Source organism: Coturnix japonica, chromosome 6, assembly GCF_054131305.1.
Source record: "Coturnix japonica strain WE chromosome 6, WE-NBRP24, whole genome shotgun sequence".
In the NCBI taxonomy this organism is placed as follows: Eukaryota; Metazoa; Chordata; class Aves; order Galliformes; family Phasianidae; genus Coturnix; species Coturnix japonica.
This window is the reverse complement of record NC_140668.1, coordinates 37,381,857-37,499,729: the sequence shown is the minus strand read 5'-3', so window position 1 is coordinate 37,499,729 and position 117,873 is coordinate 37,381,857. Positions and strand designations below refer to the sequence as shown.

The following is a 117,873-nucleotide window of genomic DNA, read 5'->3' as shown; positions in this document are numbered from 1 at the left end:
CAGGGAGCCAGGGCATGAAGTGTGGAAAATAAAGCGAGTGAACCGAGTGACTCAGCTCATGGCGTGATTTTGATAAGGCTGAGTCATCAAACCCCCCCCCCCAGGCCAGAATCTGTCCAATTTATCACTAATTTACTCCACATTTATTAATTTTTTTACCCCCGGAGTCCTTTGAAAGTCCGCTGAGGTGTTAACAAAAAGCTTAAGGTGGCTGGAAGCTGAAGGGGATGACTTGGTGCTTGAGAAATACAGAGGAAAACATCAACCTCCTCTTTACCCAATAAAGACATTTGTGTCTCATTTTGTGAAGCAAAAGTGTGACAGGAATGGGAAGGAACCACAGTAAATGATTTTCTATATCGGTTTCTATCCTTTTTTTCTCTTGACAACGCCCTGGTACCGCTCCCTTTCTTTTGTTTCTAGCAAGTGTTGCTCTTCTGTCCTAAGGCGGAGAACCAGCAGTGAAAATGGCTGTTTAATATTAAAAGGGAGACAAACATACAAGGTTTTTGCATGCAGCATTTCAAACATCTGCATCCCCCCCTTCCCCTCCCCAAGTCTAATTTACAAGGTAAATAATGGAGTGAAAATCTTGGAGTAGCAAATCTGGTTGAAGGCAAAATTCCCTTCTGCCCACAATGGTGCCTGAGGAAACTGATGGGTTTTGCTACAAGCACAAGAGCCTCCCACCTGGAAACTGCTTATTTCATACACCACTACTGCTAAAAGCCATTGCTGACAGTGAACACTGACTCGTGGGCAGAAAGGATGTCACTGTCTGTTCGGTAGCACCTAAAACACCCTCAGTTTTATCTTAATAGAGGTTTGGGGTGAAGTTTTAAGCAGAAAATCAGCTTGCCCAAGGTCAGTATCCAGAGATGACATTGGTGTGGTCTGTGAAGTGGCAGATGTGACAGTCCTTCCCCAGAATAAGGTCCACAGAGACCTCAATGAACTTTGCCAGAGGTAAATACGGCTGTTTTCACAGTGGTCATGGGGGCACAAAAGTAATTACATGATATAGTGCTTCACGAAGAAGGAACAGAAGTCTCTGCCAAACCAGCTCCTTTTTGCTGCTAATGGTGATAATAAAACATTCTGACAGCCCTGATAAACCTCTTCTCCTTCTGTTGTAGAACTTGCCCAAGTCCTTGTTGTCAGAGCTCTTCTTTTGGACAGCAGTTTGTGCACTGGATGGTGTTGTACTGGGCAGTGGCTCCTGAGGCTTTTCCCAAAGCATCACACTTGAGAATATCACAAGTACTGAAACGTGCCAGCTGAATGATTATGAGATTTGAACTTCCCATGACCTAAATTGAAAAAAAAAACCACACTAACAAAATGTTGCTTCCGAAATCCATATTTCTAAACTTCTGGAAAAAACTGCTACAGACGCATTTCATTTGTTAATGGAAGGAACTTAAGCATTAACTGGTTCAATTTAGCCTGAAACAACTTTCAAGCCTGGGCAGGTCTTTGATAGATCATGTGGATGCTTGACTCAGTGTATTTGTGTTTCAGTTACCTGTGCAGACCCTTTGGCTGCATTGTGTCTTATCCAGCCTTGTCTTAAATACAAGCTTTCTGCTCTCTCATGTAGAAATCCACTTCACGGCTGCAGTCTCTAAAGAACCCGTGCTTCTCTGTCTTACCTTCCTTTCACATTCTGTTACTTGTCACTGAGCTCATCAAAATAAGAACCAAGATACCTTTACCCCAAAGCTATATGGAGTTCCAGGAAAAGCCCATGAGATGCTAAAGAAGTGTATTTAGCAACCACAAACCTAACATTGGACTGTGTCTCCCTCATCAGGAGTGGAGTTGCTAGAAAGGACAAGGAAACTATATGGAGCAGGAGGTGGTGTATGTACAAACCTGAACTGCACAGAGCATCATCACCTGGACAAGGTGTGTGTCTGCCCTGACTATGAAGACAACCCAAAGCTGTAAGTTCATGAAGCCATGACTGGCTTCTCAGTATTACATCTATAGGAACTGAATTGTTACAAGAAACAAACAAGAAGTAAGATTTGTCTTGCTATTTTTTCCCCTATAGAAAACATCTGAGTGATGAGTTAAGACAAATTAGCAAGCTAAGAATCACAATTAGAATCGACAAAGTTGGGTTTTTATTCTGTAAGGCAGATCATTTCTGTGAAAGGAAACTAAGTGTTACATTCTTTCTCTACATTCTCTAAACGCGAGACCCTTTTTGCTACCACTCAATAATACTGAATCCCAAACAGCAGGTAAAATACACCAGAACTTGGGGAAAAAAAAAAGCAGTCTGATCTCTTACAGAGAAAAGACACATTTTTCTCAGCCTGAAAACAGAAATATTTCATGCTTCTCTCTCAAGCTTTCAAAACAACTGCATCTCACACCGTGGTGTAATTTTTCCTCAGGGGATCCCAAGAGATTTTTGTTATCTAACGTTAACATTGTTATCTAACAGGCAGCAGCTCCCTGACACGCTGATGCCAAGATACATGCATGGTATAAGTGTGGGAAGAGAGAAACGGAAGGTTTTGGCAGCTGTTTTGTGTCAGGTAAAATGAGCTTTCATCAGAATTTGGCAGTGGGAGCCTTCTTTAAAATGAAGTAAAGCAGCAGTTTGATCCCCCAGAGCAGGAAGAAAACTCTGCTTCCTGACAAGAAACGCTGTACAAAGCTTATGGGTGAAGGCTGGAAGGCTGGGGAATGTTCAGGTGCTGGAGCCAGGCTGGTCCTGTAAGAGCAGTAGGACACTAACTCTGCTCTGCCCATCCTACATATGCACAGAGGGCTGCTTGGACTATGAGAATCAAAGCAGACATTCATTCATACGTATCCTCCATTTAATTTCACTTACAGCGACAACAGGTAGGATACACTAGTGACATCCAATAGTATCAGGGACATCACGTCCTCATCTATAGCCTTTATTCGTTTTGAAAAGAGGATCAATGGATCAAAGGAAAGTAAAGCTTACTCTGATGAGAGCCGAGGTTATATTCTGCCAATGCAATTAAGTTTCATGTTGTGAAGTCATAAACATGGTGACCTACTCCCCAATAAACGCTACCTTTGAAACAACTAATTTCTGACTACCTGGTTTGGAGTGTGATGCAGAATAGGTGGATTAGCCGAGCAATCTACATTCCTACATCCAACTGCTATATTCAGCTCCTGCCTACTGAAATGTCTCCATCATCATCAATTCCACTTAAAATAATTACTCAAATATTTATATATTTACTTGTTTCCAATAAGGAAAACAACAGTTAAATCAATCCACGAGCCAGACAGTTATGAATACAATATTCTAAGCTGGATTTATTTTTTTCCAGGCGTTAATGTATTACACAAACACAATTAAATGGGAAGGAGGGCAGAGGAAATATAGGAACAAGCAAAACCCACTAACAAAAAACAAAGCAACTCCTTGACATTTCTTCTGTACTTACACATGAAAATGCCCCATAAAGTTAAACAGCTCTCAGTCAACACAGCTGGGATTTTAGATAGATGTAAAAAAAATCCTCACAACTCATTAATGTTTGTCATAACCAAATTTTAATTAGTTTTAGAATTAAAAAAAAGATGATTACCTCATGCAGTGTACAAAGGCTTTAGAACAAATTCATTAATGCAAATGAGATTAACTACTTCAGCTTTTTTTTCCCCCTTAAACAAATAAATGCAAAACCTCAAGGAGTTTCCAAAAAGTCATTTAAGCTCATTTTCCTCCATCATTTTTGAGCACCTAAGAAGACTCCGGTCACTTCCTTGCACTCCAGAAGTGCATTCAGAAGAACGTCTTTCAATACAAAGAAGTCCTAAGAGCTCTCTAAATTACAAGAGCTTCAAATGGCATTAAGTGCAAAAATGTTTTCTTAGTGTTTTCCAATTAATGAGGTAAATAGTTGCTAAAAAAAAACCAAACCCGAAGCCCAACCAAGCAAAAACAACCAACAAAAATCCCATGAGCAGAAACCAGAGTGTAGCAGGAAATGAGCAGGATATCAACTCTGTGCACAACGCATGGAAAGAAAAAGGCAAATCTGAAATACATGGTTATGGTGCTCAGGAATAATGTGAAAGGAAGGACTGAAAAACAAGAACAAAACTAGAATCAATACTTCCCCAGCAGAATTTTAAACAGAACCACTCAGCAGATCCCCAATGGCTGAAAATAAAGTGTGTTTATTCGCATGTCTGGTGAGCTGGACTATCAGTGAAGAGGCCGTACAATGGTTACAGTTATAGCTGACTGCCTGACTATGCTGAGAATGTAAATGCTGCTCTGACAGCTGCATCACATCCCAACCAACTACACAAAGACTAAAAGATCCATCCAATTATGAGTTCTCAATGGCAGCTATGGGGCCACAATTACAGAGCAGTAGCTCCTGTACTAATATATTACACGGCAAACAAGACTGAGTTAGCAAAATGCGTTATAAAAAGTACAAAAGTTTTTAAAAAGTCTCTAAAAACTTACTCTTTTTGGGAAGAAGAAATATTAATCTGTGGCCCGGCATTATAAGAAGAACTAAAGTGGTTGTATCAGATTGCTGGTGATCAACTCCTTGCAAATCAGAGTGTAAAATGCCACAGGGTGAATGCCTGACAGCCAGCCAGCCAGTCGGGGAATTTTATTATCTACAGCACAATCAGCTGTGTTTGTAGAGGGTGAACTAACACTTGGGTCAGAAATCTCTTTACTTGGTGTGCAGAGAACAGCGTGAGACAGAGGATCTAACAGACAATGTTCAGTTCAGTCCCACTGTCTGGATCCTACATACAGTCCTGAGCATCTTTTAGGTTTCTTCCTATGGGACCTGCCTCGCTGGGGAAGGTGTTCTGCTGCAAGCTTGATGAAACGTGGCTTGGAATCCTGGCAAAACCTATCAGAAAAGGCAATTCTCAGGAAAAGCCAGTTTGAATTTGCAAGACAAGGAAAGCATGAGCTGTTCGCTAAGGTAAAAACATCAAGTTTCTCTTCCTCGGGATTACAAACCCCAGTTTATCACCCTGGTCACTCTGCTGTTTGACAGAAGGCAAATCTGGCCCCTGCTCACACCAGCTATTGGCTGTGACCACTGTGAGCTCCAAGTCAAATGAAGCAAATCCCAGCTCATACAGCCTGGCAGGGCTGGGGAAGGACTCGTGCTCACCTACAGGATCCTATCATTTCCTCACTCCTTGGAACCCTATTGGAGAGTCCCCAAATCATGGTGAACTCTTTTAGTTCCAACTGCTTTAAAGCTCAGTGAAAACTCTACAGTTTCCATCCAAATCCTCAAATATTTTTTCCGCTGCTCTAATAGTTCCTTTTCCTCATTGCAGGGCATGTTTTAAAGCCTAAGAAAAACTCGCTCTCCTATCTAGATAGGGAAAGTGTTGCAACAACGGATGCAAAATTCATATCACCTCCCCCAGATTTCAAAGTTCACAGTGCTATCAATCCAAGCCCAGGTCAGCCCTCATCTATTCTTTGGCCACACAACAAGGCCTTCTTAATCTAAAGAGTACAGTGGAGCTACTCGCTCTTCAAGCTGATCTGACCTGCATTCATCTAAGGAAATACTTTCTCTGAATGCCGAAATGTTCCAGAAATCTGATACTTACAACTGAAAAATGTAATGGAAATGGAATCTAATGTTACAAAAAAACAAGCCAAACCAAAAAAAAACCACCCAAGATTTACAACATTGAAGACCCATTTCATCTTTTTCTTAGCAGTAGCTTCTGAGCTCCTTTAAATTGCTCCTTAGCGTAAAACTCATCACTTTCTACTCTGCCTCTCACCTTTGTCATTATAATCCCAGCCACAGATTCAACCTCATTATACAAATGTCAGCATAATAGGACGTGTGTGAAAATGCCAAGAACCACAGGTGACAAAAGATTAATCCTCAGCTTCCAGGAGATCAGCAGAACCTCTCACCACATCACCCCTTATAGGTGAGGAGAGATTTGGGGGATTTTTATTCTTGTTCTTTTACCTTCAAAGTGAGCTTAATCCAAAAATCCACATTCAACTGTATGTCTGTGAGGCTTCAGAAGATACCTTTTTTCCCCCCCATTTAAAAAGAAAAATAGAGAGAATCAGGGTTAGAAAGAAATGATAAATACAAAGGTCTTTGGGAGTCCACCATGAAAGGGGGCTTATCCAGGAGCAGTCATCTTCCTCGATCTTGGTGCTTTTTTGTTTTTGTCTTTTTCTTTTTGTCCTCTGTTTTGGGTTTCAATGCACAGACGCATGCAGACACACCAGCAATCGCTTTGGGTAAATCAGTTCCTTTGTACCACTTATTTTTCTCCTTATCATAAACTTGGACTGTTTTGGAGAAGACTGTTTCTTCCCAGCTGTAGCCTCCAAGTATATAAATTTTGCCTTCCCAGACAGCCACCCCTGACTCACTGTTAGCTTGCAGCAGAGGAGCAACTCTGGTCCACTGGTTACATTGAGGGCTGTACGACTCCACGCTCAGAATATCAAAACGAGCCATAGTTTCTATGTTGTCATCACTGCCACCAATAGAATAGATATTGTCCTGTAAGGTACACATGCTGTGCCACCCCCGGGCAGTGATCATCGGTCTCTTCTCCTCCCAGACATCAGTGCGGTAATCGTAACACAGCAGGTTTTTTCTGTACGGGCCAATTTGGTAATCATGGCCACCTGAAATGTACACAAATTCCTTGTAGACCGTTCCAGCATGGCCATAAGTAAACCTAGGACAGGCAAACAGAAACAATCCAACTTCATACTTGCATGCATTACACAAGCATTCAACAAGAACCAGTACTGAAGAGAATAAACAGTAACTAAAGACAGAAGAATTCCTTTTTCCATGAGCTCCTGCTGCTCTATCACTTCTGCTAAACAGGTGACAACTTCTTTGGTTGCCCCAAGACAAAGCAACAAGCTTTGATCAATCACAGACCTCCTTTCAAGTAAGACAAAACAAGATGATAGAAACCAACTTCATACACGCTGTTTCCGCAGGGCACAGAGAAACCCCCCCTAATCAGCTGTAATAAAGCTGCCTCAAAATCAATTCTTGAGGCTTTTCTTAAGTTCACACTCAGCTATTTCTAACCAAACCCTTTGGAGCTCTTAGAAGAGGAATGCTAAGGTGAGGGACAGCCTTCAACTCCTTGAACATAACCTTCCTTCACATGCTTTTTCCCCCTCTTTTCTTTCCAATAGAATTAGCTGCAGTACCAGCCATGGCAAACTGGAAGATGCATTGATAAAAAGAGCCTAAATAAATTAATACTCACAAGGCTGCAGAACAGCATAAACTTCACGCTGCACTCATGAGCCTCTACTACCATCCTTTGTAGTCATGGTCTCAACAACTCAACCTCTATGGCAGACAAACCTACCTTAGCATTATTTTAGCCTGGAATGCTTTTGAACTGTGCCTCGACACGCTTAAAATTCAATGTGGATATGACCTGAAGGTGTTTGTATTTTGTAATGTAAGAGTTTGTCTCAGCTGCACAAACTTCTTCCACATGCAAATGCCAAGTGCTGTTATGCCAGGAGAATAGGTGGAATAGAAAGAAAACCCACATTTACCCTGAAAGCACGATACTCTGGAGAAAAGCTCCAAGACGCTTATTATTCTGTATGCCTACCCAAAGCTTCTGATCCCTGACCACTGTCTGAATCAGATATATTAGCAAGCTCCTACTTCAAGAAACAGAACAATCATCGACATACTTGGCCTAAGAATGCTGAGTGGCCAGGACAGATGCTGCAGTTAACAAGGGCTGATCACCTTCAGAATGATACCACCCAGGAGAAAAAGGACAGGATTAAGGTGTTATGCAAAAAGACAACTCAGAAACACCACAGCTCACAAGCTGTCTAACTGTGGAAGAATAGCACTCATGCTTGGGATGTCTATTTGACAAGAGATTCCCTGAGCACACGCATTCCTGCTTTCACACCTGCCAGAAATGCTGTGGCAGGTGTAATGCAGATAGATGCATCTCTACCTTATGTGTGGTCTCTCAGGGACAAAAACTGGGAGCATAAGTCTCTAGTGGCATAGAATCAGGTTGCTGTAGACGCTTCTCTATGTACACAGGGATGGGTCTCCTCAAGCACATGCAGGCAGTCTAGCATAGACAGCTACAAAAAGCACCTCTGCTTTCCTTTTTGCCTCCATCAATGGGCACATCCAGTGAACTACAATAGCTACAGCAGTCAATTGAAAAAAGCAGTCCTATCTGAAGCATAAAATTGGCCATCAATTTGTTGGTTTCCACTATAGGGAAATGACCTGTTGCAATAGCTTAGAGGTGTTTCTTTTAGCCTGACATATGAGAAGACTGTTCAAGGTTGTACATACACAGCTTTGCATTAATAGAAACTGTATGAAACCTAATGCACAAATTGAAAGCAATCGATAAGAATCCTTTCTAAAAGCCATGTGGTTTCAATAGCAGTATTTTTAAGTGTGCAGCACAACAATACCACGAGTCCAGACATTCCCTAACAGAAAGCAGTGAGTATTTTGGCAGCACCATCTATAAGAGTGGCCAGAAAAAGATAAAGGAGGAGAAAGAAGTTGCAATTCAGAACATCTATTAGAGCCAAGTGCCAATTTTGAATCTTTCCCAGATACAATGCTGCAAAAATTACAGCTTCTGTCACAGTAACACCATTTGGTGAGCAATATCTACAATTTATGTTCTTAAGCAAAAGAAACCCCACACACTTGGCCTAAGTTGATACAGCTTTGGGAATCCCCTACTCCAAGCAAAGTCCTGGCCAGCTGTGGTTGCTCAGAATCTCTATGTCCACCTGTTGCAACCATGCAGGATTACTCAGGACACAACCAGTAGAACAGACGCCATCGTTTATTAACCTGTTCCAACACACCTCCTCACACAACTGCTTTCAGTTGTTCTGCCAAACTTTAACCTAGAGCCACTCAATTAATTTCACCCATGTCTACAGCAGACTTTTTCAAAGTCTACTGAAACGAGAACATGTTGCACAAACCTCTGCTCTGCCAAACTCGTCAGTCACTGCTGATCCCTCATGGGCTAGAAACTATGGCAGCAACTGCTTCCAAAGAGCTTGGGAAAGTGGATAAAAAGATAGAGGACCTCTCCTAAGAATGGGAAGGATATCCCACAGCCCAGGACCTTAATGAGATTCAGGCAACATTCACTTGAAACAGACGTAGGTCTCACTTGCAGCAGATTTGGACAAGGTCCATCATTTAGGTAGTGTGGTTAATGCTTTCCAAGCTAAGCATCTGCCTCAAGATGCTGCGCTTCCTTCTCCATAAGACAGCATTACTTCAGTCAAAACAGCCTCACTCCTTCCAAGGACACGGACAGGGAAAACAACATGTTGTTTTGACCATGTCGGCATGGGAAAGGGCTGGGGGGGGGGAATATGAAGAATAAAAGAGCCTGAAAAGGTCTTCCTTAGAGAAGCATTGCTGTTCCTGCACACAGTAACATGGATGTAGGATTTGGCAGTGGAGGCCTGTGTACCAAGGATGCAACCTCTGCTGTGGCAAGCAATAACCCTTCCAAGAAGAATAAAAGGAAATAATAATCACAAGAACAAACAAAAAACCTACATTTTATGTATGTTCAAAGTAGAATCTTTGACAAGTATAACTTCTGAGAGTCCAACATCACACAGCTCAAAGCAAGCTACATAAGCCAATACCCTGGAATGATTTAACACGAGCCCTTTACTCCAGCAACTGCCTGGAAGATGATTCCTCTTCTGAGAGCAGACAGAGACAGCACCAGAGCCATGGGCAGGGTGCCTGCTTCTGCTGGCCATGTGCCTAAGAGGACAAAAACCTGCACATGTTCTCTTCAGAGACAAGATGCTTGTTTTGCCCCTCCATTTAAGAAAAGCATCTTTGTGTTGTTCACCTCTATGCCGATTTTGCCTTCTGCAACCTGCATGAAGGAACCGGACAGAGCAGGCAGGAGAAAACACAGAACTTCTTTGAGATGCAGCAATAACTTAAAATATTTGCAGTACCGCAGCCTAACTCTGCAGTTTATCAACCAGCAAAGTCAACATAAGCGGGATCTCTCCCATGAGGGGAACTTTTGCTTAGGCAACCTAATAAAACAAAACAAAACAAAACAAAACAACCTCCCCAAAGCAAAGTTCACTTTTAAATGCTGCAGCTGCAAAATCCTCAAAGCCAACACAGAGGTACTGGTGGGATCACATAGACAAGACTGCCTCTTTTCAGACAGCTTAAAGCCTACTCGCCTTAAATTAACCATGCAGGCTTCCATGAGACCATCTAAATGCTGGGAAAAAAACAATGGCTCTGCAACAAGGGGAATATGAGGAGAAAAAATGAACTCGTGGTTGCTCAAATATCACATGCTCATAGGGTTTGCTTCTTATGATAACATGTTGGTCATACTGCCCCTTGCTTCCCTTCTAAGGATAGCCATTCATCATGTAAAATCATATAAGCTCCCTCTATTCTTCAAACAAAGGACAGCTTTGCAAATATCTCTATTACCTTGGCAAACCCGCTATATAGGACCACGAATCCTTCTGAGGACTATAAGTCTCCACTGAAGAAAGAGCCCCATTTTCATTCCTGCCACCAACAGCTACCAGCATGTCGGTTATAGCTCCCAGGTAGAAATCCACACGACGTTGTCTCATGGAGGCAACCTGCCAAGAAATAACATGTTGACATCTTCAAACACCTAGTAAACAAGCTGACAATGCATATCCCTACCTGAGGCTTCTTCCTTTTTATTTGAGAAGCTACTACTTCTTATCCATTATATTCATAAAAGACTTGTAGTTCTTCCTGCAGGAGCATGTTACATTGCACGTCTTTACGGAGACAACAGGAGGCACCTGAGCTCACTCTGTAGATGTTTCAGTTTTACATGGATGACCTTCCCATACTCTGAGTAATGGTACATTGGAAGCACTCAAAAAAACCCAACTGAACCTCACAGGATGATGGCTTCAAAAAGTAGGAACAATATATTTTACAGCTCCTGCAGGGTTTTATGGCAGGACTCTAAGTGAATAACTCATTCTAAAGCAGCACAGAAACACCTGGCAAATATCAGAGATGTTTTCCTTTTGCATCAGGCCCATCTCTAGTTATAAGATGAACGATGCAATCACCTCTAAGTCTAATTTATCATTGTTCCCAAAGGTTCCCTAAAGAGTTGCAGTTGGATACTGACCAGGAATTGTACTGCTTAGATGCCCAGATCCCAAGTGAAGTTGAAAACATGCATGAAGCTGAAGAGTTCAGGGCAGAATTTAAACCAATTCCCACCAAAGATTCCAGTAGCTGCTTTACCACTAAAATAACTCATTTTTCCATTTCCAAGTGTTGGCACATTTGCTATTTTAACAGGCCCTTTCCTTCTACCAAAAAGGTGAAAACACTCTGAACATTAAGAACTTCATACAGAGAAATAATGCAGCTTAAGCCTCACCTTTATCCACTGGTTACAGCGGGGATCATACCTATAAAGGAGATTTGAAGCTGCATCCCCTCCGTTGTCTCTTGAAAAGCTGCCTCCTGCTATGAAGATGAAGCCTCCCAAGACTGCAACACAGTGATGACTTCGTCTGGCCGGGAGAGGGGTCTCTGCAACCCACTGCCCCTTTCTGACATCCAAGAAACAAGTATCATCACTCAGTTCCAGGCACCGTTCGGAAACCTCCCCCCCAACAAAGAGGAGCCTTTCCTCACAGGTCCGCAGAGCTGTCCGCTTGTTTTGCAGCACTGGCTGAGCAGTGACGTTGTTATGGTAGTTCACTGCTTCTTCTATGAAACCCTCACAGTTTGCTTCTTTGGGAAGAAGAGAACACACAGCAGGCTTGACTCGATGGAGGAGATCGCTTTTAGGTATCAAGGGAAAGTGAATGTTATCCAGAACCTGGTAAGCCTCGTTCTCCCTTTCTGGGTACTGGGTAAGCCACTGCAAGGCAGCCTGCAGCAGATCATGCTCACACTCCTGCTGCACGTTGCTGCTGTCCAGGTACTGGCACAACTTCTGCAAGGAAATGTTCTGCAGGAAGTCTGGAGTGAAAGACAGCGTGCCAAAGTTCTGCAGGATGAAAGAGTCAATGTAGGAGTCAAGGCGCTTCAGGTTGTAGATAGAGGCCAGCTCTTGCAAGTACAAATAGTTCTCCTCGCTGACTTCATTCTCAAGATACTCACAACAGAAGTCCACAACCTTCCAGATCTGCAGCAGATGAGCAGTTTCGAGCACGTAATCAATATTGCCTCCGTCCAAGGACAGCTCACTTCCATAAAGGAAGTCCACCACAGCCTTGAGACCAATGTAAGAGGCTCCAAAAAGTTCAACTTCTTTTTGATGAGCTTCTCGCATACCAATGGTGAACATAGAGTTGAAGTAGTCACTGCAAACAGCCAGGAGGTTGCGATGGGCAGGGACTCTCTGCTCATCCACGACAAGGACAATATCACAGAAGAGGCCTCGGTGCCTCTGTTCATTCAGACTCTGAAGAACCAGACTGGAGTGGTCATCCCATCTGTACACCTGGAATAGAAAACAAGCGTGTAGGATCAGGTGTGTTATCCTCATCACGATAAATTCCAGCATTCACAAAGCATTTTCCCATTTCGCACGCAGGCTCTTACTGCTTCCTACTATCCATTTGAGTTACAATCCACTCCTACTTCCTCCACCCACAACACTGCATCCAAACACCCTCCCTGATGATTTACACAGGCGTAATTTTCTGAAGCTCTTCCATTCATTGTATTCAAGACACGCTGCTGACACTTCCTTTCTTTCCTGTCCCCCAGATGACTTCTCACACAGCTCTTCACAATTAAGCTGCTCGCTAAGGAAGACACACATACAGCAGTATGCCATGTTTTCATTCAGCCCATGTATAGTCCTGCCTAACACTTAAAGAAAGAGCTACTCCATTTAATCAAGGGATACCACTTTGGGCTTCCTCCTTCTGAAGGAATGGAATGCCTTATGGTACAGTCAGTTACCTTGTGATCCCTCTTAATAAAAGCCAGATTACGTTAAAAGCAAATTCACAACTCTAATTACCAAATCCAAAGCAGACAGCTGTAGAGCCTGTAAGAACATGTAAAATAAATGAGAGGAGGTAGAAAGGAAGCACGTCTTTCTATTGTACCTACATGAGTTCTGAACAGCACCAGCTGTAAGAATGGATCTTGCCCAGTTCTTCAGCCTGCATTCCTAGAAGGGACACCTTGAAAAGGTGCCTCAGCCTTTATCTACATTGGGAATGGTCAGACATGGCCAGAGGTCTCTTCAAGCCACCCAGGCATTCAGCCTTTCCTTTCTTAGGCTACAGATTCTCACTTTCTGCTCTGGAAATCCCAAATATCCTTGGCATTCCCTGGTTCCTAAGCAGAAATCACATGATTATTTCCATCAGGCTGAGCCATTAACGGGTTGGTTAAATCACAATGGAACAACTTCTTTATCCACCTGGATGAGGAAAGTTCAAGTCCTAAGGCCAAGTTCTTTCCCCTGTACTCAAACCTTACTCCAGATACTCAGTCTGTGTGTGTCATTTGGTAATCATACTTTTATACAAGATAACCACGATTAACATGCACAGCTCACCACTGTCCAGACATGATGGCAGCCAATAGTCCAGAGCTAATGGCAGTTCTGGGAGCCTGACCTCCCACATCTGCCTTTTAGCAGCTGTGGTACAGCAGCAGGCAGGCTGCCATAGATTAAACCCAAACTAATAACCAGATGTGATGCAATAGAGAAGGTTTAGCCATGCAGCAGCATTTCCAAGCTACACAGCCAGCTTGCTTCCCTGCATCTGTAGCAAAACTGAGCCTGGTCATTTACTTTCCAGCTCAGATCCTCAATGCCATAGAAGAACAGCCCTCCACATACACACAGCATCCTCAGCAAGAACCTGCAAGGGACATGGCTGATCCCTGAGAGCTTCAACTTTCTCACCTTGAAGCTGATCCAAACAAACAAACACAGAATTAAACCAACCCAAGTGACGAGGCTTCAATACTTTTAAGTGAGGCCCCAAATCTTCACTTTCCTCATCCTCTTTGCCTCATCGTATTCTGAAGAATCATGAAGATGCTCAAGCAGAGGTCAGGGAGGAGAGGAGAAGAATAAAGGTAGTAAAGGACAAACGCTTGCAGCAGCTATGGTGAAGGACAGAGGACAAGACAATAAACATCACCCTGTTCTGAGTCTGACTCACAGGATAAAGTTATCGGATTAAACCCAGAACATATTCCCCCCGCTTTGTATGCGGCTGATCATTCCTCTCATATTCTCTAACAGCACCACTGTGCACATAACGAGATTACAGCAGGCTGCACGAGTCGCCAGAGATTCCTATTTACTTAACAGGCAGCAGCACAGTCCTGAGGACGAACACACATAACAACCCGCACAGATTCAAAGATCTCATTGGTTTCAGAGTCAAAGATCTAATTAACTTCTTGCACCAGGACTCCTCCGGGATGCGGGAGGACATGAGATCTGATTCATTCCAATTTGATCACACAGATCCGGCCAATGGAAGTTGTAGCAGCTGCTGGCAGTGAAAGGTGCAGACAAAGTGAACGCAGTGATCACTGCTGGTGTCAGCATCTTACAAAGCTGAGGTCATCGTTCAGCTCACCTGGAAGGACCTTCAGCAGATCCCAACCACGGCCAATGGGTTATTCCACACAGGGATCTCGTACACAGAAAATGAGCTTTGCAAACCTAAGGGAACGTCCCAGAGTTCAGCAGAATTTGCTGCTTGTGGGATCAAGGCCCTCATCTCCTACACAACAAAGGTGACACCTGAAAAGGGATCCCAGCTTTGTGAGATGGAGCAACACACACACACACACACACACACACAGAGATAAACCTATCTTAATGAGTGAAGCTTTGGTGCAGAGCAAGCACTGCTGTGACGATGTGGGTTTCTTTTTTAGGTTATGAGTCACAATGAGCAGATCCCCATTTGCTGCTGCTGCTTTTTTTAATTCTTTAAATAAAAAAACCCATTAGGGAGCAACTGGTTTCTGAAACCAAAGGTGCGTGCAGGTACAGCTCTGTACAGCTCTGTACTGTAGCTCTGCTATTGAATGTCTTTCTAAAGGCTCAGAACATTCACTCTCCATCCAAGCAGTGCATGGGAAGGAGATGCCTTCGCTTATTGGCAAAGGAAACGCAAACCAACCTTGGAGGATTCGCTGATCTTGTGCGGGCGGCAGATCCTGCTCTGCCTGGTGCCCTCCATGGCCGGCCGAGCCGCGGAGCTTCTGGAACAAAGGCAGAAAGAAGCTGTCAGCAGAGCGCACCTCCACGTGCTGCAACAACCCCATACCCCCATATCATCCATTCTTCGGCGGATGTTCCCACCTCTCTCTGTCACCACTCGCTGTGCCAACAAGTTGGCTGCGTGCTGTAGGGCATTACCGAAGAAGCGGTGCACGAAATACAGATGACACAGCGCTCACCCGCACCGCCGGTCCCCGGCACAGCTGCTCGGGGTGAGGACGGCTCAGACCGCCCGGCTCCGCACCCCGACGCCCTCAGGGTGGGGGAACAGCCCCAGGCAGGCAGGCCGGGGCCGGGGCCGGGGCCGGGCGTGGGGCGGGCAGGAGGCAGAACCTCGGCTGCTCCAGCCCCGGAGCGGGCGGGGAGAACCGAGCTATGAGCAAATGGCGGCGGGATGCTGCAGGGGAGGGATCGGTCCAACCCCGGAGCTCCGGATCGCAACGTCAGCCCCGCTCCGGTACCGGCACAACCGGCGTTACGGGATGCCGGCACGTGTCGGTGTTACGGCGCAACGAGGAGCCGCTGTGTGCCCAAATCATTAGGGCTGGAAATGACCGCTGGGATATCCAGCCCAACCAACGGCTTCCTTGCCAAGCAGGAAAAGACCCACAGAAGACTCCAAAGTGCTGTATCAGCCAGAAATGAGGGTATTTCCCCCTCCGCGTGGTGAAACTGAGCACGGTATTTATTCCTCCGTGCGTTAAAAGGAAGGAAAATAATCCATGACAATGTGTTAAAGGCAAAGAGTTAAAGGGAAGAGGTTGGTCCTACGAGGAAGCATTGAATACGAGGGGTTGAATACAACCCGATGGATGCGATTGGAACATTCCAGCTCCTGGGTCAGAGCAGAGCTGACAGAAATGGAGCTTTTCTCCTTCTATGGGAAATGCCATAGAAACACCAGGAAACACGGGGAGCTGACGAACGGGCATGGAGAGACAAGGACAGCCAATGGAACATGTATAAATAGCAGTAAGGTGCAGCCAAGGGGTGATGGATGCAGACTAAGAAGAAACACTATTTGTTATGAGTAGCTCGTGGTCAGCATGAAGGCCTTGTAAAGAGAGAAAACGTGTTCCGAAAGGAAAGGGGGAGAAATTCAGACCTACTAATGTGTGGTTATGATGTCAGTGCTGCGCAACCAGGTGCCACATCCTGCATCTATGCTGCCTTCCCAAAGGTTCCTCTGTTCCCAATGACATCACCTCCATCACAGCCATGCACTGCAGCAAGGAGCTCGTGTTTGGGGCTACAGCAAAGCTCACATCGTTCCGGAGCATGGAAGAAACTGCTGTCAGGATTGGGGTTTCCCACTGTACGGCATTCAGTGATATATCCCACACTTAACATGGGTGATCTACCCTGAGGTCTCTAGAATTTAGAGTTATGAGGTTTCTTAACTGTCCAGGCTTTCCATTTACGCTCTATACAGACGATACGTCAGTAAGCAAAATAATCGACATCCCCCCAAACTACAGCTCTGTAGGCATTTGGAAAGAGATGGGATGCTTTTTATCATGGAATGGTTTCTTTTATTATTAATATTGCAAAATCCAGCGACCCGGCGTTGGTGGATTCGCACTGAGATGTGCAGGGAGTTGGGTTTTAAGACTCTGCTCCACAACATCTGGTGAGATCAATTCCAAGCTGGGGAGCGCACAGAGCAGCCGGTCCTCCCCGCTGTGCCTGCAAACCGCGTACTGCTGTCCGGGTGTATTTCCAGCACTGGAAGCGGAGCCCGGCAGGGGGAGATCGCCGCATCCGAATGTGGCTCAGCCTCGCACAGCCGCCCCGCCGCCCGCACCTGGAGCGCTGCGGCCCCGTCCCCCCGCACGGACGGCAGCGTGCACAGCCCGGCTCCTATTGACCGCGGTGCCGAGCGGCTCCGCAGCGCTTTGCCCGGCTCCTGCGGGATCCCGCACATTGCGGCGGTACAGCCGGCATCCCACGGCCCCTGTCGTACCTGCGCACCGCGCTGCTCCGTGCCTCCCGCTGTGCTACCTGCCGTGCGCCCGGCCCGGCTCGGGGCCCCGCCGCTGCTCCATCTTCCTCCTCCTCCTCTTCCTCCTCCCTCCCGCAGGAGCTACACGGACACCGCTGGCCGCCAACACACCATCGGCCGCTCCGCGCATCACCGCGCCGGGCCCGAGCCCCCCTGCCCTCCGCCCGCCCAGCCCCGCATCACCCCCCCCCCCGGCTCTTGCATCACCCCTGGGCCCCAGGAGGGGCGGGCGAGGGCCGGCTCAACGCAGCCCATTGGCAGCATCGGAGCGGCGGGGGCGGGCCGGTGTTGGCAGCGGGCTCGGCTCGGCTCGGCTCGGCTCGGTTGGGCTCGGCGCTGCGCTGCGCGGTGCGGTGCGGCTGCAGCAGCGGCGGAGGGCCCCATCTCCGCGCCGCTCCGCGGCCGCCAGCCCGTGTCCCCGAACGTCCCCATGGCCACCAAAATCGACAAGGAGGCGTGCAGGGAGGCGTACAACCTCGTCAGGGACGATGCCACCGAGGTGAACTGGTAGGTGCAGCGCGGTGCCGGCATCTCCTAAACGGCCGCCGATGCTTCTCTATTCCCCGAATCCTCTTCCCTCTTTCCCTCCCTTTCTCCTCTTCTGCCTTCCCGAATGCAGACTTTTAAAGACCATCTCCCTTCTCTTTTCCCCTTCCCAAAGGGTGACGTTTAAATACAACGGCTCTACGATCGTCCCCGGAGACCAAGGGGTAGACTATGAAACCTTTAAGAGGAAATGCACAGGTAAGCTCCATCCCGATGCCTTTGGGGATGAAAGGGAGAAAACTTGGGGGAATTGGGATTGCTGCTGCTTCCCCTGTCCTGCACGGCTGGGTTTCCTGCCTCCTCGGAGCGCAACTCCCTGAAGTCCATAGTCCAGCCACTCCTTTGTTTCACCCCCAGGCTTAAGGTCCTTGGGGCTTTTTCTGCCCTTCTGTACAATTTCTCGTTGCTTCTCCACCACCACCAAGACAAAAGGTTTCATTAGGAAGAGTCCCATTGTTCAGCAAAGCGTGACCTCTTGCCGACGTGCAATAAAACGTTCCCTTTAGGTGCCTACAAATGCACTCAGACAGCTCATTTTGCAATAAATGCATCCTGCATGTCGCATTCCCGCTGCTAACGCAGCCTGGTGGAGAAGGTTGCTCAGGTTTCTTAAGAAGGTGAAATGTGAGCAGTGGTTCTGCCCCAAACAATGCGCTGGGAGCAGTGGGGCTCTGGGTTTAAACATGGCAGCTGATTGTTCTGCTGTTGGATGTGGATTATCAATGGGAGAAACAAAGCCCGGGGAAAACCAATGATGAACAGGCAGACATTTAACTTCACCTGAACGCAACTTTCAGCACCTTTTACAAAGAGCAAGCTTTGATTTTTTTTTGCTCCAAATAACTTCTTGGGGGATATATGGGACAGCTTCTCCCCTGTTGTTTAACAACATCAGTATGAAGCATTTGTGATGAACTGTAGATAATGCTGCTCTACTGCTGGCAAAGCTTCCTCTGTCCTCTAGCTATACAGGCAAGTATTAGGGCTGCCTGTGTTGTTATGTTAGATATCTGTACTGCAGAGGAGTTGGGTGCTGAACAATCTCCCCCTCCTCCAGGTGTGCAGAGCCCTGTGGCACTGCAGGCAGAACCCCACATCCATAGACATGCCAGTGCTTATTCCATGGGTCTTCCCCGCCCCAGGGCTTGGCTGCATTCACTGGGTCAAAGAGAAGGATTTCCAGTGACTTAAATGAGGGCAGGGTTTGGTCAGTCAAAAAATATCCAAAGAGAAAATATGTTGTAGCCTTTGCATTGATCAGAAGGGTTCAGAACGCTCTGCTCTGCTGTTTGCAGAAGGGTCTCACCAGGATTGATGCTCATTTCCAGCTGTTCTTGGGAGCTCTGCAGGGAAGCTTCTCAAAACCAACAATCATCCTTTAGATGATGTCAGAAGAGCTGATGACGTACGTGGCAAAAACTCCCTCCCATCTAGATCTTAGTGTGCATAACTGGGATCAAAAAGAGCTGCCAGCATGCAGGGGGACCCAGGGCTCTGCTTCTGAAGTTCAGCCCAATGTTATCTCAGTGTTGTTTACCTGGAAGGTCAACAGCACCAGCATCAGAGCTGTGTTCTCTGTCTCCTCCTGTGGCCGAGATAACCTCCAATGTCTCAGGACATCTGAGGCTTGCAGAGGAACCTTCCCCATTGATTTCATCTCCTTGTTTCTCAGCAGCTCATATCTTTATTTTGTCTGGACTGATCGTTGATGTTTGGTCTGGAGTGGTCCCCTCTACAGGGAGGTTTCTCATTGTGTCTGCCATAGCATGGGAGTACTTACATGGTGTGGATAAGCAGGAGGAGGGGCTTTGGCAGGGAGCACTTGCTGGCCAGGCTGGGTTGGACGCTTGGAACAACTAATGGAGGCATCCATTACACTTTGGAATATGTCCAGTTTTCTTTTCTTGCCATTGCTTGCATGTGACAAACCTTTAAAAAAACAAGGTATTAAAATGGACAGTCTATGGAAGCTTTGATTTATACCAACAGAGTGGCAGGCTGGCCCCACTACTGGGGCGTCTTTACAAAAAGGGATTTGCACTTGTTTTAGGCATAGGCATAGTATGGGAAGAGCTAAGCAAAGGGTATCCGTGGGGTAGAGGTGGCCCATTAGCCTTTGATGTGCAGCTCAGCCCCTTCCAGCAGCTGGGTTCCCTTCCTTTCGCTCTCTTCTCATGCAGCACCTGGCAGCGCTGCTCCCTGGCAGATGAGAGGCAAGAGGTCATTCCCAAAACCTTTTCTGGAGCACAATAACTGCAGGCCAGGAGAAGCAGGCTCAGGTCCCAGGCTCCTGGCTGAGCACCCAGAAGGAACTTCCTCCACCCACAAATTAAGTGCAGTGCTTGCAGAGGGTGAGACCAGGTTTTGGTGCCTCCATCTGTGCAGCCACCCTTTGTCTGGACCACTATATTGAGAACAGGGCTCACACCAGCCGTTGTAATTTCCTTCCCATCTGGAAGAAAGGTGCCAAATGTTGCAATGAAGAAGAGCTGGTTGGAATATTTTTACTGGAACAAAGTCACTAAGGAAGAGTAGGAAGGGCTGGGAAGAGCTGCTAGATAGGATAGGATTCCCTCCTATTGCTGCATCTCTTCCCTCCTGGTGCTACCTCAGCTCCTTCTATGTATAGAAGGAGCTCTCTATAGGGGAGAAGAGCTGCTACTGATACAAACAGCTTCGGAAAACATGATGAAAGGATTAAAAAAAAAAACAACCCTGACATCAGAATGAACTTCCTTCCTTGTTTCAAATTCCTGTTTTGCCCCCAAAGCCACAAAGCGCTGCAGCTGCCTTGGGTAGAAGCCGAGCATGATTGGGTGGTTGAAGGTGAGAGCGTGAGCTGGAAACGCTCAGCGTGCAAAGTGTCACCAAGTGCTAATGCATGTGGCATTGCACTGAGAGCAAGGCGGCCTGTTGTGCTGGTTTGGAGGACACTCGCCCATGGTGGATATGGTGGATATGGCACTGCTTTAGTCTTCTCTGCCCTCCAATGGCAGCCCAAGAGGTGTGAACACCTCTCCAGCCTTTTCTAAACGAAAGCCATCAGGCTGGTATAAACCACTGACACAGTCAAGTCCTTATTAGGAGATTAGAGGTGGCTGCTGATGGCACTTCCTCCTGCAGTCCTGTGTAATGACCAGCCTACGTGACTGCACCGGCCTTTGGATGACCCAGAGAGTCTGGAGACCATAAGTTGAGGGCATTAATTGCGTCAGGGTCATTAAACGCAGTGTAGACACCCCCCGTGTCTTCTGGCTGAGAGCTGTTTTGGTTGGGTTTAGCAGCACAGATTACCTCGGCACTAAACAAGGGCTTAATTCAGGGCTTTCCATCCTTTTTACTTCACCGTTACAGCTTTTGCCTTTGCAGATGGCTTGGGTCCAGGCGTAGCTTTAATTTGGTGTTCAGTAGTACACGGACATGAGACTTAAGCAAAACGCTGAGCTGGTGAATTTGAAGCCCGAAAGCCAGATAAGAGTTGAAGGTTATTGTACGGAAGGATGTTGAGGCTCCTGGGTTTTATTGTTTCTTAAGTTTCATCATTGGGCTGGTGTTTTGCTGTTGCTGAGAAGAGCAGGATGACTTACAGCCGAGATACCAACGCAAACCACCGGGCAGAAACATCCGCTTCAACGTTCGGGTGCATCAGTAATAGCTGACTACATGGACAGCTGGGTTCACTTCCCATACCACAAAGCAGCAGAGCATTGCATGGCCTCTGTCTGTAGTTTATTTTAATTTCTTTCTTTTCTTTTTTTTTCATCCTGTCATTATGGAGTAGAGAGATGGGAAGGCTGTTTCCTCCGTGCCACATGTGAGCACTTGTTTCTCAATGCATCTCTGACAAAAGAAATAATGAGCCTTTTCTTTGGAAAGCCCCAGTGCAGATAAATAATTGCAGTGACAGCATGAAATGGGATCGTTATTCATGTGTCTGAAAACATCAGACCAAAAACACTCTGTGCATTCAGCGCGAGGAAGAACTGAAAAGACTTTGGGTTGAAATAAATGCCCTATAAAATCGTTCCTGGTTGACACAGAGAATTAGGAAGAAAATAGAAATGGAACTATCTTCTGGTACAAATGTGAGCTGCTCTGGGCTTATGACAGTTTGCCCTGTAAACTTTGGCTGGTATAATTTAGGAGTTAAGATCTGAGAAAGAGATCACCAAGATCCCATTGGCACCTTAGGTTGGAGCTGTAAAAATGCACAAGGGGTGATGAATTCATGCACCCCTCAGGGAAGGAGGCAAAGTTTAGTGCAAGCCACTGCCAGCATCCTGCCCCCACATGGCAGCAGGGCAAAAAAGGGCTGGCACAGGACCGTGTCCTCAGACAGCAATGGCTTATCCCATGGGATGCTGCTGGCTGCACAGCAGAGGAAGCAGGAGGAGCTTCCTCCCCATGCACTTGTGTCTGGGTGCCCCACTCAGCCCCTGTGGGTGCCCCAGAATGTGCTTATGTGGTGCAAGGTGGCATTGCAACAGATATGCACAGACATCGGTACAGGGACAAAAGCAGTGTGCTGAGAGGTCAGGATGGGTTCTATCTGCACATTGGGCACACAGCTGAAAGGGTGGCCAGAGAGGTGGAAAACTGACCAAAATAAGTCCTTCACGCAGCCTGTTGTGCACTGTCAGTAACTCACTGTGGGGAGCACAGAGCTCTTCCCATGGGCTGTGTGTTCTGTATCACCCTGATGGAACAGGCAGGTGAAGCCAGGAGTGTTGCCATTCAGCGCTGCAGGAGGCATTCAAGGCCAGGCTGGATGTGGCTCTGGGCAGCCTGGTCTGCTGGATGGCGACCTTACACATAGCAGAGAGGTTGGAACTGGATGAGCGCTGTGGTCCTTTTCAACCCAGGTCATTCTATGATTGTATGATGAAGTGACAGTGGATTTCCTTCTTGCAGCTGATAGCTTTGACTGATGAGTCAGTGCATTCCAACCCAACGGGGAATTTTTGTGTAGAGCTGAAACAAAGGGTTTGAGCGGATGAGAAAGAGGAGAATGCCATCAAGGAAATCTCTGCAGCTCCGCATCAAGCTTTGTTTACAGCCAAGGGCAGTTTAATCAGTGTTTGGGAAATCCTGCCTCGTAAGGGGCTTGGAGAGAAACAATAACTGAAGTTCATTCAGGCTTTTGTTGTACTTCTAATTGTATAGCCCTTCTGTCTTGCTGTGCAACTGCACTTAAGGGAATGGTGATATCAGTAGGAATTAAGGTCAATTTCTGCTGTGTGTAACTTGTGAGAGCTTCTCAAATAAAGCTGCTATTTCCGTTCTACCCAGATCTATTAATAATATCCTTTAATTGCTTCTCTCTGCCCTGAAATTCATGGCTGAGCGATGAGGAAGGTGGTTGTGTAGAGCTGGGCAGGATTTCCTCTTGCAGAGGAAACTTGTCTGTGATTTGTTGGATTCCCTCCACAGTCAGCAAAATCCCACATGGTGGGGAGGAGGAATATTAACGCCTTGAGGTTCTGAGCAGAGCCAGCACTGATGGCACCGATGGCTCCCAGCTGCAGCGAGGTGATCTGGCAGGGCAGAGCCCATTAACTGTGAAAGAGGAAATCTGGGAGCATAAAAGAACTCCTGCTTTGATCCCGTTATCGCTCTGAACAAGCTTCAGACTCATTGTGAAACTCAACCGCTTCTGCTCAGGGATTTTGATCAGAAGGGTCTCATAACCAGGCTGAGCCAGTGCTAAGACAGCCCGCATCTGTCCTTGTTGTCCTGATAGGAAAGGAGACAGGCTGATTGCTGAGGGCTCAGGTTCACTTTCCTTTGTGGCTTCATCTGCATCTGCTGAATTGCTCCTTGAGACTGGCGTGCTGAGTTAAAGCATTGTGTGTTGGAAGTCTGTATTGAATAGACTGGAATCCTGCCTCAAGCAGGGCAGTGACTCAGAGCCCACCTGCAGCTGCTCATTAAACTTACTGGGCCTTAACACCACGAGGTAGTTGTTCAGACACCTAGTCCAGGTGTTCTGATAACCCACATGGAACTGCTGGGTTTGGCTCTGGGTGCTGCCATTAATCGAGCTGCTTTAGGACAGGATAAGAAACTGCACTGAGAAGCAAATCCTGCTGCTTCCAGTGATCCCTGGGTTCATACTGACAGACAGATCCCCGATAACATCCTTCCTATGTTACAGTGAGAAAGCACTGCAAGAATGGATTCTTCCCATTCATCCTCCATTTCCATTATCTTTATTATAAAGGAGTAGATTCCAAAGCAGGCTTCAGACTCTATAACAGCCTTTGGTAGAAGGAGCAGGGATCAAAAACCTCCACACTCAAAGTGGAAAGTGATCAGTCCACAAGAAGGGCTGTGACACAGTTACAGAGCTGCAGGGGACAGGACTTGGTGACATTAAAGTGCCTTCCAGCACTGGGTTCCCATAGGAGCCCCAGTACAATTCATAGCAAAGCGTGGCCTCCTTTCCCATCAGATCTGGGAAAACAAAGTCTTTTTTTCCATAGAACTGTTAATAGTAACGTTTGGGGATTTACTGCCTCTCTTCACCTTGGGTATTTCCTGGCTGTCGGTTCATTTACGGCTCTGATCAATCTGTCAAGAGGATTTACTGTCAGGAGCAGGAGTCTCACTGTAGGTTTGTTGTACTTGCCCGTAATAGGGTTTCTGAAAGGGAAGTTTTGTTTGCCTGCTCTGTCTGTGCACATGGCTCTTCTAGTCTGCCAGAAGATCCATCTGAGTAAGATCTCTCTTTTCCTTCATTTCAAATCCAAGATCTTTGAGGAGTTTGTCTGTGAGGCTCCATCAGGCTCACACAGCCCTATGTACGTTTTCCAGCTTTCCCTGGTAGTCCTCTGTCAGTGGCAAAGAACAGGGAGAGAACAAAACAGGAGAACACAGGTGTTTGGGTCCTTATAGACTTTAAAACTTGACAGCTGGTGTTTAAGAATCTCAGATCTGTCAGCTTTCAGAGAACATTCCTTTTCTTTCCCCATAGCAGCTCATCTGGGGATGAGCAATTCCCAGCTGCTTCTCCCCATTCCCTGAAGCTTCCAGAGCTCTCCTGGCCCTTCCCGGTGCTGACCCAAGGGATGGGATTTTGGCATGTGTCACTGCACTTGCAGTCCGTGCTCTCACCTGGCAGTAGTCGAGACAGCGAGTACCTACAAAACACATTGAACAGGTCACGAGTGTAACCAGAATGAGCGCGATTCTTCTCAAAGAGCAAGTCTGCTCTTCTATTTTGAGTCATCTCACTTCATTAAAAAGGTCTTGAGCGCCCTGTAACAGATGCAGTAGCTATGATTAGATATATTCCACGATTGCACAACTGTCCATCTGCTCTGCTTCTCTGCACAGTCCTGGGTAAGGATCCAGCATCCTGCGTGCCAATGAGGCTGGGATAGGATGGATGGTGTCACGTGCTTACCAAGTGTCTGTTATCATGCAGGAGTCCAGCAGTCTCAGTGGATGAGCTGCTACACAATGGAAGTACAAACTTCCAGACAAAGAGTGTACAAGGTTTTTACACACAGAGCCAGACTAAATAACTCTCACCTGGCCTGATATGGCAGAAACTGGCTGCAAAGCAAAGATCAGAACGTTTTTTAAATCCAAGGCCTTCCTCTACAGGGCTTGGGAAAGAGTAGGAAAGCACATCTGGGGAAGCAGTTCCAGATTTGCTTTAGCTCCTTCTTCTTTCTCCCCTCCTCTTTTTCTTTCAAGCTCGTACTCCAAGTGAGCCAGAAATACCGCTGAAGGGAAAGCAGGAAAAGGATGAGAATTGCACAGTGGCCAATTTCTGGGTGCATTTTATAAAACGTGATCCTAATCTGGCTATCCTCTAAGAGACGGGCTGGGAAATCACTTTCTTCTCTTTTTGACCAGTGACCTATGAATGTTCTGGCTGAATGTATAACTTGGGTCAGCTCTGGGCTGGATGTGTAACCAGACTGAGCTCTGTGCTCTCAGACTGTTGACTGTATGTTAGCCATTTCCAAACTCATCAGCATGGGCCTTGTTGGCAAAACCAGATTCCCCCCAGTCCTTCTTTGCCAGCAAAGGACACGTGAGCAGAGCCCCTGCATTGCCCTGTTAGTCCAGTACGGTGTTATCATAGTGCAGTATCCGTGCTCTGACTTGGTCTTTAATCTGTGAGCAATATGGAGGGGGATGTTTCTAATTTTAATCACCTTATTTCCATTCCTTTGTCCCTCCAGATGATGTTCGATTGTTTGGCTTTGTCCGATTCACCACCGGTGATGCCATGAGCAAGAGAGTCAAGTTTGCCCTCATCACTTGGATTGGAGAGGATGTCAGCGGACTGCAGAGAGCCAAAACCGGGACTGATAAGACTCTGGTCAAAGAAGTAGTACAGGTAACACTTGTCAGCCATTTCTCACTGCTTTTAGCTCTGCCAGCATCAGCAGGAGGTGAGAGAGGGGGAAACTCTGCACAATGAATTCATGGACACAATCAAATGGAGTCTAAGGTCCATAGCAGTATCAATTAACCAACAGCTTTTAATAGCTAACTAGGTTTCTGTTTGGCTGTGGGCATATCAGGGTAGAAGAGAAATGTGCTTGGTGCACACCTCAGAAGGACAAGAAGAAAAGAAACATGAACAACATAACAAAAGCTTCTGAAAGAACAGCCATGCAGAGGGGCCTATTCTGAAATGGAACATGAACGATTCATGCAATAGTCAATAAGACTGAGATTTTGAGAAGATGTTTAGACAATTTATTCCTGTTGGGTTGAGTAGCGTTCCCAAATTCTGTTCTAAGATCTGTCTGGGTCTGCTGTGTTATCACTTGCAATTCCACTCCTTTAATGTTTGATTAGTAAATTGCGTGAGTTAAGAATCCAGTGCAACATGAACCATCCCTGGCTGCTTGTGAGGAGGCTTCTTTGTACAGCAGATAAAAGCTTCCAGTTCTGTGATCTATGGGAGAGACTGGCTGGGATTACAGAACAACACATCTCCAGTTGGAGAAGTGAAACTCGAAGGGCGTTTGCCATCTTGTAACATTTGCAAAAGCTAACTGTGGCTTTTTATCCACGACCAAAGCACCACTGTGAGAGGAGCCTGCTTTATATGCTCTGATATGTTGTAGAAGCATTGATGAGCTGCGGCTGGGCTCTGCTCAAAGCTGAACGAAAGCCAGCAAACATTGTTCTTCCACCAAAAGGCTCAAAGGGAAAGAGCCTGAACACCACCCAGCAAGCAAAACCCACAGCACTGCATCTGTAGGACGAGGAGAGTTCACACATGGTGATTATTAACCCCAGAAGCACCTGCTGGAAGGAAAACCTGAGGGATATTAACTGTTGAAGAGTAAATTAGGGGCTCATGAGCAAAAGGATGCGATGTTACAAAGCAAGGAGAGGAACGGGGTTGCCCTTGCTTTTGTATTCCTCCCCTGGATGGGGGAGCAGGTGTGCTGTCCGTGGAGGATGCTGGTATCCATGCAGATACCACCTGAACAGAAAGACTCTGGGCATAATTTCTGCTTGACTACAAAGGAGACCATCCAAAGCTGATCTTAAACTCACCTTTTATGTTCCTGGCAGCAAGGATGTCTCTGCCTTTTGCCTTCTTTATGTGCACAATGCCCATTCAGCATTAGTACAGCAGACTCTCTCTGCTCCAAGGACTGTTGTTCTGAGCTCCTTTATCCCAGTGACTTGGGAGACACAGGCAGGTTGGCCTGAGCCCAGAATTCAGGGCTGCTTTTAGCTGCTCAGTGTGGTTATCAGCGTCTGCTAACACAAGGTGCAATTGAGCCATAAAAATTCCTGCAAGGTCCAATCTGTGGGTTTAAGTCCAGGAGAGTCAGGCCTCCCAGTAAACAGCCTCATTCGCTCTGGGGAGAGGCAAAGGGATAAGATTGCGGTGCTTTCCTTTGAGTAAATACAAGCCCAGGCCCCGTGGTTGCAGAGCTGGGTTGGGATGGAAAGGCTGAAGAACTGAAAGCAGGACTTTGTTTCTCTGAGTGCTGCTTCCTCTCCACGAACTTGTTTCCCTTCACGTCTGCACTTCCTACCAGCAGATTTTAACCCTTCATTAGGCAGCGTGGAGCTCTTTTTCCTGATGGGACTGACTTCCCCTGCAGAGCTGTTTGAGTAAAGGGGCTGACCAACCTTTGTCAGTTTGCCTTCCATAATATTTGACTCCTCTCTGTTTTCTCCAGCAATCCGGCCCCCACAAAATCATGTGCTCTATTATTTACATAAATCACATTCAAAGTAAAACAGTTCCATTTCTGTGAGCAAATATTCATGGCATTTTATTCATTATTATTTTTTGTGAGGAATTTGCCCGACTTTAGTGATGCCAAGTTTGCTGAATTCCTGCTCTGGAGCTCATTGTCAGATCTTTGCTGCCTGTTTCTCTTTCCTCCTGGGCTCTTCACTGCACTGATGCTGCTCCGCCATGATGAAGGACCCACTTACAGGGTTCTTTTGCACTAAGGGCAGATAGACCATATCTAACTCCATGTATGTGCACTGAGTTTCTCATGTTAGTACAGTGACATAAACAGAAAATGATTTAATTGTTTTGTTTCGTTTTTTACAATCAGAAAATCAAATTCATATGTGGGAATGCTGGGAAGGCAAACTGAATCATTCTTTTTGACAGTTTTTCCTCTTCTGGTTTATTGTAATGACCACACCAAGTGGAGATGGATGTACAAGAACTCCTACTCCTGGTCTAGAGAAGGTGGTGACTTTATAAGTAACAGAAGTAACTCCTTTAAGCAGCTTCCCATCACCCCACATCTGAAACACAGCCCTCTGACTTCCCCAGTGGGATGCAGAACGAGTACAAAGAATTTGCACATCAGCTGAAATGCAGTTTCCATTGCTGTGAGATGTGTTTGCCAGAGGTTAGAGCTGGCTTTTCCCCGTGGCTGGAAATGATGTGTGTAAAAGTTGGCAAGGATGTAAAGTAGAAGAGTTTTGCTGATGGCTTGGACTCCTGTATCTGACTGCAGCACCAGGTTGGGTGCAGCCAGAGTGGAGGGCAGTGGAGCTGTACTGCAGTGCATGTAACCTTGTGGCTCTCCTTGCACTTGGAAGAGCCCTGCTAGAACATACCTTGTCTGAAGCAATTTCTCGTTTTCTTACATGACCTCAGGTCTAGGACTCACACCATGATGGAAAAGAAACATGGACAATGTCAGCTCCTCTGAAGCAGTACCTTCTGCATGGAAAACAAGATGTCCAATAGATGGGAGCAGTGACATTAAGCAGAGTAGATCTGAGGGTTTTGAACATCAGCGTAGGCCACAGCGAGGAAGCTGCTTGACTACTTGGCACCATTCCTCACTTCTAAGAACCCCTGTGTCTATAGACGATACAAGGATTTTCCTCCTGGCTGCAGACTTACCCATGCTGGGATTTATAATGGCCTTTGCAGATCTTTTTGGTACAGTATCTGCACCAGGCAGATTTTAGGGCCCCATATGCTAAACATTCAGAGACTGGATTAGGCAGAAAATCTACTCCACCCTTTTGTTTTCCACTTTAAAATTGTCTGGAAGAGAAAGGCTGAACAGACCTTGCTGCACAAATTTCACACCTGCCATGGAGGGATGCAGGCTCTGCTTTTGTGCCCTGGCCTGCATGGTCAGAGCCCTTTCTCTCCACAGTGGCACATGTGGATGTCACTGCAGACTTCATTGCTGAGCTGTAACCCTATGCTACTCAGGCACAAAGGAAAGCAAGTGCTAGGCTGGTATATTGAAGAGCCACATGTAAATCGCACTTTTTATGTCACGTTCAATGATTTAAGAGGCAAAGCATAGTGCTGTGGTTACTGGCATGTTGTGCGAGTGATAAATGGTGTCATTGTTTCAGTTATCTGCAGGCTGCTGGTGACTGGTGTGAACACAAAGGCTGGGATTCACATGCAGGGCTTGCTGTGGTTGTAAAAAGCTTGGGGGGTAGGGGAGGGAGAAAAGGAAGTAGAGGAGGTGAAATGAAGATGCTTGTCAGCAAAAGAAGGGCTCAGGCATCACAGTTATGCACCATGCCTTAGGCAGCTACAAGTACTCCGCAATTCACTTGAGAGGCATTAGATAATGGCATGTGTGAGGGAACAGACACCACGGACTTTCCCCACCCCTAAGAGAAAGAAGCTCTTAAGGGCATAAGGGACAGTCTGGTGGCAGAGCAGAAAGCTGACTGAAGTCGATGCTGGCATTGCTGCTAGCTACTCAAAGCTCCAGTCTTTTCTTGTGCTTTGTCGGAGCCAGTTTGCTGTGATCAGTTATTTATAACCGCGGATGACAGTCACGACAAATAGGGACCATTGCCTGGTTCAGCTAACATCAGACCCAATTAAATCAGATGGGAGTTGTTTTTTATTCTGGCATTTTCAGCAGGGACAAAAAAAAGCCACAAACCAGAAGAGTGAACTCTGGTTAAGATTGCCCTTGGCTGGGAAGCGCTGCTGTTCACCTTAAGTGTTTGGTCTCTAATCTGAGAGCCACAGTCACCTTGCCCTAATGGTACAGTAGTCACCAGATGCTTTCAACAGTCTTAGAACATGTACGTGCTTCCCTTCATCTTATGATGTGTGCCCTGAACAAACCTTTACAAAGCTGAGCCTGAGAGCTCAGACAGTTCAGAGCAATGAGAGAGGCTGTGGCTGGAGAAAGGTCAAGCATGATCCCAGAATCAGGAGTGCTAGGCAGTATTATGATTGCTAGGCAGTAAACTCACCCCAGGCACCTTCTCCCTTGAGGCCAGGCTTGATAGGATGCTGTGGTTGGGGAGAGCCAGTGTGTGAAGAACCAAAGGAGCCCCTACAGCACCTGCCAATAGAAAGAAATACACTTGTGTTATTTATAGCAGTGACCCAGATTGCTCGGTGAGGGCACAAATCTGGCACAAGAAGTGGCCCCATCAGCTAAGAGGATATTGAAGAGTGGCTGGGAATATAACCCATCTGGCCAACTGCTGGGGGGAAACTGTTCTAACCCGGTGTGGTGTCCTGGTGGCTCTGACATGAAATAGTGGCTGACACCCATAGGGCATCACCCAGGAATCATCTGGGTGTCCAGTTGAGAAGTGTCCAGTGTCTGAGTAATCATAATTGCTGGTGCCTATAATGTAGCTCCCCTCTGGTCATGCACGAGTGGACTTGCAGCCTCATTTCAGATAGAGCTTAATTCTGCAGACCAGGCATTGAAGGAAACCCTCCCTGCTTTATAATATTTGTTTTTTCATGGAACCCTTCTCAGAAAGGTTATGGGCCTGACTCAGTTGTCACTGCAGCCACGTAGTCCCATACACAATTTTTTTTCCCCCTAAATAAACGCTTTATTTCCCATTTCTCCTGAGCTCTGCTAAGACATGGATGAGTGCCTGTGACACCAGGAAAGCCAGAATAGGCTGAAGCAAAGCAGACAAGGCTCCTCCTGGCTGCTCTCAGCCTTTTTTTGTTGTTTTTTTTTTTTCCTAAGCAACCCTTCAGTAGTGAGGATTTCCTATGGTGTGAAACAGGATCAGTGCAGCATGGGCTCTATTGGGGAGGGAGCTGTTGTGCTCTCCCTTCCATTCTTCCACAGCTTGAAAGAGGTGCTGGGGCTCTTTCAAACAGCACCCCCTTGTTTACCCATCTGCAATCCCAAACAGAGGCCTCAAGATGAGACCAAATAAAGAGCTCTCTTATGTCTGAGAGTCTGAAACCAATTAGAAACTCTCTCTGCTATAGGCACTGTGCAGTCCTGGTCACAGAGATCCATTCTGAGAAAGGTTTTCTCTGTTCCCAGCCTCACGTAGCAGCATGCTGCCTAGGGCTTGCCTGTCTCACATTGTTATAAAGAGCCTTCAAACAGCCAGCGAGCTGCCCTGCGGTACACAGTGCATTAACAGAGCGTGTCCTTAAAGGTCACCTGGGATCATTAGACCACAGAGCACTCCAGAGCCTATTAACAAAGCCTTTCTAGGACAGTATCTTGGTTTTGGTCATGATGTGAATTAGATAGTTCAAAGGAGAGGGCAGTAAATCTACCGAAGTAGACTTATATGCTCCGGGTACCATCTGCACGCTGCTCTGCCTTTAGTCAAAGCATCCTCCCTCCATCTGGGGGTATGGCACAGTGTTAAGTCACAGAATTGTAGAATGGCTTAGATTAGAAGGGACCTTACAGATCACTGAGCTCCAAGCCCTTGCCATGGGCTGGCTGCCCAGGGCCCATGCAGCCCGGCCTCCAACACCTCCAGGCATGGGGCTTCTTTATACAAGCCCTTGGACAAGCGTCCTCTATTTAACAGGCTTTTTCTTTACCTCTTGCAGAACTTTGCCAAAGAATTTGTGATCAGCGACCACAAAGAGCTGGATGAGGACTACATCAAGAATGAGCTGAAGAAGGCCGGGGGGGCTAATTATGATGCACAGACTGAGTAACCACAGGAACCTCCTGGCACCAACACCCGGATCTCCAAGGGAGGGGAAAGGCACAGCAAACTAACACAGCTGAGAGATGAGGCAGCTGAGCCCCCAGCTTTCTGTGTGCACACCTCACAACTCCCTTTCTCTGAACACAGCGGACTTCTATTTTCCATTCCATCTCATCAAACATTCCTCTCTGGGATTCTGTTCCCCTCCCACCCCCCTATTTTTTTTAACTCATAACTCTTTCCATGTTCTTGCATCTGTTGAATTTAGGTTTTGCTCTGCTTTGGTCCATATTCAGCACTGTGTTTGTAGCAGCTTGCCATCCTGTCCCCCTTCATCTGCACGCGTGTGTGTACGTATTATTTAGTTGGGCTCAACCTCTGAAGGGAGAAAGTTCTGGGGGAGTTGTGATCATTGATTCTTTTCTTTGTCTTTTCTATTTGGTTCTCACTGACACTTTTGGGAGTGATATTTCTGTCTGATCCAGGTTCAGGTCAACACGAGTTGAGTGCACTCCAACTTTGGTTAAATTGTCTGAGCTTCAACATCCAGCTCAGGAGTGATCTAACAGCTTAAAAAACCAAGCGAACCAAACAGCAAACCTTCATCTCTTAATAAATGGGAATAAATTTGCCTTAAACGCTGCTTGACAGTTGCTATGCTACGTGCTACATCTCTACCCCTCCCTCTTAAAAATAAGATCCAATGCGATCCGAACGTGGGGGTTTTGTTCTTTTTTGGAAGTATCATGGCACAGTAAATCGGGGGGTGGGGGTCTTAGAAACGTCTGGACATTTGTTCGCTATTTTGTGTACTTTGGTCTCTGGGTTTGTATTGACTTTCCAAACGTTGGGGCTCAGGAGGTGAAACTGAAACGTGTAGATTTTCCTTTTGAACGTCTGCATAAATGGCAGCCGCTGAATCCTCACAGCCTTCTCTGCCCGTGAGCCCATCTTTGCAACTCAACCCAACAGCCTCAGCGATGTGGGGCCGCAGGCAGTGCCCCCTGCACTGTGACCGAGGGATGGAGCACGGAGCTCTGTCCCAGCCGGGCTGAGACACCCAGCAGCGCAGGCTCAGAGGTGACCTGGGCACAGTTTGTTTGGTACCAAACTGTTGGTCTGGGGGTTTCTCTGTATGGTTTTCTTTCTTTTATTCCATCAAAGGTAATGATCCCCGGAATCACGTGTAGGGGAAAACTGTTGTACTGAGGCTTGGAAGTCAGCGCTATAAACCCATTATGGAAATAAATGTTTTTCAAGAACAGTTCTCAGAGGCTCTGTTGTTATTCTACCTTCCCTGCAACAACCCTCTATTTAGGAGCTCCCTTAATCCTTGCTGTAAGGCTCTGAGCTCTTGCACTCTCGGTGCTATTGGGAGAATTAAACACTGGCTTAAATGTAAAATGATCCCGGTACCTACAGCCCTTGACTGCTCTGAAAGCAAAGAGGTGACCACGGTGCATCTGACACTGCTGTTCAGCAGCTCTGTGGCTACATTTCCAGCACCAAAATGCCAAGTGGGAATTGTAATCAGGTCAAAGAGAATTTCACACCCATGTAAAATAACCATAAAGAGCTCAGGAGCAGATCTGGGAGCAAGAATGACACTTTTAGAGTGAAGCTGGGAAGTTTCCTGCACAGGGTTTACATGGGGCATTACCATTCTGCTACCAGCCTTATTGAATTTTGCACTGAAAGGAGGGAAATAATGGCTATTTTAACAGGGCCGACAGCAAAGAGAAGCAGAACGAAAGGGTGAGAGATTTGCAGGGAGCCTGAGACATTCAGAGGCTTTGCCTCATTGCTTTAGTGGCCACAACAAACTTTTATATGACAGACTGTGGGGTACATCTGAGAATCTCTACCCATGTTGGGGCCCACACCCAGGGCACTCCTGCATGATAACCATCCCATTTACCTCACTCAGTCAAGTTCACAGATCCCATATTGCTCTTTGGATTGCCTCTAGGGTGTCCTCATGCACACGGTCCCATTGTGACCACAGGAAGATCAAGCTCACAGTGTGAGCTCAGCAATAGGAACACTAGATAGCTCAGATTAAAATAAGGAAGATAAGGAACAACTCATTTGTGATAGGACACCAGGGCAAATCCTTATGGAAAAAAATCAAGCCCATTAAGTGCCACTCATAACAGACAATTAGTGATTTTCTGTTGTTTTCAGCCTCAATTTCATCTTCCTGGGTGGGACCCCAACCACACCATCCTACTCTGAAGAACAGCAGCACAGGGACAGCCAAGAGAATCATGGCCACACTCGTCAAACCTGCAGTCAAATTCAAGATTAGCTGTGTCACAAAGAATGCTGTGGGCTCACACCCAGCCCCAGCCCTACTCAGAGCACGTGAGCATACACCCCGGGTGGCTGCTTTGGAGTACCCAGGGCTAAATCTCATTCAAGAATCTGCTATTCCCCTCCCTCTCTGTGAGTGATTTCTTTAAGAGTAATCTAAACCACAGAAATTAAATGGCTTTGCTTATAAAATGCTGCTGATACTTCGCCAATACTGAATAATTTTTACTTTCCTCACGAGACTGATTATTGGTGGGAAGTCAAACCCTTCCCAAGCCTGCAATGGAAGCAGCTCAGTGAGCACACGGTGATGGGCCTGGGGAACTCACAGCCTCTTCTGCAGGCTGAAACCTACCTCTGGGCTCTGCTACAAAAGCACCTTCCCCACAGTGCCTGCATGCATCATCCTTCCCTGTTAATAATTAAGAATGCAAGAAAGAATTCACGGCCCTTATCAGAGCTGTGCTGATAACACTGCATCCTGGACGTTATGAGACGTGGATTTGCCTTTTCATTTTTAAGGTGAAGTGCCCCGCTTTGCCTCCAGTCAGCATTTGCAACCTGTTTTTGCCTTAGCAGCCTCTCCATTGAGTTTTAAAGACCCTCTGCTACACAAAGGCTTTGGGGCCATGTTCCAGGTGCCTGTGGTGCCATATGTGCTGTATGTGCTTGGGGCTGGGGGTGCCTCCAGCAGCAGCTGGGGCTGTGCTTGGAGAGGAGCAGCCTGAGACAGCACAGGCTGCTTTATTTGGCATTGCTAAAGGATCTTCAATTCCTCCCTGTAAGCTTTGGATACCAGGCAGCACCCACTCCCACTTTTAGCAGTGAGCTGAGCATAATATCCTCCAGCATCTCCTTGATGAACACAGCGGTAGATAACTTTATTCCAGCAGGCCCTGCTGGGAGGCTTTTATGCAGTACGGGCAGATAATGGGAGGGGATGGAGGTCAATGTTTGGTCCCTAGAGAGGGTTAGGAGGCCATGGAGGCTACTGGACAGAAATAAAGGGCAAAACTGTGGTTTGATCATGGGGGACAAGCAGGGCTGCTGTCAGTCAGGGCGGCTGCAGCACAATGGAGGGCAAATTCTGCCCCTGAAGAGTAGGGGGGTTGGAACAGAAAACAGCAGAATCAGGCAACCCCATGGAAACTGGCCTGTGGAAATGGCTGGCGTGCTCTGCCTGGGTTTTTATAGTGCTGTCCCAAAGAGAGCATAATGCCAGATTACTGGCTGGTGTTAATCAGGCTCTGCTCTACGGCCTCCTGGGGTGAGCTAATCTCTCCAGTTTGAGACCTCATGGTTCCTTAGCATCCCTGGAGGGGCTGCAGAGATGGGTGAAGAGGAGCTGTGAGACATTTGTGTGTTAACAACACACAGCACAGAGGTCCACATTGTGTATTGGCTGTCAGTGCAGTGGTTGTGCTCCAGGTGTGACAAGGTGGCCATGGTTCTGTTTGCTGGTGACACACTGCTGTCCCTGAGCACAGAGCTGGGAGCAGCCAGGAGATCTCCCTGATTTCCCCATGGGCTTGATGGCATATGATGGGGGCAAGGTGCTAACACAGTCCTAAACAATGGCCAAGTGAGGCAAAACACAAGTAGAGGCATTTTAATTACAGCATGATGAACTCAGTAGGAATAAATGCTATAAAAGACCATTCACAACCCACGGGGGCCTTAGCTCCCATAGTGTATGGTCTTTGCTAGTGTGATTTGCACCTCTGCTGGCAATCCATATGCTAAAAACAGAACCTTTCCAGCTTTCCCCACATATGTTTCTGGTCTGGAGTAGCTCACTTTGCTCACAAGGACCGATGGATTTGTATGAGTTTGTCCATGCTGGGAAACAAAGAGAAACTTTCCCAGATATTTCACTTTTCATCCCTCCACCATCAAAATGTCCAATAAGGTTTTTCATTAACCTTAAGACATCTCTAGAATGAAACCGCGTTACCATGTAAATACAGCTGAAGGGGAACAAACAGCATCTGTTCTGCAAATATTAAATGCGGGCAGTGGATGAATAGACTTATCTCCTTTATCATGATTAGCCACATTTCTGCCTTGTAATTTTGGCTTATCACTCAGCAGAAACTGTAATCAGGATGTGATACATCCTATTGGCAAATTACAGCCAGGCAGCTGTTTGAGGCAGCAGCTGAACCCTTCAGCTATTTCAGCAAGGTTTTATTGCAGCCAGGGCAAGGCTCCAGTCACTATATTAGCACCGTGCTTTAAAAATAATAAGGGTTGGAACTCATCCCACCAAAGTCAATTCTGACACTGGTTTCCCTAGGAAGATGTATGGCCAAAGTCAGAAATCCAGAAGGTCTCAGGGGTGTCTGCTGTGAAGGCAGAGACTGAGAGAAGCACTGTACTCTTTTGTGCATTGAAAGTGGTTTTGTAATGGAATGGTTTCAGGTTTTTTGAATGATGTGCTATCACTCCATGCAGCACCCCCAAAAGCTGCTGTTTCCGATGTCCTTGTGCCGGGTATAATCAGATATCATATTCTATATGGAACTGTTTTGACTTTTCTACAACATTGTGACATTCTTACAGTCTCGATGGAATCACACGGCTAATGGAAAACATCCCAAATAGTCACAAAAAACACATGAAGCCAGAAGTAAGCACTTCTTTTCAACTCTGTTTAGCAGGAAGCATCTTGCATCTAGGATGCAAATACAGAGCGATCTGATAGAGAATCTCGATCATGACCTGTACAGAGTAGTACACCTTACATTCAAAACACAAGAAAATGCATTACCCTCATCTTGCCTTCTTACAAACCACAACCTGTCAGTTGAAACAATAAATCTGCTCTCTGGCCTCTCCTGCCCCAGACCTCTTAAGGCTCCAGCTCGTGTTTGTTTCTGAACACTCTCTGCCAACATTTCATTTTCCTCTCATACCGATACTTAATGCCTTAAGTGCTTGGAAAGATAAACACTGTCTTTAAGCAGCACAATCTCTTGATCAGTTTATCTGAGGATTATTACACGAGTGCACATAGGAGTGAGTCATACATTGAGCACATTTTTGCCCCAGCTGGTGATTTCATTGGGACCAGTGAGACCGTGTACTCCAAAAGAACCATGAAAATGGGACATGGAGGAGATTCAACTAACAGTTCTGTTCAGTGAACAAAACCCACTGTGATGGGGCAGCAAACGATGTTAAAGTGTGACCCACGCTTCCTGGTGCTGGGGGTGAAGAGAGAAGATGCTTTCCTGGGATCAGATAAAGATACACAAACTTTTATTTCTCTCCTTCAGTGCCAGATTGATAGATAAAGTCGTCTGAAGAAGGGTTTATGACTTTTGCCAAACACTACTTTCAGAACAGCCAGAAAAACGTGTCCCAATGGGAAAAGAATATAAGAACCGAAGAGGAATTAACTTAAACCAGAGTTCATCCTCTTAAATCCAAACCAGACAAGAAACAATGAAAGTTTGGTTTTGGTGCATGTTGGACCAAAATGTAAAAGTCTGAACGATGTGCTGGGGAAGAGCTCCAATAGAAACATCAGAGCAGATTAAAACAAGGGATGGGATGCATTGCCAAGAGCTGCCCCAAATCAGCTTGTAAAGCACTGTGAGAAATGACAGTGATTAGAACTTAAAGTTTGAAGAGTCCAGTTAGGGCAATTGCCAATCAACTGATGTTCCATTAATGCAGCTGTCCCTGATATCCTACTGATGCTCAGCTTACAACCTCCCATTCTGCAAGGGTATTTTTCTGGTGAGTTTTAAAATGTGGTGAGTGGATGAAGTTCATGTTCTTCATTCACCAGCTCACAAACACCCCACACAGGCCTAAGTTCTTCCAGAATTTAGCTTAACTGGTCATATAAACCACAACAACAAAAACAGCTCTGATTTTGAACTTACTTTCCAAGCTTAACCGGTCCCAAGGTTGCTCCCTGCTGATGCTTCCATGCCAGTCTGCAGCTTCTCTCATATCTGCTCGCAACTTGTAAAACTGATCTGCAGCTGTGATCCAGGACGTATATGGAACTGAGGACAGCTCTGCATTTATAAGAAGGTTGACAAAGTTACTAACCAGCAATGAATCATCTTCTCAGATATTCACAAATATTCTCCCAAATTCACCTTTTACTACATTATTTATACCAACGGATGTTGAGGCAGGAACACACTTCAGTTCTTCCTGAAAACTGGCACTAATTTTAGGTTGGGAATGCATTCTCCTAATGAAAAACATGTCAGAGGCAAGGATGTTTTCAAAGCAACCGATTCTGGCATCTTACACATTGAAACTAAAGCCATTCTGAAAGGATTCCATAAGACTCACACATACTTAGGACAACAAAAGATCTTTTTGTGTGTGTGTGTGAAAGTTGACCCATCACTGGACCAAGAAACCCAAGCTAACAAACAAATGAGGGTAGATCATCTGGGCACTTCTCTACAATGTAGGATCTTGGACCATTCATAGCAGTCATGTTTGAAATTCTTTCCTTTTGAAAGGTTCTTTGTGAGGGAAATGTTGTTTAGATTGAATCAGGGATATGGGAGCTGGAATGGGAACAGAGTCCATTTTCTTATTAAACAGAGTACTTTGCGTGTTATAAGCATGACAGAGAGCATACATCACAGCCTGAAGTTCAGTATTTGAAGCCACAGCCAGACTTCATGCAGTGTCTCCTATCCCTCTGTCATCTGATGGACACAAGCTCTTGTTTGATACCCCAGCACTGAGATGGAGACTTGCTATTCTCTTTGACAGAACATGAAGCTTTTCCACTTCACCGGGATTCCTGATCCAGATAATGTTCCAGCAGTTACAAATGGAGCCCCATCAAAGAAAATGTCTTACAAACAGTGATCAGGTTCTGTGTTACTTCTCACCATTTCAGAGCTAAAGATGATGCTCTTCATTTCAGCAATGAAGTACAGAAGAAACAATAATGACCTTTTGATACAGGTCATCCAGTCTTACTTTCTGTTCCTTTGGATTAAGTGGAAAAGAACAAAACAGGCTCAGAGCTGTGATTTTTTTTTTCCCACTGTGCATCCACAGTTTTATGTTAGATTCAATGATATGAATTATTACTGAGCTGCATCTGTTAAAAAACACTGCCCAGGTAAGATCAGCACCTACCAGCTCCAGCTCAGCTGCAATCCACAGGCTTTTTACCATCAATATTTATATGATTAAACATGAAAGCTCTCTGTAATGGGTAGGAAGACAGACACAATGTGTCTGTAAATGAAGCCAATGTTTTTCAGCCTCTAGCAAGATCGTGTTCTTAATTAAGTATGAAAAGGAAAGATAATTTGATTCAGAAGTAACGTTACCTCTCCTCTACCTGGGCTCGCACCAGAAGGTACATTTGGTTTTGCCATAATAAATCAACCACTCCGTGCATCAAGCATACATTTGTGATGCTCAGTTTCCCTTCTATGCCAGCTGAAAACAAGAGCAGATGAATCTAGAGCATACGGCCAGGTGTCCTGAACTAGTTTTCAAGCAGAGAGTGTTACAAAGAGATGGTTGGAGGTTAGGCATCATGCTGGGCCTCTATTAAATTTAAATGGTGTTTCTCAGCAAGATCAGCACGTCAAGATGTTCTACTTGATGAGCTCAGGAAGAAACAATCACTAAAAGGGATGGATTGCCATGCACTGAGTTTGACAGCTTCATTGCTGCCGTGCGGTGCACACTGGCACTTTCCTTGCAGTGCTATGGTTTCACACTGACTCAAGGAGAGGATTAAAGCCGGCAGTGGTCTGTCCCCACTGATATGATTTCCTCAGCAGCTGTAACCAACTCCACTATGCAGCTCTTTGAAAAGTATCCCACATGCATAAGCAGTTTTTTAGGCTAACTTAGGAATATATAAGTGATTAAATGATTATTTTCTTCCTTAGTAGATCTTGCAGTGCCCTTGAGAAAGGCTTTAAAGGAGACCAGTATCATAGAGTCATGGAATGGCTTAAGTTGGAAGAGACCTTAAAAGCTCCCACAATGACAGGTATTTTCAGTGGAAGGCACAGCAATGCGAGCCAGCCTGACAAAGGAATGACATGTTCATTAGAAATAACTGACCCCAAAAGGCATCACATCACCACAGGTGGTCAGGTAGATGATGGCAGGAAGGTTGGTATCAGAATGTCCAGAAGGCCCCGAGGAACAGATGCATGGAGAGATTAATACTTAGAGTTACTGAGAAGATTGCTAGTGAGAAAACTAATTCACCAGCCACAATTCTCAGTGTGTCCAACACCCAGGGAAAATTAATATTAACACTTATTAACAGGCATGCATTTTTTTCCCACATTGAAGCTTTTTCTTCTGTTTTCAGCACTCCGTAGCGCTCAGATAACCCAATTCTGACTGAATCCCAGTAGGAGGCCATTTAATAAGAATCTCTTTAAGATAAAATATCTCTACAAACATGGAAATAAAGCAATATTCTTTTCCAAAAGAAACAACCTCAGAGAAGTTCAGTGTGGAAAACCTTTTTTGATCATCACAGTCCCTTCCTCATTACTGAAGGAGGTAGAGCTCCAGATGGTCTGCCCGAAACACAACTGACAGAGGTGCAGCTGTGTTGTGTGATATATGACGATGGCAATCACTGAGACACATCTGGGGAGCCTGAGTTTCATTATTCTGTTCCACATCCTTGCCACTGACCCCATCACGTGGGTAGTTTCGACATATTTTGTCTGCTAAAGGGCCACAAGAAGAACTGAGGCTTAAGCTTCAGCCTTTATATCTGCTTTCCTGCATTCCTTGAAGATAACAGAGGAACCTGCTTTGTCTGCATTTGTTTAACAAAAAACCCCCTCTGGTCATGTATTCTCTACCAGTCCAAAAATAATTATCCCTTGACTGGGTTTGACTGTAATACAACCTGCCCATCTGATTCAAGAGTTCAGGTTATTCACAGAGTCATAAAGACCATAAAGAGAAGACCACCAAGGTCCAGTCCAACCATCAACCCATCACCACCATGCCCACTAAGCCATGTTCCATGGTGAGGATCCTAAAAAAGTACATCTATAACAAGATGTAACACTTGTGTCTTTCCAGCGACATTTCTACTATTGTTATTTCATCAAGAAATAAACAAGAAATCAAATAAATGCAAACCATTCCAGTCATCCTTTGTTCTGTTTTCTTCAGTGCTAAGTGGAATTGACACACTGCAGGGTGGTGTGGGATTGGTTTCGTACAATCAGCATGTTCCAGGGAACTTGTATCCCATAGGAAAATTCATCTACTTGCTTTGTGTTCTACTCTCCACTTTGAAAATGCCTCCGTTTCGATCAGTTCAGCTTTCCTATTCTGGATTATGTTTCTCTCCGACAGGAAAAAAACATCTGTCAGCATCTGAATACTCTACTTGTAATTGGAAATTTAATCCAACATACAATGTTTTTTTCTTTTTCTAGCACAATGGAAGAAAAAGGCATTTGGGACGTATTAATGGTACTAAAATGAATGTGTTTCGCATGCTAGGCATTGTTGAATTGCCATGGCAATTATCTCCATGGAGACTTCTAAAATATTGATTCCTGGGTGCAATTGTAAATGTTTTTCCTATTGAACAGAGTCTCGTCTGGAAATGCCCAAATCTGTTGATAATAGTTTATCTGTGTGGCACTGGGTTTCAAAGGAATTAGAACCAACTTGGATGCAGTTCTGATTCTACATTCCCGAGCTGTTGTAGGAACCCTGCACGGTCCATTTTAATTCACTTTCACAGTTTTCACTCACCATTAAAATTACAATTATTCCATTTAATGTAGTTAAAAGACGATGACAAGAAATGGGGTGGCTCAGAATTTCTGCAGCTGTTAGTATTTAGAGTAAATAGGCAACAGTTACTGAAGGCCAAGACTGTATAAAGAGCCCTATAAGACACAGGCTTTCACACCGTAATTTGCAGACAATGAGGATTCCATGGGCTACTTCTAAGGGATTTATGATGCACTAATAAGAAAAGCAACTGTGGGCTTAAATTCACTATTCAGGGACCATGATTCTAATAGAAAACCCACAGCTCAGAAATGACTGAGAACCTTTGCCATGGGATTGATTTGCAGTTATGCATGTGAGTAGCAGGTCTCACTTTTGCAAGCAATGATTTATTTCACAACAATGAGTCAAGGAGGGAGTCTGATCCCATCACACATCACAGCAGTGTGGGAAGAAGCAGGCTCCATTTTTATTCTTGCTTCTGCTGTTCAACTATTGCCTAACCTGGGGCACGCTGCTTTCCCTCTCCTTGCTGCTGTTGCTCCCCATCCTCCTTAAGTCTTGTTTTTTATAATGGAATTTCTCCAGAATAGGAGCTGCATCCCATTATATATTTACCCAAGACTGAGCACAACAGAGCCTCACTTCTGATTAGAACCTTCACCAGCAGAACAATTTATATGGCTGTGGGCAGCCTGGTCTAGTTCTGGGTGACCCTGACCACAGGGTGGGGGGTCTGAAACTGGATGATCTTTGAGGTCCTTGTCAATCCAGGACATTCTATGATTCTATGAACAGTTCCGCCCAGTTGTATTGCCTATACACAGCGGTCAATTCCATAACAAAGAAACAAGTCTCAATTGTGATCACTGTACACACCTGAGCATCAATCTTTCTTCTGCCTCCCTTCAGCTTTGCAAACCCCACAAATGCCTGTGTAAGCCCTCCATCTGCAGGAACACTAGAATAAACTGCCCATACAGCCCTGGGCTCCCTCTGAAATTACTTTCCCTGGGAAACCTCTCTCTTGTTTCCAAGTGATTCCACGACAGAGCTGTAAAATCATCCTGGCTATTGTGGATGTGATGTGAGATGCCATGGTTATTGTTATTTCTATCATCATGAGGATTTAGCAGCATGCTCTGGGGCCCACAAAGAAACAGGGACACCTGGTTAGTGAGGCACCTGTGTCACACAATGAAATTACTCCTTGAGCCACTGCCAACACGACAATGGGCAATAAAACCTACAAAGTTTAAATCATTTCTCAGAGGAAAACTTACTTGCTCAACTGCTGGAAACAAAAAGCACAGAATGTTTCAGGCCACAAAAATATCCAGAAAAAAATCAAGACAATTTGCAATCAGGTGCACACTCTTGTTCTCATTTGGAAACCAGTTTGGAACAGCTATGTACGTGCTTTACATGGAAGTATAATTTACTTCCTTAAAATCAGATGCTATTATTCGAGGGAATGAGTTCATTACATCAACCACCTCAATTTGCTAATCTATTTGCTGTGAGAAAGCACTTAAACAATTCCAGCTCCGTCTGCTTCAGACATTTGTGTAGATTTTTATGCTACCAGCAAACGTTGGGATGGGGCCATCTTAGGAAATACCTTCACAGGATGGAGTGAAGATGAATGGTTCTCCATTACAGCTCCTAAGCTGATGGTTCACAGCTGCTTTCTTGTTTGACAGTATCTCCTTAGAGTCCACAATCTTTCCAGAACTTAAAGAAGAATTCTTTACAGGGATTTGCCAGTGCAGCTTTACTCAGTTCCCTGCTGAAAGGACCTGGAGAAGTGACTACCAGGACAACCTCCCAGAAAGCCCTGGCTCTTTTCTCAAGTATCTTCCCATGCTTCTGGCCCGACATCCTGCTTCTGTGATTGTTAATACCAAAGCTCTGCACTGCTGATCTGCCAGGATTACACATTTGATGTGGATCAGGCATTGGCACGTGACTGTATTTCTGTTGAATTAGCTGGAGTGCAGAATGCTACTTTCCCATAGCCTGTAAGGACAGTTTCTGATGGGGTGAAGGAGTTAGAGCAGCAGTGGCAGGAGATGCTTCACCTATAAGTGAGGTTTCTGGTCCAGTGTAAAATTACCTTTTAACACTTCTGAACAGGTGGGCTTGCTTACTTTGCATCAGTGCTGAGTGGCATGACTCTTCTATCTGACACAAGGAGCCCTTAAGCTGGATTTATTGTGCTGCTGAATCCTGACCTCGGGGATTTGCAAGAGAAATGAGCCACAGCCAAGTGCCAAAGATTTAAAGGCAACTTAGAAGTGGAATCTTGGCCATAGTGAAGTCAATATTCTTTCTTGGAAGAAAACACTTGATTGTTGAAACATGAACTCCCTGTAGGAACATGTGGGCTGGGTTCTGTGAAGCTTAAATTTCTGTTCAGAATAGTCAAGGAGAAGAACACTCACTCCTGGAGTGATGAAGAGTCTGTTTCACTCTTCATGTAAGAAGGGGGTGGGAGCAGACTCATGGGAATCCTGGGTGTCCTAAACATGTTCCCACCCACCCTCTCCACTGACAGAGCCACTGCAGCATTTATGTCCACCTACTGTAATTTACAGCTCCTGCATTTGCAGTGTTCAGGTATTAGATAGGAAGCACTAATGTTGACCTAGCACGGGTGTCCTTCCAGCCAGCGGAGAAGCAGCCTGAGATGGACCAAAGCCATTCCTACCTGTCTCACCTTCACATTCTTTTTCTATATAGACTGAAAGTCCCAAGATCCATTCTGCTGTGGGAAGAAAATATTTTGGAAGAGAGAATATAATGTAGCTTATAACTACTACTTACGTATGTAACTGCTATATATAACTACTGCATAACTACAGGAAATGCAAAGCACCCCCCTGAGATGCAGTCAAGCCTTTCATTTGGTTAACATACCAATTTCTGCTTCTAAATGCCCACAGGTAACATCCTGGACCTGAAGCCCTGTGCAGTGTTTTGTGGTTGGGGCCGATCTGCAGAAGTGGAAGTTTCCACACATTCCACCCTGATTTATTCTAGTAGGGCTTCTTTTCTACTTTGTGCTGCAGATTCAAGGAAGTATGATTTTCATTTTGAATTTCAAGCAAGTTCAGATTATAAGAAAACGAGTGTTGCCATTCTTAGCAAATTCTCCACTGCCAAATGTTGTGAACCACTGAACCAGCTGTGTTACTTCTTAATGTTACTTGATTACAACTGAGTTTTCTTTCAAACAATAAATGATCTTAGCTAGGAAATGACTTGCATTAGTAGGGTGCACTGGTTGACTCAGAGACAAATAAATTACAGAATATACAGAAAATCTGCCTGCACTGAGACTGCTACAAGGAGAAAAGGAATAGGTGTTATCTCTTTTTAAACTCAACTGCCTGTTACAGAGGTTGGTTCTTTACTCAGCAGAAGACAGACTTTAAATGAAAAGAGGAAGGAAAAGATGAAACAAGACTGAGAAGGAATTGGGAGAAACAGAAGAAAAAACGTATTGAACGAGTCTAAAGGGGAAAGGGTATTTTTTTCTGTAGTGTTCCAAAGACTCCAGGGGAGGTTGTGGTAACAGCGACAGATGCAAGAAGGGAGGACAGAACTGAACTGTGCTCTGGCCAGTACTCTGCTGGCTTAAGGGAACTTCTGCCATGGGTGCAGTCATTAAGGCAGAGCAGGGCTCTAAGTTATGCCAAGAAGAGGAAGTTCTGAATCAAAACAATTTCTGTGCAGCTACCACAGACGGTCTTGTAATTGTGTCTGGGAGCAAAGGAAAATCAAAGCCACAGCCTGAGCAGAGCAGGCTGTGCCTTGCTTTCAACTCTGAATATCTACGTGCACAATGTATGATTGCCCAAAATAGCTTTAAACACTAGGTGGATAAAATTCTGCCTTTTGTTGACCCCTTCCAGATTACATATGTGGATATTAATTATGGAAGTAGATTTATCATGGGTACAATTAATTACATCAATTGCACGTGCTTATTGGTATAAAAGTGTGTAATGCCAAAGGTGAAGGAGAGGCCCTGGTGAAATTCTCAATGCAAGCTCCAGGCCCTGTAATGCTCACATCTAAGAGAACCACTGAAAACTGATTTCTTTATGGACGCAAAAGATTCATCTATAGTCCCATAATTTAAGCAATGGACAAGATCTGATGATGCATTTTCCCAGTTAAGCTTCAGAAGCCAGGAATGTCTCCATAATTAATTCACTGAAAACAATAAAATAGATTGAAAGACGTCATTAAAGGTGCACTTTAACCTAATGAGCCATCATTTCAACATAAAACATAGCTTGGCTCAGAAATTACTGTTAGTTTGCACCTGAGTCTAGACTTCCCTTACATCTGTATTGGCAAGGTGATAAATGGGTACAGGCTTGAGGCAACGTGTGGAGATTTCTCTGATGAAGGATAGGCCCACTCTGTGTGAAACTGCTCCTAAAAGGATCCTGATGTGTCCCAGAAGGATAGAGAGAGCTTTTAGACAGATAAACCTCAAGGAGCAATGGAAGAAAAAAATATTTTTCTTCTCAAGATACAGTTAATTGCAAAGGAGTTTTGAGCAAGAGCAAAATACCCGGCATATATGGGCCCTAGATTAAAGCAGGTTTGTCAGCTGAACAGTGCCCTGACCTACTAAAACTTTACCAAGGGATGGAAAACTTTGTCCAAGAAATTCATCTCAGTTTGGAAACTGGGGTTTCAAAGCCACTCTGGTACATGGCTTGGGTGCCCAATCCTGTCAGATATAAAGCCATCCGTGCTGTAACTGGTGCCAGTGTTGACATCTCTATGTGGGATACTGCAGCAAATATAATGCTGACCATGTTTATGTACACTTGTCATTGCTTTAACGCTGCCAAATGAATGGTGTACAGAATGCCTTTGGGACATTCTTCTGTCCAAGCAGCACCGTGGAAAGGGTAAGTCTTGTATAGGATCAAAGCTGGAGTAGAGCTGAGGAAGGAGGAGAAAAAACATCCCTGTGAAAGGAGACCATGAGGAGTGTATTTAATCCCTAACCTGCCAGCAGTAAATCAGTATTCAGCAGACTGAAGGAGAGCGGTTCTAATGCTGAACCACTTCAAATCAGTTCTTGAGAAAGTGTTTCTAAGCATGCAGAGAATGGCTGAAGATCCTGAAAGAAAGGACTGCATTCACACCAGCCCTTGGCTCTCGCAAAGATTTTAGCTTTCTATGACCTCATGTCCTCCTACTCTTCTATTACTACCATCCAAAAAGAAATATTTTCATCCAACTGGCATCCCATGTAACAAAACAAGCCAAGATCTTTGTGAGGGGTACTGTGTTAACTGGTAAACTGGGCATTTTTCTGGGTTTCAAATGCTCCCAGCTCTGATTTATTCCCTCATGTGACGTTTATTCCCAGCATAGCAGCACTAGCAGTCACAAAGGGCCGCACCAGGGAAGGCTGGGTGGTTACCAGGGAGAGCAGAATCCTGGCGAGGTAAGACCAGGGCAGAACATCCAGAGCTCCCCAGTCCCATGGAAGGCATCGCATGGTGACTGTCGGAGGCTTTGGGGAGGATGGTTTTTTTGCACCAGCAATTACAACCCCATCACCTTGCTGGCAATGAAAGGTGAGCTCTGTTTCCCATGATCTCAGTTCAGCAATCGGTGCAGTTTCTTCCCTTTTACCTGGCAAAAGCATTCCGGACCATATATGAAGAGTGGCACAATTCATTTTGCCCACTAAAAACCTCAGGTATATTCAGAACCCAGCTTATTTCCCTCACTCTGATTTAGCTCACCACAGGTCAGATGTCACAGTTGGGGAGCGGATACTGAAGGTGAGGAAATGGTGCATCACTATAGCACTTGTTTATCTACTTTCATCTTGTGGACATAATCCACTTTGGGGAAGGAATATACTGTGAGACAGGAGTCTTACCTTCACTATGAAGCCATTGAGGGCTCCTGGGACTGAACCTGAACTACACTCACTTGTTTGCTCCTTGAAGGTCTCCCTTTTGGCTCTTAGGAGGAAAGTGCTAACTGCTCTGTAACCAGCCCTGCAAAGACCTGCCTGGATCTGCAGACCCTGAGGATGGGTCTCATGATTGTGATTAAGTTTAGTAAAAATGTTGTAACTTGGGTCCTGTTTTCTCTCTTCCTGCAGAACATCCTGAGTCACTTCTGTGACACTTGTCCTTTTGGAAAGATTTCAGTCAAACCAATCAGAAGAGCAGAATAGCCTCAATTAGAATTGTTTTTCATTGCTTATATGTCTCGCTGACCTTTTACTGAATCCATTAACACCGGTCACTGTGACACTTCAATCTCCCCAAGCAGCAAGAAACCAGCAAGCCAAGGTCCTCAGCTGCAGTTCTGTGCACTAAGTGGGCTGTGCATTACTGAGTGCATGCTGCCTCCCCAAACCACACTGTGACAGCACCCACAGTGCGTCGCTTCACCTCTGAACTCAGCTTAACAACATGATTTTCAGTTGTCCTTTTCTAAACCCCAAAGGAGCTCAGCAAAGGAGAAGCAATATGTGCAGAAGTTTGATTCAGGTGTCTCACATCTTTATAAAGAGCTTTTCCAGAGTATTAACTTCCTCTGGAGCACGCCATGATTCTCTGACACACAACCAGGTCTGCTCAACCAATGCTTTTATAATCCTAAGAACCTTTTGATCGGATTATTTTTTTGTCCATTTGAAATTAGCTTTTGAAACCTCTTACAAATGAGCCATCTGAACTGATAAGAATGAAAAATTAGCTCAAGTGCTTATCAGAGAAATACCCAGACAGCCGGCTGCTGCCATGCAAGGAACACTGAGCCTGGAACAAGAAACACCACCATCTCTTCAGTCCCCTTCCTGCATCTATACAGGAAATTGTGTGAGCACAATACAAAGAACGTATGGCAGAGCTTTGAGATCTGAGATCTGAACTCTGCTCAACCCCAGAAGCACAGGGCTGAGCACATGTTCCTGTTTTTCAGCAGGTTGGGGGAATATGTACAAAATAGATTGTTTGTAGCTCTGAATGTAAGGATAGGAACAGAAATTCAGCTCCTTCCTTGTGCAACATTAAAAGAAGGAACCAATAAGAGTAGAAACGGTGTTGGTTTAAAGTCTAGAACAGTGGTAAGGAATAAGGAACACTGTTATTTCAATTTCCTGCCTCTGGGTAACTGTGACAGGGCACTGCACTGCACTGCTCACTGCTGTAGGCATCACACATACCTTCTACATGAACTCTGACATACACTGAGTTTACTGTGCAATCACACAAAAGCCAAGAAAGCGTGGAAGAAATGGAAAGAAATGTAATTTCAGGTGCCAGTTTTGGAGCTAAACAGACCAAAAGAAAAAGCATCTATTTTCACTGACAATTTCTTTATCAGTGGGAAATCAATGAGTGGGAGGAAAATACTCCCTTCAGTGACAGAGGAGCTCTCCTGGCCTTTTGTTCTGTGCCAGAGCTGCGCTTACTCTCTTTTACCTGTACCAATTCTGTTTCATGCGTGGATACAAGAAAAAGGTATAGATTTTGTTTCCTTAAAAACTGATTATTCCTGGCTGTACTGGGTGCCTTTTGCTGGACCTTTTGTGCATGGATCACACCATGAAGCAAAGCATCCAGGCAGCAGATGGGATGGCCTTGGAAGGCATATTCCTCTTGGAGCTGTCACTGGATTTTGGTCATGGGACTCATCTTGAATTCCACATGTGACCCTAAGGGAGAAGTTTTAATGTACAGATACGCATCAGCTCTTCAGCTCATTTTCCTGATACAGATGTGGGATTTTGCATCATTTCAGCGACAGAGATAGAAGGAAAAGATGGGAATGAAATCAAACTAGATGAAAGCAGTGTTACACATGGACACGCCTACAAGGATGAAAGGAAGGAAATGGCTCAAGATTATGAGAGCCTCTTTGGTTGTGTCTAACCTATGGGGATAAAGTGTATGACCTGGGATAGCTCCAGAACAGCCTCTTCAGTCTAAAATTCTGATGTTTTCTTTCTATAAATGTGAGAAAATTGGCTGAGGCCGCTCCAGTGTAAGTAAAGTCTTACCAGATAAAAATGATACTTTAAATGGTTTGGGTGCTTTTCCTTCCAGAATGATGCTGTGAGGTGAATCCAGGTAAGTACTGAATGATTCCAGTTCCATCAACCTCACACCCTACACTGCTATTTACTCCAAGGCAGCATGATAATTTTAACACCAAATGTGCATGTGACATGATTTCACTCATTAAAGATAAAGGGTTGGAGAAAGACAACATCACTATGGTTATCATCATCAACTGTTTAATGATGATGCGGTTCTGATAATGGCACTATAACACTTCCCTCCTGTTCAACACTCAACAGTGGCAGCAACACTGCAGGCTTTTAATTGTGTTTGATTATATGCATTTCCCATTGAAGAAAAGCTTCTTGCAGTGTTTCTTCTTTCTCAGTCCCTCCCAGAAAATATGGATGTGTTATTTTAAGTCAGTGCTTACACAAAGAAAGGGCTTTCCTTAACATTTGGCCCTGGGAGACCAAAGGTCTTCGATAGCTCCTCAGTTTCTCAAGGCTGAAGCATGAACTGAGCACACTGAAACAAAAGCCAAAAGGAGCAAAAATGATAATGCCAGGAACAGGCAGAGTTCAAGGCAGATTAATTTGCAAGGGGGTTTTCCACTTTCCTATCCACTGAAGTGCAGAGGAAATAAAAAACAATTAACCTACTTAGATTACTCATGACTTGAAACCAGTAACAAAGGCATTCTGGAAGCCAACTGAAAGTGACTGCACAGCCTCTTACTTCTCATAACCACAACTGTCTCTGGAAAACACCGCAGTGGGCTCTGCTTGGGGTGGGACAGATGTTCAGATGAGTTCTTCTCAGAATCACAGGAGTGCTTTATTCAAGATATTAAACCTTAGACTACAATGATTCTCGTACAGCTTTCAAGTAGTTTTAAATATCTTACGTTCTTATTCCAAGGAACTGATGACTTTAGTTGGCATTCATAACTCACACTTTTGCTAGCAATAAAGAAAAAGATGTATGATTTTAAAAGACGTTGGGTCAAGTTGTCCACAACCAAAGCATCAGGGAATGAGCTGTCCCATTTTGTGCATCATCTGCTACATTTTTTGCTTGCAACAGCTTTTCCTCTCCAGCCACTTCCCATCCCATCCTTCAAATCATGAGTTTTGACATCCATTTCCTTTCTGACCCTTTCCCACATCCATTTCTTTGTTTCCTGTACTTATCCCTGGAATGTTGGTTCCACCTTGCCCTTTTCCTGTGCTTGCCTGCCTGATGCAAGGAGCCTGCCAGGAGCACAGGTCATAGAATGAACCAGCAGCGTGTGAAAAGGGGCAGGTAAGTACCAGGTGAAGGATGAGATTTAGTAGAAAAAATGGATAACACAGCAGTGCAAGTAAGTACATACATCACACTCAGAACAGACATCAAGATGTGGAAGGAAGCCTGGTTAATTTAGCTAATGTTTGATTCAGCTGATAACACCAGGCTGATCCACCAGATCTGCTTCATCCCCCTGCAATCTCCTCAGGCCTCTGCTTCATCTGGGGATCTTCATAAAAAAACCAAGCAGGGTTAATCTCACATTTTGCTTCGTGCTGGGTATGCTGATCTGTCTGTGCTGAGTCCTCCTGGAGGACACACAGTTCCAGGACCCACTGGTGTGCTGCAGGTACTGGTTGACCAGCTGGAAGTGTTCATTACTGAGTATTTGGCAGAACTACCAGCACTCTCCAAAGTCAGTGGTGAATGCCAAGAAATGCTCATGTGCTGTGACCACATCACGGAGTATACATCTATGTTAAGTAGCAGATTTTATCTAATACATATATGATACATGTCAACCAAAAATAATGTAAGTAGATTTTGTAAAATATGAGCTAGATTTACTAGTTTCCCCCACACATACTTTATCCCTATGGGGGTTGGACTTAATCTCAGGAGGTCCCTTCCAACCCCTATGGTTCTGTGAAAGTGATTGTTAAGGTTATAAACATGCTACAACATACCCAAGATATGCTGCATCTCCAGTGACAGCAAACATAGATGAAATGCAAAGTCTTGAAGAGCGCACATAGCAGCAATTGCTCCTTTAGGATATCAGACCAAGAATAGCATCCATTTGAAACAACAGGAAGAAATTAGGTCAGGAGAACATCATTAGCCATGCTGGAGTTTGTCCAGGTTACCGGGATTAATGCTGCTAAAGAAAGCAGGAAGGGACCATCAGTGAGCAGAAGTGATTAGAATCTGTGTTTAGAAAAAGCTTTTAAAAATAGTAATGTGAATTAAGCATCCCATTGCAACCAACTTTTGGTACAAGTTGGGCATCTGTCTCATTAAAATCTCCATTTTAGGCTGTAGCATTCAGCTGCAGCTTTCTGGTTACAGCAGTAAATGTAATTCAGTTTTTTCTTAAGGTTTAAATGCAAAAGAAGTACATACCATAGAGGTCCTCCTTAGTGAAGAAAAATGCTATTAAATGCTAAACAACTGTCAGCTAGACATTTCTTTTTGCCTTTTGTTTTTGAGCCCTCTGTGGTTTCAGTCTTGCAAGGAACCTTCAGACTGAACAGGATTAAGAGCCCTCATTCTTATGAGCTCTGAATTGGTATCTCCAGCTGTAAACCTATTAGAAAGTCAACCAGTTCCCTCAAACCCACTGCAATACGCATCTGTAAAATACAATTCCAAATGTAGGTGAAAAGGGTAAATGGGTGATTTGGTAGAATATCCCAGTGCATAGTTATCTGCATGCCAGCCTGCTTGGTCAGCCTGACCCGCTCTATTACAATCTGTCACAAACCAACACTTCTCTTTGTCTCCTACACAGTTAGCTTTCAAAGAAATTAAAACTAGTGGACCTCTCATTCCCAGAACAATATTTATAGCTAAAGGAAACTGAAACAGACTCGGGCACACTCAGTGCTGAATTATCCCTGTCAATTTCCCTCTCTGTGCTGCCTGTCCCTTGTAGATCTATCTGCTACGTTTGCTGACTCACAAATCTTTCCACGTAGTAGACTTAAAAGACTTTATTATAAATACACCAATAATCTGAGCTGCTGCTGCTGCTATCTGCTAAGCTCCTGCATGGGGTTCTGTAATAATGAGCTCTTATATTCCTTTATTTTCCAAGAGGTAGATATAAACTGAATGGATTTATTTATTTATTTATTTATTATCAGCCATCTACCCTGTAGGATTCTACAGCTATTTAATCCCACTTTCTGGGGAAGAGATGGATTGCCTTGCTCACACCTGTAGGAAGAAAAAAGGCGGTATGAGCAGGACAATACAGTTACCTTGATTCCTGGTGAGACCATGCCTTCAGCTTAGGGAGGAGGCAGTGACTGGAGCTTAAGCACAAACAGGGGAAAAGTAAGTCATGCCAAGCCTCTGGCTAGCAAAAGTTCGTTACCAACTGTTCTATCTGCAAGGCTTCACTGCCCACCCTCCAACCCAGCACAGTATCCTCCCCCTTCCACCACCAATTCATACTTTTATTCAGCGATGCTAATCAAGAAAGTTAATTATATGTAAGCCAGGGTTCACAGAGGCAGGAATCACAAAATTAGAAACAACTCCCACCCCCTCAGTTTGCTTCTGCTCAGCCCCAGAGCATTACTAATCCCCAAACACCTATTCAGTTTAATTGAGCCCTTACAGTCATGGCAAACATGCAAATTAGACTTTTGCCCCCTGATTTGCACATGCTCCTGGGCCTTGAACATTAAAAGCCTTTACAGATCCTTGGGGAAAACATGTCAAAATTCAGTGCCGATTTGTGGTGCCAACTGCAAAGGACAGTTAGTGCAAAACCTGCACTTTCCTTGGGAACACATTGATTTTCATGTGTTAGTGTGTGAAAGAGCCACCAGAACATGAAACACTTGGATGTGATTAAAACATTCTACCTTGGATTTATGCCCAGAAAATGCAGACATTTCTGTACATGTAGCTCCTTGTGCATTTTAATGCAAAAGACTGATACCAGATTTTTTGCAGGACTGTTACCTGCAAACACATTCCAGGTTCTGTGCTTGAGGTGGGAGGACCTTCATTCATACTCTGCAATGTTCGTTGCCAGAAATATGATGTGAGATCTGCTCAAACCCCCACAAAAGGCCTTCCCACAGCAGGCACTGAGGGCACTGCTGAACCAACCTCTTTATTTAATGCATATATTTACAAAAGACAATCATCCAAAGGCATGACTAAATACTGCACATTCTGTTCTTTAAAGCTCAATCGGGCAATAACAATGTAAAACCTCACACCATCTTAATTTTCTTGCTGTTAGTAATTCCTCAGATTGTCCCCATTTGCTTTTGGCTTGAACTGCTTACTTCTATTCAAAAATAAAAGGAAAGAATTGAAATCTCTTTCCATCTGATCCAACAAGTACAAGATAATCAAAGCCAGATATGCCTGGAAGCTCACCCAAGCATGTGAATTGAAAAAGGCCCCTTGGCTGAACTGTACCTATTTCCTGTTCGAGCTGCTGTGATGCAGGAAATCCCCCCACCCATACAGCTGGCCCTACTTTCAGCCAAAGGATGCAAGTGCAAGTGTGTTGTTTCATTAAACATGCACACCACACCCATTTATGTAAAGCACTGGACAGACTTAAAGGGATTTTGTTGCAATAAACAGACAAAATCAACTGAGATTGAAAAATCAGGAGTGTAGCAATAAAGAAAGCTCCACTTCTGGTGGGTTGATAATCTCATGGTAAATTCTGGTAGCAGAAAGGTGAACTGAGCAGCCACAGAGCCACTGATAGCACCGAGTTTGACTTAGAGCAAATACAAGAGATATTCTTCCTCGTGGCACAGAAAATGTCCTCCTGCAGACTGTGTTAAGATGTGTGCATGGAGCCAGTGAGTTGCTGTTTCTGTAATCAGGTCAGTAACCTCTGGGAGCAGGCTGTGAGGAACATGAAATGGCTTGGGTTGCAATAGACATCCAAGATCATCAAGTTCCAACTCTCTGCTGTGGGCAGGGTTGCCAACCACTAAACCAAGCATCAGATCACGTTGCCCAGACTCCCATCCAACCCAGCTCTAAACACCTCCAAGGATGGAGCATCCACAACTACTCTGAGCAATATAGGTGAGACAAAGTTCTCTTAAATCACTCACTCCTGCAGGATTTAACAGAGTTTATCCCTCAGAGCCCTAGGATTTTGCCACGGAGATTTCTTGCTGCAGTGAGAGTGTCTTTCCAAGCAGGGTAAGGCAAGACCAGCAGCCATAGACTTGAGTCCAGCAAGACGTACTGGAAGTAAGCAGAGCCATCCAGCTGGGTGATTCCATTGTAAGGATCCTGCTGATTTAAGTAACTGGAAAGCAAACACCTGATATTCCCACCAACTCCAGGAGCAGCTGCGTTTGCTCAGCCTTGTGAAGCCAAGGAACAAAGGGCTCTGAGTGCACAAAGAGGCCGTGATAACACTGCTATAGGCCCATCTGCTCTGAAGTGATTTCTGAGATGGGGAAAATGGGAAAGAAGAGGAAGAGAGAAGAGCCCTTAAAGCTTGAACCTTTTTGGGATTCAGTATGAACCCTTCACAGTTTGTGACTGGAGTTGCCATAGCAATCCCGAGCCTTTTTGAATAAAGGCAGATCTGAAGCAACACAGAAGTGCCTTTTACACACAAATTCCTCTTTTGAAGCCTCTTCTCCCTGTGCTGGCTAAGCCACCTTCTTTGGAAAGGGGTAGGGAGAATACAAACAGAGGTTGCTCAGCACCCAGCAAAGCTGTCCTTTAGAGCAGGTTTTCAAGGTCACTCTGTGGTCTTGCTGGGGCAAAGCAAACCTGAAATCCAGAGCCACGCATGGTGAATTCATTGGGAATTTAAGTTATCTTCAAGCAAGACTAAATCCTGGATCGAGGTAAAAAAGAAAGCAGAGTCCTTCACCAGTAAAAGTGCCAAGATTTGTTCAGCAAGGTGCTTCCAACAACCAGCAGTGGTTGGATTGCTGGAACACATGTAAAAAAAAGACACAAACAAATAGTTTATAGGCTAAGCAGTTCCCAGTTTAGGTCACTGGATGGTCAACCAGGGAGTTGCATGTGCTAGCACTGCTGTTAGGAGAAAAACACATGCTGAACTTCCTCTGTGGCCTTTGGGTGGCTACTGAATCTTTGACCCACTACAAGTGATGACAGGCTTCATAGAGAGTGAAACCCACAGCCCTCATTCAGGCTTTGGCGCTGAATCTACAGAGAAGGAAGAGGATCTACTCCTGGAACGTACCTGGAAGAGGAAAATTATGAATCCTGGAGGAATTTTCACCATAAGCAGAAATGGATTTTGCCCCTTTGTTCATAAAGCTGCTGAGGAAGTAACATTGTCAGTGAAAATATCAGACCTCGGAAGGGGAAAGAGTTCTCCGTTAGCCAAAAACTGCATTTGCCTCACTTGAGAAGTCAGCACAATGTGGCTTTTCAAGGGCTGGAGTGAGGCTGAGTACTCTTCGTAGCACTCGAGACATATATATGTTTTATATGTCATTTATAGTGATGCAGACCATTGTTTCCTACAGATTTATACGCACTTTTTATTCTGTTACTATTGATTTTGACTCCAAAGACAAACAGCCTGTGTTTCTTAACATCCAGCTACAAGAAACACAGCTTTTTAAATGAAGCCCCTGCTAACCCAAGATGGCAGCTCTCTAATAACCCCCTGGACTCAGCATGCTTTGTGTTGCTGCAGTCTGCAAGGGCAGTTATTACGGTGGATATTGCATTAAACATCTGCTGTGTGAAATCAGCAAGCCCTCCAGCTGAGCAAATTGCTGGGTGGTGTTGGGTATGTTTGGCCCTGTGGTCATTCACTTGACTTAAAAATAAAAGAAAAACTCTACCACACATGCAAGCCTTAACAAGGGACTCCACTGCATGCCAGCTGTCAGGATGAGAAAAGCACTGTAATTGGAGTGATTAAAAGCTCACAATGGCAACATACATGCTTCTTCACTTAAGGTGGAGTGAAACTGTCTTTTAGGAGCATTATTGCTGCTCCATACAGCTTGCCAAATGGTCTCAGTCATCTTTACCTCAGTGCTCTAAATTCTGATAAACGAAGCCCAGCAGCTTGGCACCTCCACAAGCACCTCCAATTACTATTGGGGATCCAAAGCACAAAGGGTTGTGATAAACTCCAAGTTGTACTAAGAGTCTGTGTATTAAGAAGCACATACACTTCAATATTTTACTAAAACAGTGTGAATTCTGGTACTTCACCCCTCAGGTGACCGTGGGAGGGCTCACATTTAACATTACAAACAGTGCAGGAGCAGTGGTCTGGGAAGGGGAAGTTTCCACATGGCTGATAGAACTCTGTAAGATCTCAGACCACACCAGTGGGCTTCTGCAAGTGAATCAGCCTCTGTCACTCCAAGAGCTGACTCAGGCTGTGTGGATGTGCAGGATATCTGCATCTTCTCTGAGTTCATTCGGAAAATACCATTTCACTTCTCTGAAGCATGAAGGAGACCTTGAGGAGAAACAAACAGTGCTGTCCTATCTCTCAATGCTTTTTCTCCCTATGCACATTTCATGCTGGATAAAAATAGCTTTAAACCTTGGGTTAAGTAAGCTTCTTATAGTCAAGAAACCTGTTTCAAGCAGACACGGAGAGGGACACAACTAAAGCACTATAAAAAGCCTTAGGTTTCAGTGGCTGTAAATGGAAATATCATCCTGGTGTCACTGCTGGTGCCCGAGAGGGAACTTAGTGATGCTGAAACACTGACTGCAAAGAGCAGAGTAAGCATGAATGTGGAGATGTCTGGGAACATCTCAGTTCTCCTTTCCACGCTTCTTTCTCAAGATCAGACTAAGCGTCTTTTTAAGACTAACTGGAAGCTTTGCAAAATAAAGAAAATGACTGACATGCACAATAGATTTAGATGTTCATCTTTTCCCTATCTCAGGGATACATCAGCAAAGTGAGTAAACTTACAAGTCGGTCAAGATCTTGGCTACAGAAGTACTGTCTGTGATCAGACTACTCTTGCATTTGTAGTATTTGTTAGAGAGTTTCAGAATGAAACTCGCTTCAGTTGTAATTATTTCTGAGTTACAGTTCAAAAGAAAAGTAAGGAAAGAACAGAAATGAGAGCGCTGGCTGCATTCTTAAACCCTTCATGAAGCACTACAGGTCTGCAAATTACTTAGGAGTGTCAAAAGGCAGCAGGGGAAGCCAGACCATAGTCTTACTAAACATAGTAATCAAGAGTGAACAAATAAAAGAGGGTTGATGGATTTAAGCAAAATATTCAGAGAGCTGATTCTACCACGCTATTCTATTAGCCTGGATTTCAGGTGAGCTTGTTTGCTTCAGGATGCCTCAGTTTCCCCTCAAACAAACAAAAATAACCACAGTGAAATAGTTCAAAGACAGTCCCTTGCCAAACTCAAACCAGAAGCCAAGGCACAATAAATCATACAATCCTTCCAAAAAGAGATGCTCCCAGATCCCACTCCCAGCATCGCGTATGCAAATTGTTACAAATAGGGTCATAGACCAAAAGAGCAGGAAAACAGAAGAAAATAAGGTGGGTGGGCAGATTCTGCATGTACTGATTTCTCATGTACTCTGTTCACAAAACAGAAATTGCTTCTCCTGATTGGGCTGCACCTTCCTACCAAACAGCCCTTCTTAGAGAGGTCTCAGTGCTGTGCCTGCTTTTGTGAGCTCTTGGAAGAGTTACAGTAGTTTTTTTCCTGTTGATTACAGTGAACCTAGTCAACATCACAAACACGTCCCTCAGACTACAGTAATGTAATTAAAGACTCCATGTACTGTCACCAGCTCACTGTAATATCACTCATCTCTTCCTTGTAGATTCCCACAGCGTGAACCTGTCAGGAGACTGATGTATGTGGCTTTAACATCAGGTCATTTTTAAGCTGGATCAGTTCCCTGATCCACTTTGCAGTACAACAAATTCCTTTGACAAAACCAAAAGGGGAGAACAAAAGTAAGAACAAGAAAAAAAGGAAGGGAAAATAAAAGGGGCAGGTACACAGTAATCCAGCATCGTCACTGAATAAAGTCATTCTGGTCATAGAATAACAGAAATCACGTTACTGTGCCCTAGACAGAATTAGATATTAATACTGCTGACAGAGAGTTGTGGAAAGCTGCTTGCACCCTTGGCCTCAGAAGACTTCTGCTTGAGAAATCCTCACTCGAGAGCTACTGAGCAGCCTTCCTTTCTCAGCATGACAGTGGTTAAATGTATTAATAAATGAGCAATGTCGTATGAGCTCTGTACAACATAGGCATGACTGCCATTAACAACAAAAACCATCTAATTAGGAAGACTAGAAAGATTAAGGGACACCCATGTTAAGAGGGAATTTATAATGCCGGCATGATTTTGGGGCTCAGTGCAAAAACTACTGAAACTCTGTGGCCTGCACCGTGCAACTTAGAGCACTGTAATCAGTTTACTCACTTCAGGAATTAACATGCACACAAGGAAACAGACTTCTGAAGAAAGACCAGCAGCAAACAGATTTATCAGAATGACAATGTTCAAGGTAAAGCAAACAGGTGATGCAGGCTGTGCCTCCACACTGTGCTGGTGGCTTCCTAAAGGCAGGACTGCAAGTTCTCTGCCTCAGACTAAACAGTGCACAAGGTCATTTCTGAATGCGATCTGCCTATTGCCCCTAGAAAGATTAAGCTGGTGAATGCACTTTATGCCACTTGCAACTCCTGAAGTAGATTCAACACGCAATAAAATATGCACTGATGTAATACTGTATCACGTATTTTTACTTCTAGTGCAACAACAAAAGGAATCCTTAAAAATTTAAAGGCCAATTACAACAAAACGTCTCTAAAATCTCTTTTAAAGAGCTTGTCAGGCTCTGGTTTGCTTTCAGAGGGTTCCTCCCAGCAGCTCTACCCCAGGGCCCATTCAAAGCCAATCAATCACTCTGTACCCTCATCTTCACTGCTTCCTCTTAAGCAATAGCTGGAAATAGCCCCATCTGCTCTAAAAATCAAAGAGCAGCAGCTGGCGATCAGTCCTCTCTCCCAGCCCGTGAGACTTAAGGATATTGTCCTGAGCAACTCAGTCAAAATTAATTACAACCTAGAAGGAATTAATTAGAGGCTATCTTTATTTCATCTCTATTGTCGTGCAGACAATTGTTTAGCTATTCCTCACATGACTTGGTAATTACAGTAAGATGAAACCGTTTGAGATGAGATATCCTGAACTGTGATTTAGGATTACTAAAGTTGTGGAGGTGGGAAAAAATACCCATTGTTAAAACTAGAGCAGAGCTACGCATGCAAAAAGATTTGTCAGTCTCTGTTATCACTCTCTTATAGCATCAGAAAAGTTACTTCACAACAACACGTCTCAGTGAACTCACATGAGAAATACGAACCAGCTGGAAGAATACAGGCCTTAAATCAAAGAAACCTCCTGAAATGTAGGAACTGGTATTTTTATCTTGCACTATGGGATTTCCTCCAGGCACTTTAATACCACTCCAGATCAAGGGGCTCTAACCAGCACCTCCCCAGCATGCTATGAGGGCAGGCCTGTGCCTAAAAGCAGAACAGACGCTTCCAGGCTGGTGGATTATGGGGACATCTAAAAGGAAGGGGTTTCATCAGGACTGAAAAGCAATGGTGGAGTTCTCTATCTGGTTAGTAACCAGCACTCTTTCTATTAAGTTTTTTTTAATCCTGTTCTAGGGATAAGATTCTCTAATATAACGATACAAAGAACCTTTGAGAACAGCAACAAACAAAAGATTGTAGTATGGTAAAGAAAAAACCCACCCATGTAGCTGTCATCTGTTGTAGTGACTTCTCTCTATAAATACAGAAAAGCTGAATTCTGCTCAAATAAGCATCTCTTCCCTATGGCTCTGTGGTAGGCTAAACAGAAGATGACACTCCCAATAGACACAACTGCTTCATGCTTCCACGGATAATAAATGAAATATCCACTGTCGTAACTGGCAAATGCAGGCTTGGCACTCCTGGGAATTAAGCAAAGCTGAGCCTATAGTACAAAAGTGAAGGTGGAGCTGAATGCTTAATTTACGTGGTGCCTGCTACCAGGAAGATCCAGAGGCCCTGGGTCACAAAGAGCCTATTTTTAGAGAATGAATTCCTATGAAATTATCATGAGTTTCAGATGTATAATACATGAGGGGCAAGAAGGTCTGGGCTCAATCTGGCTTTTCTTTCAGCGAGAGCTTCCTGGCAGAGATTTTACATCACCAGTCATGTGGCAACCTCAAGCGAAGGAAGGAAACAACAAGCAGAATTGGTTCTTCTGGGGAGTGCCAGACTTTCTCACTTAAACACAGGAGCAACATGCTTGGAAATCAGAAATCAGCTTGTTTTCTGGATACGTTACCGGAGCTCAGCCATGCCAGTGGTAGCCTTCCAAAGTATTCCAAGTTAAACTCAATTCTCTGCACCAATGCAGCTCTCTTTGCTGCTACACTATTGATTTTGCCATGCTATCAATTATGTTATGTTCAACAGAACAGGAAAAACTTGATTAAGTAAAAAAACAAACACAAACACAAACATATGTGTGTTATTTTTTTTTAACACATATGTGTTTCTTATTTTCCCCAATCATAACTGGTTTAATGACTAGCAATTTTAGTCTAAATTCAAGCTGGCCACAAAATTTCTCCATAAATTAGCAAAAAAAAATAAATACTTAAGCGTGCATCCAAAACCCTCAGTATTTCACACACTGCTGTTCAAAGGTATATTTCTCATTTTAATCTAAATAACCTAAGACATACCATTAACAGTTCCTGCTGTATGAGAAGGGGATTTCTATACTATGTGTCCCAACCAGCCACATGATAAGAAAATGTCTCTTGTGTTTAATTAGAAAATGGATGAGATCAGTTTCTTTAAAAGGGCACTCAAAGTAAGCAATTAAGTGCTTCACTAAATAGGAGCGTGTGCTGTAGATCTGCCCTTTCATTACATGTGCAGTTTCTAGCTTTCTAGTACCGGACAGGAGCTTATAGGCATTGCTTTAATAAAAATATACTATTGCAGAATATTGCGATGTATTTCTGCTGCCTCTGGGGGACTTAGGCTAATGCAGCCTATTATCTGGCCTTATTACATAGAACTAAGTGTGCAATTAATTGCCAATCTGTAGTGGATTATGCGAACATTCCAGATGGATGGGGATTTATCACAGTATTTCTCAGCAGCAGCTACTGCCATTTCCTACATCTCAGACACTGCACTTACAGGAATATGTTTCTTTCTCAGGTTCATCTTGTGAGCAAGAATTTCCATTTCCTTTTGACATCAGAGACAACAGCTCAAGATGTATCACAAAGCACCAGCGAGATAACACAATATTGCTACAGCACACGTTTCTTTGTGATCAGACACACAATAGGACGTGTGGGCTGAACACTCCCTCAAGAAATGAAAATGCAATCAATTGACTCAGTTAATATTTTGCTCTGTGGGAAAAACTCCATCAGACAATCTGGAATTTCATTAATCTGTGGCACTGCACGAGCTGTTGCAGCCCAGGCACAGGAAAGCTGCTTTGTGCTTTATTCACCCTGTGCCAACACTCCTTAACAATTTGGGAGCTGGGGGTGATGTTAACCTCAGCAGCCTTCCCCTCCAGTGCTGCTGGGGCTGGAATAAAGCTGGGCTGACATACCTGGAGTTGCATTACAGGTGGCTGTACTCATATGGGAGGGAAGCTCTCCTGGATGCTGAACCCAGCCAACAGCCCTTGGCAGCACATCACCAACTGGAGCAGGGGTTTTCAGCACACCGCTCTCTCAGATACTGTTCTGTAACACAATCAAATAGCATGTTATTGTTCACAAACAAGTTTACACGGTTCTCTTTCTACTGTAGGTGTAAGTATCTTTGTTCCTTAGACCACCTAGGTTGGGGTGAATAAAAGATCTGCTATATACTATGTTCTCAAGACTTCCATCTTCTCCACTCGCTATAAATACACAAGTAGCCTACTAGAACATAAAGACAAGAGCTGCATTCTTGTTGTTGATCTAGGTATACGGTTCCCTAACAGTGAATAGCTTTCTGCTTTTTCCACATGCTCAGCAAGTATCAGAATTCTTGTAAAGGCTTATAAATGCATATTTGGATAGACCACAGCTTAGCTCAGTAACCTAATACTCATGTGAACTGCATGCTGTGCTGTAAGAATTCTCAGTTTAACACAATTTAAGATCTGCATCTGACCAAAAAGCAAAACATACAGCTACACCTCAACCTTCTGCTGACTTCCCTCCTTTCAGAGCTTACCATTCATTTATTGTCAGATGGAGAGCCATGTCCCATTCCCCACCCCCTCCTTACACTTCCATCAACGGACCCACATGTACTCGCTGATCTCCAAATTGCTTTTGCCATGTGTTAGCATTAATAATTAATGAAACCAGCTGATGGTTCCAAGTGACCTATTCTCCTGTGAGGGCAGAGATGAGCCAGAGAGAAGAGAGGATTCATTTCTGAACCTCCAATTTCAGTATGGAAGTTCAAAATCTAAACACCATCAGCAATATAAATCTATTTCTCTCAAGAGATCAGTTTGTTCTGAGGTGGCCAGAACTGCTTCTTGGCCTGAAAAGCAGATATTGCCACACTTGGGGCTTCTTACACATAAAATATCACATTTTCCTTCAATGTGTGATGTTTCTCAGGACTTTCATGACATTTAAGTACCATTCAGACATTTAATAATAACCAGGAAGAGAAACAGAATGGGAAAGAGAAACAGAATGAAGGATTAAAGGAAATGAATATGTATAGGACGTAAAAAAGAATGAGATGCTGGTACACAATGGGAAACCACGGAGCCACAGAGCAGAGCGGGAGGGCTTGTGTTCATTAAGTGTTGATACAATGGATTTAAACAAAATTGAATAAAATCCAATTTAAATGCTAGAATAAAAAGCCTTGAATGATCAGCTGGGGAATAGCATGGCTTTGTGCCTTTCAGAGGTCAGATCGCTGGTTGACCAACAACAGCTGCAGATGGTCTGACAGCAGACGCCTGCAGGAATTAAAATATGACAGGGTTAGAGCAAATCTGCTGCTTCTTTTCAACCCCCTTCTTTGCTTCCATTCCTCTTTTTCTAGCAAAAGAACTATTTGATAGTACCCACACAAAAATACACCTATCACAGCTGTGATGTCAGAGCTGCTATCTTATTTTTATCATGTTTCAGATTATGTTTGCTTCTGTCTGTGATCCTAAGAGTGTTCTATACAGTTTTAAAGGAATAATTGATCCTTCAGCAACCAGTCAGCAAATGCTCCCACTGAGAAAAAGCAAATAAAAAGATACACTACAGCTGATCATTTTCTTCCAAGTCATAAGAAAAGCTTTCCCAGAGATAGCACTGCAAAGCCTATTAGCAGCCTCCTGTTAATGCACACTCCGTGCTTAAAGATTATTTAGGGATGGCTGGCTCATGTTACATTTACGTCCTCTAAACTCAGCCTGGGCTATGTGAAGAGCAGAATTGTTTAGGGAACCTTCATACAGTGCCACAAACAAAATCCAGAGGCTCAACAATTTCAGTGCAGCCACACCATGTCATATGCAGCTGTGGCACATGAAGACAAACCCAAACATGCAAGAATCCTGTCTCCTGTAATGCCCTGGGATGTGAAAAGCATGAAGTGCCCAATATAAATACCCCAAGATAAATGGGGTACATTTTGTTTTCTTTCAGCTGTGTTTGCTTTCTGTGTCCTTACTGTAGTCAAAGCAAAAACGTGCCGTTCCCTGCTCTCCAAGTCAGCCTTTACAGCCTGTGAGAGCATTCTTAGGAGTCATCCAAGTGCCACAGAATCAGTACATTTTCCAGCAAATGACTCAGTTTTTTAATCCCCCGTGTGTAGCTGTAGGGCACAGAAAACACGTGCGTTTATATTGTTTCTGGTTGGCTGTGCAGCTAGAAATTGTACTGCTGTGACTTCATCCTCACCAAGGGACTTGCTGTTACAGCAGGCTGAGCATCATGTTTTAGTCATGACAAAAGGGAAAACCCGTGCGTGGCTACTTAGGGCAATCACTGAACCACTTTTGGTATTGTGTCATGATATTGATTTGCTATTAACAGTGCCTGGCTTTCAATATAATGCTTATGGCACTCTCATCCGACCATGAGACACGTGAAGTATTTCATAGGCAGGCCCTGAGTGTGCTTTATTTAGGGTTGTTTGCTTAGGAACTGTATTGTAAGCAAAAGATCAACATTTCACCTGCAATCTCAGCAGGCTGCACACTTGGAGGTGTCTACCACCCACTGCCCAGAGCTGGAGGTATCTGTGTGCTTCTTCTTTGTAGATTTCCCTTCAAGCCCCCCATGTTGCTTGCCCATCACATTGTTACTGGAAGGGGACAGCAACTCTTTCCCATCCGAGATGAAGGAAGGGAAAGAAATAGCCTCTAAAATCAGACTTGTTGTCATAGAAACCAGAAGAAGGATTTTGGAGGCCAAACTGGATGCATTTATAAATCAGAGATGAAGAAAATCCCACCCATTTATAACAATACCTTCAATGGGAAATGCCTTTAATTATGGGAATTCAGGTCAACAACGAACAACAAAAGCTGCGGTGTAAAGAAGCATGTAATTATATTCTCTAAATCAACACGATGGCATCAGAACCACTGGTCCCCATGTTTGACAGAGAGGCGGAGACAGCAGTAGCCATAGAAACAGCTTGCTCTTCCTAAGTGGCATAAGGCATCATGGAACTTGGTTCTGGTGTTGGCCTCACAATTGCCAATTGGGTGGCTGTAGTGGCCACCCATTAGTGGCTCCCAAACACATACAGTAATTCCCCTTCTTGCCTATCCCCATCCTCCTGAATCTCCTCTTGCCCACATCAGAAGCCTGGCAAAGCTTGTTGGTTTGTGCTCTGAACTGTGACAAACCTCTTGTTTGAGCATTGGAAATCACTGCTTTAAACTGCAATTTGAGCCCCATCAAGGGACACACACACTGCGAGCCAGTTTCAGCAGGCAGGTGACTTACACAGCAGCCTTCAAAGCTATCACAGCTCTCTGTTGTGATCTTGATCTTTTGATACGGTGTCTTACTCAGTATAAGTGCATGTTATCATCCTGACTGTGTAAGGCATTATAGGGCCCAAGCTGTGAAAGTCAATGTGATCTTCAAGACTGCTTATTGTACTGTGGAGAATGGCAGGATTTATGGTTTAAGTCAATTTATTGGTAATAACAGTTTCACCCTAATGGAGCAGGGCAGTACAACTGGAAAACACAACATAGAGACAGCTGGTAAATTCTGGAAAGCATCTGTGAGAGACAGATCTGCCACATTCGTTTTGTGGGGTTACTGGATTAACCACACAGGGAATATAGACAAGAAGATGAAGCAACTTACTGCCCTACATCCCTCCCAGAACCTGTGGCTCTCGTAGCCAGGACAGCTGGACCACAGTGGAAGCTGAACCAGCAAGAGCTGCTTTGGCAAGGATTGCACTGGGTAACAATCATCCATCCCATCCAAGGTACTTCTTTACTCAGGGCAAAGTAAGCCAAGGACATGGAACTCCCAGCCACACTCCACATAACCTGGACAGAAATAGAAAGCAATCAGGAAGTTCACCTGCATCAGAAAGTAAACTACGCTGCGCAAAAAGGAAAATAATAAGTTAAATTCAGCCCATCTGGTAGGGATGAAGCTCGTGATGTGTGAAAAGAAGTGACATGTAATAATTAAAGCAGTGAGATACGAGCTGGACAAACACCCTAAAGCTGCAAGTTTATTCGATTAGTTAATAGCTTTTAAAACCAGACGAGCCCTGATCATGTCTGCATCACTTCTTCTCAAAACCTCCGAGTTCACCGTACAGCAGATGACAAAACCCTGGTTTCTGGTTACATGGTGGGTGTAAATACTGCACAGTGCCAAGAAACACAGCTGTCCTGCTGAACAAGACTTCCTTCACCAGTAACTACAAAACTAAGATGTTTGTAAGGATTTTTCTCCCACTGTTTGGAGAAAAAGAATCTGTGTGTGTTACAGAGGTGAACAAGGGTGAGAATGGGTTCAGGAATGCTGCAGAGATTTTCCCAGCTCCTACTTGTTTCTCAAATACAATGCTCTACATTTGTTTGATTTCTTCACTGCATTTCCACCTTATTGTCCCTGCTGGTGTTAACGCTTCCAGGCTTTTGGTCCAGCAGACCAAACAGTCTGAGCACAAGAACACAATGGTGGCAGCACGCTGTGAGACCATCCATATTCATACACAGCTCCAGAAATCTGGGCCACGGTGCTACTGCTATGAATAGCATTGCCCACACTCCAAATGAAATAGCTGACACGCAGACTGTGCTCTGAGGAGCTGAGACCCTCTGCTTTACATCCTGCAGAGTTCAGGACAGCTGCTCAGCTTGTTTTGTCACTGCAGATGGACCCAGGAAACGTGAAGGCACTTGCTTTTGTGTTTAAGGCAAAGGAGGCTACATACAATCACCTCTACTGCTATTTACATTTTATATTATATCTAATTAGTGCAAAACACAGGAAGTGTTGTCTATTGATACGAGTTAGATTTACCCCAGGACAGTGAAAAACAATCTCATATGATAGAAGTGTGACAGAAACTTCCAACCCCTCTCATAAATAAAAGGAAAAGAACCAAAACAACTATAAGATTCCAACCGTGAAATAGAAAAGCATCCATGCTCAATATATGGGAAACACGTTTCAAAGGGAGCTCCTCTCCACAGCCAACATTCATCATTTTTCCTCACTTTCCCCTCAACTAGAATGTAAAACTTTTTGCAATAAGCATTTCCTTCTCACAACAGTGGAAAAGGATAACATGATGCTGAACAGCAGAGAATGGCTGGAGTCAGCACAGGGCTGAAGTCAGAACAAGGCTGGAGCACTGCAGCTTTCCTGTGGTCACAGATGGTGCTTGGTGACTACAGTTAATAAGCTGTGGGGGAAGCTTATATCCCACCTGTAGTAACAGGTTCTAGGATGCTGTGTATTATTATCTTTACTCATGATCAGATCAAGCTCTTCACTGCATCATTTCTGTTTGGTTTTGCCTTTTACAGAAGGCAGTTGGTGAGCGCAGGCAGAGGTTTTGTAAAGGGAAGTAGGAAGACTTGCAAAACACAGAACTTCCTTTGTGACTATCTAAGAGTGCAGCTCTGACTAGTCAGGCTCTTTCTTTTAGCCATATATGGCAATCTCATTAAAAACAGAAGACAAACCAGGTAAGCAACTGCAAGGCAGGGGCTGTGACAGGAGCCAATTAAATGTAGAGCTGAATAATATATGTGTAAAAGGGCATCAGTGTGTAGGCTTAAAGACGATACCTTTTAAAGTCAGATCTGTGCTATAGGATGACCAGTAGGGCTAAGCCTACAATCAGTTTGATCAAGCAGCAACATTTCTGCAGGATTTCACATACAGTTACTGTATGTAGTCTGCAAAAAGAGAACAAACAAGTTTGCAATCAAGACAGTCAACACAGAGTCTAATAGAGTTTAAAAGTACAATTCTGTTTGTGTTCAGTAGACCCTAAAACACGAGCAAGGCTTTTGCAGTCTAACTTCACTATTAATTCAGCTCGTCGCCAAAAGGCTCTGCAATATACGGTACCTAAAATGCTGAGGGATAATTGGAAAGTTCAATGAATGGAACGCGTTTCCTTCATGCTACTTAAAAAGGAGTTAGAATAGAGGGACTGGGAAAGAGTTTTGAAACCCAGTGTTTTTTTAGGGAGAGAAAGTCAATATTTGTTTGCATTTCAGGTTGTGATCTCGAAGTGTTTTCCTTAAACAACAAGTGGGATTGTTAGAATTGCTGGAGATTGAGGCTATTTAGGTTTCCCACAGTCTTGGCAATCAAGCAAAAGCAAAACAACTCAATTTCACAGCAGCCTAAAGGAAACGCTTTTACAAATTATTAAACCTAAGAGTTTGGGACTTTGAGAGTGGGCTTTTTCCATTCTACAGCCAAATTCACACCAGCTGCTGGCTCACAAACCTGCTGCAGGGATTTACAGAGCTCTGTTTTGTCTCCTTTCCTCTACTTTTCAACACAGTTAATTCCTGAATGTCCTTAAAAGGCCTCTTGGTGTATTCTCTCTTTCTTACTGGTGGAAAGAAAGTGACTTTCAAGAGTTCAGCATCTAAAAACACGCTTGAGGAAGTGATTAGTCATTTACAGAGCGTTGCAAACGATTGTGCTCGTGAACCAGGTTTCTAGCTCAATTTTATACACTCTTGGTGCAAAAAGGTGGTGAAAAGGTGTTATTCTGTGACCTGCGAGCTCTCCCACAATAGGAGCACAATGTGTGTGATTTACTGGTAGTATCTTGTGGCTTTAAGAATACATGTGCACTGTAGATGAGCTCAAGCAAGTGACCAAACACCATCCAGTACCTGCAGGAAGCTCTTTGCTGACAGGCAGGGCAAATAAACTGAGTCATCTGTATTACACATGGACAAAACCTGAGTAAAAAGGGCAAAACATTGCACATGGTTACAGAAAGCAGCTGCTTGGAGGTGAGGAAGGCCAGATATCCTTCAGGAGCCACAAGAGAGCTGGTGAAATCACTATGTTTGTGCAAACAACACTGGGGCTGATCAGCAGCTTTAGTCCTGTATCTCCAGACTGAGGCAATACCTTATAGAGACCTATAGTACAAAGTGCAACCTGAAGAACGAGAAAACACAATTATATCTGAAATTACATTCACAGGAATACTGTTGCTTTAGGCATCGAGTCGGAATTCATTAACACTGCTACAAACCAAAGCACCACAGCAGGCCCAGGAGAAGGAGGAAGGGGAAAGAGATTAAAATCATTTTATGACTAGAGCTTTTGTTTCTACGTACCTACGGGTATCTTTAGCACACATCGCCACCGTGTGGCTGCGGGGACATAGAAGGGCTGAGCTTGGGGAGGAGCCGCCATTGCCGGTCGCTGAGCGGGGCTGTGTGGAAGGTGCGGGGCGCGGCGGGAAGGGGCGGCTGAGGGGGCGGTCTATGAGGGGACGGTGCGGGGCTGCTGTGGGTAGCGCTGTTTAAGCTTATAAATTAACGAGATGAGTGTGGAAGTATTAGTTCTGAACCGAAAGCGAAGTGCCGGAAGTGGTGTGGAAATAGAAACCAGAGCACAAAAAGGCCGGATGGGGCAGTTTTGAGTTCTGTGTGCGGCTCCCACACGTTCATATAGTGTGTGTAATGCAGGTGAACCCTGAGACACTGAGAGAGACCCATGTACTGAATCCACATGAAGCTGTGTGGTGGTGTTGTGTCTCCAGCCTTACTCTGAGCATTCCCCTTCTTTCCTAGCAGCTTTTTGGATGATTTCTGAGTTAACCCACGAGGAAAACCTCTCCCGTGGTCTCACAGTGATGGTGATGTAGTGCTGTGTGCTGCTGGTAGGCACAGCTTCGGTCTGTTAATGCATAATGCATCGGAAAGATGCAGCATCATCTGACATAAGCAATCCATAATGAGGCTGTTACCTTTGCATTACTGCTGTATTCCAGCCGATGACTTTGTGTGAGCTAATTTAATCATTAAATCCCTACTAGTTTTTCCATTTGATAAGACCTGAGTGACGTTTGGGTTGGTTGATGGGGGTGGTCTGAGCAGAGATGACTGCCCTTTCCTAAGTTATTGCTACACAGTTATCTGCAGTTTCTCATCAGACTCTTTAATCTGCTCCTCTTGTAAAACACTGGTATGTCAGGCTGTTCTGTGCGTCTCTTGGGACTGCTGTGATTCCTTTCTCTGTTTACGTTTCCTTACCTTTCCCTTTGCTTCAGGTTGAAGAGATGGGGAATTCAGAAAGCAATGCCTATCGGAACCACATTTCCAGGTTTCTTCCTGAGGAGCAGTGTGATGTTGATGGCGTATTTGATACCTTATCGGGATCGAGCAGCTCAGCAGCAGCCAGAAATGGAAAAGCTACAAAGAAAATTGTGACTTTGGAAGCATTGAAGGCAAGAAAATAAACTATTCTCGATATATCTGGAGCAGTGCATTGAATGCAGTTCTAGAAAGAATTAAAGACACGGTGATCGTTATTTTTAAGGGTATTTGTCTTAATGTAATAATTAATTTTTCATGTTCTCACTTGTATTGGGAGAGAATTCAGTTTTGTTTGATTAAGCTGTAGCTCCCTATTTTATCTAATTAGCATATGCTATGCTCCCTGATTAACTTTGCATTCATTTGCTAATCAAGGAAGAAGTGGAAAATGATTCGTTGTGATATTTCATAACTTCAGTTAGATAGGAATCAAATGGCCAAATGAATGCAGTATTAAAGTGCATTGGTACGTATGTTACACAATTAATGGAGTCACTTTAGAACTACATGAAAGAGACGGGATATTTTAAGGTATTTAACAGCGCATCTGCATACAGACCAGCTTCAGCTTCCTTCCACCCTGGCTGCTTATCAGCTCTCACCAGTTTGGAAGCAGTGTTGCTGCTGCCCAGTCTTTCAGTTCTGATACCTCCTTCCACGAACCCGGTCCATGGTGACCTGGAGGAAGTTCTCTTTCTAGTTTTGCCCTTCTCTCATTGGGATTGTTGATGAACCTTTGCCTATTCCCTTCCCTTTCCCTATTGTTTACCAGCTTAAATCTTTGGAGACGCTGCCTGTAGATGCCTAATTCCTCAGTACAGGGGTGATTGCAGTGGTGTGCCTGCATTGTAGGCTCCTGAGCTTGACTGATACATGGCATATTTAATATAGCAAGCCTGATGACATTGGCTGGGCCCTGCTTACAAACTCAGGTGAATACATGCATAAGGTTTATTAGAAAGAAGCTGTGTGGCTCCTGGACCAGAGCAGGCCATACTGCATAGCTGGAAGGCAGGAAGAGCAGGCATCTCTAGATAATTACTTGTAGCCCTTCACAACAGGAATTCTAAGGTGGCAGAGATGTGTTTTTGAGACATTTTCTAAAGCTTCCCTTTTTACCATTCTACTTTTCTCCACCTGCCCTGTTCCCCTTGAGTCTGCTCTTGGAATAACTGCAAGCATAATAAAATAGTGCAGCTAAGTGGTGGGTGGAAAGGGATATGGAGTAGGTGGGTAATACTGCAGTGTGAAGTAAAAAAGCCCTTGAGTGTCGTGTTTTTAATGTTGTTCCCTGCTGCTTGTGTTACTTCACGCTCATGCAGTGCTTTTAGAAAGCCCCTGGAAAGCAGCTGTACCCCCTGTCACTGTCCCTCCCTCTATACGAAGCTTTCTAATGTGTGTGACTGTGGCTTTACTAATTCTGCTTCTGCTGAAATCAATGGGAGTTGTACCACTGACGTCAGCAGAAGGAGGGTAGAGCTCAGCACATTAGATCTCACCCTATAGGCACAGCAACAGCCATTAACATCAAATAGGAACATCGCTGGTGGCTTTGATGGGGGTGGTATCGAGCCAGCAATAGATGGGTAATAAAAGCTCCACTGAATTGATCAGGAGTGCTTTTACGGAGGTGGGGCTCTGTTGATTTCAGTGTAGTTCCCCACTGGGCTGTGCGGCAGGTCATGTGTTCAGCATGTTCTGCACACTGCTTCACACAGTGAAGACAATGTCATGATATCCTACCATGCAGATGTATTTAGATGACTTATTTATAAACCCTGCCATTAACTTGAACAGCGTTAAGTATTTCTTGAATGAGCATTCAGATCTTGTCATGGTGTTGTAATGTGTGCACATGAATTGAAGTCTGACTTCAATTCAGTGGGTCAGTCACACAACTTAGGTCAACAATCCCTGAGTTCAACTTTGCTTTTTTCCTCCTTGCAGGCATATATGAGGGAAGCATTGCCAGAGCAAATGACTGTTCGGTTGTACAACGGGATGAGAAGTATTGACCCGACTGGGAAGTCGTCTGCACTGAGTGATCACATTGCTAAGGAACAGTTTGTCATTTTTATGTCCAACCTCTTGAAAGGAAATGCAGATGAGAAGATTACCATAATAATGAGAATGATCTCCACCATAGAAGGGCCGGTGAAGGGCAAGGAAATCCAAAAGGTACACCAAAAAGTTAAACTCGTGTTTTGGGGGACAGTAAGAGAGCACAGACTTTGGTAGGTAATTGTGTCTTAGGACACGAGATGATTCAGAGCAGGGTTCATGGCTGTTTTTCACTCTGCTGCTGACTTGCTGATACTAGACAATGCTGGTTAGAGTCAGCAAAGACTGAGGTGTGGCTGGGGCTTCTGGGAACTGAGCTAAATAGCATTGGCCACAGGACAGATCAAGTAAATACCTTTTACAGAGTAGAATTCATCAGCGGTTCCAACCCCTGCAAACATTCAACCCCTACCCGTCTTTTGTATCCTATTTTACAGGGATGATTTGGGAAGTGATATTTAAAAATATGCTTTTCAAGCCTTATGACACTGATAAAGTAATTACGGAATCACTGAACTGTAGAGGTTGGAAAGGACCTCTGGGGATTAAGTCCAACCCCTCTGCTAAAGCAGGTTTCCTAGGGTAGGTTATTTCTGACTTCATGAGAGGAGATGCTTCTGTCATTGGGATTACAGCATCAGTACTGCTTGCCTTTGCCCTTAGAAAGTCTTTGGAGCACTGTGCAGTGTTATTTAAGGAATGATGACATGGTGTTGTTTTAACCTTTTAAGTTCACAGATGATCTGATCAAGTCTGTAGTCCATGTACTGAGCTACAGGAAGGAACTGAAAGGTTGGAATTTGGAGAATACCAGGGATTCTGCAGGTGGAATAAAGGCTCTGTCTTCCCAGCTTCTATCAGAACTGAAACTTGCAGGTAAGCAGCACTGATGTAGTACATCCCCGAACATCACAGAGCTTCATAATCACCAATCTCAACAGAAATTTGCTCTCTGTGCCACATTTCTGAGAGTTTAAATGATGAGACCAGTTTTTAAGCCTAGTGTTTTGAGAATAATGGGGGAACTTGGATTATTCTGGCTTTCCCCAAAAATTCAAGACTGAAGTCACAGTTAAGCAGACATGCAAAACTATTTGTCATAGAACAGACCTGTTTTACACCTACCTGACCTGCAGGTGACATTGTGATGCATCTGCTAATGTTTTCTGATTGCATGTCAATCTGCAATGCCCAGATGTACCTTTGCACTGCTGTAGTAATAGATTTTGCTGTTTTCCAAAGAACATCTCACTTGTTGTTACACTACGAGTCATGTATTTTAATTATCACAACCCAGCCCATGTCACAGGCTGGTGTTTCCCAGTTCTGTGCATGCATCTGCTTGATGTAGTTGGCAGTTTACTGACTTTTTTTGCACATGATTTTATGTCTAAATAAATGAATATCTTTCTCACACTTAAAAATGAACCGATTGTTTTTCTAAAGGAAAGGACAGTGCAGCTTACTGCTGTTTCCATATGTCTTATTATTTAGATGGAACAAAAGCTGCGAGTCCTCAGCTGATGGAGATGAACTTTGATAGAAGTCTCATTGAGGACTGGGTGTACAGAGTCCCACAGATCTCAGCTTTCCTCAGCGTTGTTATCAGGCAAGGCTTCCACGTTCTGCATTCCCTCCCAGACCAAACCAAAGACATAGTCAACTTGGTTCCAGGATGCAAAGGCATCAAAGGAAGAATTGTCAGCCTCTTTGACATCCCGTCCATCATATACATCAACTCCCATTTGCCTGCGGAGCTGCAGCATAAGTGGCGGCTTTTATTTTCTTCTAAACTTCATGGAGAAAGCTTCTCCCAGCTGTGTGCACACATAGTGAACAAAGGGCCCTGCATTGTGATCCTGAAGGATGTAGATGGCTTTATCTTTGGTGGCTTTGCATCTCAATCCTGGGAGGTGAAACCACAATTTCAAGGTAAAACTCACTTTTTTCCTCTTAATATCTCACGGTTTGGGAAAACATTGCTTATCCTATACAGATACAAGAGTCCAGTCTGCTTAATGGATACTGTCATTTTGTTTTTATAACTGATAGCATTTGCAATAGTTCAAGTGTATTTTCCTGTGGCAAAAATAACATTCGTTCTGGAAGCACGTAACTACATACCAAGTTATTCTGCTCTCGTGCTTGGCCAGGCATGTTGCTGATGAATGGGTATCATTTGTCTGTCATTTGATAAGACTTTTAACATCACGGGACATATTGATCATGGTCTCCTTGTCTGTGAAGCCTCTCAGCTCCTGTAGCTCCATAGGTGAGAGTGAATGCAGCCCAGCATAAATGTTGACATAGCGTTTAAATAACGCGTCCAGCAGGTGGCGTTCTTTCATTTCAGAGCTGCTGAGCAAAATATGGTGCTAAGTTTCCTATTGTCTTTGTTACGCCTTAAAAATTGAGCAGCAAAAGATTCTGTTGGATGAGCTCAACATTTTGTACCCTTAAAAACACTGGAGAGAGAGGTGGGATTGTTTTGTAACTCTTCAATAAGTGACAAAGAAAAGATGGATTGGGGATGATCTGATCTGTCTTGCTGTCTCCCTTCTGATACATTAACAAACATAGGTATTAGCTTTCTGAGATTGCAGCTGCTTTCCTTCAGTTATTCAGCTGCACTTACTTCTTCAATATCTTTTTCCCGTCCTACCTGTAGGCAAGTTGCTGTTGGCCCAGTGCTCTGACCTCAGGTGTTCTTCTCTTTGCAGGTGACAATAGATGCTTTCTGTTCTCTGTTTTTCCCTCTCTTGCTGTGTACACATACACGGGATATAATGACCACTACATGTATTTGAACCACGGCCAACAGACAATGCCAAATGGACTTGTAAGTACTGATAAATAACAGTATGGAAATTGCATTCATGGCTGAGGTTTGGAAGCGTTTTATTTTGTTTGCTTCTGTTACTTTGAGCTGATTTGTTTCACTTCCTTTTTCTCTGAGAATGTTTCCATTCTTTCTCTACGCTATTTGTCTCACAGTTACTAGGAGGACTGTTATTATTTGCTGCCTGAAAACATCAATGTAAGGCATGAAACCTGTGAAGAACTGCCTACAGTACTAACAGATTTTACTTCTCTTAATAGTTGGCATATATACTGAAGTACGACATCAATGAGGGTAGGCTTTGTTCATGTCTGGCCGAAGCAGGTGGGCTTTATGCAGGTTAGGCTAACTTTGGGAACTGCAGCAGTCCGAGATAAGTTTGCAACATCAGATGACTTTATTCATTTCTGTGTTTACTTTTCTGGATGGAAGAGACGCAGTTAAACCCAACGCTTCCAATCTGCTTAAAATGGAACTGTCAATCAATAAACAAAAGCCAGTGAGCTGCTTTTCTGGCACAAGGCAGAGCTGAAATCCTTGCAGATCCTGATATTCTGTCCAGCATACAGGGAGGGCAGCATCACGTGGGTCAATTCTTATTTGTCTTTAGGAAAGCTGGATCCGTGTACAGATCAGGTTCACTTAGAACATCTCTTCCCTCCTACCCACTGAGTGCGGCATCAATACTGAACTTGGCAGCGTACAGTCTTGGTTTCATAACTTGTCTGCTCTGTTTTACACATGTAACAAATGCTCAACGTGCTGCTTTGGTTTACAGGGCATGGGTGGTCAGCACGATTACTTCGGACTCTGGGTAGACAGTGATTACGGGAAGGGACACAGTAAAGCAAAACCTCGATGCACCACCTACAACAGTCCTCAGCTGTCAGCTAAGGAGAACTTCACACTGGATGCCTTGGAAGTCTGGGCTGTGGGAGACATGCCTGAAAGTGCAGAGGTTGGTGAATAGGACTGAGAGCTGTGAAATGCTGTCATAATTGGAATGGGAGACGATGTGAATGAAAAACTTGCAGTTTCAGTTCTCTCATTAACACTGGTTCTCTACTGTAATGAAACATGTTTTCTTTAACTTAGCATTTGGTGCCTTGCATTTTGTTCCAAGAAAACTGCAAAACAGTGACACTAGTGGGAGTTCTAGTAAGAAAGAATCAGGAGCTGTGAGGTGACAGAAGAATAATACTTGATGCTGAATTTCTAGAGGCCTTTCTGATACCGAGGAACGGCCTCAAGGAGGAACCTCCTTGGAGGGGTTGAGTAAAACCCAGTGTTTCTAAAACAGACACAAAGCCCTAGAAATGCAAAAAGAAATCTCGTCTGTAGCTTGGGAAGAGAACTGAGAGAAGCAAAATGTTTCTTTATCAGTAAGTTGCAATTTATTGTTGTTTTGCAGATTAGCTGTTTATAATCCTTGCAGCTCCAATCCCAGCACTTCCTTATCTAACAGACTAATAAAAAAGCAGCAGGAGCTGCATTTAAACAGCTGATACTCTGTATAGAGCAGTGGTACTTGAAGTGCCTAGGAAACCTGCTTTCAGCAGGGATACAAAGACAGAGCTTTATTGCTTAAGTAGTTTGTGATTGGATTTATGTCAGCCGTTCTGCACCTGGCTTATCCCTGGAAACGAGTATCAAACCTCTTTCCCGTCTCCTCTATCCCTGCAGTTCATTCTCTTATTAAACTGTCTGTTGTGCACAGTTGCTCGGGGTTTTTTTTTTGGTTGTTTTTGTTTTAGTTTTGTATTTCTTCTCATACTAAATTCACGCATCCCGTCTGTTCACTGGACACACAGCTCTGAATAGAAACGGAACAAATTGTTTATAACAACTGTGCAAATGTACTTCAATCTCTTCCTTAAAAAAGAGTTCACATCTGCACTGGAAACCGAGGCTCATAACTGAATGAACTTGAAATGGTCCCCTGTCCTATCAGACATTTTGTTCTTACTCTTTTAGCCATAGGAATCAGTTCTTTGATGTATCCCAGTGAATCTTAGATGCTTTACTTGGAAAGAATGCTTGCTTCATCATGACAGACTTGCAAACCACATTTCTTGTGGACTTTTGAGTATGTCTCTTTCTTGGAGCTGAATACTGATTAACTCAGAGTGACGCTGTAAGTTGACTTCATTTTATTTTGCTTTACAGACTAAAGGTAAGAAGAGTATCCTGGATGTAGACCCTGAAGCTCAGGCCTTACTAGAAATGACTGGAAAAAGTCGGCACAGCGAAGGTTTACGAGAACCCATTGAAGATAAAGATGATGATAACTGAAAGGATCTGCTCCTCCACGTTAACGTTCCTCTTTCTTTCCCCCTTACACTTCCCTAATTATCCAGGGCTGCCTTTAAGCCTCACACTTATGTATTTAGGGTGCAATATTCTGCCTAAAGGGTTTTACTTGGGGATGACAGAAAAATTAACTACATACTTCAGATGTACCTAATAATTAAGCTCCAGCTGAATACGAATAGCATTCCTAGTAGATCCTGCCTGCACACTGAATCTAAAAACAAAACAAGAAGTTACTGACAGCGCTGGGTACTGACCTGGGGAACTGATGGATACTTATATGAAAAAGTGCAGACAAGACATTGATTAAGGCACTTATACCTCAACTACATGTATTTATTTCTATGCAATGAAATTAGTGCAGATTTTGATTATACCTGATGTTGGTAACCACAGAATATCCCTTATGGTTCCATATGAAGAATGTTAGTAATTTACTTTGCTTCAGTTAAATTGAGCGACTCTATGGGCTGTGAGAGGGGCAGAACCCACAAGCGTAGAGTCCAGTTTGATGGTAATACACTACACTTCAATGAATTTCACTAAATATGTTTCTGCAGAAATTTACCTATTATTTTTTAAACGTAGTAAAGTGAAGCCAATGGAGTCAGTCATATTTATCCTAGGAATGAGCAAACCCTGTTGTGCTCCTGGAACAAATGTACCTCCAGCAGAAACTCCCTAGGGAAGGTGCCTTCTTTAGTGGCCTCAAGTGGTACAAAAGATGAAACTAAATGGATTAAGCAAGAAATATCCACAGGTAATGGTGACAAATAGCTGCACAGAGCTGTAAATAAATCAATGGATGAATGCCAGCCTTGTGCTTTTAATTTGTGTAAAGAAGACTTCCACACATTTTATTTCCACATACGTAATCAGCCTTGCTGTATCACAAGAAAGATGTCACAAGTGTGAAACTCCATTTGCAGGTTGGGATCGTGATCACGTGGCGTTCATTCATTTTCTTGTATGGGGTCTTTTCCTCCCTCTGATGCTTCTCATAGAGATCCAGATTTGAAATTCCAGGTGATCTGCAATTGTGTCTTAATGTAGATCCCACTTGTTTTAAATAGGGTATATAGGAATTTGGTCTTGAGAGGACAGCACAAGAAATCACTCCGGCCATACATACTGCAATTCAGCTGTGCATTTAGTGTGCCTCTTAAATGGTGTATGGTAGGAAATGCTGTGCAGACAGCAGCTCATTGCATGCTGCATTCTCTAAGTGTGGTGCTGCTGACTTCAGTTTTAACACATCACTGTCAAACTCCCACCAAATGCCTCACAGTTCTTTGCTCAGGCCTCATCAGCACTTACTAAATACTGCCAAAGCAGAGTGTACCAGAAAATGGTTCTCAGCAGCAGGTTTGATCTTAACATCTCTCACTTTTACGCAGCTGTTGTTCCAACTCCAAAGCTCAACATCACACGCTCTTGTGTGAGCGAGTCCCTTCCCCATTAAATCCATCCACCGCTGCACACCAGCTCAGCCAACCACTTTGCTCCTCCTGGCTGCATAGGGACAAATAAACCACTGCAGTGTTCAGCGGAGGCTGACTGAGTTCTGCACTTCAGCTCTCAACTCTTGGTTTGAAAACTCAGCCCAGATTCCTTTAGAGTCCTGTTGGATCAAAGCTGAGGGATCACAGAATCTGGAAGCACTACAGATTGCTGACAGAAGGGCTCACAAAGGCACTTCTCTGTCCAGCTAATTAAAAAGATGGGTTTAACTCAAGAATCTCGTTCAGATACTTCTGTGCATCATTTTAAAACATAGAATTTTATTAATAAAAACCACAGTGATTTAAATAAATAAAACTTCAATTTATGCACAGCAGATTTTCCTGTACAGGTGTGAAGCTGCTTTACTCTGTTTGGGTGCTACCAGCATTCTCAGCGCAGAGATCAACGTTATAAAAATACACCTGATCTTGGTTTAAAACAGCAGCCATTCCAGAGGTGTCTGTAGAGCTCACATAGCTTACGTACAGGAAGGAACAGACCAGAGTGGGAAGAACTGCTGGTAGAGATTCACTGGGGTATCTTCAGAAAAGATGCGTTCCTTAGAGACCGGTGCTTTGAGTTACCCAGTGTCACAGCTCCACTCCGGGCACCTTTTGCATCAGTTCCTGTATTCCTTGCTGTGCTTCTGGTGGCAGCAGCGTTTTTCACAGAGTTTGACCAACTCGGACACAATGAAAACTGAGGAAGCCAGTCCAGTAAGAAAGAGCAAGTCTGTTGAGAGGAAACAGAGCGTGGGCAAACACAGTGGGCAGCTGGTTTTGTGTTGGGCTGAGGGCCATCCTGCAGTAGAGACCTGTTCTGATGCATCAGTACAGAGGTACAGCCTAGCAACGCTCATGGAAGCTGCTGGAGTGGAATAGACTTGTCTACTGTCTTGTCCACAATAGACAAGAAACATGCAGTCAGCTGGTACAGCCCACGTGATGGCTGGACATCATTGATCATTTGGAATCACTGAACCCTGCTTCTACCAATGTGCCCTAAGGTAAATAGGATATAATGCAACACAGAGTTTGCTCAGACTGATTCAAATGCTAAAATACGCACTGCATTTCAGCTCAGCAACATTTACTGAGCTTTCTGCAAAATGAAGCGACTCCATAATGATCCTGGATAGATTGATTTAACGAAAAATCATCAGAGCTCATGGAAGAACCTCAATCTGCCTGCATTTATGTACAGTGAATCAAAACTGAAAACCTACCCTGGAATATCGTTAACTACAAGCGTTTCTGTGTAACTGCTTCTATGTATTCAGGTATGTGTGCTGCTGCCTGATTTCTCCTAGCAGCAATCTCAGAGGAGCTATCACGTAACGACTTGGCAATTCCATCTGCTTTTTAAAGTAGCTTAGAAGATATATATGTATTTTGTAACTTACCCAGCACTCCTAAGTTCTCTGTCTGGAAGATCTTTTGTAATGGAGGGACATAAATCACAGCCAGCTGTCCCAGAAATGACCCAAGCACAGAATATAAGAACATGCGGTTCCGAAAGAAGCCTATTTCCAGTATCAGCTTTGTCTAGAGAAGGGGAAAAAAAGAAACATAGCATTTCCAAACCACGTATTTGAATGTCAGGCTGTTTCTTTGCACATAAACTCTACTACTATTGGGATTATTGCAGTTATATGAATGCAGATCTGGGTAGCTGAAAGCATTACATTTGAACAACGATGGATAGCAAAGATGATAAATATCACACAGCTTTAAAGGACTGTTAAAAAAAAATAAGCCTTCCCATGCAAAATGTTTGTGTTCTATGGGTTTTTTTTAGAGCAGAAATTATTGCTGACACGACGATCTCACCTGAGAGCGGCACGTCAGAGCATTGAAGAGGTCAAAAAAAACAAAGCACGTAAAAGTCATGGTTGTGGTCCGGGGGGTTATACCACCTGTAGGGTTCTGAATGCACACACAGAGTTCCAGGGGTTATTTAAGCCTTTCCATGCAATAAATGAACTAAATATTCCCTGTAACGATCCCAGGCAGTTCAAAGTACAGTCGAGCAAAAGAACAAATCTACTTCTAGATGGTATAGGTAGGCAGCATTGATTTCTTCCTGCTAATTGCTGGGTTTACGATCTTATCAACCCTATTTTTAACCAACATAGATTTTGTATGAAGCATATTCTAAAGTGAATTATCTGCACTGTTACAGCACTAATAATTTCAACTAACCAATATCTGCAGTATTTATGTGCTTGATATTCTTTACGGCTGTGGAACTCCAGAGGCTTCATTTCAAGTCACAAGTTTTTCTCATTCTAGATAGGAAAGGCCCAGTAAGAGGCAAGACAGGAAGGCAGAAACACAGCAAGGACTTTGGCTTCCTAACACCGTGCCCTTACTAATCCTTCCCCACTGCATGGACTTCAGGAAGTTAACGTGTACTGCCTTCAGAAATTGCCCTTCACTTCATTCTTCATCCACCCTGATGAAAACAAGACACCACTGCAGATTTTCCTCACCTCCTTCCAGAAGACAAAGAGGGTTCCACTGATGATAATTAGAGCTGACATGAAGATTTTCAGGATCAGTGATTTGCTGAGTATAGTGTCCGTAATACATCGGGGCGGCTGTTTGATTGTATCCCTATCAACAGGTTCAACTCCCAAGCTGCCTCAAATAGAAGAGGAATGCTGCGTTTAGTTAACACAGGTTGTCCTGAAATGATATTGCTGGTAAGAGAAGATGGATCTGGAAGATTAAATTCTTTTAAATAAAGCATGAGAGATGCCAGCATTCTGGCAATGTGACATAAGGCTGCATTATCTGTGAGAGCAAGATAAAAGCTCTCTTTTGTTTTGCAAAACAAACTGCTACAATGACATAATATTAAACTATCATAGTGCATCATACCCATATGTCATCAGAGAGGGAACGCTAGGGGTGAGATTTTGGCCAACACCCCTTCCATAATGAAGATGCTGTAATTAGCAGTTCAATGATGTTCTTGTATCTTGTGATTTTGGTTCCACCCCAAAACAGGAAGATGCCAAACCTCAAGTACAGAAGTAGTAAATAGCTTTAGGAGGGACCAGAAGGGAACATAAGTACATTTTGTCTTATTTAACCATCAAGTGATTGGCACACCGATAAGAAATCATAACAGCCTGTGCTCCTAAGCCAACACAAGCTGTTATGTTGCTTGTTTGTCTCTTTTATACCTTTGGGCTGGGGGCCCATCCATGATGATGTTGATCCATAAGATCTGCATAGCATTGAGTGGATTTGGTAGGTTGAGCACTGTTGACAGAGTAATTAGGCTCAAAGCTGAAATGCTCCTGCAAAGCACAAAAGAAGGTTTAGTCTGCACAGCTTTGCTTCCACAGCACTTAAAGCAAACAAGAACTTACGTGCTCAGCTGGAACCGGACAAAGTTTTTTATGTTGTAAAATATTCCTTTTCCCTCTTCTATTGCATTCCTGGAAGAGAGGGGAGAATTTATTAAATAACTAACATTAACAGTGTTTCACACTGAGATCTCTCTATGACACCTTGAAGATGAGTTACCTTCGCTAGCACTTAGCTGAAATAAAGGCCTCAGCTTAGAAAGAGGAGAACAATGCATCTTCTCAGTTAGAATGATTTTATCAGGACTAATCAATCTGAAAACTGTGGTTCATGTGGCCAGGCCTTGGTTCATAAAGCAGACATGTGACCTATTATATCCTCACTCTACTCTGCCTTCCATCCCTGTTGTTAGAAACCAGCAGAGTGTTGCAAATTATGCATCTTTCCCCTGAGCTTCTTGCACAAGGCAGAGGGAACAAGTCAAGATTACCCAGACTTGAAGGCACTTTTAAAGCTCCAGGTAGCTACAGTAACTGAGGAATCTCTATAGCTACAGCAACAAGAAGCCAGGGCTTTCAGGTGAAAGCCAGCTTTGTCACCACCACCTGAAACAAAAAAGTTATTGCAGTACACGCAACTGAAAGCGAGCCAGGCCATGCTGAGGAATTCATCTCCACTTACACATCCTGAATCTTGTGATTTTTCCAAGGCTGGTCACATAACAGCCTCATTGCAATGGATAACCAGAAAGCATCTGAAGTTAGAAAGGGTCAGATATTAGGGAAGTCTCTGAACCTACATTACTGTTGAGAAGTCATCGTCCACAAGGATCATGTTGGCAGCTTCTTTGCTGACATCTGTACCCGCCTGCCCCATTGCAATCCCAATATCGGCAGATTTCAGAGCCACGGCATCATTAACACCATCTCCTGTCATTGACACAATGGCACCAGCTCTCTGCAAAGCCTGTGGGGGAGAAGAGAAGGAGGGACTTTGAAGCCAGGAGAAGTCCTGTTGGCAATCACAGGATGGGCACAGAACAGAACTGCTGCACAGCTCTGAATGCAGATTGCTTGTTAATACCAAGCGTAATATTACTTGCATCTCTCAAACGACCCAGGAGAGGCATGCAGCAGGAACACTAACAGTATTGTCATAAGTAGTGCCAACCAAACCGTCTTTGGTTTTCTGGTCATTTAGTTTGAGCTGAGCTTGCCCTGGGAGATCAGGTCATGGACAGAACTCCTGAGACCCACCCTGTGCCTTATTTTTGCAAGGTTTACGATGGATGTGAGAAGCTTTTAGTACCTTTATGATTTTTAGCTTGTGCTTTGGACTTGTTCTAAAGAAAATGGAAATCTGAAAAACAAAAACACATGATGGTGTGAGATGGATGCTCGTGGTGATTAAACAAGGCCTTGATACCGTGTGCAAAACCATTACATTTTTGACAGTGGATGAGAGTTCTGACTCTTCCACTTGATCCAGCTCTTCCCCAGACATGGCTTTCAGTTTCCCATTGCAAAGACCAATATTCTGCCCTGCAAAGAAAAGCCCAGAATAAGATCCGCTCATCAGCTTTGGAAAAAGGCAGCTATTTTTCCTGACTTGAGCAGGGGCAGCAATTTAAGAGCTGGTAAAGGCAGTCACCGTGGCAGTGTGGAAGCAATGCAATACTCAGGGCTGGAGCTGGTACTATGTCCAGCCTTCTCCTCTCTGCTGCTTGCACTGTGTACTTCTAAAGACAAAAATGGGAAGCACAGAGATGCTCACACTTGGAACATCAGCAGAGTCCATAATCCCAGCAAGGCCATTTATCTCATTTAAGGGCACTACACTGAGATTTTGCCTTTCTTGCTCTAAAACAGCACAATTTACAGGAATTTGGCCCATAGCGCAGAGGTCTTTTATTACTGTGTTTAGTATTTGTTTCAATGGAAAAGGCAGGAAGTCAGTGATATTTAGAGCCTCTATTACACAAACAAAAAGAACAATAAAGATGGTCATTGATAGGTAACGTAACACAACACTGGACTGATTTGACAGAGTTCAGGCCCACAGGAAGGAAACCAGGTTCATTACCTATAGCCACAGCAGTTTCCAGGGCATCTCCAGTTATCATCTTTACTGAGACACCGGACTCAACAAGGACTTGCACAGCTTCTTTCACTCCAGCCCTGGGGGGATCAATTATTCCAACCAGACCCAAAAAGGTTAGTTTGCCAAGTTCTGAACCTGAAGCCAAAGCGAGTACTGGAAACAGAGGAGGGGGGAAAAGAAGACAACAAAGCAAAATTACTTACAATTCACTTCCGTACATTAAAATGGACATTTAGGGGAGATCTTAGCTTTCCAGTTTTCCAACTGAAAAAGTCATTTGAGCCAGATATTCAGATCTTATTCTATAGGAGGCTGAAAAAAATCACTCAGCTCAAATAATACAGGTTTGCCAGAATCAGAGCATTTCTGTTTCCTAGATTTCCCTTATGATTTATTTCTAATTTAAATATCTACCAATTCTTCCCTAAAAGCAAATGGATTGAGACAGTCTGGCATTAGACCAGATACTGTTGAAGCATTATGTAAAACAACAGTGACCCCGTGAAAACATAAGTGGGTTTTTTTTGTATTTTAATCTATAATTTGAGAAATAAATCCAGTTCAACTAGTGCAACTTCCATCACATGAAGAAAGGCTTTGAGCACATTGTTTCTGTTCTCATTGCCTAACCATATCATCCAATTGGTCCTGAATAACTCCGGGACATTTTGCCAGGTGTTCAGGGCAGCATCGCTCTGATGACTGAATCACAAACCCACAGCAGCCGCCTCAGCTAATTGCTTTTCTTCTGGAAGGTGATTTGCCATTCACAAACCAGATTTAGATACAGCCAAGCAAGCTCCAGACACCAGTAACTACATGACATGGGACTGGAGAACACATACATTAACTACATCTTCCAGACCTCGCTGCCAAGACATGTTCTCATTTACTTACATCCCTGGACCATGCACAGGAGATGATAAACCTTTGTTACTGTGTGAAAGTCTAAGATGTTACTGATGTGATGTCACGGGTTACCTAACATTACAAAACCATGACATGTGATTTCTCAGCAATGAAGGAAACACCACATTTATAACAATTTTTCCAGTTCATGCACTGACACAAAGTCAGGATCAAAAGGAGATTGTTACGTTTGGTCGTAATAAAGAACTGAACTAAACATCAAATGAAAATATCAGTGCTCGAATCCATGCTCTGACCCCCCTTTGCAGTTGCTTTTTGTCGCTCTTGAAACAGCTCTTTAAAGCAAAACTTGGCAGAGCATTGACTAGATCAGGCGAAGCTTTTCAATGCAACTTTCAGACTGTAACACAGATGATCACAACATTTCAGGGAAAAGAAACACTCACTGGTACCAGTGATTATTTTTAGCTCCTTTCATGCTCACTAATTTAAATACAGAAGGAAAAAGAAGGGAAAAAAAGGGAGAAAAGATTAATGGTAAGCAACACCCAGTGGACTAAAACCCTTGCTAGACTCTGACACGTACCATGAAGAGATCATGCAAGTGATGCTAAGGGTTAAACCTCTGCCCATCCTAACCAGAACAAAGCAGGAAGGCATTGGGGCATAAGAAGGGACACAGACAACAAGGACTGACCCCGGAGACCTGAGGAGCCCATTCTTTTCTCTTCCTGCTGGTAGGAGGCTTTCTGTTGAGGTGTGAGCATTAATGAGATGCCACTGCTGTTATACATAGTGCAATATCGAATCACTTCTTCAAATGCTCCTTTCATGAAGTAAATATCTTCCTGATCCTTTAAAGCAAGAACATAATGTATTTTATTGGGGGGCAGGGAGGGGGAAGAAATGGCATGAGAATGATCTTAGTTAAGTCAAGCTCCTTATTAAGCAGGGAGGGAAGAATGGCCAACGCTTTCTTCTAAGCATCACATCTCCCTTCCCCTGCCAGTTTTCAGCAACAGCTTTTGTTTGCCTGATCAAACCACTACACAGAAAGAATTCTCCAATTCGAGCACAGAACAACCAACTAAAATTACACCCAAGTCAGGAATTCTGAGGTTTGCTCAGTTTTTCCTCCTGATACAGTTAACTTCTGAAAGCACTGTTTGCTGAAGAGATACCATTTCATGCCCATTGTTGAGGTGCACAATTAGAAACACGAAACCAGCCCACAGCACTGTTTGCTTTACCTGATTTTTCAGGGTGCATTTCACAGCCATCCACTTCTGTTCGGAGCTAAATGGAATTTCCTTCTTCCGTGCATAAATATCTCTTATGTCAGCTAATTCCATCTGAAGTACAGTAAAATAAGAGAAGCACTGTAATGCTGCACAGTGCCAAAGCACGGCATATGTCAAGAACTGACCATGTACTTCAAAGGCAGTTGTATACCACAGAGCTCAAGAGAAAGCATGGGGAAGAGTAGAACCTCTGTTTCAATAAAACCTTTTCCCTTTGGTGCCTGATATGGGGTAAACTAACCCGTAGTTTGAAGCTTTTGTTCAGGCCCTCAGTGGGGCTTTGGATCAGCTTTGTTAGACTTACAGGCTTTAACATTAGGAGCTAAACCAGATGTCTGTATCGCTTCATCAGCCACCCGCATGCTGTAACTTACAGCCTACCTGAGCTCAGAGGGTCACAAGTTGTATAGGGCTGGTCTGATGATTCCTTGAGGTGCTTATGGCCTTCTGAATATGAGTACAATATTCATTCAAAACTCTTGTCTTATATAATCATGATCAGAAAGATGTAAACAGCTACCAGATGTTCCAACCCAGGGTGGCCCTATGCTATGCTTTCTGGCATGGCCAGTTCTTGCTTGCTTTTCACACTCATCTTCCTCCTGAACTCTTAACTGGAATCCAGAGGAAATGTAAACAGACATTTTGGTTTGAGCTCAGAATAACTGCACTAATTAACCAAGCAAAACAATTACTGCTGTTAGCACAGAAGCTCAGGGAAGGTGTTTGTCCACGACAAGAGACTTAAATGGGAGAGGTGTACATCTACAACCCTGGGGAGAAGAGAGAAGGAAAGAAAGGATAAAAGCAGTCTGCGGACTTCAAAGAAATGTGATTACTGCTGTCAGACTTACCAGGTCCAGCTTTTCCTTTTTTTGTTATTATTTTTTAGTACTGGAATGTTTTATATCTCAACAATCTCACCTTCATTGCAAGTGCAAGGAGAGCTCCTTCCGTGGGCTGTCCTATCACACTGTTTTTCCTGATAACAGCATTATTGACCACACAGCCAGCCTAGAAAACAGGCAGAAATGAACCATGTGAGTATTTCTACAAGTAAATTAATAGCTTTTTCTATCTCTTTAATTGAAATAGAGAGAGATTGGAAAACAAAAGCAACCACATCCCAAAAGATGTACTACTCCGTATAACTGCATCTCCTGAGATCAGTTCTTGTGCTTTCTAAACCTGCTTAATCCACAGAACATGCCCCTTTTTTGGGGTAAATTTTACATTTTGGATAAATGAACCTGAAGCAAAATACGGTATGTATCAAACCAACTTCATAAGTCATGAAAACTCAGACCTTCCTGTTATTGCTGCTAATGTGCTAATCTGTACTAATCAAAACTGAATGCAAACAGGACAAGCTGATTCATAACTTGTACTTACCTCCACTAGTTTTCCAACTGAGACGTTGGAAAATTCTTTAAGAATTTCCTTTGATGGCAGAAGATAAACATTTCCTTCTCCATTGTAGCCCACCCCACTGACCTGAGGAGAGGAGGGAGAGAAAACAACTTTCTCAGTGCCACACAAGACACATGGGGACACCAGGTCTCCATACAGCGAGGTGCACTTGAGTTCTGATTTTGAAGGGATGCTGGGATTTTTCTTTCTAGCTCAAGGCAATGCTGCTGGTAGTGAATGTATATTAAGAAAATATAAGACCAAAAGGATCAGCTTGTTTTCTGAACTCAAGGTCTGTAGAAGTGCTGTGCAGCTCAGTCAAGAGATCTTGTTCTTCGGTCACAGTGGGTTTTAGCTGGTATTGCTAAAGCACTGATCGTGCCTGCATTTATCAGCTCTGCAAGCAGGTAAATGAGCCAAGTATTAACTTACTCGTAATAAATATTCCTATAATAGATAGACTTCCAGGCTCTACAACAGATTTCAGTGTTTACAGTTGCAGAGAACAGCAGATGAAGTCAGTTTGTTTATGGCTTTTGTACAGACAGAGCTGGGGCTGCACGTCTCTCCAGCACTGTGAAAGTCCCTTCTCTTTGACCAAGGCAGCGATGTACAGTGACATGCTTTTCTGGGGACCAACTCAATGCTCCATATTTGGGCTTTATAGAACTAAAAGCAAGTCAGCCCCACTGAGCTTAAATAGGAAGGTCCACATCACATCACCACCTCCATACCTCTGCCTGGAAGCCGTCTGAGGTCACGAGCCGAGTCACTGTCATCTCATTGGCAGTCAGAGTGCCCGTCTTGTCTGAGCAGATGACATTGCAGCAGCCTGATGCAGGGAAGATTTTAAATCAGAACTCATTAAGTTGTAAGGAAAGGATGAGAGGAAAGGAATTGGATTATGCTTCATGGCATTGTGCAAGTGATTTAATTGTGAGATGCAGTAGGAGACATTTAAAGATGTCTACATTGTCTTGAGCATCAGGTTATGAGCAGCCAAAGAAGACCATGATCTCCAGGAGGTGGCCAGCATATCCAGGCACGGCACAACAACAGAAAAGCTATTACTATGTTCCAAGAAGAAGTATCAAATTCTCACTCTGCCACAAGCTGCCTCAGATGGACTGTTTAACAAACCCTTGCAGTTTTGACTTGACTGGCTTTTCTGTGCTATCGCCTCTAATGTTTCATTTTCAATTACTTTCAGTTACAGAACCAGGTAAAGCTGGAGGATCACGGCCTCAAGTTGCACTAGGGGACATTCAGGTTGGACATGAGGGAAAAATTATTCTCTGAAAGAGTGGTCAGGCACTGGAATGCCTGGGAGGCCCAGGGAGTGGTGAAACCACCACTGAAGGTGCTCAAGGAACATTTAGATGCTGTATTGACGGATGTGGTTTAGCAAGGAAATATTGGTGGTAGGTGGATGGTTGGACTGGATGATCTTGGAGGTCTTTTCCAACCTTGGTGATTCTCTAATTATTTTCCTCCCTTTTAGAACCTTACTGTACAATTTATGTACAGAAAGTACAGCTTTTTTCACTTCTAGGTCATCTGGCAGAGTACCTGGACATCTGGCAGTTATGCCTATTTGGGTGCAGCCCTTCCAGAACAAAATTCTTAATGAGATAAGGCAGTCTCAGATGTCTTGGGTCAGGGCAGGTACAATAAAATCAGGGTGATAAGATTCCTTAACTGCAGAACAAACAAGGACAGTTTAAACAATAGCAGCATTTCAAAGTCAGACAAATCTTAGCTGCAGATCCGGCTGCACAGCAGATATCTTGAACTACCTAGGCCCAGCTTGGCATCTGGTGCACATTTTAATGAGTAATCCTAAATGCACAATGTATCTTCCCCTTCATATAATTGCCATACTGACCAAGGTCAGAATAGCAAAGCCTGGAACACAGCGACCTGGGGATGAGAGCCAGTTTGAAGATAGGAGGAGGTGAAGGAATACTTTCATAAGAGTTTATTCTGCCCCATGCTGTGAGAGTGGGCTGGATGCCTTCTCAACATCCTCTCTTATCCCTTCTTCCCACAGCTCTTTGGACATGAGGGAGATGGCTACATAGACTGCAAGAAAGCAGATAGTTTTGTCAATACCACCATGCTCAACTTGAGGGGCTGCAGGGCTTTGTAGCCAGGCAGTGAAGTTGATGGCAGGGACCTGCAAGATGGTCCCATGAAACAGGGGAAACCCAGCATTTCAACCCAAACAGAGCAGGCATGGCTGCAGAGGAGCATTGCTCCCCATGGGCCACTGTCATGGGTTGGGTTGCAGCAGGAGGAAGATGCCACAGTTGATTTCTCTCTGCATCACTCATAGTGGATGACAGCACCTGATCATGTTACTGTCACTAAAATAAGGGAAAAAGGTGAGGAACATGGAGTAGCATTAAAGTCTGAGTGGGTGCCCAGTAAGCATATCCCAAGATAAAATACACATACTTCTATATTAAAATAATAAATAAGTAACAAAGCAATTAAATAAAGTAATACAAATTATGTGATAGAATAAAAATCAAACAGAGGCTCAACTGAATTTGAATGAATGACCAAAACCTGTGGCTCCTTTGCAAACTCACCTAATGTTTCTACAATGGGCAGCTTCTTCACAATCACTCTTTTCTTGGCCATGCGAAGAACACCCAGCACCAGCGTCACAGTGACCACGATGGGAAGGCCCTCTGGGATGGCAGCCACCGCCAGGCTGGGGACAACAGAGAGAAAATGGTTCCAATATACATGTCAGACTGAAAGTGCTGACCAACCTTTCCAAAGGGACATCACATCTCATGTGGCAGCTACTGAATCCCATCCACACACAGCCCCACATCTCCTACATGTGGTTGCAAACTACATCAGGAGCTGCACAGCATCTCTATGCTGCGCACACCGAATGCAGTCAACATTAAAGCCCACAACGGCTGGCATGCATAGAAAACTCAGATGCTGGCCACATCTGTCCTTTAATTATTCCTTGGGTAATTGAGCACTTCCACTTATAAATCCAAAGCGTAACCAAGGAGGACTTTCAAAGCCATGGGCTGCTCCCAGCGTTCACACCCAGCTGCTTTTCTTTGCCACTTCACTGACTGTTGCTCTGTTGTCTCGTCACCTGCAGTTTTGTTTTTATTTTTATTTTCATTTCCATGGAAAGCTTTTTCTGAAGGACACATTTGAGAGTCATCGCAACATCAAACAATAGATTTTATGGGCGCTACTAAAAACACATGGTTTATTATGTTTGATTAAGGGCTTGTACATGCATTTCATGCCCATAAAACGCACATTCCTGTCACTATGTGTAAATCTAGAAAGAACAGCAAAGGCTAATATTTGCTGTTGTTCACTCCCACTAAATTCATAGTACAGACAGGAAAGGACATTCGCGGCAGGATGAACTGGGAAGTGCCAGTGAAGACTTTCTGAATACTTTGTTCAGAGAAAATAAGGAGAAATATATTTGAATGTAATTGATTTCCAGAGACATCTATGCTTCTTTTTCTGCTAAACTCAATCGTAAAGCCAACATTAATCACACTGGTGCAAGATCAGTATGTGCAAGCTCTGTTTTGTGAGGTGTCCACTGTTTTGAACAGGAAACTCCATGGGACATATTTCAGTACAAATCAAAGAGAAAGGAGCTTTCAAGTCCTCACCTAACTCCAATGGTGAACATGCTGAGAAGATGCTTCCCTTGTAACCAGCCAATGAGCATTATTAAACCTAGCGTGGGGAAAACATCTGATTAAAAACCATTAAGAAAATTATACCTCTCCAATCTGCTTTAGCTGTTGTTGGAAAAGGAATTATACAGTGCAGCAGATCTCTCCTTCCCAGGAATCTCTGCTTACACCTCCCCAAATCCCATTCATCCCCATCAAGTACTTTCGAGAGCAGCAGCCCTGGAGCACTGAGGGCTCTCCCAGCCCCACACACAGCTGTAAGCATTGTGTTCAACTTACCAATTATACCAAAGGAGAAAAGGGTGAGTTGCTTCCCCAGCCTGTCCATGCTTTTTTGGAGAGGCGTTTTGGGAGTCTGGAAATATGAGAAAACAGCTGTTTTTCCTTTGTGCGTTAGGAAAGATGAGAAGATAAAGGTAAGGTAGAATGATGGCCCTCACAATTGCCCCTTACTGCTCAGTGCTTACCCACTCCAAACCTAAGATCAAGAGCTGATTAGTTTCTAACACCTCATCTGCGTTTGGTTCAGAGCTGCAGCCAGTGAAAGCACGGCACGTATAGAACTATGAATGTATACAGCTAGAGGAAGTGGAGGAAAATAAATAAAGAAAACCAACCAAACAAGAAGCCATATGGCTCAGGCATCTCTCAGTCATGTAGGCATTCAATAGCAGAGACCTAAACAGCAGAGATCTAATGCATTAACTCCCCGCAGTGCTTCCTCTCATGATTTTCACCCAGCACATGCACCATTTCCAGAGACTTCTTTACCTCTTCAGCTTGCATCATTTTGAACACCTCTCCAAACTGTGAGTTTTCACCTGTCCCGATAACTACACCCTGAAAAGAGGGGGAGGAAGGAAAGGAGAAAAGTAAATGAAGAATCTTATTTCAAAGATTCTGTGATTACCATCAGGGAAAAGACTGGGGGATGAGAGGACTCACTTTTCCCTTCCCATATCGCACCAGGGTCCCCATGAAAACAACATTGCTCAGTGTGGTTATGTCTCCAGCTTCCAGTAACACACCATCGGTCTTGTTGCAAGGCTCAGCTTCTCCTGTAAAACTGGATTCATCCACCAGCAGATCTGTAACCTAAATAAAAACACGCTATTTCTTGCACTGCTAAGACACCCTATCAAAGCTGGCCCTTGTCCACGGAGCTGCATTTACCTCTATCAGCCTGAGGTCTGCGGGGACCCTATCACCAACAGAAAGATATATGATATCTCCAGGCACAAGCTCTCTTGCTAGAAGATGCTGCAGTTTTCCTTCCCTCAAGCTAGATTAGACAAATAGAAAAAGAAGAAAAGAAAGCAGGCTGTGAGCTCATTATTCTTTCTGCAGGCTCAGGAATGACAGGGAGGAAAGCAAGAGCCCTGCCCCAAGGACCGTGCAATGTAAATAACAAAATCTGCACTAACCATAGAATCATAGAATGGTTTGTGTCAGAAGAGACCTCAGAAATCATCTTGTTCCAAACCCTTGCTATGGGCAAGGACATCTCCCATTAGACCATGAGAAAAGAGAATTCCTTCCCTCTTGCTCTCATTTTAAATTCTTAAACAGATGGGCACAGTATAGGATATTTACATGCTACCAATAAATGACATGAACAGCATTTATATGGTAAAAGCCTTACAGACCCACAGTTCCAGCCCCCTGTCACTGGTATGGACACCTCCCACTAAAGCAGGTTGCTTAAAGCTACATGCAGTGCAGCCCATAACCCACAGGACTCACACCCCACCAGCCAGCTGTGCCTCACCAGTTGCACTCAGGGGGGACCAACTTGTTCAGCTCTTCCAGAGACTTTTCAGAACGATATTCCTTTTAAATCAGAAAGGAAAAGAAAGCCAAGTCAGATGAGTGACCTGCTGGGGGCTGTGGGGCTGAGCCCTGCTGCACGTACCTGGATGAAGGCCACGGTGACCACGATGAGCACAGCCTGAGGACAGAGAGGTGTTACAGGCACATTGGCTTTAGGAAGTAAAGGGTCAGGGTTCAGGAGATGTGCACCTACCATGGTGATGCTTGCAGCATCCTCGTATTCCTTAGTGATGACGCTTACCAAAGCGGAAGCCAGCAGCAAGAGAATGAGGGGATTTTTAAACTGAAAAAAGAAATTAAATCAATCAGAACATAAACATGGTCTGAGCTGGTCTCAGAGCTGTTCAGAAAGGCAAGGATTTCACGTAGGGCAGGGCAAGCTCTGAAATCGCCTTAGAGGCACAACAGGTGCAGACAAAAACCTTTTATTGTCTTTTAGAATTTGATACTAGAAATCCTCTCTCTCCCTTTTTCTTCCCCCTTTTCTCCTCATCAATCTGCCAAGCTCTGCCCTGGCCACAGGAGCCAGCACTGTCAGGTGTTACAAACCTCCCCCCACCCAAAAATGGAAACCATCACCAAGATCAGAATGGGGAAGCCACACTATGGGGGAGTTTCTCACTTTTCCCTTCACTTTTAGGCATGGATTTTAAGGGCCCTGCTCACATGTGCAAAAATCACCACTCCATTTAGCTAGAATGGGAACTGGTGGCACTGAATAGTTCGTTTCATGTCCTCGTAGGAGAAATGGTTTAAGATAGTCAAAGAAGAGTCACAAAAAACCCCAAAAAGCCAACAATGAAACCAAACAACTCAGCACCTCACTATTTATTGAAAATGAAAGAATCATTGAAGAGATTCAGTGATGCTTACACCAAAGCAATAAAAGTGTATTGGTGACACAGGAAAAAAATGATAATCCATGAAATAAAAAGAAAGCCTTCCAAAGCAAGGAAAATCTTCCTTATCCAGCTAAAATAATACCAAAGGGAGCAAAGTAATAATAATAAAAATTAAGAAAATAGCCAAAGAGTCAACTTGCTGGCTGAAAACAAACAAAGAAGCAAATAAAACCACACTTCTTATTTGGTTACGTACTGAAAGAATCACAGAAGCTCCAATAGTCAAGGTTGGAAAAGACCTCCAAGATCATCCAGCCCAACCATCCGTCTACTGCCAACATCTCCCCAATACACCATGTCCCTCACTATCACATCTAAACCTTTCTTGACCACCTCCAGGTACGGTGACTCCACCACTCCCTGGGCAGGGGAGGTGGCCTTCCAGAGATAAAAGATTCTCCTAGGAGAGGTGAAAGATGCTTTCAATATATATGAGAGCATTTAAGAAAACTCTGTCAGGTTTGCCTGACTCCTGGGTACAGTTGGCTTTCCCAAACCTTCCCTGATTTTATCACTTGCCTTAAAGAGAACAGATGCGCTCCAGAAATCAGTTCACTGAGCTATAACTTTTGATTCGTGGGCTGCATGGAGATAAAAAGGTTTATTTTCATTTTAAGATGTTATCTCCAGGTTAAATGAACCCGCATCTGCACCTCACAATGGCTTTACTGTGGGAACAGCTTCTGGATCTCAGGCACGTCCTGTCCCAGGGCTGAATCCATGGAATATTTCAATATAGAGACTTGTTTGAGCCACCCCAGCTAGGGGCTATCAGCAGGAACCAAGAATCCATGCCAAAAACACTTACCTGGTCCAGGTATTTCTTCCATATAGGCTCTGAGGCATCCACTGAAAATTCATTCCAACCATGTTTCATCCTGCGCTGTAGCACAGAAAACTCGGAGAGCCCAGTTTGTAAATCAACCTAGCAGGACATCAATGTAAAACAACGTTACACGGATACTCACAGAAAACTGCTACAAATCCAAGTCTCAACATCAGTTTCTCACTTTGCCCAGGAACAAAGCAACTCTCTAGGAAACCCCCTCCTATGCCTCAGCATCCCTCCATCCATCTTGCTGGCCACGTGCAGCAGCCACAATGCCAGGCATTGCACACAGCTGGGGACCAGCAATTCACTCAGCAGCAGCAATGCTGTGGGTGGGGGACAGGGCAGAGCTGGGGTGTGGGGATCAGGCTGTCAAGTTAGATCTGGAATTAAACCTGCTCTAAAAAGCAGGGAAAATATGTTGTGTGCACTCTCATGACAATGATTTCTAAGGAGCTGCTGATGATTTGGGTCAACAGCTGCACAGTCTGCAGCATTATGTTCATGAATGTAGCCAAAACCCCTTACATTTAAGGCTTTGGCCAAGTCTTCTTTATGGTATTTACATGCATCTTTTGGCAGCAGAACTGTCACCTCCTTCTCCTGCTCAATGACTTTCAGCTCACACTCCTGGCTCTGCAGAGAGGAGATAAAGCACTTGTTAGACGAGGGTCCCATCAGCAGAAAGCCATTTAACATTTCTCTATCCCTCCCTCAACACCATTCTCTTATCCTATCAGCCCTGTGGCTCCATAGGTCATAAAACTATTTCCCATCACAGCTCTTTAAAATACTCCCTAATTAATCCTCAGCCCCAAAGTCGGTGCAACTCATTGCCCTACAGTCCCAGTGTTCACCCCAAGGCAGATGGAATGCTCTGTGCTTGCAGGCAGGAGACCCTTCCTGTAGGCAGTGGGAGAGCAGGACATCTGTTTGCAGCCAGAATGACCAACATTATTACACTCTGTTCTGTTGGGTTATTAGGCTAAATGGTCGGTTTATCTCCATTGCAATCCCCTCTGGCTGCGTGGCAGAGATGGGCAGGCCAGGACTGGGACCAGCTGAGTGGCTTTCTATCAAAGCCTCACAATGGGTGAGGTGCTGCCTCGGTTAAAAGGCCACCTGAACCTTCTTATCAGCTGGCAGAATGTGACACGATTAGGAGCTGGATTGCCAAAAGACAAACATGCGGCAGTTCTGTGGAAAAGAAAGCATGAGGGGCCCTGTTGTTTGTAGGGATCCTGCCCAAGATAAGCATTTTATCATGCCAGCGTTGCCAGTGTTTTACTGTGTGTTCTATGCTCAGAGCAAGGAAAGCCTGGTTTTACTTGTTAAAGACAAAACCAACCTGTCAGAGGGAAAAAAGAATGGTAATGGTGAGCTGGGATGATCTCTGCCCCAACAGGAGGAGGCAGACCCCACCTCCACTGCCTCCAAGAGGAGAGAAACCAGCCTCATCTTATGGAGCTCATGGGTTAATGAAAGGTGTTGGAGGATGGGAAGCAGCACAGGCAAGAGGCAAAGTGCCTGCAGTCCTACAGAGCTGGTAGGAGCAGCCAGGTCTGCCAGCTCCTGCTCTATCACCAGTATTTACCTTTGGGAAGGTGTGGAGGAGAGGAATGATGGCAGCACATGCGTGGATGTATGAGCACCACGGCTGCTGTGAATGAGTGCTTTTATTGCTGTGAGCTAATCCATAGTGATCAACCTGTGCCTGGCCAGGACTGCCCACCAGCATGGCATGGTTTCTATTTCCAGGACAGCTCCAGTGATGCACAAGTTGGGAGCATGCTTTGCATCACTTTCTATTTATGTCTTAAACCAGATGTAGGCTATCAACATTAACAATTCATATTTTCAGCTCTTTCTCCCTTACACATAACTCGAGCACAATAGAGTGACACTGTACAGCTGAACAAGATACAACAAAACCAGAATCAGAACTTACCCACTGCTTTGCAAGCTCAGGGGATGCTGGGGAACAGCAGAGCTCTGTGGCAGAGCTGTGCAGCTGTTTGTCCCATCACCTCCATCCTTGGCCACAAAACAACCCATCAATTGTTATGCAGCAAGGGGAAAAGCTTGGGGCTCCTGGATCAGTTTGTGTGTTGTAAATGTGGTTGAAAGTAGTCTAAGTTATTTAGAGGTCCTTTAAAGCCTTCAGCAGAAGACTTCTTGTGTATTCTCCATGCTTACTGAATGAAATAAGCCCACCTCAGCCCTGAATGGAGGACAGGGCTGGGTAGTGTCTGTGCTCCAGGCTCTGGCTCCTGAGACTTGAGTGGATTCAATGCAGTGAGGGAAAGGACAAAAAGGGTTTTGCTGATGTGAAGTGCCTGAGGTGTCAGGGAGATGTGAGTCATTTACCAGGCTAAATCACAGCCTGGGAATACGCTCCTGATACATCAAGTTGTTCAAGCCATGGCAGTTACTGGGATGCATACGAGATACAAATAATTGCTGGGTGAACTTAAATAGCACAGCTTGGAAATTTTCTTTTTGGGGTGAAATAACTGTGCTATTCATTACTCCACCCAACAGACCAGCAGTGACCCCATAGGCCTTGAAAGGGTTTCTACTTGTGACAGCATTGTTAGAAGGTTTTCTGGTGTGCCCCTAAGTAACAGGAACATTCAGAAAGGCTCTGGAATGAGACCCCTCCTGACATCCTCCATCCCCTGCAGAGCTGTGCTGCAATGGATGCCTTGTGTTGAGCCTGCTATGGGTCCTCCAAGGACCCACCTGAAGCCGCAATGCTTTCCCATCTCTGACTACTCGCTGTGCCCACAGCAGAAACTCTGGTCACTCCTGCCATGCTATGAGCACGTCACACTCTGCAGGACCAGAGCTATAATTCAAGCAGGGCGTATGTCCTGCAGTAAATATGTATCACTGTTTACTTTGGCACAGGCACAGAACGAGTTGGCCTAATTGCTGGAAACAACCTGACTGCACAGTGTTAGAAACCTCAGCCTCCCATTGAAACAAGACTGAAGACATTTACAGTCTCAGCAGCATCGCCCTCTCCTTGGGGCCAGGAGTTGTGCTTGAGGAGCACGGAGCAGCACCACCCACTGTGCTGCTATGGGGAAGAGCTCAATGCCTTGCTTTCTTCTCTCTGTTACACTGATCAGCCCCTCTGCTGGAAAGACAAGGCTCTGAAAGGCTCAGAGGATTAGCAGGAGTGATATCTGAGAACAGGCTTCAATCAGATGATTGCAGGAAAGAACCTGAGGATCTGGAAGCGCATGGATGGTTTTGTAGGGACAGGACTAAGGGCGAACCCTGCAGGCTGAGGATCGGGTTCATGTGGGAGGGCACCGCATTGCTCTGATGTGTGGGAGAAAAGTGTGTCTTAAGCAATGGAAATCCCTGTGCTGAGCAAACGTGGCAACAAAAGAATCCCAGACCGCAAGTTTTAGCGGAGAAAAACCAACAGTAGCAACAAATGTCACACCTGAACTACCGTGCTTTGACCCCTTGGTGATGGCAGCGATAAGAGGTAGTAAAAACCAGCATTCATACATCAGCATCTCACAGGAAAAGCGAGCATTCAGGAGCCTCAGTGCAAAGCCCAGGAGCAACACAGGGAACCCACAGGGTGGGTGCTCTGCCCTACAACCTGCAGGCCCTGAGCTGTGTGCAGTGCATGCATCCCATAGAAACAAGCCCCCTCCTCACCCTGCTGCCTGGCAGACATTGTTACCCCCATTGCAGCTCGCAGAGCACAGCTACATCGCACTCCCACGGCACAGAGCAGACTGGCAGGCAGAGGCGACAGACTCAACCTCAGGCACACAAAGTATTTCAGCAGGTCCCAGCCAAGGCTTTGGGAAATCCTCACCTCCTCTTCCGGCTCGATGCTCCCGAGGGGCTGATATTTCTGTGTGAGACGAGCAGATGGACGCTTGGGGAGCAGTTTGGAGAGCATTCCTTCTACCATCATTGCCGGGGCAGTGGGAGCACCCGGTGCCACGGGCACTGCTCAGATTGCCCTGCAAGTGCAGGGCTGTGGTTACAGGCAGGGAGAGGCAGTGTCACCTGCTGCCAAGTCACGCCTTCAGCTGCAGGTGCTGGAGGGAGGCTGCGCACCCTTCCCCATAAAGCCAGAGAATAACTATGTGTGTTTAAGAGTGGCTGTGGTGATATGAGAGCACGGTGTGTGTGTGTGCACAGCACCTGGAGATCACACTGAGGGCTTACCAGCTTGGGTTTTCTTTTGCTTGCTGCAAAGCTGCAGGGCACCGATGCATAGCGTGTGTGTAAGGTGAGCTCCCACCCTGATCAGGGTGAACCCACCTGTGGTGTTGATTTATTAACCAGCACAGTTGTTCATGTGCCAGAGGGGAGTGTTTTCTTAGTGGATCTCAACATATGGATGAGGTTAAACAGCCGCATCCTTTGGGAGATTCATAGCTGCCTGTCAGGGAGCATCATGCTGAGGTCTGCACCAGGAAACTTACATGCTCCCCCAGGCAGTGTGACTGCAGGGCTCCCTGAGGCTTAAACTGTCCCTCCGGGGTAGGCTAACTGTGGGATTAAACCCTACCTCACCAGGGAAAGCTGTGGTTAGGGAACAAAGGTCATTCCCAGTCAAAGAAAAAAAAACAACTGTGCCACTATCTGCAGAAGAACAGTTTTCTCCCAGGACCTCTTGTTCCCAACATGCCATGCCCTGCTGGATTGAAGATTCCTTTCCAAAGGCTGAGGGAAAAGCAAAATGGTTGGGAAATGCTCTGCAAACAGCTGACCTCTCGTAAAACAAGGCTGGGACTTCCTACCTCTCTCAGCTCCCGATTGAGAAATGCTTTCTTAATGACCCGAAACAGACGCGTCAGGCAGATGAAGGAAGTTCCTGCATCGCTGCAACAATGCTCCTTCCTATGGGAAAACAGCTGGGATGTTCACGTCCAGGTCTTCAGAGCCTTAGTGGGGGCTTAAAGGCAGCCCGGGCTCTCAGAGGCACTGGGTAAGTTCAAAACTTACCAAAGTCTAAGGGAATAAGGTGGCAAATTATCCCGGCATTCAACATGCATTTGATTACTTTATGTCCTTCTGTAGCTTTTGCAAAGAGCAGAAGTGCAGCCAGCTGGCTTTGCTGTGGTCCTGATAAATAAAGCAGGTAGCGCCAGGCAAGGAAATGCATCCTGTTGGTCATCTGAGCATGTCTGTCATGGGGTCTTGTTGAATCATCCCTCATGTCCTGATAGAAAAACACTGAAAAACATTTCCTCCCTGTCTGTGCTCGTAGGAAAGATTTGCCTGAGCTTGTCCTTGCTGTTCTGACCCCCAAACCTCTCCCACTATCCACACAGCCAGCACATGGTAGAAGAGCAACCAATACGTAAAACCTCAGCTCCTCCTGAGGCCAGCTTTGTGCAATGTGTGTGGGTTGTACAACCCCAAGCGTGGCTCTCGTTAGCCAAGCGCTGCTGACAACGCAGCTAATTGAGCAACAGGCTCTTGTTGCTGGTTTCCTCCTATAACTTCCTCCTCTTGGCACAAAGCTGCTGCTTGTGGAGACACACGTAGCTCAGTATTGAATAAACAACCTAGAGAAGAACAAAATCCTGAGTCTATGTAAGGTACAGAGGCTGACCTGCCCCAGCCCCAGTGATTCTAAGTGCAAGCTCAAAAGGTTACATCTGGATGCTGCTTTCTGTCCAAAACTGAGCATTTCAGGCTCTGGCTTGTGTGAAGCAAGCACAGTCCCCTTGGGAATAGATCTCATCCCAGCCCTGGCAGCACAAAAGTTTGATCCAGAGGAAGATTTGCCAGCAAAGCAGCCTAGGCAGAAAGCTGTCTATGTATCACAGAGGGCTGTTTCCATCCCAGAGGCCCCACGGATGGGTGCAAGACCCCTGGCTCAGTCTCTTTCACCTGCTTCCCTCTCCATAAGCAGGACTGCTCACACTTCTGCTCCTCTCCTGCCACCTTGAGGGAAAGAAACTCTGCTGCATGGGACTGATGGTGTTTGCTGCTGCTCAGGTGTCTAAACATTCTGCTTTCAGGTCAGGCTTTTCCCCTGAGCAGAACAACCACTGCTGCCTGTGGGAACACTGACCTGCCCACATGGGTCAGGTCCCTTCTTGGCGCATCCTTCAAATGAAAAATCTCTTTTGATGAGAAAAAGAGAGCACTGTGTTGTGCAGCACAGTGTGCACAGCGAGGGGTGGCAGAGAAGAGGGGTTTTTGCTCCTGGGCTTTTAGATGTGCTGCTGGCACTTCAGCGTCATTCACAGATGATGTTCTAAATGAAGTTTTCCATGAAGACAGCCAGTTGCGTCAGCAAAATGTATTGTATTAATGTAGGAAGAAGTTGAAATTAAGAGAAAATTACAACCTTGAAAGCCAAGGGACTTAGCCCACCACACACTTCACAGCAGGAAGCATGAGGCACATACACACATCTGAAATCTGCCCACCCAAGTAGGCCAGATGACCATAAGTTCAAGAGATCCAAAGGATTGCCACCAGACTGAAAAGCTACCGTGACACCTTTTGATAGTTGGTCAAAAGCCACAGCAAGCCTATTTTAAGCAATGAAAGCCAAGCACCTGTCAAGAACACACAACCAAAACTAGGCAGAGCTGGAAAAGATCCTGGTTACGTTTTTATTGAGCACCAAAGTGGCAGAACCTGCCCCCATCAAGCATAGGATGTATGGATGGGGAAGGGTCCACCCAACTCTGCTGCTGGTCCTCAGCTCCCACGGGGCAGAGCAGCTCCAGCAATGTCAGTGGTGATGTGTGAGGATCCAACAGGCTGCAGGCCGTGCCAGCACACAGTGATACTCGTGAAGTTGATCGTAGCACCAAACATGCTTCAAGGTGTACATGGGGACAAGGAAAACAACCTACATTTGCTATCTGAGCTTCGTGAAACTGTTGCTAAGCCATTTGTCTTTGGAGAGAAGATGAAGACAACCCATTTGGTGTGTGCTTCCTTTCCAACACACTATGGACAGAGCTGTTGAAAACACAGCATTTCTACAAGCTGCTTCTGGAGCTTCTGTTGCCAGGTCTGACAACTGATAACTTGGAAAGAATCAACTTGAAGAAGCAAACACAATAGCACCAGGAGGGAGGACGATGTCTTTGATAACATCCAGTAAACAGAAGTTCATTAGGAAAGCTTTGCAATTGGTAAAAGTATCTTTACCAACTCATCCAGTGACGTGGTCAGGTACGTGCTTTTTCCTGCTACAGAATAGCAACCATTGCAGTGAATGCATCCACTATAATTAGGTACATTCTTGGATAAAATTATAGAAATAGATCTGTCTGACTGTGGTGTTGCATTTAATAGCTACATCTTGGAGCAAAGGAATGGAAGGCAATTTGAGAAATGAAGAGATTTAGGAAAGCATGGAGCCTTTCATCTGTTCTTTTGCTCCATAAAGCACCGAGGAACGTGTCTGTTTACAAAAGGAAACGAAGAGCAGTTTGGAAACTTTCAACTCTCCAGCTGCAAATGTCATATGCAAAGTATCAAGTGTTTTATAAGCATCTGAGCTTCGGCTCAAACCATTCTGTGAATGGAAAAAATCTCACAGTTTGTGGAAGGAAGCAAGCACTTGTATTTGTGAATTGGGGATTTATAAACACCGTTACTATCCTGCATGTCCAAATGCTAATTTTATGCATGCAGATGGGGACACATACTAAGCTAGGGAGCCAAAATACCTTCCTTTGCCTACCAATTTTGACTGATTTGTCAGAATTAAATGCTATGATCCCTTTAGGAGCATCCGTAGAAATGGAAAACATTCACAGAAAATGTGTTTTCCATTTCATAGTGCTAAACAGCTACACAAAGCTGTAAGGCCAAAACACAAACAATATGACCCTAAGGACTCATGGATTTGACATAAAGGTACAGGACTCGCAGAGAGCAGCAGCCCATCTGCCAGACAATCCTTTTGAACACACGGATGTATCCTGACTTTGCTTTACTGAGATGTGCAGAAACAATCCAGACTACTGCCCCACTGCTGAGGTTTTGAGGATACAAAAGGACAGATACATTATTTGGGAGTATTAACTCAGATGGCTAAAAACAACAACTTTAAAAGGTTGGCATGTGTGTCTCTAACAGCTTAGATATTGCAATAAGAAATCTATCCATTAGCTCACAGCCTACAATTCACCAGACTGAGAAGCTTAAGGAAAGTAACTTGAAAAAATATTAAATAACAACAGTTTTTCTCCTGCCTCCCCACATCCTTAAGATTTCAGCTATAAATAGGAAAAGAGGAAACCTGCAGGTTTCTTGATGCTCATGAGAAGACTGATGTATAGTAGATATGCAGGGATTGGACTTGATGCAGAGAGCTCCTTTAGTCTTTGTCTTGATTATTGTCATGCTACTTAATATTTTTATACTAATAAGTTGTGTTGGTAGTGAAACCTGAATTGGTCACCTAAGACACACGTAGAGAGCAGGCTGTGTGCCAGCAGCCTGAGAAGGGCATTGTGGTTTGCAGGTGTTCTGTGTTCTCTTCTTGATATTTACATTTCTTCAGTGGAAAGGCAGTTCATAAACAGTGTGGTTTCTTTCAGGGATCACATTCCTTCCCATGCTGACAGGCTTAAAATCTAGATTCATCCTGTTTCTTGAAAATCAATGTCATTGATGGGCAGGGATTGGGGTAATGCTGGAGATGGCCTCATGGAGATTTGGGACTAGAATTCTTCCAAAACATAATTGTTGAGTAAATCATTCCTTGAAAACAAAAAAGGAATTAAAACATTTATCCTTATGAGGATGTTTGTATAGAACTTGTCCTTTTGTAGCCAAAGAATCTTAATAGTCGGATGTGACGTAGGCACAAGAAAGACACAATTAGCTGCTTTGTTCTCATAACTGCCCATTAAACTCAACTTAGTTTTAAAGCGAAGTTAACAGTGTTAAGAATACTGACTTGGAACAGAATCATTGGTATAATAAATATTTTCAGTCTTGCCCAATTCAAAGGCTGATAAAAGTAATGGAGCACTTTCAGCTGGCTTCGGTCTGTCCAGACACGAGTTCATTTGTCTGAATTGGTCACACTGTTGAGGACAACTGTTCATGCACATAAAGTTACTTCATTAAGTCATCCACATACGTAAGTATTTGCAAGACTGACCCTTACTACACTCCACCTGGAATAAAGCTTTTACTGGGTCTTGCAGCATCAGTCATACCTATATTACGTGAAGCCCCTAAAGAAAAAGTTTGAGGTCTTAAACCTCACAAGTTTTTGCAGCACTTTCCACCCTGAAGATCACCCCATCCTCTAAATGCCTTGAAAGCAAGGGGTTTCTCAAAAAAATAATGTACATCTTGTGGAATCAGAAGAAAAAATGAGAGTAGAAGTTGGGAAAGACATTAACTTCTCCATGAACATTTTGCAGAGCTCTCTCCACAACGCCTGAGGTTCTCAGGTCAATTCAACAGCACCATCTGTTTGTCTGCAGAAGTGTTTGAGCTCTATTCTTAGAGCCTGAGGTATAAGGTATGCGTCTGTGCAAAGGATGAAGGTGCTTTCCTTACATTGGTCTTGTGATGAGAGGCAATTTCAGCCTCAAGCAACCTTTTCTTTAAATAAGTGCTTACCAAGAACTAACTATTTCCACCCAGCTCTCCCTTTTCTCACAGCACACTTACCCAGGCACACTTTTGATTAACCCAAATGCTTCTGCTGGTTTTTCACATAGCCGACCACATTGTTGGAATTGCTGCCTGTAAAACAAAACTCAGGAAGGTCAGATTGCAGATTAGTCTGAAGCAAAAAATAAAGATTAAAAAAAAACAAAACAAAAGCTAACTTCCTTGGAAAAAAGACTGGTTTTGACTGAGTTCTGTATCCAACTGCAATGAATCCAGAGCCACGATCAAAGCTCCAAAGATGTACTTTCAGATAACAAAAGGTTGCAGGATTGGGTGTTTCTCACCCCTTGGGTGGGAACACCTGGCAGAAGGCTGTGCCATTCAATAGTGTGTCACAGCTGGCAATACTGGTTCCCAAGAGTCCCACAGTCAAGGCAATGCAGATCTGAAAACAAAACCTTTTAGACCAAGGTACGGGACCTTGAGATTAAAGAATATCTTTTTGCTATTTGCAGGCCTTCATTTCATAAGCAGCAAATTCACCGTAAACAATGCAATATCTATAATGTTTAACAACAGCAAACGTTTCATGCCAATTGCTTACCTAAATACTCCTTGTAATACTTATGCCTCAGGTTGCGTCCATCTGAAAAAGAAGGTACATAATGACAACGTATCAGCCAGCCCTTGTCCTAGAACTAGTCAGTGTTTAAGAACCATACATCTATACATTATATTAGGGAGGTTAATAAAGAAAAATATATGAAATAATAAAACCAAAGCCCAAACCCTCTATCTTACTGGTGTCTGCTTGACAGAAGAAGAAAGGAAGGTTTTCAGTCAACTGACCTGGATTTCCACGGAGCTTGATGCACTGGCCCCTGTTAGGGATTCCTTCAGCTGTATTGCCAGGGTTGATGATATGGCACTCATACCCTGTGGGGCAATGCAGAGGCTCATCTCCATCCTCAGTGGTGCTGCAGGCCTCAGCTGCAAAAGAAGCCTGAAGGTCATAAACTGTGGCTTTATCACAAAAACAAAATGGGACAGCACAGCAGCTTTCTTTCGTGCCTTCTCCCAGGCAGGATGCTTCCCAAGAGTGCTTCAGACTACTTCCCAAGGAAGGCTATAAAGGAGCTAACACCTCCAAGGATGTCTGACACGGTAGAAGATCAAGTTCACACCTTACACAAAACCTGATGTGTCCAACTTGACATGGGGAGTGCAGACCAGCCCAACTATTGGTATGACCACCCTACCCACAGTGTGTTGTGTGGAGTCTGTGCTGGACAGCAGTGAAAATAAACCACCATTGATGGTCTATTGTGGGTGGTCTCACCTTGCTGCTCTTGCCTCCCAGCAGCCATTCCTCTGTTCCAGTGTTTCGGGCTGGGTGAGGAATATGGGGAAACACGAGCAGGAAGCTGGCAGTTTGCTGCTTTGTTTTTTGCTCACACCCAGTACGGTACTGATGAATCTGAACCTCAGATGTGCCTCATTGTAGAGTAAGGCAGCACCACCAACAGAGGCTTCAAACACCTTGACCCTGGATATCCAGCAAGTGTGAAGCAGAATAAGAAAGTAAAGCAGGCCGCACAGGCTGTGTCTGCATACATCAAGTGTACAAGCTATGCCAGGACACTCCACCCTCTCATCTGCCAGAGTTTTAGTTTTAAGAACCTCTGATGTAATTCCCATGCCATGACCGATGGGTCTTCACTAATTACTCCCTCGAGCTGGGATAAGGTGATAAAATAAGAACAAATAATACAAGCGTGATGAGGATGGCTGAGGAGAGACCTTTTTTATCTTATTTCCAGCAGTGCAACTCCAACAAGCTGGAGGCATAATTTTCTCTTGAAGAACTGGGTGTTTCCATAATGGATGAAAATCAAGGTTTGGTGAGTCTGATACCATCTGTGTAGGACCAAAGAGGGTAATTTACTGGCACTATCTGAGTCTGACTAAAGCTGATCAAAAGCCAGAACAGCCTTTCCATCATGGAACTGAGAACTTCAGGCATCCATACATTTCAAGATGCCTCATAGAAGAAAACTTCCTGCCTCCCTACTGTCTCATTGCTTCATTTTGAAATATGTTTCATATTTGAAAAGGGTAATTAAAAGAAGTCCTTCCTCTGTGGCACTAACTGAGAAGCCCAATCTCATTAGCAGTCCCTGCACTTTGATGCTCCCAGCAACATCAGCCTCACTCAGCTCTGCAGCACTTTGTCAAGGCTCTTCTTTAATGCATTCCCTTGACACAAGAGCTGGGGTTGAGCCCCCATCCTAGGGCAGCAGTGTGAGGAGGCCACTGCGGGCTATGGCATCTCCTAACCCATTTCTGCCCACAGTTCATCGGGAAGCTGGTGGAAAAACCTGTGTATGCCAACAGATTTCTCCTCCCCCCATAAAAAATTACATATTTTTTTCTATTTATTTCAGCAATGGATAAAAATCCCATTCCAAGGAATACTCCTAGTGCTCTGCTGCCTCCGAGGTCTCCCCTGTGTGCTGCACTTGGTTTTGGAAGGGCAGATCTGATCAGGCTCTGCTAGCACAGGATTTTCAGCCAAACCCATAAAAAGCAACTGATTTACTGCACCAAAAAGTATTTCCCTGCACAACACAGTGCTATTTAAACAGAAACCCTAGACAAATACCAGCAGCCCCAGCATGTCAACAGCACTGGCAAACTCTGTGACAAATATATTATTTACTGCCTTTTGCATAATCACTCGTCTCATGGAGAAGACAGTGAAATGCTCTGTACCTTGTAAGACTTCCTCTGGGCCATCCAAAAGCCACCCGTTTCCTCCCAGCCAACGGGGTTTGGGCTGAACCAACCAGTCCAAAACTGTAAAAGAAACAAGAAAACAAAGAGTCAAGGCAGGCACACTGCTATGGAAAATATCACAGCTATTCTGAAACTGCCAGTGATGAGGCTGCTGGGATCCTGAAGGACACATTTGAATGGATCCTCCATTCCCACTGCATGGAACAGACGAGCCTGGCTTCTGTGTGCACTAATTCAGATTGAGATTATATTTTAAAAATCTTTTGAATATATCATCCCAGGAAAAGAACTGGATTCATTTGCACTGGTGGACATTGTGCAGCACCAGCTGGTCGATCAATCAGAAGTGTGGAACCAAAGGTTTATCCTTGACTCCCACACAAAGCACGCTTCAAACTGGCAGCCTGTGATGCTTGGGGATGCCCACCAGAATCTGTACACGTTCCTTTCTGCCACACTTGACTGGCAGTACCTGGTGGTGGCTGCACAGACTCCAGGCAGGCGTAGATGCAGCCATTGTAGCAGCAGCGCTTGTGCCTCTCACATTCGGAGTCAGAGCGGCAACTGGGCACCTCGCAGGCTCTGTCTGGCAGGGTCTGGGGTGGCGGTGGGCAGCGGTCGTTCTTCTGGTAGTGGGCACTGTGAGAATGAAGAGGGTACTCATAATCCTTGCAAAGAAAAGAAAAGGAAACAAAGGTTTGGCATAAGGCGGATACCAAACATCCCATCAGTTGAAACAGAAGAAGGATTTTCAGTGTGGGTCTCAGGTACTTTCTAGGCAGGAAAAGTAACTGTTCTATTATGACCAAATCAGCATATTTCTTTGGAAACACCAAGCCATCAGACTGCTGTGTGGAGTTCATTAGTAATTAAGCTGACTGCAATGGCAGTGAGGATGTAAAAACCCTTAAAAGTGGGCATCACCATGACAAGTATCCCAAAATGCTGCTCTGGTAAAGCAGTTGAAATGATGACATTGCTTTGTTATGAGATTACATCCCCAAAGGAACCTGGAGCTAATGTCCAGGTAGTGCCTGGCTCCCAGATAGGCTCCTTCTCCCCTTGTCCCATCCTTCTGGACCAGAACACAGAAGAAAGAGGTTCAAAGTCTTTCAGGCTTGTCCTCTGTGGGGTCTCGAGTTGTTAAATTGGAAACCATGCTTAAAACCAGAGGTGATGTGGCTGGGATCTGTGGGGGTGATGGCAGTTCATCACAAAGCAAATGAGGCTGTGCCGAGCTACAGCAGAGAGGAGCCCCACTGCTCACTGTACACAGAAAGGACAGGGAGATGTAAAGAGGATTAACAGGCAGAGGATTTTACCAGGAACATTTGTAAGAGGCAGCATTCAGATATTATCTGTGCTGATGGCATTTAGCAAGAAGCCAGCTCCCCCTGTCAGAAGTGAATCAGCCAAGCCCATTCTTTTCTCACCCTTGGTTAAACTGCTGAGCTTGAGCTTAGCTCTCCAGAGCATCACACAGTGCTCATAAAGGGCAAAAATCAGATCTATTAACGCACAAATCAAATCAGAAGTTCTGGATTTGCCCTTTTAACAGAGTCTAAGGTCTAGCAAAAGGAAGAACAGAGAGCTGCCACCCGCTCACCCAGTTTAAGAGCTCTGTTTGCACTGGTCCCCATCACCCTTGTGTTTTGAAATCAGTGAAATCAATGAACCATTGGGCTGTTATTCCAAGAAACAATGTGGTGCAACTGTCCTCGAGGGAGTCCCCTGAAAATTTCACCACCAGGCAGTGGAGAAATCTGGGGTGAGACTAATACCTTCCTTTAGCTATTCTGCATTCCAACTGCTGAAAGCTCTGCATGGCTTCTGTGGAGCATGTGTGCCTCTGCAAAACAGCATGTCATCACATGTACTGCCCAAAAATATGTCCAGGAGGGAGCCTGCACTCATCCCACATCCACACTCCCTTGGTAGGCTGAATACATCCGGTATGATGTAGAGCTCGGAGGAATAAACATCGACTGTCACTCGCATCTCATTGGATTGACTTCAAAACTTCTGCATTCCTTGATGCATCTCTAAAGGGACCCGCTGCCCCAGGGACTGACTGCAGCCCCACGGCTCTGTGCTCAGCACCAACAGAAAGAACGATGCATATTATTTCTGCTAACAGTGTGAGAAGTTTTACTTGTGTGCTCTGCTATGTATTGCATGTAGGGTATAACTGTATCGCTAAGGTGGCTGCTTTACCATCGGAGCTGATCTCATTTCTTTGGGTGATAGCTAGGGGGAAACGGAGAGCAGCACATTTCTCAGCTGGCTGCTTTGCAGTGATTGAGTCAGGAAACGCACAAGTACAGAGCAGAGTCGGGATGAATAAAAGTTCTAATTTATGGAAGCAGGTGTACAGAAGGAAAATCCATATCCTGGTTACATCTATACCTGGTTAGATAATGTGTGTGAGTCTGCATGTGAGAGACAGAGAACTGCTAATGTTTCCATAAATCATGGACTCCTTCCCTGTGCCCGCTGTCAGCCAGCTCCCGCTGCCAATACATGTTTTTCCTTCTGTTTTTGCCTTTATTGCTTACACACAGTGAGTAAGAAATTGCCCCCCAGAGGATATAAGAGAGCATTTAACAGTAAATCTCTGCAGTTCCAAACATTTCATAGGTCTCCCCATCTGAGGGTGCATGCATCCCAAAAGGTCACAGCTTACCATTCTATTACTGAAATGTCAGCTGCAGGCTCAGATGCAGCGATCAAAATAATACTGGCAAATAATGGGTACATGGAAGAAAAAAAAACCACAGTGGCTTTACAAATGATTCAGAAACCAAGAAGCCAAAATCACAATGAATAGTCAGCTTAATGAATGAGATTTCCACTGGGGAACAATGAGAAAGTTTCAGCCAAATTCCTTTGTACTTATGACCCTGCTGCCCATTTCCCCTGATGTGCTACTGCTCTTAATCCCTCCCTTTCTAAACCTCGTGGCCAATAAATTATTTTCATGGACTTGGTCTAATGAAACTATTGCCATTGGTTTGTGCCTGCTAAACTCTCAGTGGGAAGCAGGATTCCCTCATTCACAAAACACCCGGCTGCAGACGGCTCCAGGTAGGGCTGCAGGGTCTCTTTAAAAGCTCTCCTAAGCCCCCAAGTTTGGCTTGCAGCACAGCTTGGATTTATCATTTTTACAGATTGTGACAACTGTCAAAATTTCTCCTTTAAGGAACAGTTTTCCATTCAGGAGGCAAATTGTTTCCTATGGTGTTTCCCATTAATGCTTCCCATTAAATCTTCTTTATGGGAAGATCTGCGTTAGAGCTGTACAGACAGAAGGTAAGGAGAAAAGTTCAGGGTTCAGCTAAGAATACTGGAAGTCAGCACAGATGATCAGGAAAAATCTGAATGCAACCACTCACTTTCAACCTGTATCTTCAATAGTGCCTGTGAGATGCAGCCTGTCTCCAAAAAATCCCACATCTCTTCTGTTATGTGCACCTGAAACTGGACCCTGGGCTCCTAGGCACAGGATAAGTATGCTAAGCTGGTAGACAAAGAGCCTATCTCCATGCAGATGTGTGATGGCTAGCTGGAGGGTAAGCAAATTGTTGGAGGAACATTATAGCAGCTGCAAGGAATCTCTCATTAATGGAAATCCTTACAAGATTACAAGCTGGATTTTTTCCTATGATGTTTGATGTAGCTGACACTGGAATAAATTCAAGACTGCCCCAGGTTTTCCCAGTAGGTATGTGGGTGTCTTGGTAACAAAGTAAAGCACATTCCCAGTTAGCTCCCTTCTGCCTTCCAAGAGCATTCCCCAGAGTTTGGCGATAGAACCCCAAATCACTGTGCTTAGTGAGGCCCCTCTGGGTATAAAATAGATAGGTTTGCTAGAAGTTGGAAGCCCAACTCCTCCATCTCATTCTGACTACCATTTTTCCTTCCTATTGCATTCCCTCTCCTCTATCCCCTGTCTCCATCCCCACCTAACTCCTTGTCTCCAAGTAAACCCTTCCTCAGGGCCCATAATGAACAACTCCAAGCCAGTTACTGACCACAACACCAGCTCGTTGTTCTGCATCCATTGGTTCAGTGAACACACTCCTCCTGCTGAGGACTTGGATGTTTTCATGGAATCAGAATGATTAAGGTTGGAAAAGACAACTAAGATCAAGTTCAACCACTGACCCATCACCACCATGCCCATTAAACCACATGGATTCAAGCACCGCTTCCTCTCACCTCCTCCTTCCTCTCCTTCAGCCCTTGCCCATGTCCCCCTGAGTGTCTCCATCTATTACCCCCCTACAGTCACTCACAATCAGCTGTTCCACCCGCAGCCTCTGCTGTCCTAACTATAGGGAACACGGAGCATTTGGTAGAAAAGAAAGGATCTCTCAGATGCACCAGGGCTGCCAAAAGAGGCTCTTAGTGGAGAGAAGGATGGAGGGAAGACAGCCTTCCTCCTTAAAAGGAGAAGGAAGCAGAAAGGCATTTGCTGTTTTCCCTAGATAAAACGTTTCTGTCAATATGAGCCATTCTAGCAAGCTTGCCAGATCAGTAGCACCTGGATACATGGCTGCCAGAAAAAACAGCCCTTTGAAGAAGCAAGGATTGAAAGAGGAGGATATATCCTCAGGGAAGCAGGCTCTGAGCCTCTACACAGCACGTTATCTGAAGATCAACATGTAAATACATGTTCTGTTCCTGTCCCGTTTCTCTGGGTCACTGACACTGTGATCCTACTGAATTTGAGCTTCACGTTGAAACACGACAGAGGGACATACGAATAAATATGATTTCCTATGAGCAGTTTGGGATGAAACACAGCTTTTTGCTTCATCATTTTCTGGTTAAACTGCAGACCAGACACTCCATCCCGAGGGAAGCTGCAGTGAATCTAAGTTCTGGCTGGAAAATAATGGGGTACCTTTAAAATGTTAGCACAATTTTCCCCTAAAATTTTGAGGAAAGTGCTGTATTTCATTTCACCCAACGTGGGCAGATGATGCACATCTCACTTCTGAGCCAGCAGTCACACGGACTAAAGGTACTTATTCCCAGACATCGCTCCAGATTTAATGGGCCAAAAAACATCCACTCTAAACACACAGCTGCTGTGTGTGGCTATAGAAGGCAGGTGGAGGAGCCTCCTGTGATATAAGGAGTCATTAATGCACCCGCAATGGCTGTAAAACACCATTAAGTGTGAGCATGAGAACACAGACAGACTGGGACATGTCCCCATGCCATTCGAGTGGCAGAAGCCTTGAGTCAGCATTGGCTTCCAAGGGATTAAGTCAGGTTTTCAAGTTATTTTTTCTTTTCTTTTTGTTTCTTTTTAAGCAGCAGGTCCTGAAGGTCAGATAGCAAATCAGCTTATTGGTTTTTTCCTTTCTGCCACAGCCACCTCTTGCAGTTGTTTGGCTCACACACAGCACAATTAGACTCAGCACACTTATTTCATCTATTCACAGTAACCTGTTGCTGCTCCAGTTTCAATTCCAGCACTACCACTCCATGGCAGATTTGGAAGAGGTGGTGGTTGTGCTCAGTCCCCCATTGGTGAGTCACACAAAGCTTGTGTTCCCCTCTGACACACTGGGCAAGCACTGAGGTGCTCCAGTTGGAGATATTTCCCCACAGTTACCCCAAAAGGCAGCTGAAGAACCTTTCTGAACCCAATGATGTTATCCGCTTCGCACTAAACCTGTTCCCAAGCACGTCAATTTTGCATTCTCCATTCCACCCCTTGCTGCCCTATGATGTTTCTAGGAAAAGCAGTGCTGACCGCAGCACCGATGTGTTTCCAGCACGCTGCACAAGTTTCCTATCACAGCAGCTAGGTGGCAAAAGTTTCGTACAGCTTGGGAAACTTCATGCAGCCCTTTTATAAAGAGATGGGGTGTGGATTCAAATGCTCCTTATTCTAAAACACACACGTAAAGAAAACTTCCATCTCATGGTGAGGACACCCAGCCCCCCCAGACCGCCCCACCGCAGCCTACTCACATCGTATTTCTCTGTCATTTTCAGATGCAGAGCCCGTTTCCAGAGATTCCTTGCACAGCCCGAGTCTGCCAGCAGAACTAAGACACACAAAGCAGCAACGAAGATCTTCTTACAGAAATGCAGGTCTGACAGCATCCTGGAATCCATTTTCCCAATGAGAGATCAAGTAGGGAGCCCGGCTTCCCAGGATCCGGCGATTCAGAGCACTGGCAAGGAGAGAGGGAGAGGAGAGGGAGGGAGCGTGAGGGCTGCTTGCTGGATTGCTCTGTGCTGCACAGCTTCTGGGAAGGGAAAGGGGGGGGTGAAATAAAAAGGAGCCCGCAAGCAGAAGCCAGGAGCTGCTGTTGAACTTCTTTCCGCAAAGTTAGATCAGGTTCTCAGCTCACATGTTCACACAAAGCATATGCTCTTCTTGAATGATAGATGGGAAGATTACTTGGAAAGATTATTTTTAGACCTTTGTTCCCAACATCTGGCATCCTCAGAGAGCCCCATTCAAAGCCAAAGCGTGGGATCAGATGACAGCTGCCGCAGGGGGAAATAAAGGTCTTGGAGGGGTGGGCTCACAGCAAACAGCTCACCCAAACTTCCCCACTACTCAGCTCTCCCTTTGTGCGTTTCCCACTGTGCCCCGAGCTGTGGTTTTGGATCGTGTTTTGACAAAGTGAGAACTTCGTATAAAGGCTGCTTGAAGGAAATGACTTAAAGACATGATAAACATGCAGAGGCTTTAATTAAACCAAGTTGACGTTAGCTTTCCACAAATGATTTTGAAGAAGAGGAAGATGCGGTCAATGGGTAAAAATAAATCCATGTGCATGGGTGGGGAAGAGGGAAGGAAGGCGCTTTAGAAATGACCACATGGAAAGTGAGGAAGGGGCCATGAGTCAGCCCATGCCTGACCATGGGAAGGACAGCCAGCCTGGTCGTGGGGTGTGAGACACATATATGGACATTGAGGTGCCTGAGTGTCCAAAGGACAGAGACAACCCTATGGAATCAGGCTGAAAGCATCATGCCTGGGGCAGGGACAAAAGCAGGTGCCAAAGAGCAGAACAGGGTACCTGGTCCGTAGATACAAGTACACACGTAAATGTCAGCTGAGATCAGGAGCTCCCACCAGCTACTGAAAGGCGTGCTCAGTACATCCACAGAGGAATATATCGGTACCATCAGTCTTCTATTTGTGGCTTTATTTGTTATCGCTCAGAGGGCTTTGTCTCATGCAACAGGATGCCTCCAATTCTTCTTAAAAACAAATCTCCCTTGTTCCTTGCAACGTTAATATCTGCAGCTTGATGAAGCACCTTTCGAGCACAACCAGGAGCTCCCACCAGCATTATGACTGCCGTGTTGTAAAGTGACAAATGACACAGCTAGGTCAGAAGAATAAACAAGGCTTTTTCTTACAGTATTGCTACTTAATTTTAGTCTTTGTGCTATTTCACTTGTCTGATCTCTTGCTGAAACCTAAACCAGCGTGAAATAACTGCTCACAATAAATCTCCCTAATTTCATTTTTGTTGTTCATTTCATAGACTTGCAATCTGGACTTGGAACAACTAATTCTAAAGATTAATAGCTACTACAGACAACATTTACTGGCCCTTTTTTAGGCTGATATGAAGCTTTGCCATTTATGCAGGAGAAAGTAGGGCCTGTGAATTACAGTTTTGGATTGTATGCTGAAGAAGTATGGATTCACCTTGAAAGAACACATCCCAGCAGATAGAAATGATCTGCATATAAAAATCAAAGCTAGCATTGTGGTATGTATGTCTCCCACACATCACACTTTTCATCTTTACCTCCCAAAGTACCACACACAATGCCTGGATTGGATTATTCCAAATACCAGCTGGGGAAACTGAGGCTGAAAATTGGCTGAAAATAAACTTCCTATCTTCATGGACAGAATCCTAAGGGTTACAGACAGCGTAGGCTGAGCTGGAGCCTTTTGATTCAATGCTTTACCCTCACATACAACAGAGAATTCTTCCCACCACCCATTTCCACTCCTCACATACTTCTACTCCCATCTTGTCTTGGAAACTGGGCAAGGGATTCAATTTTTTATAGCATTAAGAAAAACTGCTTTAGCTGGAAAAGTTGGAAATAATCTGTTTTTTGGCTTTTCTGGATGGTTTTCTCCCTGGTGGTCCCTGGCAAGGCTATCTTCCCAAGTCCTGACAGCTGGAATAAAAGACATAAGTATAAAGGTGTATAGGGTAGTATGTTAGTGCTGAGCCATTAGCCCAGCGAAGGCATTAAAATGAAAACCTGTGCTCCCAACCAGCCTGACTGACCAGGTGCAAACTTGGGTGTAAGCCCAGCAGTGAGCACATTTTGTGCTAGTGGAAGTTGTCAGCGCTCAGCTGTGCCATTTATCATAAAACTGTTTATTCTATATACCTGTCCAGGGAACACACATATATTGCCAAGTTATCTCTGCTTCAAGATTTGTGGTGTAGTTCCTCACACAAAATTCCCACTGTCTTCAAGGATGTTAAATGAGATAGCTTCATACATCAGTGCTAAGAAAAGGGTCATCTTCCACGTACGGATCTGTGCAAATCTCCATTCCACAAAAGGCTTCAATGGGGAAGATTCTGCAGTCAGAAGAACCGCAGTCAGATGATGATGTGGGAATGTGGCTGAGACTCGAGTGTCTCCCCAGGACCTGAGAAACCTTCAGCATTGTATGTTACAGCAAGGAGGAGCTGAGGGAGATGTATGTGTGTTGAAGGGCTGGTTTTATCCAGTCTGGAGAATAAAGGCACTTCTGGAATCACTTCTGCTGCCTGATTGGGATGAATTAATAATGGTTTTTAAAAATGTTCTCTGGGAGGTTCTGAGTGAAAGTCACGGGGTGTTTGTGCAGCCAGGAAAAATGCCTTTGTCCAGCCAAAAAGCAAAGCAGGTCAGTCCAAGCCAAGACTTCCCCTTTCCCAGAAGAAAGATCTGACTTTTAAGGAACAATTATGTCAAAGAGAGTTTCCTCAAAGCACACAGCTCTGGCAGCACAGGGTGACTCATTTCAGCATGACACAATCACCACACCTTCATGCCAGGGGCTGCTGCAGCTCCTTATCTGTGGAGCTTACAGGCCTGCTGCTTCCTCACCATCCTTGCACTGGTCCTGCTGCCAAAAGCCCAGGGCAATGCCCTCCTAAGGGTTAGTCAGGCTCAAGACTGTTGACATTACCTGGTCCTGTGCAAAGGGAAGCTCAGCATACTCTGTCTTTCCCCGTGCCCTTCAAACCCAGACTGCAAACCCCTGCAGGTGCACAC

General features: G+C 44.5%; 5 protein-coding genes and 2 long non-coding RNA genes across 18 annotated transcripts; 3 read left to right on the top strand and 4 right to left on the bottom strand.

Annotated features, from left to right (window-relative positions):
• Positions 1 to 3,288: 3,288 nt before the first annotated feature.
• KLHL36 (kelch like family member 36) lies at positions 3,289 to 17,462 on the bottom strand. Of its 4 annotated transcripts, none has more exons than XR_014947821.1 (5): positions 17,279 to 17,462; positions 15,215 to 15,296; positions 11,504 to 12,546; positions 10,524 to 10,681; positions 3,289 to 6,723 (listed from the first exon to the last, which is right to left on the bottom strand). XR_014947821.1 is itself a non-coding variant. In XM_015874103.3 (5 exons), exons 2-5 carry the CDS (start codon positions 15,272 to 15,274, stop codon positions 6,168 to 6,170), a joined length of 1,848 nt encoding a protein of 615 aa, XP_015729589.1. In that variant the 5' UTR covers positions 15,275 to 15,296; positions 17,279 to 17,462; the 3' UTR covers positions 3,289 to 6,167. The 4 variants fall into 4 exon arrangements, 3 of the variants coding, with proteins under 3 accessions (XP_015729589.1, XP_085408003.1, XP_085408002.1); XM_015874103.3 differs by having other exon boundaries at positions 11,473 to 12,546; XM_085551877.1 differs by lacking the exon at positions 17,279 to 17,462 and adding an exon at positions 15,495 to 15,904 and having other exon boundaries at positions 11,473 to 12,546.
• Positions 17,463 to 17,637: 175 nt separating this feature from the next.
• COTL1 (coactosin like F-actin binding protein 1) lies at positions 17,638 to 33,515 on the top strand. Its single transcript, XM_015874116.3, has 4 exons — positions 17,638 to 17,824; positions 17,979 to 18,061; positions 26,059 to 26,216; positions 32,148 to 33,515. Exons 1-4 carry the CDS (start codon positions 17,748 to 17,750, stop codon positions 32,256 to 32,258), a joined length of 429 nt encoding a protein of 142 aa, XP_015729602.1. The 5' UTR covers positions 17,638 to 17,747; the 3' UTR covers positions 32,259 to 33,515.
• Positions 28,102 to 66,906, bottom strand: LOC107319371 (uncharacterized). 2 transcript variants are annotated; one of them, XR_014947823.1, is made up of 6 exons: positions 66,769 to 66,906; positions 63,033 to 63,168; positions 38,458 to 38,595; positions 30,569 to 30,660; positions 28,940 to 29,045; positions 28,224 to 28,308 (listed from the first exon to the last, which is right to left on the bottom strand). It is a non-coding gene; the product is annotated as an uncharacterized LOC107319371 (long non-coding RNA). The 2 variants fall into 2 exon arrangements; XR_014947822.1 differs by lacking the exon at positions 66,769 to 66,906 and having other exon boundaries at positions 28,102 to 29,045; positions 63,033 to 63,625.
• LOC107319370 (uncharacterized) lies at positions 47,821 to 48,555 on the top strand. Its single transcript, XR_001557761.3, has 2 exons — positions 47,821 to 47,910; positions 48,450 to 48,555. It is a non-coding gene; the product is annotated as an uncharacterized LOC107319370 (long non-coding RNA).
• A 3,384-nt stretch (positions 66,907 to 70,290) lies between the features above and the next one.
• Positions 70,291 to 79,259, top strand: MEAK7 (MTOR associated protein MEAK7). Its single transcript, XM_015874108.2, has 8 exons — positions 70,291 to 70,359; positions 71,189 to 71,365; positions 73,182 to 73,412; positions 74,027 to 74,171; positions 74,790 to 75,227; positions 76,016 to 76,134; positions 76,913 to 77,092; positions 78,301 to 79,259. Exons 2-8 carry the CDS (start codon positions 71,198 to 71,200, stop codon positions 78,424 to 78,426), a joined length of 1,407 nt encoding a protein of 468 aa, XP_015729594.2. The 5' UTR covers positions 70,291 to 70,359; positions 71,189 to 71,197; the 3' UTR covers positions 78,427 to 79,259.
• A 946-nt stretch (positions 79,260 to 80,205) lies between these two features.
• Positions 80,206 to 100,324, bottom strand: ATP2C2 (ATPase secretory pathway Ca2+ transporting 2). 4 transcript variants are annotated; one of them, XM_015874101.3, is made up of 27 exons: positions 100,049 to 100,324; positions 96,733 to 96,840; positions 96,184 to 96,300; positions 94,667 to 94,756; positions 94,556 to 94,591; positions 94,412 to 94,473; positions 93,817 to 93,925; positions 93,589 to 93,738; positions 93,415 to 93,483; positions 92,923 to 92,998; positions 92,617 to 92,683; positions 91,540 to 91,664; positions 89,680 to 89,777; positions 88,928 to 89,029; positions 88,460 to 88,549; positions 87,485 to 87,586; positions 86,932 to 87,088; positions 85,347 to 85,517; positions 84,708 to 84,805; positions 84,573 to 84,623; positions 84,064 to 84,230; positions 83,327 to 83,395; positions 83,138 to 83,254; positions 82,439 to 82,586; positions 81,777 to 81,872; positions 81,350 to 81,491; positions 80,206 to 80,679 (listed from the first exon to the last, which is right to left on the bottom strand). In XM_015874101.3, exons 1-27 carry the CDS (start codon positions 100,148 to 100,150, stop codon positions 80,567 to 80,569), a joined length of 2,832 nt encoding a protein of 943 aa, XP_015729587.2. In that variant the 5' UTR covers positions 100,151 to 100,324; the 3' UTR covers positions 80,206 to 80,566. The 4 variants fall into 4 exon arrangements, 2 of the variants coding, with proteins under 2 accessions (XP_015729587.2, XP_085407999.1); XR_014947820.1 differs by lacking the exon at positions 84,708 to 84,805; XR_014947819.1 differs by lacking the exons at positions 84,573 to 84,623; positions 84,708 to 84,805.
• A 2,471-nt stretch (positions 100,325 to 102,795) lies between these two features.
• On the bottom strand, positions 102,796 to 115,770 carry WFDC1 (WAP four-disulfide core domain 1). Of its 5 annotated transcripts, none has more exons than XM_032447040.2 (8): positions 115,647 to 115,770; positions 114,583 to 114,788; positions 109,067 to 109,262; positions 108,571 to 108,654; positions 106,648 to 106,788; positions 106,403 to 106,444; positions 105,856 to 105,930; positions 102,796 to 104,928 (listed from the first exon to the last, which is right to left on the bottom strand). In XM_032447040.2, exons 2-7 carry the CDS (start codon positions 114,727 to 114,729, stop codon positions 105,872 to 105,874), a joined length of 669 nt encoding a protein of 222 aa, XP_032302931.1. In that variant the 5' UTR covers positions 114,730 to 114,788; positions 115,647 to 115,770; the 3' UTR covers positions 102,796 to 104,928; positions 105,856 to 105,871. The 5 variants fall into 5 exon arrangements, with proteins under 5 accessions (XP_032302931.1, XP_015729599.1, XP_015729601.1 ...); XM_015874113.3 differs by lacking the exon at positions 115,647 to 115,770 and adding an exon at positions 115,164 to 115,236; XM_015874115.3 differs by lacking the exon at positions 115,647 to 115,770 and adding an exon at positions 114,969 to 115,235.
• Positions 115,771 to 117,873: the final 2,103 nt, after the last annotated feature.

What these genes read in the sequence shown, in the direction of transcription:
- KLHL36 (XM_015874103.3), bottom strand. Translation starts at nt 15,274, where the DNA reads ATGGAGGGCACCAGGCAGAGCAGGATCTGCCGCCCGCACAAGATCAGC. An exon ending in AGATCAGCGAATCCTCCAAG is followed by an intron (nt 12,547 to 15,214) that starts GTTGGTTTGCGT and finishes TTTCTATTCCAG; the next exon opens with GTGTACAGATGGGATGACCA. An exon ending in TATATAGCGGGTTTGCCAAG is followed by an intron (nt 6,724 to 10,523) that starts GTAATAGAGATA and finishes TGCCTGTCCTAG; the next exon opens with GTTTACTTATGGCCATGCTG.
- ATP2C2 (XM_015874101.3), bottom strand. Translation starts at nt 100,150, where the DNA reads ATGATGGTAGAAGGAATGCTCTCCAAACTGCTCCCCAAGCGTCCATCT. An exon ending in TCCTTGCACTTGCAATGAAG is followed by an intron (nt 87,587 to 88,459) that starts GTGAGATTGTTG and finishes ACTGTACTTCAG; the next exon opens with ATGGAATTAGCTGACATAAG. An exon ending in GGGCTCCTCAGGTCTCCGGG is followed by an intron (nt 85,518 to 86,931) that starts GTCAGTCCTTGT and finishes CTCTGTTTCCAG; the next exon opens with TACTCGCTTTGGCTTCAGGT.
- MEAK7 (XM_015874108.2), top strand. Translation starts at nt 71,198, where the DNA reads ATGGGGAATTCAGAAAGCAATGCCTATCGGAACCACATTTCCAGGTTT. An exon ending in GGTGAAACCACAATTTCAAG is followed by an intron (nt 75,228 to 76,015) that starts GTAAAACTCACT and finishes TTCTCTTTGCAG; the next exon opens with GTGACAATAGATGCTTTCTG. An exon ending in AGACAATGCCAAATGGACTT is followed by an intron (nt 76,135 to 76,912) that starts GTAAGTACTGAT and finishes TTTGGTTTACAG; the next exon opens with GGCATGGGTGGTCAGCACGA.
- WFDC1 (XM_032447040.2), bottom strand. Translation starts at nt 114,729, where the DNA reads ATGGATTCCAGGATGCTGTCAGACCTGCATTTCTGTAAGAAGATCTTC. An exon ending in AAATGACAGAGAAATACGAT is followed by an intron (nt 109,263 to 114,582) that starts GTGAGTAGGCTG and finishes TTTCTTTGCAAG; the next exon opens with GATTATGAGTACCCTCTTCA. An exon ending in GTATTACAAGGAGTATTTAG is followed by an intron (nt 105,931 to 106,402) that starts GTAAGCAATTGG and finishes TTTGTTTTACAG; the next exon opens with GCAGCAATTCCAACAATGTG.
- COTL1 (XM_015874116.3), top strand. Translation starts at nt 17,748, where the DNA reads ATGGCCACCAAAATCGACAAGGAGGCGTGCAGGGAGGCGTACAACCTC. An exon ending in GATGCCACCGAGGTGAACTG is followed by an intron (nt 17,825 to 17,978) that starts GTAGGTGCAGCG and finishes CCCTTCCCAAAG; the next exon opens with GGTGACGTTTAAATACAACG. An exon ending in CTTTAAGAGGAAATGCACAG is followed by an intron (nt 18,062 to 26,058) that starts GTAAGCTCCATC and finishes TTGTCCCTCCAG; the next exon opens with ATGATGTTCGATTGTTTGGC.